General features: G+C 46.6%; 6 protein-coding genes across 8 annotated transcripts; 2 read left to right on the forward strand and 4 right to left on the reverse strand.

Moving 5' to 3' along the window:
• Nucleotides 1-14448: 14448 nt before the first annotated feature.
• On the forward strand, nt 14449-18427 carry LOC117861470 (receptor-like protein 39). Its single transcript, XM_034745035.2, has 2 exons — nt 14449-14654; nt 14756-18427. Exon 2 carries the CDS (start codon nt 14915-14917, stop codon nt 18281-18283), a length of 3369 nt encoding a protein of 1122 aa, XP_034600926.1. The 5' UTR covers nt 14449-14654; nt 14756-14914; the 3' UTR covers nt 18284-18427.
• Nucleotides 18428-45923: 27496 nt separating this feature from the next.
• On the reverse strand, nt 45924-47801 carry LOC117861555 (putrescine hydroxycinnamoyltransferase 1). The gene is made up of 2 exons (XM_034745126.2): nt 47247-47801; nt 45924-47002 (listed from the first exon to the last, which is right to left on the reverse strand). The coding sequence occupies exons 1-2, from the start codon at nt 47673-47675 to the stop codon at nt 46115-46117; spliced, it is 1317 nt and encodes a 438-aa protein (XP_034601017.1). The 5' UTR covers nt 47676-47801; the 3' UTR covers nt 45924-46114.
• Nucleotides 47802-55316: 7515 nt separating this feature from the next.
• On the forward strand, nt 55317-56574 carry LOC140223240 (uncharacterized). Its single transcript, XM_072294769.1, has 4 exons — nt 55317-55769; nt 55853-56026; nt 56101-56238; nt 56569-56574. The coding sequence occupies exons 1-4, from the start codon at nt 55566-55568 to the stop codon at nt 56572-56574; spliced, it is 522 nt and encodes a 173-aa protein (XP_072150870.1). The 5' UTR covers nt 55317-55565.
• A 17324-nt stretch (nt 56575-73898) lies between these two features.
• LOC140223241 (putrescine hydroxycinnamoyltransferase 1-like) lies at nt 73899-76586 on the reverse strand. The gene is made up of 2 exons (XM_072294770.1): nt 76536-76586; nt 73899-74321 (listed from the first exon to the last, which is right to left on the reverse strand). Exons 1-2 carry the CDS (start codon nt 76584-76586, stop codon nt 73899-73901), a joined length of 474 nt encoding a protein of 157 aa, XP_072150871.1.
• A 12062-nt stretch (nt 76587-88648) lies between these two features.
• Nucleotides 88649-91883, reverse strand: LOC117860187 (putrescine hydroxycinnamoyltransferase 1). Its single transcript, XM_034743441.2, has 2 exons — nt 91310-91883; nt 88649-89650 (listed from the first exon to the last, which is right to left on the reverse strand). The coding sequence occupies exons 1-2, from the start codon at nt 91736-91738 to the stop codon at nt 88784-88786; spliced, it is 1296 nt and encodes a 431-aa protein (XP_034599332.1). The 5' UTR covers nt 91739-91883; the 3' UTR covers nt 88649-88783.
• A 4425-nt stretch (nt 91884-96308) lies between these two features.
• On the reverse strand, nt 96309-100866 carry LOC117859608 (AUGMIN subunit 8). 3 transcript variants are annotated; one of them, XM_034742747.2, is made up of 7 exons: nt 100664-100866; nt 98549-99928; nt 98200-98319; nt 97864-97980; nt 97668-97757; nt 97413-97520; nt 96309-96861 (listed from the first exon to the last, which is right to left on the reverse strand). In XM_034742747.2, the coding sequence occupies exons 2-7, from the start codon at nt 99791-99793 to the stop codon at nt 96802-96804; spliced, it is 1740 nt and encodes a 579-aa protein (XP_034598638.1). In that variant the 5' UTR covers nt 99794-99928; nt 100664-100866; the 3' UTR covers nt 96309-96801. The 3 variants fall into 3 exon arrangements, with proteins under 3 accessions (XP_034598638.1, XP_034598639.1, XP_034598636.1); XM_034742748.2 differs by lacking the exon at nt 100664-100866 and adding an exon at nt 100021-100619 and having other exon boundaries at nt 96309-96855; XM_034742745.2 differs by lacking the exon at nt 100664-100866 and adding an exon at nt 100021-100615.
• Nucleotides 100867-121893: the final 21027 nt, after the last annotated feature.

The raw sequence follows: 121893 nt of genomic DNA on the forward strand, positions 1-121893 counted from the left end.
TATTTCCTCGTACTTACTTTCAAGCAGGCGACTTCGCCAAATACTTTCTTCTTTTTCACGAGTTCGTACGGGTTGGCGGGGTTGCATCAACTTGACCTCCGGCCGATCTTGTAAGTTCCGTTTATCGAGTAAATTCTAAGCTTTAACTTCGGGCGCATCGCTGTCGTTTTGTTTAGATTTATTCATTAGTTATCGATATTTACTGGAATCCTAGGTTTTACCTGTTTTTCTAGTTTTATCACCAGTTATCCAGCTAGGAATCGACAGTTTTGGCTTTTCTCATGTTTTGCTGTTTAATTTACTTATTCTACGCATAGCCGACTAGATCTGTTCCTAGTGTTGCTACTGTAGCGTTGTATTGATTACTCCAATAGTTCTCATTCACGCTGCCTGGTAATCGGCTGCTTCATAGCCGATTTCTTTATTACGGCAAATCGGCCGATTCGCTGATAAGCTCTCTCGAGATCGGAAATTTAGCCGATCGCGACTTCTGGATCTGACACGTATTCTTCCTTGCCAATCAACAGGTTAGATTGGCTGGCACGCCGCGCGAACCGCACCAGGGCAATCACCTGAACAGGAGTTAACCAGATTCTCCCGGGTCGTGTGTCAGACGCTAGGGATTCGGTCGACCGATTTCTAGCGCCAACACACTTTTGGCACGCTCGGTGGGACCAATACAACCACCACCATGTCGAAAGCTGCTGAGGTCTCCGAAGATAACGTTATCGAAGTGACAGAGGCAGATCTCAGGGACGACCAGAAGGAAGAACTAGAGAAGCAGACGGCACAATACCAGAAGGCTTGCCTGCAGTCCTTCAGTCGCACCAGAAGCGGGGAGACTATCAAAAAGTCTCTGTTTCCAACTCCCCGCCAGATCACAATCACCGAGGACTCGGACAAGATGGCCGAGATGGTCCAGCAGTCCGTTTATCACGCCTTCATTGATCAATCCCCGGTGCTTGCAAATACGGTGTACAATGCCGTCATCAGCTCCTTGGCTAGCGAAGCATCTCAAGGGTACAAGGGACCGGCATATGCTTCGCCGATTCCACCAAACAAGGGTTATCTGAATTTGGCTTCTCAGCCGATCCAATTTCCTGTTGGGGGTTCAGGCGCCTCCTCATCATCAATTCCTATGGGGTATAATGGCACACAACACCTCCAGCCACACCCTGTTCAGCTGTCCTCTGCGCCGTTCCCTCTAGTTAATCCAGCGCCTTGGGGGGCACCATCAGCTACGACCGTTCAGGATCAATCGGCCAGTCAGGGAAGTCCCCAATTCAAGGCGTCTTTCCAGGCAACCACTCGACCAACTATGCCGCCGTACCAGCCTGTCGCACCAGAGATGAGCAAAGCAGCAGAGCTCGTACTATACGATGAAACGAGTGGCTCATTCAAACAGCTGACCCTGAATACACAGCCGGCTATAACACATCAAATGCCACATACTTTCACTTAGCATCAAGCCGTCCCGCCTCCGATATACCAGCACGTGCCAGTCCCTCAGCCAACAGTTTACCAGCAACAGCCGGACTGGTCGGCACGTATAGCAGAAGTAATTCAGGAACAATTCGGCTTGAAGCCGAAGGTACAGACTTACACTTACAGGACACCGTACCCGTCTATGTACGACCTACTGCCGTTTCCCCATCGGTATAAAGTTCCTGACTTCACCAAGTTCTCGGGGATGGATGACACTTCAACCATGGAACACGTGAACAGGTTCATCATCCAATGCGGAGAGGCAGCGGCGCAAGATGCTCTACGGGTGCGGCTATTCTCGTCGTCCTTGTCTGGGTCGGCCTTCCAGTGGTTCACGACATTACCGCCCAACTCGATTATTACATGGGCCGATTTGGAGAGGCAGTTTCATAAATACTTCTACGCCGGGTGCATGAGATGAAGCTGTCCGATTTGACCAGCCTCAAGCAGAGAAGCGACGAGCCGATATCCTCATATGTACAGAGGTTTCGGGAGATCAGGAACAAATGCTATTCTTTGGCTCTAAACGATGCACAGCTGGCTGATATAGCCTTTCAAGGTCTCCTGCCCCACATCAAAGAAAAATATGCCTCACAGGAGTTTGAGAGCTTAAGCCAAATCGTCCACCGATTGTTTGGACAGGAGGTGCGTTCTTTCGATCCACGGAGGAACTTCCAGAAGAAGGTTGCATTCCTAGAAGAGGTTGAAGCCGAAGAAGATGCTGAGGTCGGTCTTGCGGAATGGGTTAAGGGAAAGAAGCCGATATCATGCCCGTTCGGCAAGAAGGAGCCAGAAACGTTCGGCTTTGACACGTCAAAGGCCGATAAAATCTTCGACCTTCTCCTCCAGGAAGGACAGATCAAGCTCTCGCCATATCATACGATACCTTCTGCCGAACAACTGAAGAAGATGAAATATTGCAAGTGGCACAAATCTACATCCCATGACACTAATGAGTGCAAAATCTTCCGGCAGCAGATACAGTCGGCCATTGAGCAGGGCAGACTTAAATTTGAAGTACCAACAAAATCAGCCAAGCCGATGAAGATCGACCAGCACCCCTTCCCCACCAACATGGTTGACACAGGGAAGAACTTGCTCCAAACCAAGGTACTGACATCCGAATCGGCTAAAAAGAGTGGTGCCGTAGACCCCAGAAATCAAGCGACGCCTGAAGACATCAAGGGGAAGCGGCGGACGGAGGACAACGATGGCGGATCAGGTGAGCCACGCATTACTTCCCAATTCCTGCTCCATAAATATCAGCAGCAACATGAACGCTCAAGATCCCGGGAAGAAGCGATGCGGCGACATGAAGATCACTGGAGGTGCCCGTTCTTCATCCACTGTTGGGAAAGCAACCTCAGGCTACCTTCGGCCGATAATTGCCCTGAGTGCAACGGCCCGTATCGTAACAATCGGCCGTTCAACAGGTCTCGCTCCAGAGACGGGAGACCAGAACTGATCAGCAGGAACTGGCGCAACCAAGACGACCGGCGCCCTCCCGTGCGTGATCGGCTGGGGGGCAGAAGTGACCGATATGACCGGTCGGAAGACAGACGCCATGATAGGCCGGGGGGCAGGTTTGATCGACATGACCGGCCAGAAAATAGGGCCAGCATCCACGGTCGGCTTGAAGAGATGGCTGATGCTCGAGTGACAGACGAAAACCCTTTAGGACGCGAACCGGAATGGGAACGCACCAGGCCAAGAACCAAACCAGTGAACCCCAGGTGGTGTCCCGACGGATTGACCAAATCTCAAAAACGAAGGATCCAACGTCTCCGCCAGTGGGAACAGCAGGAGGAAGAACAACAGTACACGACCGACAAGAGGGAAGGCAGGTCTCAGGTATGGCGCCCCAAAAGAAACGACAGAAGAGGCGACGAATCGGCAGGCGATGAATCGGCAGCCGACATCGGCATGGTTTTCATACTGCCGATGGAATTTATGACTCCTGCCGACCGACAGGATATATCGGCGATAGAAGAATAGATGGCACAATTGGCTTTGGAGCCAATGACAGCCACATTCGAGAAGCCCGAAGACGACAAGCGGCAACACCTGAAAGTGTTGTTCCTTAAAGGGCATGTCAATGGCCGACCCCTCACCAGATTGATTGTAGACGGAGGAGCGGCAGTCAACATCATGCCATATGCCGTGCTCCGGAAGCTAGGAAAAGCGATGATGACTTGACCAAGACAGACATGATGCTCAAGGACTTTGAGGGCAACGTATCCCCCGCTCGCGGTGCCCTCTGCGTCGACCTCACCATCGGCAGTAAGACCCTTCCCACCACTTTCTTTATTATTAATGGCAAGGGATCCTACAACATGCTACTCGGCCGAGACTGGATACATGCAAATTGCTGCATCCCATCGACGATACACCAATGTCTTGTACAATGGGTCGGCGACAACATCGAGGTGGTCAACGCCGACTCCGCATACAGCATCACAGCAGCCGACACACAGCAGTGGAGCTGCGAAACCGTCAAGTGCATATCCGGTAGAGTATGGGATACTGACTTCTTGAAGGTCTCCGATTTTGGCCTACAGCCGATCCGAGCAGTCGGCTCCGAAGACTCAGATTAAATGGATCAGTTCGCCCGAGAAGATGGGAAGCTAGGGCACAGGTTCACGTCGGCCGATTCATTAGAAATGATAGACTTAGACGATGGCACCAAACCAAGGCCGACTTATATTAGTGCAAATTTAGACCCAGAATACAAATGTAAACTGACAAGTTTGTTAAGAGAATTTAAGGATTGTTTTGCTTGGGAGTATCATGAGATGCCCGGATTAGATCGATCTATTGTTGAACATCGGCTACCTAAAACCAGGATATCGGCCGTACCAACAGCTTGCACGGCGGTGCAATCCTAAAATTCTACTGGACATAAAAGCCGAAATAACTCGGCTAATCGAAGCAAAATTTATTCGGCAATGCCGTTATGCCGAGTGGATCTCCAACATTGTACCAGTATACAAGAAGAACGAAAAGCTACGCGTGTGCGTTGATTTCAGGAATCTTAATCAGGCCACACCGATGGACGGATACCCCATGCCAACGGCCGATATGCTAATAGATGCCGCCGCGGGACACAAGATTATTAGCTTCATGGACGGAAACGCTGGGTACAATCAAATACTTATGGCCGAGGAGGACATACCCAAAATGGCCTTCAGATGCCCAGGCCACCTTGGTTTATTCGAGTGGGTGGTGATGACTTTTGGCTTGAAAAACGCCGGTGCCACATATCAGAGAGCCATGAACTACATATTTCACGAACTCATCGGCATACTGGTGGAAATCTACATCGACGACGTCGTAGTCAAGTCCAAAGGACACGAAGAGCATCTGGCCGATTTGCGAAAAGTGTTGGAATGCACTAAGAAACACGGGCTGAAGATGAACCCGAATAAATGTGCCTTCGGCGTGTCCGCCGGACAGTTCTTAGGATTCATGGTGCACGAGCGGGGAATAGAAATCAATCGGAAGACCATAGCGGCTATCAACAAGGTCGTGGCCCCGCAGAATAAAACTGAATTGCAATCTTTAATCGGCAAGGTGAATTTCATTAGAAGGTTCATATCTAATATGTCTGGGCGAATCCAAGCCTTCACACCATTATTAAAGTTGAAACCCGACCAGGAGTTTATATGGGGGGAAGAGCAACGAAAGGCACTGGAAGATATCAAGCAGTACTTGGTCTCACCACCGGTATTGGTCCCTCCTCAAACTGGTAAGCCTTTTAAATTATATTTGTCAGCCGATGAAAAGGCTATTGGTTCGGCTGTAGTCCAGGAGTTCGAAGGAAAGGAACGAGTAATTTATTATGTCAGTAGAAGACTTCTGGACGCCGAAACAAGGTATCCTCCAGTGGAGCGGTTGTGCCTATGCCTTTACTTCTCATGTACCAAACTCAGGCACTATTTGCTGTCAGCGGAATGTGTGGTCGTATGCAAAGACGACGTGGTAAAATACATGTTGTCACTACCAATCTTGAAAGGACGAATCGGCAAATGGATTTTAGCTTTGTCAGAGTTTGACCTTCGGTATGAATCGGCGAAAGCCGTCAAGGGTCAGGTCATGGCCGATTTCGTCGCCCAACACTGCGGACCAGAGACTGCCTTCATGGAACCGGTACCTTGGACTTTATACTTTGATGGATCGTCATGTGGGGTCGGATAAGGAATCGGCATCGTCCTCATATCGCCTCGGGGGGCAACCTATGATTTTTCTCTGCCGATAGAAGCCACCGCCACTAACAATCAAGCAGAGTACCGAGCTGTATTGAAGGGATTACAATTACTAAGAGAAGTCAAGGCCGATTCTGTCGAAGTCTTCGGGGATTCCATGCTTATTGTGGATCAATTAACGGGGAGGTCCGAATGCAAGGACGATGTATTGAGAATTTATTACGAGGATTGCCTGCAGCTCTTAAAAGAATTCAAATCGGCAGTAATCGAACACATCCCAAGGGATCACAACGAGGATGCCAACAAACTCGCCCAGCACGCATCTGGATATCGGCCAATTCTAGGCGCTATGGCTCTGGAACTCGCGGCCGATGACTGGCAAAAAGAAATTGCCGACTACCTGAAAGATCCATCTAAGAAAGTGGATCGGCGGGTGCGTTTCCATGCTACCAAATACGTACTGCTGGAAGACGACTTATTCTACCGAACAATTGACGGCGTCCTGCTCAAGTGTCTGGGAACAGAAGAGGCTCAGACTCTGATGGGAGAAATCCATGAGGGGGTGTGTGGAGCCCACCAGTCGGCCCATAAGATGAAATGGATGATCAGGAATAATGGGTATTACTGGCCAACGATCCTCGAAGATTGCTTCAAATATTATAAGGGATGCCAGGATTGTCAGAAATTCGGGAATGTCCAACGTGCGCCCGCGTCGGCCATGAATCCCATTATCAAGCCATGGCCGTTCAGAGGGTGGGGAATAGACCTTATCGGCCAAATTTATCCTCCATCAAGCAAAGGGCACAAATTTATTCTGGTGGCCACCGATTACTTTACCAAATGAGTGGAAGCAATCCCGTTAAGGGCCGTGACATCGGCTACCATGGTCGACTTCGTAAGGGACCATATCGTCTACCGATTCGGCATTCCCCAGACTATCACAACCGATTAGGGAACAATGTTCACATCAGGAGAATTTGAAGAGTTCACAGCCGATATGGGAATCAAATTGCTAAACTCCTCTCCATATTATGCCCAAGCTAACGGCCAGGTCGAATCCTCCAACAAGTGGATAATTAAGTTAATCAAGAGGAAAATTGAGGAGCAGCCGAAAAAATAGCATCTATGTCTAACTGAAGCCCTATGGGCATACAGGATGGCTTGCCATGGGGCCACCAAGTCATTCCCTTATCAGTTGGTGTACGGTCACGATGCAGTACTACCGTGGGAATCAAGGGTGGGGTCGAGGCGCATTTCGCTCCAGGACCAGTTAACGGCCGATGACTACTCATCACTCATGAAAAGGGAACTTGATGACTTGGCTGGCCAACGATTGAGAGCTTTGTTAAGCATTGAGGAAAACAAGAAGAAAGTGGCCAGGTGGTATGATAAGAAGGTCAAAGTCAAACAATTCTCTCCAGGGGACCTGGTCTGGAAGTTAGTGTTGCCGATTGGGTCGAAAGATCCTAAATTCGGAAAGTGGTCCCCTACATGGGAAGGGCCGTATAAAATCGGCAGATGTGCTCCAGGAAACGCTTATATTTTGGAAACAATCGAAGGAGAAGAGTTTACTAGGGCTCTGAACGGAAGGTACTTGAAAAGATACTACCCTAGTATATGGGTCGGAGCATAAAGAATCAACCATGATAAACAGCACACAAAGGTTCGTCTAGAGAAAACATGTAATCGTCCAAATCGGCCGATGTATTCATTCGGTACGGACGGTGGGTTACACGGCCGACAAGGTACAAGTCACCCTTAGAACAAAAATAATTAACCACGCCTTTTCTTACGCTCTCTCTCAGCCCGATCTAATTCTATCATAAGAGGGATGTACTCTTCTTCTATCTCTTTCATCGAAGCCTCCGCTTCGACTTGACGGGGGAGAGGGTGGCTCCGGTCCATAGCCGGGCGCGATGTCCCTGTTGCCGCATCTTCAAGGACGACTCGTGGAGGAAGCGGATGACTTCTGTCGGCTTGAGGTCGCCGGCGGGCGTTGCCGTCCAGAAAGTCCCAGATCCGTCGGATGTCAGCAGGGACATGTTCTTGAAGTTCGTCACGATGAGCCCTGATTAGGTCCTTGTCCTCGGACGACAACGGTTCATCAGAGTACATGAGCTCGATGGCGCGTTCGAGTTCGGGGCTAAGGTGCCGTGGCTGAAGAAAAGAACGATTAAAAAAGGTGATTCCCTTCAAAAGAGCTAAACTGGGAAGAAGGATCAAGGCAAGATTTTCATCTGGTTAACAGAGGAAGAGGAAGAGGATGAAAAAGACATGACTGAAAATCGCGCCGACGAAAGCAGGTTGGGAAGGTGAAGCCGAGCTAAACTGGTACTCTCGGGAAGGGGGTCTAGGCCGGCATTTATAAGAAAAGGAGGCGTAGATATTTGGTAAGGCGCGTCCCGTCGGAAGTGAGAAAGGCAATAAATAAAAGGTGCCACGAAGGGCGGTCAAAGGGGGCATTAAATGTTCGTACAAAAATAGACAGTGCTTTTACAGGCTACCCAGAAGGGCATCGATAGCCGATATCGCTCGGCGCCGGATCTGATCGGCAGAGTCTAGGACCCGCTGATCATCATCTGCCGATCCAGAGACTTCTAGCATATTGCGGTGGAGTTTAAGGGCTTCGTGGGCCAGATGCTGCCTCTCCCGTTTCAGATCGGCGATGACGGATGGGAGTTCTTGAAGCCTCTTCTCTTCGGCATTTATGGCTTTGGTCACTTGTTCCATCTCTTTGGCAAGCTCTGCTCTTTGGCGTTTGAGACGATCTATCGTGCCGACGATTCCTGGGCGAGAGTCTTCCTGAAAGTGAATGCGTTGATGCACCTCTTGGGCCTAACGCTTGTACGTATCTTCTTCTTCACGAGTCTTGGCCAACTTGGTGCGATCGGCCATGTGACGCAGGGCCTTGAAAACTGGGATCCTCATCGACTCGATATACGCGGCCGGTGCCAAGGCTTCCTCCGCTTCTTCTGGCACCCGTCCGCTGACGTCACCGAAGAGCTACCGAATCGGCGAGGCATCTTCTACCAATCGGCCGATGTCTTCTTGAAGAAGGGATCGGATGCTGGTAAGTTTGGCTCGGACATCGTCAGGGATGGAGCTCAAAGTGACTTGGCGGGAGGCGACTTCTTCGTCATCAGAGAGGGTGACCGCAAATAAGAAGAGACTGTTGTCAGGAGTGTCCTGTTCCTGGAAATAATAAGTCAAGAAGAAAAAACAAATCAGCCGATGGTAATAGCAAATCGGCTAAGTAAAGGTGAAAGGTCTCTTACCTCCTTGAATCGGATTTCCTCAAGCTGCATTTGGGGAGCCGTTATCCTCGGTTCAGGGGCTGGTGCCATTGGTTCATCAGAAGAAGAAGACTCTACGATGATTGGTGCTGTGCTTGGACCAGCTTCCCGGGAGGGGACCATTGGTTGATCAAGAGGGGCGTTTGGCGTACTAATGACCTGTGTCAAAGGGTTGAATGAGAACGTCATTCAAATACTAGGGGAATCGGTGGAAGAGTGTTATACCTCGACGGATGGAAGCGGGGGCGCGTCGATGACCGATTGGGTTGCTGCCGATTATTGTGGGTCCGTAGGAGTGATCTGTGCAGTCTAAGATAAGAGGGGTTAGTATTGAGACAACAATCGGAAGGATTAAACATAAGTTTACCTGCACGGCCTCTACCAGTAGTGATGCAGCGGCTGCCCCAGCTTGCGCGACAACTTGAGTATCTATCTCTCTGGCGGCTTGAAGAGGCGGTGCGGCCGAAGTCTCTGCCGATACGATCGTGGGAGGATCCGCCGATTCTATGCGGGCTCGAACTCGGCGGCTGGTCTTCTTAGTAACTTTCTTCTGCACCTGCTTCGATCGGCCAGCAATCACATCCACGGACATCGTAGCCAATAAGAGGGAAGGTGGTGTATGGATGATGATCTTCTATTGGCCGGCCACTCCGGCTGCGTGTTGGGAGGACACGGTTCTCGGACTGAAGCAATAGCAAGATGTTAGTATATGGATTCAACCGCGTTGATAAAAGAGTAAAAATCGGCTAAGGAAAAATACCTCGGCGTTCGGGTCGATGTTAGTCGGATCCAGAAGATTGCAGTATGCCGACGCGGAGTTGCAGAAAAGGTATTGTTTCCATTTAGCCCACCAAAGCTTGAATGGTTGGATAGCGAAGGGGGCTACTATCCAGTCGTTCAAGTCAATAGTGTTGGAGTCTGGGACCCGGTCTCGCAGCCGACTATAGTCCAGACCTGTTGTAAGCCTATCTCTGAACTTAGCTCGGCCAGCGAAGTACACTTGAATCGGCAGCTGACCCATGCCAAATTGACGTGCTGCAGCAGAGGGATTGTAAAACTCATACGTAGGAGCATCCTTCCCTGAGAAGAAGTTGGCTGGCAGGATTCCCGGTTTAATTAACTCGTCTGTGAGGTCTTCATCGAATCGGCCAGTAGTCGAGTCAAAGCAAGATGGGAGCTCGAAGATTGGGTCATCTCGCCGATAAGGAAACCAGACGGTTGCTTCTTCATTAAAACCGTTATAAAAGCATCGGAAGTACTCGGCCACTTTGGTAGCAGAGTACAGACAACCGGGGCGGGCCGACGCCGCTTCGCCGAAAGATGTGCATCGGCGTCGAGCAGTGGGATCCTCTGCTGATTCGACGCTGGGGAACGTCATGTGTTCCACCCTCTGCTGAGAAATCTTGCTCATATACAGGTTCAGCCACAAGTTAATGAACCACCAGGGTCCACCTGGATTTCCAATCGGCTCCCCTTTGGAAAGTTTGATGCCGATTTGGTGAAGCATGTGGTATGCTGCTCCTAGCAAGTGTTTCCAAGGGGAACAGGAGTCCCTACTGATAATGCTTCGGCTAAAGCTTGGGTGTTGGTTGATGGGCCAGCTGCTCTCCCGCAAAAGAAGTGTTTCTCCAACCACATCATTAGGAAGGCCGTGTGCTCCCTGTTCTCAACAGATCCGGCCCTTTTGTTGCATCTAATAAAGCCTTTCCACCCGCCGATTCCCCTCGTGTCCAGTCGATGCGATGTTGCGGCTAAGAGGCGGAAAGGGGTGTCCGGGGAGGAAATGTCCAGGCCGGTCAGCAGAACCACATCGGCCAGTGTGGGGGTCATAGGTCCATGTCCAAATAAGAATGCATTCAGAGCATCAGACCAAAAGTAAGAGGCTGCTATCACTGATGGTTCATTTCGCTCCATTTGGGACAGAGATAGGTTGATGCATTGGCTGATTTTGAGCTCGTCCCATTGGACCCTCTTGGGTGCAGCTATCCGCTGGTTCCACTCCCTCCAATCGGGAGTTTCATTCAGCCAAGACCTAAAGGTGCCCAGCCAGTGATCCAGGTCCATGGTGGATTGTTTGAAGGGGATTCTATGGGTTTCCAAGTTAATTAACTCTGTTGGATCTGGGTTCCCCATAGGTCCGAGGCAGATAAGGCCGGGATTTCCCGTAAGATGGATAGTGATGCGATGTCTAACCGCCTAAAAAGGAAAGAGGGTGCGAAAGTAAGAAATAGATCTAAAATAAATGTATTACTGATAAAGGAAAGATTCGGTGATTACCTCTGGGATGAAGTTCCTTGTAGTTGGCGGGATCGCTGGTGCAGCTGCGGAGGATGAGGCCGCCATTGGGATCGCCATTGGGATCTCGGAAGAAGCTTCGACTTGCGCTGATGGAGCTCCTTCTTCCGACGACGGGGCCACCACTGTCGCTACCTCCGCCGAAGGCGCTATTTCTGGAGCATCGCGTGCAGGTGAGGTGCCTGAAGGTGCCGCCATTGGAGGGGAGGAAGAAAAGCGACAGGAAGATGGTGCCGGAAAGCTGCGGAGCTAAGGAAAAGTGCTGGAGGAAGAAGAAGGCTCGCGCGCTGAGGAAGAAGTACGTGAGCTCGAAAAGGAAGTGCGGGATGTGCTGATATTTAAAGGGGACCTGAGGAAGGGTAAAAATGGAATTTTTACCGCGCCGGCGTTTCGAGTTTTTCGGGAGTAGTGGTTGTCGTGGGCGCCCGTTTTGAAAAGATTGTAATCATCAGGTTGAAGACCGCGAAACGGAAGGATATTTTCATTGCGGTTGTTTCGGAAGGGAAGTTGAAAAGAATTTCGAAGTAAAGACTATGTGTTGACGCCAGATTTCGGCACAAGTAAAATCGGCATCAGGAGAGGAAGAAATGGGAAGATACAGCAGGGTACAGGGGTGATAGTTGGAAATCGGCCGAGTGGTGCTACAGTTAGAGATCGGTTGGTTGGTGCTACAGTCCAGGATTGGCCGATGCTACAGTCCAGGATCGGCCGATAGATCTTTAGGAATTCCGCCTCACTTGACCCTTGGGGTTTGGATCGGACGCGCCTGGTTCCCGATCGGTTACCCCTTGCTGATAAGGAAATCGGTCGATTGGGAGGTTGGAATAATTGGGCCGGTATGGGCTTGGAAAGGATTATAAGGATGAAGAGGGAATCAGCCCATGAAGCGTATAATAACCAACCTAGTACGAGTCGTACTTGTAAATATTCGTTTTCCATTTGAATTAGGGATAGAATTCTAGTCAGATAAGAAGTCGTCTGTACGGGGCTATAAATAGCTACCTTTGTAGATCTGTAATCACCAACAAATCAATACAACAAACTACTATTTCCTCGTACTTACTTTCAAGCAGGCGACTTCGCTAAATACTTTCTTCTTTTTCACGAGTTCGTACGGGTTGGCGGGGCTGCATCAACTTGACCTCCGGCCGATCTTGTAAGTTCCGTTTATCGAGTAAATTCTAAGCTTTAACTTCGGGCGCATCGCTGTCGTTTTGTTTAGATTTATTCATTAGTTATCGATATTTACTGGAATCCTAGGTTTTACCTGTTTTTCTAGTTTTATCACCAGTTATCCAGCTAAGAATCGGCAGTTTTGGCTTTTCTCATGTTTTGCAGTTTAATTTACTTATTCTACGCATAGCCGACTAGATCTATTCCTAGTGTTGCTACTGTAGCGTTGTATTGATTACTCCAATAGTTCTCATTCACGCTGCCTGGTAATCGGCTGCTTCATAGCCGATTTCTTTATTACGGCAAATCGGCCGATTCGCTGATAAGCTCTCTCGAGATCGGAAATTTAGCCGATCGCGACTTCTGGATCTGATACGTATTCTTCCTTGCCAATCAACAGGTCAGATTGGCTGGCACGCCGCGCGAACCGCACCAGGGCAATCACCCGAACAGGAGTTAACCAGATTCTCCCGGGTCGTGTGTCAGACGCTAGGGATTCGGTCGACCGATTTCGAGGGCCAACAGGTCTAAATAAATCTATTGTTTACATACCGTCGTCTGAAATAACTGTGTCCGTTCGTAGGATCATCTGAAAAATAATCTTGATATAACCTCTGATGCCCTGCCTGTCTGTCTTGCTGAAGTACTCGATGGCCTAGGATAGAACCACGATGTTTTGTTTCATCATCGGACTCATCCGCATTCACAGCCACATGAGTAATAGAGAGGAAGAAATCATCATCATCATCATCTGACGATGAATCCAGCACCAGTTGCATTAAAAGGCTTCGTCGACTCATAGCGAATCCATTTTACCTATGTCCAATTGAAGATGGAGATCGCAGGAACTGCTTTTCCTAGGCAGGGATGGCCTAGGATAGAACCACGATGTTTTGTTTCATCATCGGACTCATCCGCATTCACAGCCACATGAGTAATAGAGAGGAAGAAATCATCATCATCATCATCTGACGATGAATCCAGCACCAGTTGCATTAAAAGGCTTCGTCGACTCATAGCGAATCCATTTTACCTATCTCCAATTGAAGATGGAGATCGCAGGAACTGCTTTTCCTAGGCAGGGACGGCGACAAAATCCTCATTATCGATAAGAATAAATAGATTGTAGCCATGAAATAGTGTTTTTTTTGTATTGTTGACCTGCTTTATCTACTTGACCTTACTTTGATCACAGGTCAAAGCGTAGACTATTACTTTGATCGCAAAAACAAAAATGACCTCGACATGCTTCCTTACTCTGATCGCAGGATTACTTCCGGCACGTGAAAATTCCTCTGTGCGTGCAGGAGCTGGCGGCGTGACCTCCTGGTGACGTGAGCTCCTAGAGGCGTGAAAAATCCTTTGGCAATGTGAGCTCCTGGCGGCAGCGCTGGAGATCGCGAGGGGGAGGTACGAGCAGGTGAGCAGCCCAACTAATAGGTCCAATTATAATGATGGGACCTGTTTTGAAATATTGAAGGCTAGTTATTAGCTATCTGCTGTGGGTTGATATATTTTTGGAAATTTATTTTTGGAAGAACCCCCGATACATAGTTTTGGGAAATAACTTTTTTGGAAACTCTTGGAGTTGCTCTTATAAAAAAGAGCACATTTTATTTCTAATTATATTCATATTATTTTTTAAAAGTCTTGTCCCTCACCGTTGACTCGAAGCCTTGGTCCTCGCCAAGTCATCTTGAAAGGAATTAGAAAAAAAGAGTGCACATTTCTAATAACTATATATTCATATTACTCTACCTTTTACAAGTGTTGGTCCCTCACCGTCGACTCGAAGTCTTGGTCCTTCCCAAGTCATCCTGAAAGGAATTAGACAAAAAGAGTGCACATTTCTGATAACTATATATTCATATTACTATACTTTTTACAAGTGTTGTTCCCTCACCGTCGACTCAAAGTCTTGGTCCTCGCCTAAGTCATCCATCTACAGCCTATTTAAAAGTTGCTTCCAAACCTAGCTCTTGCACTATCATACCTCATAATAAGCACTGAGCACCTTCTCTAATCAATAGTCACCACTAGCTTCAAACCATGTTTCGCTGTCATCCTCTTCAAAGCTACCTTCTCCTTGTCACCGTCATCCTCGCTACCAGCGGGCGTGGAGCATGCCTATGCCGCCAAGATCAAAGTGCTGCCCTGCTACTCCTCAAAGCCGGCTTCCACTTCGACGCCACGCCTTCAACTACTTGTCCGTGGTTTCCATCTGAAGAAATAATTCTTTCGTCGTGGATGGTAAAAAGAGTGCGCATTTCTCATAACTATATATTCATATTACTCTACTTTTTACAGGTGTTGGTCCCTCACCGTCGACTCGAAGTCTTCGTCCTCGCCTAAGTCATCCATCCACAGCCTATTTAAAAGTTGCTTCCAAACCTAGCTCTTGCACTATCATAACTCATAATAAGCACCGAGCACCTTCTCTACTGAAATTCCCACTAGCTTCAAACCATGTTCCTTTGCCATCCTCTTCCCAGCTACCTTCTCCTGGTCACCGTCATCCTCGCTACCAGCGGGCGTGGAGCAAGCTTGTGCCACCAAGATCAAAGTGCTGCCCTGATACGCCTCAAAGCCAGCTTCCGCTTCAACTTCGCGTCTTCAACATGCCCGTCGTTTCCACCTGAAGGAACAACTCTTTCGTCGTGGAAGGTAGATACAGACTGCTGCACCTGGGAAGGTGTAACATGTGAAGGCACGTCGGGCTATGTTACTTCTCTCGACCTGTCCTACCTCTGCATCTCCGGTAATCTCAGCTCACCGGACATCTTTAAACTTACCTCGCTTCGCTCCCTTTACCTTTCTTACAACAATTTTGATGGAAGTCCATGGCCAAGCTCCGGATTGGAGCAGCTCACGAATCTCAGGTACCTTGACCTCTCTTATTCTGGCTTGTCTGGGAATCTGCCCGTCGAGAAAGGCCAACTTTCCAATTTAGTCACTTTATACCTCTCTGGCCTTGATCTAAAATATTTGAGCCTTAAGATTTTGATTGACAACCTTGTGGGTCTCCAAAATCTATATCTTGATGAGGTCAATATTTCAGTGAGTCCAACCGATTTGGCACATGGCTCTTCTACAAATACAACGACAGGTCTCAAAGAGCTAAGAATCAGGTGGTGGACGATCACCGGTGGCCGTTCTGATACTGTTCTTACTAATCTCCTACTTCATCCTAAGCTTGCCAATTTAGTCACGCTAGAACTCTATTATTTGGATCTTAAAAGTTCGAGCCTTCACACCTTGATTGACAACCTTGGCAACCTCCAAAAACTATATCTTGATTCTGTCAACATTTCGGTCAGTCCAACCGATCTGGCGCATGCCTCCTCTACCAATAAGATGCCAGGTCTCGAAGAGCTAAGCATGACAGGGTGCATGATCACTGGCCGTATTGATATTGCTCTTACTAAGTTCCGATTTCTATCCAAGTTGACCCTTGATGGCACACATTTTAGTGGCCCTGCTCCTGTGCCAAAACGTTTTGTGGAGTTCTCATCGCTCGCAGTTCTTAGTCTTCAAAACTGTGGGTTGACCCGGACGACCTTCCCTTCTTGGATATTTCATATCAAAAGCTTGATGTCTCTCGATGCATCAGGGAATGAAAATCTATGTGGAGAGTTGCCGGAGTTCATACAGGGTAGCGCGTTGCAGGTTTTGATCTTTAGTGGAACCAAGTTGTCAGGAAGAATACCAGAATCTATCGGCAACCTCCGAAATCTGACTATGTTGGACCTTTCTTATTGCCAATTCCATGGCCCTATCCCACCATTTGCTCAATGGCCAAAAATTGAGATGGTTCAACTGTCAAGTAACAACTTAAATGGTTCATTACCTACAGATGGCTACCTTTCTCTACACAACCTAACTTCAGTTTATCTTCGTAACAACTTGATAAGTGGTGTGATACCTGCATCTCTGTTTTCTCATCCTTCTTTGATGGATTTAGATCTCTCACAAAACAATTTCACTGGAAATTTTCTATTGTATCCAACTGTATCTTCTAGTTTGAGAAGTATCGATCTTAGTTTTAACAAATTACAAGGACCTCTTCCAAAACTTCTGTCGAAGTTTGTTGAACTAGAATGGTTGGATGTTTCGTCAAACAATCTCACTGGATCTGTGGATCTAAGTTTCATAAAGAATTACGAGATGCCCTCACTATCACTATCCCATAATAAGTTGTCTGTTGTCGAGGAGGATGTCAATCACTCCTACTTTGAATATCCAGCTATTGGTAGATTGGGATTGGCATCATGTAACCTATCATCTGTACCTAAATTTTTAATGCACCAGAGAAGCATTTCCGATTTAGACCTCTCAAACAACAACATTGGTGGACACATACCTGATTGGATATGGGGAATGGGAGTTCTTAGCCTTAACCTCTCTCATAATTTATTTACCAGCATTAATACAAATTTATCGAATACATCAATTTCTGATCTTGATCTCCATTCCAACAAGATTGAGGGAGCTCTCCCACTACCCCCATCGGGAACTGACCGATTGGACTACTCCAATAACCACTTCAATTCTTCTATCATGCCTGAGTTTTGGTCACATGTTAGCTCCACCAACTCCCTGTCATTGGCAAACAATAGTTTTACTGGAGAAATTTCCCATTTGATCTGCAAGGCAAGTCATATAGAAGTTCTGGACCTTTCTTTTAACAACTTCAGTGGATTAATACCACCCTGTTTGTTGAAGCGAAACAAGCATCTTGAGATACTGAACTTGAGAGGTAATAATTTCCATGGATCATTGCCTCAATATATCACCGAGGAATGTGCACTTCAAATAATAGATTTCAACGGCAACAAGTTGGAGGGAAAATTGCCGGTATCTATTATCAACTGTCACTTGCTACAAGTCCTAGATCTTGGAAACAACCTCATAGTGGATACATATCCAGAGTGGCTAGGAGTTCTGCCTTTGTTGAAAGTGTTGGTTCTGAAATCAAACGGGTTTCATGGTCCCATTGATTACTACCGGATGAACAAACAGACGCATACCTTGTTCCCAGAGCTGCAGGTTCTGGACCTTTCTTCAAATTCTTTTAATGGTAGCATACCTGCACGATTCCTCAAGCAGTTCAAAGCTATGATGGTGGTTTCTTCTGGAGCTCCGAGCATGTATGTTGGAATTATTGAATCATCATCAGCAGCAGCATCTCCAAGCTCTCATCGAAACTATAAGGAGTCGATCACCGTCACGCTCAAGGGGCAACAAACAACTCTGGTACAGATACTTTCAGTCTTCATGTACATCGACCTCTCCAACAACAACTTCGAGGGTGTCATCCCTAACGAGATCGGCGATCTGAAGCTTCTCAAGCAGCTCAACCTGTCCAGGAACTCCTTCACTGGCGTGATCCCTCCTCGGATAGCGAACATGCTGCAGCTGGAGTCCTTGGACCTCTCCTACAACCAGCTCTCTGGGGAGATTCCTCCTGCAATGGCCGCAATGTCATTCCTCGAGGTTCTCAACCTCTCGTACAACCACCTGTCAGGGCAGATACCGCAGTCCAGCCAGTTCTTGACGTTCCCGACCACATCATTTTTGGGGAACGACGGGCTGTGCGGGAAGCCGCTGAGACGCTTGTGTGACATCAACCACGCACCATCAGCTCCTGCTACGTCGGGCTCTTCTAAGGAGCTGAACTGGGAAATTTTGTCAGTTGAGGTAGGGGTCATTTCAGGCTTGGCCATCGTGGTTGCGACCATGCTGCTGTGGGGCAACGGGAGGAGGTGGGTCTACTTCCATGTCGACAAGTTTTGGCTGCTTGTTCTGCAGCCGTGGATCTGCCGCCGTCGATGCTGAAATGAGTTGTTCGTGTTTTTATACCTTAAATGATATGTGCAAGAAAATGAGCTGGCATTACGCCCTGCTTTCTCTGGACAGCATTGTAGCATGTATACTTCAAGTTCCGTGAATAAATTTATGTGGTGCTGATGTGCTGCTGTATGTTTGGGCGTTTGGCTACTAACTTTTTTCCAGAGATGAAATTTAGTTGAGGATCCCATATGAAACTTTCATATCTACTCCTATACTATATGATGTTTATTAGATATGATTTATTAAGCAATGAAACTCTGCTTTGCTAAGAAATACAACAGAAGTAGAAAACAAAAACTGCTGAAAAGCAACAAAGCTTACCTTTCTAATTTACTAGATGAACAACATAGCATACACGCAGTTAATGATTGGGCACTACTCCGTGCTAATCCTGAACAACATTTATTATGTATGTTTCTTTTGAGTTTGACGAAAACTATGTGATGCGCTACCCTTTGTGATATTTCGATGGTATTTTGTTGCAAAGAACAACGTGAGTTGAATTGAGGGCCTGATCTAAAATTTTGATATCATCAATACTGTATAATGTCTCATTGATTTGTTAAGAAATGAAAATATATTTTCCAAGGAAGAAGATTGGAAGAAACGCTGAAACAGTATTATAAAATAGAACTGCTGAAATAAGGAGTTAATACTGAAAGGGAAATAAAGACATGAGCTGCTTTGCTGCGAACTACTGAGAACATCTTAAGTTATTGCAGCATCAATCTTAGCTAAATACGAAGTCATGTGGCAAAATAGTCACTAAAGATCTAATTACAAGAATTCCAATTCTTTGACATACTTAATTACCTCTTTTGCAACATCACGTCAACTGAGTGCAGGTGCATATTACCAAATATTTTTTCCTTTCAGTTTGCTTGCCTTCTCGCTCTAAACCTGAAATGTTCTGTTGGTTGCTTGTTGCCTTGTTCCAATGAAATGATTCATGTAGGCTGGTCTACGGGTACATTTGGTTTGGCAGAGCCTGCATATCCATAATGAGGTTGAATTCTAGTTCTTGGCAACCTGTGGCACAACCTTTTTCAAACATATTTGTTTCCTGAAATTCAGAAGTGATTGATTTCTATGCAGCAAGTTGTGCCTAATCTGTGTACAGCTTCATCGTTTTACCGGTGCTGGTGGTCAGCAAAGTGCTCCTTCAGAGACGGAGATAATTAATTCAATGGGCATGTTCAAACGGCAGAGATCGACCTGATTGAAGACAAACCTATCACCAGTCACCATGCCAGAGGACAACAACCTCCTCGAGGTTTTCGACTTGTCAATCCATGGAGGTCGATACCATTTATCGATCTGGTGACCGTGTTCTGGACATCGGACTGTGTTCCCAAACAGGGGCGGTGCCACTGCCATGGCGGGGGCAACATGGTAAGCTGAAGCCACACACGGGTGCCTAGGGGGCAGCATGCTTCAGTCCGCCAGGCTAATTTGGCCGCGATGATCACACGGCAAATGTTCTGCTTCAAGAACTCCAGACGGAGTATGTTTACCGATTATCGTCATCTACGCCTAAAATCCCCAAACCAGCGTCGTCAATTTCTTCAGCGCCATAACTCAATTAAATCTCTAGGTAATCAATCAAACATTCCCTGTTACAAATTCGATGTACTTGTTTGTTTGGATAATTGTGGCAGGACTAGAACTTGATTTTGTCAATTTAGTTGATAACGCATTGAAACCAACCAATTTTGTAAACCCTAGAGAGAGAAGAGGGACAGGTGGTGAACAGCCATGATGACGCCGGCGTGGATGTGAAAAATAGAAATTTTTGCCATTATCAAACTTTGGCTTCATTGAATTGCTATCTCAAAAATTATATTCGCCGACGGCTGGGTAGCCAGCTGCCCGGACATGAGACCCAGCAACATTTGTGCTGCCACATGCTACGGGCAGATTAGAGATTGAGGAGTCACCTGCATTCATTGACGTGTGTATTGCCCTTTTTTTCGGTTATTTAGCCGGGCAGCAAAATTCACTAAAATTTAAACTTCTCAAAACCTAAAACCAATGTTGTTTATTTCAAGCTGAGTAGGTCGGATGAATTTGTGCGCCGCATTCGAATTTGAATCTAATTCAAATTTGAGCATGCATCCCATATTCACCTCGATCTATCCCCACTCTAATCTCTATACTTTTTTGAGTAATCTAATCTCTATACTAATCCAACTCCTTTCGAATCAAACCTTGAATCTGTATATTAGATCCTAAATTAATTTCTAAATCTCCAAAAATTATTTTTCCCATCCAAATAACGTCGTGGGCTGAAATATCTTCTCCCTTCTCTTTTTCAACCACGGTCTGGCCCATCAGACTTTTTTTTTCTTCTTTCATTCTTTTTTTTTGTCATCACCTCCTCCTCTGTCATTCCAGGCCCACACCAAATCCCAGGCTACTTCAGCCTTTACCACCAACGTGGCCCAAACCAGCCCATTTTGCTCCCACTTCCTCCGCAGGCCTCCAGCAAGGCCTTGGCCCACCATCACCAGCAGCTAGCCCAACTCGCCCAAAACCTTTTTTTACACCACAACAGTGTTGACAATTGACTGACCAACATTTAATTTTTTGGCATTGACTATGGGTCCAAGACCCACAAGTGAAACCACTAAACCTTGAGATAATTAATTCTCCCCAATCACCAAACTAGAATAATACGCAACCGCAACCTTGAGTTTTTCGACTTGTCAATCCATGGAGGTCAACATCTGTCTGCGTTCCAGAACAGGGATGGTGCCATGACGGGGGCAACGTGGTCGGAGGGGGGAGGGCCGCATGCTCCAGTCCGCCTGGCCAATTCGGCCACGATGATCTCACGGCGAACATTCTGGTTCAGGAACTCCGGGCGGAGCGCGCTTTATCGATTATCGTCATCTGCGCCTAAACTCCCCAAACTACCATCGTCAGTTTCTTCAACGCAATAACTCAATAAAATCTCTAGGTAATCAAACATTCTCTGTTCTAAACTCGATGTACTTGTTTGTTTGAATAATTGTGGCAGACTAGGAACTTAGTTTTGTCAATTTAGTTGATAATAAAGCATTGAAACCAACCAATCTTGTAAACCCTAGAGAGAGAAGAGGGACAGGTGGACAACCACTATCCACGGAAGATAAATTAGTAAGATCACAGCAGAGAGCTAATTCATAACTGTGCAGGGAGGCGGTGGTAGTTGTCCCTCATCTTGTGCTGTAGTGGCAGCTCAGCGGGTGAATTCCATGGCTGAGACTTGAGAGCTTTGGGATTACCGTAGCGGGCAGTTCGGAAGAGAGCCGTTGTTCGACTCTCTGATACGCCGCCGCTGGTGTGGACGAGAAAAATAGAAATTTTTGCCATCATCAAACTTTGGCTTCATTGAATTGCCATCTCCAAAATTAGATATTGGCTGTTGGCTGAGTAGCCAGCTGCCCGGCCACGTCACCCAGCGACATTTCTGCTGCCACATGCTACGAGCAGATTAGAGAGGATGAGCGGATTGCGGTTGAGGGCACGAGCGAGTACAGTCGCTATACCGATCAACGAGACGATGCTATCGCACATGAAGAGCGTCACCTGCATTCATTACTCACGTGTGTAATCAGTGGCGGAGCTTGGCTTGAAAGGAAGAGGGGGTCAACTATGTAACAGAAGGGGCCAAATTATCATTTTATTTGTGCATAAACAGTGGAATTAAAGACTTCTTATAGAAATTTCCTAAACCAGAGGGGGCCATGGCCTACTTTAGCCCGCACTAAGCTCCGCCCATGTGTGTAATGCCCTGTTTTTCGATCCTTTGGATGGGTAGCAAGATTCACTAAAATTTAAACTTCTCGGAACCTAAAACGTAGTTTATTTTTTAGCTGAGTATGTCGGATTAATTTCCAATCAAAATCATTTGAATTTAAAACTTGCATAATTATTTCATTTACATTATTGGTTCTTGGAATTTGTGCGCCGCATTCAAATTTGAATCTTACTCAAATTTGAGTCTGCATCCCATCAGAACCTCGATCTATCCCTAATCTAATCTCTATACTTTTTTGAGTAATCTAATCTCTATACTAATCCAACTCCTTCCTAAATCAATTTCCAAATCTTCAAAAATCATTTCTTCCGTCCAAATCACGTCGTGGGCTGAAATCTCCTCGCGCAGTCCAGCCTATTTTATTTTTCTTCTTTCAGTTTTTTTTTGTCAACACTCAGACACACCTACTCCTCTGATTTCAGGCCCGCACCAAATCCCAAGCCACTTCAGCCTTTACCACCAACGTGGCCCAACCCAGCCCCCCTTTGCTCCCACTTCCTCGGTAGGCCTCCACCAAGGCCATGGCCCACCATTGCTAGCAATCAGTCTAGCTCCCTCCCTCTCCTCCCTCTACTCACCACAGTGTTGACAATTGACTGGTCAACTTTTTTTTGACATTGACCATGGGTCCAGGACCCACAAGTAGAAGTGTAGAACCACTAAACCCTTTCTAATTGATGTGTTGAATCCCGATCTTAAGATGAGAGGGGAAGGGATAACTTGATTGGTGGATGGAGATGACGTTCACGGCTCGACTACAGCCTTCCAAGAACGCTGCGCCTTAGCACCTCCAATGGATGCCGTGATCTTGTGGAGCGTGACACCCCAGCCACTAGGGCACTCGTCCTGCAAGCAATCGAAGAACTAGCAAGAACAACTAGAACAAGTACTGAATTACTAGATGTAAATGAAGGTTTCAAACTCAATCTTCAATATGGTGGGGTTCTGAAGATAAGAAGACGGGCCGCTGATCCAGCACACGCACTTACAAGCAAGTAGCAAAAGCTAAACTTAATCTAAACAAAACCCAATCTGTTTATGACGGTTCTAATCCTTATTAATACCTAGGAGGATGACAGGGGCGTCCTGGTGTCGTGCTCCGACCCTAGGACACGTCCTTATTGGACCTAACTTGATACAAAGCCCATCGGGCCAAAATAGAGTGACGCAGCACCGTAGGCAGATAATGTCTTTAGAACAAATCGATGATTGCGGCCGCCTCAGAAAAGATATGGCCATGAGTCCAAATCCATATAAAAATAGACTTGATAAGGATTCCATGAAGTATTTGAACGTCCCAATCTGAGTCCATATGCGACCGTGGTGACCGTCACAAGTTGGTGCTGTTCTGCAGTCTGAATCCAACCCCAAAACATATTGGATTTGATCTCATTCCTTTCCTTGGACCAAAACTGACATGGTGGCCTGATGGAGTGTAACACCTGCCATGTTAGCCATCAAAAGTAATTCTGAAGAAATGGAAGCAAATCATGAAGAAAAGGGAGAAGAAATTGGCTAAAAATCAAATTCGGGTCAAATTTGACCGAAATTTGAATTTTGAAATCAAAATTCAGAAAAATTCGGCAAAAATATGGAATGAAAGTATAAGGGTGATTAGAACTTGAAGATGAAGATTTGGGACAAGATCTGGTCCTAAATACCTGAAGAAAATCAAAGAAAGAAATTAAAAACCAAAGTTACTATTCACCGTCCGACAATAAAAATTTCAGAAAAACAGCACCAGAGTCTATTTTGGAAATTAATTTCTGACAAATTTTCCAAATAAGTGGATCAAGACAACTATACAATATTGAAGTATGGTCTTTGGACAAGTATCTTCAGGTATTGTTGATCAAGAACAGTAGAGGGAACCATTTCAAATGGAGGCTCAAAGTCAGCACTTTACCACGGTCAACTTAGCTCCTAAACTGAAATTCTGCCTAAGTCTGAAAATAGTGATAAGTGCCAATGTTTGGAGCTAAATTCAGAAGAATGTAGTCTAAGAGGTATAGGTGATTATGAGCAAAATGGAACCCCTGATGGTTGTAGAGTGTAATTGGTTTGTAGTTGGATAAAGAGGGAGAGGGTAACAGAGCCGAGCTCGACGTGTCGCCGGCGGCGTTCTCGGTCGCCCGCCAGCGCGGCAGCTAGGCCACCTCCTCACCACGCAAGCCTACGAGTAGACCACGGTGTCAACCATGCGCACGGTGAAAACTTTGTATATCTACTGCTCCCGCGCCGCCCCTTTTACCTCCGTTCTTTTTACCGCCGCCACCCTTTCTGTCAAAGCCACCGCCGCCGACCAAATTCCACTGCCACGCCTCGCCTCCCGTCGATTCCTCTCGCCCACTCCTCCACAGGTACCCTAGCTACACCCCAGTCAACTCGTTGCCCAGCATCCTTGCCGAAGAACCCGTACGCGCTGTCGTTTCCGTCCGCCACCGCCGCACCTCCTGCTCACGGTGAGCACCCTCTTGCCGCTGCTCTCCTTCCCTATGGGTAGTCGTAGGCAAGTCTTCGAGGCACTAGGAAGCTGTAGAAGTAGTTGTCGGGGTAGGTTGCGCCGTCATCGTGCTTAGCCACGGCCGGCCGTAGGCACCGCCGCCCGCCGCCGTGGAGGGAATGGCTCCGGCCATTTCCCGGGGAGCTGTCGCCGCACACGGGTGCGTTAGGGCATCGGGATGCTTCCCCGGCCTTGCCCCGTCGCCGGTAGGGCGCCGGCCGGCGAGCCACGCCGCCCCCTGTTGCGCTCGGGATTTTGGTGGGAGGAGGAAGAAGGCGCTGGAGCTGCGGGCCCGCGCGTCAGGGAGAAGAAGAGAGAAAAAGGAGGCCGGCCGGGCGAGGGCGTCGGATGGGCCGCAGTCCTGGAGGCCCAGGTGCCGGTGCGGGCGGTCGAAGGAGCAGAGAAGGCCAGAGGCCCAGGTGGTCCAGCAAGCCGGTGGGCCAATGAAGGAGGCCGGCATCGCAAAAAAAGAAGGAAAAGAAGTAGCGGGCCGTTGGGCCGGTGCCTGGTTAAGGTTTGAAAAGGAGAAAGGAAATCAGGCCAGTAGGGCCCGGCCGAGGAGAAGTGGCCGGCGGGTAGGATGAATAGGAGAAGGGGGTGGGTCCGAGCCCCGGGCCCAGCGTAAGAGAGAGGGGGTAGAGTAGGGACGCGTGAGAAAAGTAAAACCGGGGGTTTTTTGGGAAAAAGTTAGATTTCCTTTATAGAATAAATAGTTTAAATCCGAATCTCACCATTTAAATCACAGAAATTTGTAGGGGTGTCCAAAATTAGTGAAACCAATTTTGTTAGGCTTATTTTATTTTCCTTTATGCATTAAGATTTTTATACCCTAGAAAAATAATAAAAATTTGGGTATTTATTTAATGCCTTTCTGTTAAGGTATTTAAATAAATACTTAATCTTTATTAAATGCATAAAATATGGAATAACATTTTTATAATCACAAATTATTATTAACCCATAGGAAATTAGATTTTAAGGCTAGGAAATAATATAACATTTTCTAAAAAAAATAAAAGAAAAAGCCCTAAGTAAGGTTAGTTAAGGAAATAAAATTGTGGGCTAATCTTTTTGGGTTTTTGTGTGTTGGCTTGCAACTTTATCATGATAAGTTGTATAGTCCTTGTTTGCTTGCAACTTTATCATGAAGGAAAGTTGGATAGTCTTATATTCAAAAAGTTGCATTCCTAACCCCTGCATATGCTTGTCTTAGACACCGAAGCGCCAGAAGGGGATTTCTCGGAATATTCAGAAGGACCTCCGGAGTTTGAAGAGATCTTTGAGTTGGTTCCCTACGAGGCCAACCCTTCAGACAGTGCTAACTTTTTTAGCGATTAAGGCAAGCCCCGGTGCATTATACCTATTATTTTGGAGTCGATATTTCATGTGTCCAATTATCGGTTATTTGTTTTATGTATGCACTAAGTCTAGGAGTTGCTTGAAACCCATTCTTGTGCATTATCATACCTTGTTTTAAGGACATCTTTGACACTTGTTCAAACATTTAGTAGACAACCAAGTCTAGAATATCTTAGTTTCTCAAACACCTACTTTACCAAACCTTAAGGTAAATATTGAGTCATGCATGTTAATTATGGAAAGATAACTTGGAAATCAAGAAGCGGACAGAAGCTAGGGATGTAGTTCTGTCTGCTAGATTAATGTGGTTAAGGCCCGATTCATTGTCTTAACCTTTGATCAAGTGAAAGACATCTGATCACTTACTGGGTATGGGACCAGTAAAGCCCAGTAGGTTAGTAAACCCTCTGATCGGGAATACTTCGTACCCGCGCTTGACGTGCTGCAGATTGGCAGGGGCGTAGCCTGAAACTCACATGGTGATCGGGCCAGACGTGGGGTCCCATGTGGGGGTGCGTCCCTGGGTCCGGGTAGTCTTATTCCCAATCATTGGATTTGCTAATCGAAAAGTCGTTACGTACGACCTGGACAGTCGTATATAGCTGGTGATCAGGGTACTCTCCTGCAGGATGTATTTTGATCTGAATCGCCGCAATTCTCGGTTATGAATGCACTTGATCACTGTTGAGCATCGTAGCATAAATTCATGAATGCTATATCTTTCTACTAATGTTTGGTGTATGACTTAATACCTTGTTATTTGCAAATAGTCTTTTATTATCACCTAGAATGGTTAGGTAATGACTTAATCCAAATAAAAGATAAAGCTAAGGTCTCACTTTAGTAAGCTTTTTGGCAAAAATGTGTCAGCCAAGTACACCGAAAAAGCTATCATGTAATTCCAAGAAAAACTATTATATTGGTTAGTCGGGTAAGCCTTGCTGAGTACCTCGTACTCAGGGTTATCCCTTGTGGCTATTTTCAGAGGCACCGCAGGAATCCACCGAGGAGGAAGCCCCGAAAAATTAGGGTATTGTTATGAGTCTCACAATACCCTTAGAAGCAATCTTAAATGCTCATCTCCACCTGAACCGTTTATGTTTAAAATCCTAGAACTTCTGTCTAACCTGCACTATTAAGTTTGTTTCAAACTATGTCTTGTAATAACTCGTACCTCGTGTATGTATGTAAACATGTAATATTTGTTGATGCTATCCCATCGCGGATACAATCCTGATGTATGGCTATGAGACACGACGTGGATCTTTCGAGGAGTCCTAGGGACACTCGACGGACGACCGGACTTATACTGTTTTAAGTGCGTTTCGGATAATTGCTGCATCGGCAGCGATTAGGCGCATTTAAACCAGTTTAAGTTGGACGTTTCCGCCACAACTGGTATCGGAGCCATAGGTTGGGATAATCAACAGATATTACCATTTAAACACTGAGACTCTATTTTAAATAAAGAAAAAATGAGTCACAGGTGGTAGTAGTGTTAACCGGTTGTTTGTTTTGCAGATGCTAATCGTTTGCTGCGTGTCGCTAGTACTCGGTAGTATATTATTAGGAAGAGATTACGATGCCACCAATTTCTCTACGAGTGTGTATATGAGTCTGTGAGTACGTAGGAGTCGTTGCATCATGTTGCATAAGCATGTTTTAAAAACTTTTGGGTTTGGTGAGTGCCGTTAGACCTAACTTCGTTTCTTTTATAGGATGTTCCAAGAAGGCTACACCGACCAGGACGGATGGACCCGAGGACATTACCTGGACAAGCCAGGGTTTGTGCAGCTGTTATGGAAAACGCTGCAGGAGTTAGGCTTCCATAACCCTCCAGAGTACTATTGGAGGAAGGAGGACACGTGTCATAAGCAGTGTTGTACTGTTTATGTCCATATCCCGGATGAAGACACCAACCCCAACTGGCGTCTGGATGAAGTGATGGAATCGGGTTTCGAGTTTAACGATACAATTGAAAGGGCAGCTACGACCGCTCTCATAGACCTATGTGAGAAGCACAAGGTAGAAATAGGGTCGAGCTCTGCTCGATTCTATCCTATAAAACATCAAGATGATGGAATTTGGAGGAGAAGGATCAAAGCCCTGAAGAACTCTTCTCGCGTGGAGCATGATATTTTGGTTGCTGCTGCCTCCGACTATATGACGGCCATGTACAACCTGCACCAGTCTTGCATCAGGGAATATTATAATCAGAGGAAGAAAAATGAAGATGCCAAGATGGAATTAATGGGTGCCAGACACGATAAAGAGTTGTACAAGAAAGCGACATTAGCAAGGGAACATGACATGGAGAAGATCATGAGAGAGCAGTCCAGAAGGATAGATGAATATGAAGAGAAGCTCAGGGCAATGAAGGAATTCATGGATGCCAGTAGGAGTACGGCAGACAGGGCAAGAGAAGAAGCTGAATCTAATGTTAACAGGCTCGAGGCAGAAAGATTCCAGCAGCTGGATGAAATCCTATCTCTTCGTTTGGCTTTGGAGGAAATGCAGGCCCAGGTACCTGCTCAAAACATAGTCAATGTTCCACCGCCTCCACCACCGGAAGAACCCCAGCCACCGAACCTAGAAGAAGCAGATCAGTTGGTGGATGTTGTAGGAGTGGAGGGTGATATTGCTCCACCTGCAGCTTCCGAGATCGACCTGTACGCTCACGAAAATTTAGAAGGTTTTGATGTCGACATGGAAGATGATCTAGGTGAAGCTCCAATGGAAAACCATCAATTTGCCTGGGCCGATGCCAATGCAGATGGGTTAGATCCACAAGGCTATGGACCTATGCAGCAGTGGGGTGAAGCCGAGCAGGAAGGCGGGGAAGAAGAAGAAGATCCAGAAGAAATGGAGGGGAATTCGGGAGTTAGTACCTCTGCATCATATACCTCCTATACTTCAAGTGACCCCTGGCCAGGGTCAGAAAGTGAGAATTCAGTAAATCAGGCCCCACCTGTCGCTCCTCCGGGACAGACGTTGATGACGGTGGACCAGGATATTCTGCAGGCTGCGATGGCCCGGCTAGGACTAAATGCTGAAGAGTTAGGTATCTACCCCTATGATGGCTGAAGCAAGATCTTAACCAAGAGATGTTATGATGTATTTATGTAAGATAAACGCAGTGGACGAAATAGTATGGTAGTTTTGTAAAAAGTAACTTCGGGTAATGTAATATAAATAATTATGTATATAAGTGTGGTTTGTGTGTAATTACAATAGTCATGCTGTGATGTGTGAAATATTAGTGTGCACATAGGACTGTTGGTAAACTGTACCTTAGATATTAATACTCTGTTTGATTTTGGCAGCATGATGTGGCGGATCCACTTCGGATTAGCTTGATTAAACATGGTTAAGTCGCCTAACATGCGACACTCATGCCTTAGCCAAGTTAACATGAAGTGCCGTCGGATTTCATCCGATTTAACCACTTGAACAGGACCGAGTTAGCAAGCTCACACGAAGGTGAGGGGTTCCAGAGAATACAACAAGTCCACCGAGTTAAACAACTTTAACCATTTAGTTTGGTTATGAAATAAACATCAGAGTTTTACAAGGTTTCAAAAGAAAACAACAGAAGGTAAAACAGCAAGCGGAAGCTAAACGCAAGGGTCGGACATCCTTGGTGAGGCCAGCCAAGACGCCAGTGATCCCTTTCCTCGCCGTCCGAGGAGGGATCCTACTCGATCGTCCAACCCGGAGGGAGCTGGGGCGGCCAAGTGCCAGCGAAAGAAGGCTCGGGAGCAGCAACTTCACCTGAAAAACAGGAGCCACAACAAGGCTGAGCTACTAAGCTCAACAAGACTTAACCGACAGGGAGTAACTACTCTACAAAAACTAGACATGCCAGGCTCTTTGGCTGAGGGGTTTGTTTGCCAAAAGCACTATGTTGATCCTTATTTTCAAGTTTTAGCTCAGGTTCTAAGTTCATTATCCGGTCTAAGTTAGCAACTTATTCTAAGCAAACATAGAACCAACCAAAGGTATATATATATCATCAACAAAACCATGTCATCATCATATTTCTTTCTTACTCAGGGTAGCATAGCGATCAAGCAGTCTCAAACTATGAGAGGCAGACGAATCGATTCGAGTTCTTTAACCATGCATGGTGAACCTAACCTCACGACATCCGCGCACCACGGAGGTCGCTTCCTGTGTCGGCCTTCCCCATCAATCCCCTAACCCGTGTCGGGCCCATTTCCTTTGGTGCAAGGTTCCACAGACCCGACCTCTGCCGTTCTGTGACCACGCTTGCCACCACGTGCGACAGCTAGCAGGGGAAACTCCGTTCCAAGAACAATGGGGCGACCGCTCACGTCTAGGTTCAATCCGGTACTAGGCTTCCTCATCCCATACTAAGTATGAGGTTAGTACTTTCAAACACTTGATCACGAACACCACCACTGTCGGGTCTTAGCAAGTTTCATAGACAGACGGGGCGATCAACCGACCACCAAAGAGTTACCCAAAACCCTGCCCCGTCCATCGTCCTTACAGTTGTGACAGGAGGAAGACAACCAACTCCTACAACTCGCGAGTGATAGGAAATCACCCGACTTTTACCGCTTCCTATTTAAGCAAAGCAGCTACTCGGTCCAACAGCTAGTGTTCAGATCAAGGGATCTAAGTTACATATATCTAGGGTTGCAAACAACTCCTATACGTAAATGCACAAACCAGATGCAGAAGGCATGCACAAGTTTGGAAAGCAAAGGGGTTTCATGCATCCGGGGCTTGCCTTCAAGCGAGAAAGGAGGAAGCTGCTCTTCTGCTTAGGCAGCTTCGGCTTCTGGGGGCAGGAGCTCGGCTACAGCTTCGTCTTCTGGCGCCAGGTGCAGCTCGTAGTAGCCATCGGCGAGACGCAGTTCTACACAAATGCAATGCATTGGTTAGTATAGACGGTTATTTCAACAACAACACTTGCAAGTCTGAGCCCAGAAACTTGCGACAAGTTACAGGAGGGTGGGGAGGTTCAATGGAGTTGATGGAGATCAAGAGGTAAGGGTCGGAGGAAAAGGAACTTATGAGCTGACCCTTAAACTAGAGGGTTTGATGTACTAGGGGTCCTCAGACTCAACGCTGGAAGGTCCCCAAGTTTTACACATACACCCTCAGTTCAAAGAAAAAGACACAGCCGAGCCCTCGGGTGAGGCGGAGAAGGGTCGGCGGAACAGACAGGGTCGGGCGAGACGAAACCGGGGTCGGGCGGATAAGAGGGGTCGGGCGAAGTGAACAAGGGTTGGCAGAACAGACAGGGTCGGGCGAGACGGAACAGGGGTCGGGCGGACAAAAGGGGTCGGGCGAAGCGAACAAGGGTCGGCAGAACAGACAGGGTCGGGCGAGACGGACAAAGGGACGGCAGCTTACCTTCGTCTTACAGGTGAAGCTTGGGGTCGGGAAGAAGCAGACTTGGGCGGAGGGACTAAGGCTTTGAACAGCGGCGAGGTCTGGCGGTGCTCCGGCGGCGGCGGTGCTTCTTGTGGATCACAAGTAAGCTCTTACGCAGCACGGAGGAGCAAGCGGCTGGGTGGATTGGGGAAAGCGGTGTGGAGCGGAGAGGAGAGCTCCTCAGGGACTTAGTGTGGTGGCGCTGTGAGCTCGAACAGGGAGCAAGAGAGATGGTAGCTAGGGCAAGGGGAACTCTGGCGGGGCTTGCGGATTCTCTTTTATAGCGGCGCGGGAGTGAGAAGGGGAGCGGCGCGAAGGCCGGGGAAGAAGCAATGGAGTGCTCTGCCCGGGCGGCGATTGAGCGACGGGGGCGGTGGAGCATAACTTCAGGGATGGCGCCGGCGGTCATTGGGCACTGGCGTCAGGGCGGCGCAGGCGGGGACTTGCCGGTGGTTGAGTTTTGGCGGATGTGGGCGACGTCGTGCGGTGGATATGATGGATGTGACAAAGGGAACGGCGCTAGAAGCGAGGTTGCTCAGGTGAGAGGTCAGGCGGGCTGCTGCTGCGCGGGCGAGCGCGAAGCAACACTCTGTCGGGGCGCAGATTTGGCAAGGCGGAAAGGAGCTGTCGCGGCCAGGGCTGGGGTTGGCGGAGGAGAAATCGTCGCGTAGCGCGGACCTGGGCGGCGCGACTGTGAAGGGGCGACGGAAAAATCGGGAGACATCAGGACTTGCAGCCGGGGGTCCGGTGAGGTGATGATGGGCGCGAGCGACGAGGCGCTGCAGAAAAAGTTGCAGAAGGCTTCCGCTGCAATTGGGGAAAGGGGGCGCGGGAATCCACCTGGTCGCGGCCGGCGACGGGGCGGAGCGGCGGGTGTCGGAGGAATTGAGCCACGCGGCGGAAAAGCGTTGAAGCGAGCATGCCACTCGAGTGCGTCTGCACCAGGAGATCGGGGAAAAAGATTGCGGGTCCACCGGTCAGTCTCGGTTGGTCCACTGCTCAGATTGAAAAGAGGAGGTGTTGTGGGAAGACTTAGAAAATCCGGCGGGTGGGTTGGGGTCGGCGGGGTCGGAACTGGAGGCCAGCGGAAAGGAGGGGTCGGTCTCAGGGGTCGGAAGACCTGGAGGTTGAACACTTAGGATTGGAAAAACTAAGATAAGTGATCAAGGGCTCGGATTAAGATTGACGCGAAGGATTTTTATCCGAGGCCGTCACACATGACGAATCCGAGAGGTCCTCGAGCTTCAGGGTCAGGGGGCCACGAGGAGAATTTACCCAGAGCTTCAACGCTGGCTGATGCCATAGCCAGCCTTATGAATTCAGGAGCCGAACAGGCTCGACTGCTTCAGATGATCGTGCAAAACACTGGCAATGGTGGAAACCGACGGGACCCAGAACGGGGTGTATCCTACACCTAGTTTCTGGAAACTCGTCCTCCAATATTCCTGAAAGCTGAGCACCCACTAGAAGCTAATGAATGGCTTCAGACGATGGAGCAGAAATTTCGGGTGATTCCTCAGTGCACCACCACCTAGAAGGCGGAGTTTGCTGGACTCCAACTCCAAGGTCCCGCTGGGACCTGGTGGACCAGCTATCTGGCAAGGCAACCGGTTGGAAGGGAAGTTACATGGGAGAACTTCAAGGAAGCCTTCCGGACACAGTTTGTGCCAGAAGGTATTATGCGAATGAAGCTGGAGCAATTTCTAGGGCTGCAGCAAGGAACCCGTAGCATTCTGGAATACACCAATGAGCTTGATCACTTGGCCCAGTATGCACCGGAACATGTCAATACGGAGTCCAGGAAAAGAGACTGTTATCTTCGTGGACTTAATGCACGGATGCAGGAGAAGCTGTCTACCTGCACCTTTGCTGATTATAGTTCTGCGGTAAGCATAGCTATTACTGCAGAAGAGAAGATGAGAATCTTAGATGAAACTTTAAAGAAAGAGGAATCCTTGAAGAGGAAGAATATTCCTTTTGGAACCTTCGGGAGTGCCCCACAGAGGATGAAGGTGGTATACCGAGGTCCTCCTCGACCCGCGTATCGGCCTTCTTTTCAGCAGAGGCCATTTCACCCCTGGAATGTCAGAACTCCTATTAATGCTCCTCGTCCTGGAAGTGCGCCACCTCTTGGGTTTCGCAACCCTACTCCTCCGGGGAATCCACAGGTTTGTTTTAACTGTGGGAAGCCAAGACACTTTGCCCGGGACTGCCGTTTTCCCAAAGTTGGGGGAAACGCAAATTTAAGGGCTCAAACCTCTGGTCAAGGCACCGGACAGAAGTTCGTTCGTCGCAAATTTCTGAACACCAAGACGGGGCAGGCTCATTATATGAATGTGGAGGAGATTCCAGAAGGTGAGCCTATTCTGGCAGGTATGTACCTTGTCAATGATTATCCTGCCATGATTTTATTTGATTCGGGCGCATCACATACTTTTATAAGTAGAAAGTTTGTTAAGCAACACCAACTAGAAGTGCACACCTTAAATGTCAAATATGCTATTCAAGCTACTGGAGCTACTCAAAATACAAATCAGGTTGCTCGCAATGTGATTTTGAACTTAGAAGGAAATAAGGTGGGTGCTTATCCTTTAATTCTGGAAGATCAAGGAATAGATATTATTTTGGGGTTAAATTGGATGAAGGAACACAAAGTTCAAATCGATATGGATAATCGGGTCGTTAGTATGAGAGATGACCAAGACCATCCTTTCAAGCTCCAATTACCCGCTCATCCCTGTCTGGACCAGATGGTCAAAAAGACTAGAGCAATGACTTTGGAATCTATTCCTATGGTTAATGAGTTTGTAGATGTATTTCCAGAAGATCTTCCTGGACTAGCGCCTGATAGAGTGGTAGAGTTTACTATTGAGTTAGAACCCGACACTGCTCCTATCTCGAGAAGGCCGTATCGGATGCCACCTAAGGAGTTGGCAGAATTAAAAGTACAACTCCAAGAATTGCTAGATAAAGGTTTTGTCCGACCTAGCACTTCACCATGGGGCTGCCCTGCTCTATTTGTTAAAAAGAAAGATGGCACATTAAGGTTGTGTGTGGATTACTGCCCTTTGAATGTGGTAACCATTAAAAACAAGTATCCGTTGCCACGGATTGACTTGTTATTTGATCAACTAGCTGGAGCCAAGGTCTTTTCAAAAATCGACCTTCGGTCAGGATATCATGAGATTAAGATAAAACCCGAAGACATACCTAAAACAGCCTTCTCAACCCGATATGGATTGTATGAGTACTTGGTCATGTCTTTCGGACTAACAAATGCCCCAGCGCATTTTATGTACCTCATGAATTCGGTGTGCATGCTAGAATTAGATAAATTTGTGGTCGTCTTTATAGATGATATCCTCGTCTTTTCTAAAAATGAAGAGGAACATGCGCAACACCTGCGTATTGTTCTAAGTAGACTCCGAGAACACCAGTTATATGCCAAGTTCGGCAAATGTGAATTCTGGTTAAAGAAAGTTCCATTCCTTGGGCACATACTATCCGAAAAAGGAATTGAAGTAGATCCCAGAAAAGTCAAGGACATATTGGATTGGAAATCACCAACCTCAGTACATGAAGTAAGGAGTTTCTTGGGAATGGCCGGGTATTACCGTAGGTTCATCCCCAACTTCTCAAAAATTTCGAAGCCAATCACAGAGTTGTTAAAGAAAGAAGTGAAATTTGAGTGGAAACCCGAATGTGAAGAATCATTTCAAACCCTAAAGAAGCTACTAACTACAGCCTCAGTGCTAGCTCAACCTGATATAGAGAAGCCCTTTGACGTGTACTGTGACGCCTCAGGGACAGGGATAGGGTGTGTTCTTATGCAAGAAGGCAGAGTTATTGCTTATGCTTCTCATCAACTGAAGCGTCATGAAGAGCATTACCTTACCCATGATTTAGAACTTGCTGCTGTAGTCCATGCATTAAAGATATGGTGACACTATCTTCTAGGTAGTGAATGTCGTATCTTTACTGACCACAAAAGCTTAAAGTACATATTCACTCAAATGGATTTGAATACGAGGCAGAGACGGTGGTTGGAGCTAATTAAAGATTATAAGCTAGAAATCCACTATCATCCTGGTAAGGCTAATGTGGTGGCTGATGCTTTGAGCAGAAAGGCCCAATGCCACTGTACTACTATCCAGTCTAACCTTAAGACCCTATGTGAAGAATTGGAAGATTTAAGCTTGGAAATAGTAAAACAAGGTGCCCTCCAGAACATTATTGTACAAGACACCTTGAAGGGGAGAATCATAACAGCCCAAAAAGAAGATCCTTGGATCAAGGTGCTTTATCAACGAAGGACAGAAGGAAAGATTCCTTAACTCACTCAAGAAGAAGATGGAGGACTATATTTCAAGAAAAGGATAGTAGTTCCTAAGGAGAAAGCCTAAGAAAATTAATCTTAGATGAAGCACATCTACCTAAGCTCGCCATTCATCCCGGAAGCAACAAAATGTACCAGGATTTAAAACAAAGATTCTGGTGGGCCAAGATGAAACCTGAAATTGCAAGATATGTAGCCGAGTGCGATACCTGCCGGAGAGTTAAACCAATACTACAAAAGTCAGCGGGTTTGCTTCAACCTTCGGAAATCCCTATCTGGAAGTGGGAAGATATTTCCATGGAATTTATAGTTGGATTGCCTACTACTTCAAAAGGATATGATTCCATATGGGTTATTGTCGACCGACTTACTAAGTTAGCCCATTTCATCCCCGTCAAGACTACCTATCCAGTGTCGACATATGCCAAACTCTATATAGCCCGGATCGTATCTTTGCACGGAGTACCAAGGACAATTATCTCCGATCGAGGCTCCCAGTTTGTTTCCAGATTTTGGGAACAACTGCAAAAAGACATGGGCACTACTCTAATCAGAAGCTCTGCCTATCATCCTCAAACCGGAGGACAGACCGAAAGGGTCAACCAAATCTTGGAAGACATGTTAAGAGCATGCGTCCTTACCTTCTCTAAGCTATGGGACGAATGTTTGCCCCTAGCCGAGTTCTCCTATAATAATAGCTATCAAGCTAGTATTAAAATGGCACCTTTCGAAGCCTTGTATGGTCGAAGATGCCGAACCCCCTTGCATTGGTCGGAAGTAGGAGAAAGGACACATTTGGGATCAGATTTGGTTATGGAAACCGAAGAAAAGGTCCGAAAGATTCGTAAACATTTGGAAATAGCCCAGTCTCAACAAAAGAGTTATTCAGATAAAAGGAGACGATCTTTGGAATTTCATATCGGAGATTTTGTATACTTGAAGGTATCCCCGATGAAAGGAGTACAACTTTTCGGAATAAAGGGTAAATTAGCCCCAAGATATATTGGTCCTTATGAAATTCTGGAACGAAAGGGTCCGGTAGCATACAAGCTGTTGTTACCAGACCAACTTACTTCTATACATTATGTATTTCATGTATCCCAATTCAAGAAGTGCTTAAAAGTTCCAGAAGAGATTCTAGAAGATCCAGAAATTGAGCTCGAACTAGACCTAACCTATGAAGAAAGGCCTATTAAAATTTTGGATCAAAAGACAAGAGATACTCGAACTCGGAGTATTACGTTTTACAAGGTACAATGGAAAAATCATACTCCAGATGAAGCTACTTGGGAACAGGCTAAAGACCTAGAGTCTAAATATCCTGAGTTATTTGAAACCGTTAGGATCAAATAAACAGAAGCCACCACCCCACTTTCCTTGTACAGAAAAGAAGAAGATAATTGACCTGACGCAGTTTCCTTTCCATTCTCAAAGTCAAGAGTTTAACCCCTGGAATCTCGGGATGAGATTCTGTTAAGGGGGAGAGGCTGTAACACCTGCCATGTTAGCCATCATAAGTAATTATGAAGAAATGGAAGCAAATCATGAAGAAAAGGGAGAAGAAATTGGCTAAAAATCAAATTCGGGTCAAATTTGACCGAAATTTGAATTTTGAATTCGAAATTCAGAAAAATTCGGCAAAAATATGGAATGAAAGTATAAGGGTGATTAGAACTTGAAGATGAAGATTTGGGACAAGATCTGGTCCTAAATACCTCAAGAAAATCAAAGAAAGAAATTAAAAACCAAAGTTACTATTCACCGTCCGACACTAAGAATTTCAGAAAAACAGCACTAGAGTCCATTTTGGAAAATAATTTCTGACAAATTTTCCAAATAAGTGGATCAAGACAACTATACAATATTGAAGTATGGACTTTGGACAAGTATCTTCAGGTGTTGTTGATCAAGAACAGTAGAGGGAACCATTTCAAATGGAGGCTCAAAGTCAGCACTTTACCACGGTCAACTTAGCTGCTGAACTGAAATTTTGCCTAAGTGTGAAAACAGTGATAAGTGCCAATGTTTGGAGCTAAATTCAGGAGAATGTAGTTTAAGAGGTATAGGTGATTATGAGCAAAATGGAACCCCTGATGGTTGTAGAGTGTAATTGGTTTGTAGTTGGATAAAGAGGGGGAGGGTAACAGAGCCGAGCTCGACGTGTCGCCGCCGCCGTTCTCGGTCGCCCGCCAGCGCGGCAGCTAGGCCACCTCCTCACCACGCAAGCCTACGAGTAGACCACGGTGTCAACCATGCGCACGGTGAAAACTTTGTATATCTACTGCTCCCGCGCCGCCCCTTTTACCGCCGTTCTTTTTACCGCCGCCGCCCTTTCTCTCAAAGCCACCGCCGCCGACCAAATTCCACTGCCACGCCTCGCCTCCCGTCGATTCCTCTCGCCCACTCCTCCACAGGTACCCCAGCTACACCCCAGTCAACTCGTTGCCCAGCATCCTTGCCGAAGAACCCGTACGTGCCGTCGTTTCCGTCCGCCACCGCCGCACCTCCTGCTCACGGTGAGCACCCTCTTGCCGCTTCTCTCCTTCCCTATGGGTAGTCGTAGGCGAGTCCTCGGGGCACTAGGAAGCTGTAGAAGTAGTTGTCGGGGTAGGTTGCGCCGTCGTCGTGCTTAGCCACGGCCGGCCGTAGGCGCCGCCGCCAGCCGCCGTGGAGGAAACGGCTCCAGCCATTTCCCGGGGAGCTGTCGCCGCGCACGGGTGCGTTAGGGCATGGGGATGCTTCCCCAGCCTAGCCCCGTCGCCGGTAGGGCGCCGGCCGGCGAGCCGCGCCGCCCCCTGTTGCGCTCGGGATTTTGGCGGGACGAGGAAGAAGGCGCTGGAGCCGCGGGCCCACGCGTAAGGGAGAAGAAGAGAGAAAAAGGAGGCCGGCCGGGCGAGGGCGTCAGATGGGCCGCAGTCCTGGAGGCCCAGGTGCCGGTGCGAGCGGTCGAAGGAGCAGAGAAGGCCAGAGGCCCAGGTGGTCCAGCAAGCCGGTGGGCCAATGAAGCAGGCCGGCATCACGAAAAAAGAAGGAAAAGAAGTAGCGGGCAGTTGGGCCGGTGCTGGGTTAAGGTTTGAAAAGGAGAAAGGAAATCAGCCTAGTAGGGCCCGGCCGAGGAAAAGTGGCCGGCGGGTAGGATGAATAGGAGAAGGGGGTGGGTCCGAGCCCCGGGCCCAGCGTAAGAGAGAGGGGGTAGAGTAGGGACGCGTGAGAAAAGTAAAACTGTGGGTTTTTCGGGAAAAAGTTAGATTTCCTTTATAGAATAAATAGTTTAAATCCGAATCTCACCATTTAAATCACAGAAATTTCTAGGGGTGTCCAAAATTAGTGAAACCAATTTCGTTAGGCTTATTTTATTTTCCTTTATGCATTAAGATTTTTAACCCTAGAAAAATAATAAAAATTTGGGTATTTATTTAATGCCTTTCTTTTAAGGTATTTAAATAAATACTTAATCTTTATTAAATGCATAAAATATGGAATAACATTTTCGTAATCACAAATTATTATTAACTCATAGGAAATTAGATTTTAAGGCTAGAAAATAATTATAACATTTTCTAAAAAAAAAGAAAAAGCCCGAAGTAAGGTTAGTTAAGGAAATAAAATTGTGGGCTAATCTTTTTGGGTTTTTGTGTGTTGGCTTTCAACTTTATCATGATAAGTTGTATTGTCCTTGTTGACTTGCAACTTTATCATGAAGGAAAGTTGTATAGTCTTATATTCAAAAAGTTGCATTCCTAACCCGTGCATATGCTTGTCTTAGACACCGAAGCGCCAGAAGGGGATTTCTCGGAATATTCAGAAGGACCTCCGGAGTTTGAAGAGATCTTTGAGTTGGTTCCCTACGAGGCCAACCCTTCAGACAGTGCTAACTTTTTTAGCGAACAAGGCAAGCCCTGGTGCATTATACCTATTATTTTGGAGTCGATATTTCATGTGTCCAATTATTAGTTATTTTCTTTATGTATGCACTAAGTCTAGGAGTTGCTTGAAACCCATTCTTGTGCATTATCATACCTTGTTTTAAGGACATCTTTGCCACTTGTTCAAACATTTAGTAGACAACCCAAGTCTAGAATTGCTTAGTTGCTCAAACACCTACTTTACCAAACCTTAAGGTAAATATTGAGTCATGCATGTTAATTATGGAAAGATAACTTGGAAATCAAGAAGCAGACAGAAGCTAGGGATGTAGTTCTGTCTGCTAGATTAATCTGGTTAAGGTCCGATTCGTTGTCTTAACCTTTGATCAAGTGAAAGACATCTGATCACTTACTGGGTATGGGACCAGTAAAGCCCAGTGGGTTAGTAAACCCTCTGATCGGGAATACTTCGTACCCGCGCTTGACATGCTGGAGATTGGCAGGGGCGTAGCCTGAAACTCACATGGTGATCGGGCCAGACGTGGGGTCCCATGTGGGGGTGCGTCCCTGGGTCCGGGTAGTCTTATTCCCAATCATTGGATTTGCTAATCGAAAAGTCGTTACGTACGACCTGGACAGTCGTATATAGCTGGTGATTAGGGTACTCTCCTGCAGGATGTATTTTGATCCGGATCGCCGCAATTCTCGGTTATGAATGCACTTGATCACTGTTGAGCATCGTAGCATAAATTCATGAATGCTATATCTTTCTACTAATGTTTGGTGTATGACTTAATACCTTGTTATTTGCAAATAGTCTTTTATTATCACCTAGAATGGTTAGGTAATAACTTAATCCAAATAAAAGATAAAGCTAAGGTCTCGCTTTAGTAAGCTTTTTGGCAAAAATGTGTCAGCCAAGTACACCGAAAAAGCTATCATGTAATTCCAAGAAAAACTATTATATTGGTTAGTCGGGTAAGCCTTGCTGAGTACCTCGTACTCAAGGTTATCCCTTGTGGCTATTTTCAGAGGCACCGCAGGAATCTACCGAGGAGGAAGCCCCGAAAAATTAGGGTATTGTTATGAGTCTCACAATACCCTTAGAAGCAATCTTAAATGCTCATCTCCACCTGAACCGTTTATGTTTAAAATTCTAGAACTTCTGTCTAACCTGCACTATTAAGTTTGTTTCAAACTATGTCTTGTAATAACTCGTACCTCGTGTATGTATGTAAACATGTAATATTTGTTGATGCTATCCCATCGCGGATACAATCCTGATGTTTGGCTATGAGACACGACGTGGATCTTTCGAGGAGTCCTAGGGACACTCGACGGACGACCGGACTTATACTGTTTTAAGTGCGTTTCGGATAATTGCTGCATCGGCAGCGATTAGGCGCATTTAAACCAGTTTAAGTTGGACGTTTCCGCCACATGGAGGATGTTGGGAAATACTTGGAATTGGTCCCCAATCAAATTTTTTGGTCCTCCAGGCCTTCTATGTGTGTTTAACACTCTTTTTAATCCACGTATGTATTTCTAAAAATGTCAATGAACACACATCATGGTACAATATCAATTCATCAAATGTATCAAATACAATCATGACAAAGAATTGTTTCACCTTTGAATCAAAATAATGTGGTTGTATCAAGCAAGTAATGTTCTCATCAGTCATCACCAATTTCCAAATTCATTTGTTATTCCCGAAATCCTTTAAAAAGTACCAAAATTTTAATGGAAAATTAATCTCTATCCCTAATATTCCCTTTCCTTTTCTTTCTGAAATTAATCTCTCAGATTATATTCCAAAGTCCATATTTCATCTGTCAACTCCAATTTTGGTGATCCTTTCATCTAAAATCAAGCCTTATATATCCAACCTAGTTGCTAGCTTATGGAGTGTATTTTATTTATTATTAGTTTGGTCCAAAGCCGCTCCGGCCCTAGGATTTGGTTAACCCTAGTTGCTAAATTAACCATGTCAATTAGGTTAACCAGCTCATAACCATAGGGTTCAAACTTTACATATGTAGAGGTTGTACGCTGTAAATCTATTCCAATAGATGTGTCAATGATGAACATGCACTACAGTTCTGGTCACACTAAGGTTAGACTCATGGTGTGGGTAAATTTGGTGTGAAAATGGGTGTATGAGCACGGGTACGTGCTCATGTTTTCTTGAAATGTCATCTGTGGCATGGAGCGGGGGAGACTTAATTGGTGCTTGCTAGATAAAATATGGGAATTGCGGGGATGGAATTGCCTTCCCCGGGGCCAACACTTTTACAATGATACTGAACAACATGGTTTATCAAATACTTGCATGTGAGATGCAATAGGATTAGGTCTAAACCATAAAGCATTATCATCCTTGTCAATATACCTTATGCATCTATTTAAACTTTTAAATAGTGGTAGGACTTTCCGTACCATCTGTACTCAATCTTATTGCTTGCTGAATATAATTAAGGTAGAGAGACATAGTTCAATTCTAAGGTTGAAGCTGCAGCTGTGTGAAGACTAAGCGTTCGCACGGTCGCACCTGAGTTGCATGTAGGCAATGGGCTATACAACTTACGTTGAATCCTTATCTATTATCTTAATACAATAGTGTTAAAAGAAACTACCAGAGGATTTACAGATTCCCACGTTAATGAAAAAAGAGAGCAACATTTGCACCGTCGAATTTTACGAAGATCTAATGGCTTAGATTAATTCAAAGAGCCCATATCAAATATGACTAGAAATAAAAGATGGCTAGAAAAGGAAAAGAATATACACGTAATAAGATATAGAAAAGGAAAAAATAATTTATTTCTCGTATCATTTACGTTTCTCTCCCTGTACATAAACAACGACGAGGAGACATACCTTCTCACATCATCAACGTTCTTTTTTCCTTATAAAAAAACAATAACGACAGCACCTGTCCCGTAAAAGAAAGAAAAAAATAAAGACAGCGCCGGTACTGCTGCTGCGAGAATCTAGACCATCGACCATCGTCGGCGGCCAAGCGAGCAGAAAGGGCGGCTGGTCAGAGACAAAGCGAGCAGAAAGGGCCGGCTCGATGGCAGCTCAAAACGCTCAGCTCGAAGCAGAATGGCTCGGAAGAAAACGAGAGTGGAAACGTGTCCCATGCAGTTTGACGTAGGAACACGTGGCGTCGATCCGCACGGTGCCGCACAGGTTATGGTGTGTGGCACTGCCGCACAGAGTTTTTTTCCGAAGATGCCGCGGAGTCAGCGTCTCCGCCTTCCGCACAGGCCGCAAGCTAAATCCGATCACCCCGTAAGGCCACCACTTCAGCGAGCCAACTCAGCTATAAAGAACATTTTTTTATTGAGGCTGGTGTGCCTAATATAATAGCTAAATAAAGCATTTGATTTCACACATATCAAATATAATTAATAAATAACTAAATTTGGCGTACAACAGATCCAGCGTAGTGGTGTCCATGCTGCATAGCCCCTACAACATTATCACCAACTCTACAGCGGTGGCACTCCAATGCTAGGAAGAGAGCACCTCTAAAGGCAACCGACAACGTGTCGATGACCCAATGAGATTGCGTGCACCACATGTGTCTTTGAAACCCGAAACCGAGGTGTAACGAATATTGCATATGTCGAAAAGATGGTCCTGGTCAAAGCGAACAGCATGAGAAAATATCAATGGTGCTTCCGTTGTAGCGTTGCCTCGCCAGAGTTGGAGACAAATGGGTGTTCATAAGCTCCCTAGCAAATGGGTGTTCATAGAGTCAACAAGATACAATGAGGAAGAGGAGTCAAGGAGATCCGATGTGCCTTGGATTTTTATCCTAGCTAGTGGTCAGAAGACGACGTATAAGTAGAGCATATGCAAGAAACAAGAAGAGTAGTTGAAGCACCTGGCACAAGGTAGAGGCATCATAGGTGACAGTGAACATAATAGTGTGCCCCTTGATGGGCTGTCAGTTAGCCCACGAGATCACTGGGGCCAGATACCACTCGGAGCACCTTTGATTTTCTTCTTGGCAATGGTCTGAGATAAGTAGAGCATATGCAAAAAAAACTGGAAGTAATAGTTCAAGCGCCTGACAGAAAGGTAGAGACTTCTTAGATGCAGGTGAACGTAATACTGTCCCTCTGATGGGCCGTAAGTTGACCCATGAGATCACTTGGTGTCAAATACCACTCAGATGGCTGCCAGATTTCACATTGGTATGCCCCATGATGGGCCCATAGCCGGTCACTACATCAGTCAAGATTTGGAGCTACCTCACCGAAGATGGAGACAAAGCATCCCGAGACGACACTTTTGTTGCAATTATCTCAAGCGCACAGTGTATAAGCGCCCTATGAATTGTTCTACATAGAATTGGCGAGACGCAACAAGGGACAGGAGTCAAGGAGACCCAGTGTACCTTAAGAAAGACAAATAAATAGAGCATACGCAAGAAAAAGGAAGAAGTAGTTGAGGCACCCGACATAATGTAGAGGTTTTGTATATGCGGAAAGATGTAGGAGGCAGCGGACAGTGGTGCATGCCGGTGAGATAGAAATTAAAGGAAGGCCTTCAGACAGAGAAATGAATGAAGAAACTAATTTTCCATAGGGAAGGAGATGACTAACAAGAAAAAGACCATGGTGCATAATAAGGCAAAACAATTTCGAAACTATAGGATTTTTATAAAAGCATAGAAACAATAAGTAAATTAGAAAAGTTTGATATTAAGTAAAATTAATTATTCATGTGGTATTTAAATATTGATAATATAGGAAGATGTGTTTCACATCATCGACCAAGAATAGTTTTATTAGGTTTCTAGAAAAAAAAAAGAGACGCATTCAGGGATGGATCGAGCGTGGGAGCTGAGGGGGCTCAAGGCCCCCTACCCTCAGCCCCTGGAAACCCCCCCTTGGAAAGAAGAGGGAGATGAAGAGAAAAGCAGGGAGAGAGGAAGAACAAGAGGTGGGGCTAATAGGAAGGGGAAGGGAGATGAACCCCTCCAAGCCTTTCCATTCTGCAGGCGCGACAGGACACATCAACTATGGGTTAATTAGAGCCTCTCAAAGTAGAGATTTGTGCACTGAGTTGAGGCCATAATAAGCCATAGCACAACAATATGATATTAAAATATTTTCCATGAGGAAGATTGTTTTGTAAATAGAAATGAAAGTTCAGAGGATACCAGCACAATCCAACATGCACGACTCATTGTCATAGGCAGCAAATTTACAATGGAAAGATCAAACGTAAAACCAAAATAGAAACAAAAGGTAAGAGACGAAGGAGGGTTTCGGATTGAGATTTCACCAATAAATACGAATGTGTTAATATCACTATATCGTTGATAATGTGTGGTTTTTCTGAATTGCATGCACCTTGTAACCACATGACACTGTTTCCACATAAAGTTTAAAATAATATATTTTTAATTCACATAAAGAACTATAGATGACTTTTAAGTGCAATGTGTCTAGCCACACTATTAGCGTGGGCAACCTTGCTAGTTAAATAAAACGCGAGGATATATGTTAATTTCTTGACGAGGAAAATAAATTAGTCTATTCTTTTGCGACAGGTCTCGATCTCAAACTACCAAGGTACGAAAGTCATGTGCTTCTGTTTCTTCCAAAATGCACAAAGGTAATCGCAAGCCTCCAAATAAAATGGGAACTGCGGTGGTGAGTGGTGACACAGGGGATTGGATTAACCCTGATAAAATTACTTTGCAGTGTCCTAAATCATGAGATACATTGCGACGCTTGAGAGATCGCGCCTCTGTCGGTTGCCAATTTGGATGATGTTACAACGACGGCCGCCACTGATCAGATGCAAAAACGCTGTCTTGTTCATGTTCCTGACTCATCTTGAGAGTATGCTCAAGTCGTCCTCAATCCTCATCACCAAAAGCTTGTTCTCGGATGTCGATTTCACCGATGTTCGTTTGGTCTTTATTTTTGGGGGCCCAGCAGGACTTCGGACGGCGTCTAATTGATGTGATACCATATCGAATCTGGTAGCCGTACGTTAGCAGTTGGCACGCTACTATACTACATACTGAATTCAGTATCAAATTAAATAAGGGCCACCATTTCTGAATCAATTTTCTCTCGTCAGTTTGCACTTCTTTGGCATGTACGTACGCCAATGCAAGTCTACTTGTGTACTTTGCCGATGCATCATTGCATCAACAGGGACCTCAGTCCTTAGACACGTCACACGTTGCTTGCTTTGTACTGGTGTCAACTACTCAGCTTTATTACACAGGGGCATAGCCGCGCATAGGATTGTACATGAAGGCCAGCTGCCTTTTATGTTGACACCAAACCTTTCTTTTCGCATCCTCATGCTATGGGTGCTTGATCATTTGTACTTAACATTTGGTTCACGACAAGATACGGTTTATTCATTTATTCATTACATCATAAAAGATCATAGTATAAGCTTAAATGAAAGATTGTATAAGCTTAGGACGATTATAAAAGATTCGCTCTAATAATGATGCTTTTACATTGATAAAATCACTGAATAACATTGCTATCGTGCTATCTCACTCCCCGTAGAAGACCTTCTCGAAGCACTCTATGTACTCGGATTCCATCGAGAAAAGCACGGTAATGCCGTCGTCCTTGTTGGCGCAAGGGGTCATGTACGCCGTGCCGACGCCGAACATCTGTGCAGGAGCAACGAACCGCGGCGCTCCTGAGCCGAAGTCGGCGTCGTACATGGACATCCCCAGCCAGCTCACCGCCCACAGGTCGGACGCCGGCACGAGCTGCTCGCTCGCCGCCTCAGCGTTGGCGCCCTCCTTGTCACCTCCCTTCCCCAGCTCCAGCTCCAGGTAGTCCACCACCGACCGCACGAACGCGTCCCCCACGCCGTCCACCGCCTTCTTGATCGTCTCCGCCACGGACCCAAGCGAGCTGTCCAGCACGTCGCTGACCCGGGCGGTGACGAGCTCGCGCACGACGGCGTTGCCGAAGAAGCTGCGCGGGAGCGGCGGGCTCAGACGGTGACGGGCGTTGGCCGGCAGCCCGAGGCGCGTGTCCGAGCCCGGCGATTTCCCGCGCGCGACGCACACGCAGCGCCAGAGGTGCGCGGTGACGGCGCAGTACGTGGACACGCCGGATCCGCACCGGGACTTGAGGTCGGCGAGGAGCTTGGGGGAGACGGGGTAGACGCGGGTGACGGAGGGGCGCGCGCTGCCGCTGAGGAAGGCTGGGGAGTAGACGAAGTGGTCGAAGGTCGGGGATGGCGGGCGCCGCGCTCGGAGGAGTGTCCGGTCGTGGAACGGCGGCGGCCCGCACGCCTCGGTGACATCGAGGCCGCGGGACAGCCCCGCCCACGTCTGGATGAACTGGAACGCACCCACGCCGTCCATCACCGCGTGGTGGATGGCAGTGCCCAGCACCACGCCGCCGCACCTGAGGGAAGTCACCTGCACGCACGCATCATCATTCCCAGATTAACAGAGTTTTGCCATCTCGCGCGCGCGTTGCACGTAACAATGTCGATCGTCTCAATTCTGGTACGTGAGCATTTCGTTCATCTGTTACGCAGGAAATCATCTATCTGAACGAACATCGGGAGTCACTTTGCAGTTTGTCCTCTGGAAAAAAGTTGTTGCTCGCCACAGATAAGGTTGTTAGAGACAGAGTGTTGCTCAATGCTCATCGTCAAACCTGAAACATGGCCAGGGGGCTGGGCGCCTCGCCAGGCTGCGCTAGCGGCACAAAAGTTCTCCGGATCTCCGGCGACGGCTCGAAGTCCTCAAAGATCTCCTCGCCGATGAGGTGCGACCTGGCGACGACGAAGAGCGCCCCCTCGCCGTTGCAGTCGATCTGCAGCCGCCCGTGCGGGCCAGCGCCGAGCCGACCGGCAAGCGGGTAGAATGGTACCAGCGCCCCGGCCAGCGCGGCCTTCATCCGGTCCGGCGCGAAGGAGCCCGTGCCCGCAGCGCCGCCCTGCGCGGGCGCCGGGTAGTAGTAGACGAGCGGCGTGTGCGTCCTCGTCACGGCCAGGTCGAGGTTGGACAGCCACAGCGGGTGCCGCGGCGTCTCCTCGCTCGGTGCCAGCAGCGCCGTCTCCACTACCTCCACCTGCTTCACCATCTCCCCTCTCTGTCTGTCGCACCTCGCACGTTCCCAACACACACGATGACACAGCAAACGTACTCTGAGCTAGAGAGCGAGCTATTTGCGTCGTCGATCTGGGTGTGGTGTGGCCGTGTGGATGGGTAGCATATGTAGGCGAACAACAGCGACGCACAACAAAGAGCATCACGTACGTTATCATCTGCAGCTACACGATTGGGCTGTGGGGTCCATGTCATGCATGCACATTATTTTAAAAACTAGTCCAACCCGTGCTACAACTAGTAATTTTAAGATGCCTAATTGATAGAAATAAAGTAGCATAAATATATGTATTTATATTTAACTAACATTGCCTCAAAATTTGAATGTAAAACATAATTGTTAAACTTCATGCAACAAACAAATGAAGGTAATTTATTCATGCTGTGATTCGTATGTGAACTATAGTAGCTGTTGAAGTTGATGCACACGCTTCTTTTTTAGCACAAATGACTTAGAATAAAACTAGTCCGTCAACCCGTGCTTCCGCACATGCTAATATTTTTAAAAGCTATTGCCTTTGAAAATTATTTAGAAATTATACTCCTAGCTAATAATAAAAAATGTTTACTTTACTACTCTCTCATTTATTTAATACTCTAACACAATACTCATATAGATGATGTGTACTTATCTTTATCTAATTGTGATTGACTTAATTAGTAATTACTCTATACACTTTTTCATCCACATTCACATTTTCTTCATTTTGAACCACATCTTCATACATGGTGCTTAGCATAAAAATTAATATTTTTTTATCTCTTCCTCACATACATGTAGAAAATGGTCTACATGGTGACACCCATCGTGTGTGTATACCTTAACTTAGTATTTTAATATTAAAAATAACATAAATAGGTAATTTAGAATCATATATTAGTTTACTTTTGGACATTTATGTATGATGAATATGAAGATAATTAGATTAAAATTTAGATGTTTACTTCAAATTATTTTTAATAACGACATACGTGGTAACTTAGATACAAATTTAGAGTGGTATTTTAAGTTATGTTTTGTAATGATATGCATGAGTAAATTAGATGAAGATTATGGGTTTACTTTAAGTTACTTTTTTGAATGGCAGTGTTGGATAATTTAGATACAGGTTTAGGGGGTTTTCCTTAGAATATTTTCACCATGATAGTGCTGGGTAACATTTTAGAAAACATAATAGATCGATGACTATGATTATTAGAGTTTAGATTTTTGATATTCGATATTTCTGATTTTTTTAAGAATTTTTAGGATTTATCTTTTTTTCTAGCATGTCTCGTGAAAATTAATGTAGAGTATCCAATTAAAAATATGAGGCCACATTGCTAGAAAACTATTACCTTAAGGTTTGATTTACCTCTCGTTTGTTAAATATTCTAACACAATACTTATATAGATATATACTTATTATCTTCATTGTGATGGATTTTATTTAGTAATATTTATAATCTTTAACTTTTCACTTTGCATCGTAGGTATGCACCTGAAGTTGTTTAATGAACCCAAAGTTTGAGCTATAAATTTGACATAGAAATTTATATTATCGTCACTTCCTCTATGTATTTATAAATGGTAACACATCATGCGTATATACTTTAGTTATTATATTATACACTACTCTCTTCGTTCTTTTATATATGTGACATTAGGTTTGTCCCAAGTGAAATATTTTCATTTTTGATCAATTTTAAAGAAAAATATAATAACATCTATAATATTAAATTTATTTCATTGAATTCACTGTGGAATATATTTTTATTGAATTCACTATGGAATATATTTTTATAGTACATATATTTGGAAGTATAGATTTTTATTTTTTTCTATAAACTTGGTCAACTTTGGACAAATTTGGCTTAGAACAAATCTAATGTGACATGTAAAAAAGACCTGAGGGGGTAATAGTGTAAGAAATAGACAATTTAAAGTCATATATTGATGTAGATTGGCATATATTTTTAAGGAATGTGATTTGGATTCAAATTTAGAGTTACCTTATGTTATTTTTAATAATAGAATTTATGAGTAATATAGATACAAATATAAGGGATTACATTAAGTAATTTTTTAATTATTAGTGGTGGGCAATTTAGTTGCAAATTTAGGTGGTTATTTTAAATTATTTTTTATAACGGCATAAGTGGGAAATTTAGATGAAGACTAGGGAATTACTTCAGTTTATTTTATATAATTGCAGAGGTGGGTAATTTAGATATATATTTAGTGGGTTACTTTAGGATATTTTCATAATGGCATATGTGGATAATGTTTTAGAAAACATAATAGATCCAATAGCCATGATGATTTTGAGTCCACCGATTAATGGCCAGATGTTTTGCTTTTTTTAATAATTTCTAGATTTTCTCTTTTTATAGAGTGTCCACTTAGGATCCTAGGTGGCTTCACCTGGAGGCTTCAAAAGGAACCTCCAATTAGTAATAGTAAGATACACCACGGTCCCTAAACTTGTCCTATTATATTAGCCATGTATATGAACATTTAAAATATGTTTTATCCCCAAACTACAGAACGAGATTTAGAGCACTCCAGCAGACCCTGTAAACAGCCTCTATCCAGGACTAAGTAAAAAAACACACTCCAATAGGCCCTCTACTTGTCTCCATATTTTGGGGAGGCCTCCAAATTCCCCCCTCCACCCTCCATTCCTGGGGATCTCTAGGGGGCCCTCTATCCTTGCACTACGGGAAAGACTAAATTCGCCGAGTGTAATTTTTTCGCCGAGTGCAATAATGCGGGCACTCGGCGAAGGCCCCGTTTGCCGAGTGTATTACCGTCGACACTCGGCAAACACAATGCACTCGGCGACAAAGAGATTTGCCGAGTGCCAAATAAGAAAACACTCGGCAAAACACCGCCGACACTCGGCAAATCTAATACACTCGGCGAACTATTGAGCACATGACCTGCACGTGCGCCGTCCGGTCGAAACCGTGACGGACGTTAGTTGTTTGCCGAGTGTCGATGGTGGACACTCGGCAAAGCTACTAGTATGCCGAGTGCTAAGGGGGACACTCGGCAAAGCTGCGAATATGCCGAGTGCTAGGGGGAACACTCGGCATACTTTAGGGTTTGCCGAGTGTTTTTTGACACACTCGGCAAAAGTAATTTTTTTCCCTCCTCCACCCTCCAAACTTTTTACACTCCACATGTATGGCATTTGGCACTGCATGGTTGACCTGTTTGCTATATTTAATCAATTAATTTCATTTAGAGTAATTTGTTGATTTAAGTCAAATTTGAACTGCAGGTGATTGGAATAATGGAATAATATGAGTGGAAAAATCATATTCATGTTAGTGAGTCCAAATTGAGGTCTCACCCGGAAAATGAAAAGAAATTTTGAATATTTTGTTAAGGAAACACGACTACGAACGTGTGGCCAAATGATTTTTTAATTCTCAAAAATACAAACGAAGTTTGAAAATCATGAGATTTTCCAAGATGCTATGATTTCATATGTAGAGACTGTGGTAAAAAATTGAGAAGGTTTCGCACAAATTTTGACATATGATGCTTAGAATTCGAAGCATCTCCGGAGAGGATTCATAGAAGTTGGAAGGATCCGGTAAGATTTTGAGTCGAATCGATACTTAAATTTGTGATTGAGTTCAAATTTATTTTTATAGACCATAGAGAACATAGATTGGTTCATGTCAAATTTTGGGAATTTTTCGGATCCGTTTGATAATTTTTATTTATTAATTGCAAGTATATGAATTTAATAAATATAAATTTAATATGAGCTATAAATCCATGAAATAATGGAATAGTATTACTTAAAAAATGAAATACGCAATGTTTAGTGAATTTGACTAGGTTTTTGCAAACTTTACATACTTTTAATTACTAAAACTACTTTGGAAATGAAATATCACTACCTATTTGCCGAGTGTCACGAAGGGGCACTCGGCAAAGAACCTGTTTGCCAAGTGTCATCCCTTGGACACTCGGCAAAGGTCGCCGCGGGTCCATGTGCCAGCCTCAGTCAACGCCGCAGTTTGAAATCCGAAAAAAAAAAATTTGCTGAGTGCTCCTGATCTAGCACTCGGCAACCTTGCCGAGTGCTAGATCACGGGACACTCGGCAAAGCCGGCCACCTCAGCCCACCTCAGTCCAAGCCGCAGTTTGAAAATCCGGAAAAAAAATTTTGTGCTGAGTGCTCCTGATCTAGCACTCGGCAAAGGCTTTGCCAAGTGCTAGATCACGGGACACTCGACAAAGCCAGCCACTTAACCCGGACTTAGTCGCTCACGCGGACAACAAACAAGCACACGCACAACAGGCACACGCACGCGCCGCCGCCCCGCGCCGCTCGGCCCGCGCCGCCGCTCCGCACCGCCCGCCCGCCGCCGCCCTGCGCCGCTCGCGCCCCCGCGCCGGCCCCCAGGCCCCGGCCGCCCCCGCGCCGCCGCCGGCCGGCCCCCACGCTGCCCTTGCGCCGGTCCCCGGGCCCCGGCCGCCGACCCGCCAGCCCCCCGGCCTCCCGCGCCGCCGGCCGGCCGCGCCCGCTCCGGCCCCCGGCCGCCCCCGCTCCCCTGTCCGTGGCCGTCGCCCCTCCGGTAAGTTTCCATGCCGCTACACATTATAAATTAGAGTAGGTATGAAGTTAGAAATTAGAAAATGTTGAAAAGACTAGAGAGGTGGTAGGATGTGGTAGGATTTATTTTAGAAATTAGAGGCATGAATTTAGAAAATTAGAAAATAAAAATTAGAGAAGAATGAAGAGTGGAAATTAGAAAATGTTGAAAAGAATAGAGGTGTGGTATTTAATGTAGAGAGGTGGTAGGAATTTTTTCATATATTAGAAAACTAGGATGTCTATTTGCTTTGTGAAAATTCTTTGGTGTGGATGTATTTGTCGGCCATCGTGCCATCTCTTTCGTGAGATTGTGGTTGTTGGCCATCGTGCCGTCTCTTTGGTGAGAATGTGGTTGTCGGCTATCGTGCCGTTTATTTTGTTGCAGGTTTTGGAAACCTCCTCGTGCAGGGGAGTTGCTGCCAAAATTTTGACTTAAACAGTGCTCTGTTTCTTTTGTTGCAGGAGAGGCTCACAAGGACCGTCCTCGACTCGTCACTTTGCAGGATAGCAAGGTGAGGCATGCTACACCTCTCTTTTCGTATAATGTTCGTATATCACGTAACCTAGTTAGGCGTCTCCCGTTCGAAAGAGATACATTTGGAAATATGCAGATCTTTGCATATCTATAATCGTATCTGTTTCGAATTGTCCACGTTTTTTGGACAGCCGGAGGATGTGTAGGTGGGTTTAGTATCCATGGTCTATTCCGGTCCGAGATAGAGTTTCGGCAGCACTTCCTGTTGTTCTCCAGATACACAATCTCCTGTCAAGGACGTGTATTTGGAGAACAGCGGGGAGGTGCTGCCGAAATTTTATCTCGGGTCGGAGTAGACCATGGATACTAAACCCACCTACACATCCTCGGGTGGGATTAGGACCTATCTTTACCTAGTAGACAATATAGGAACCTGTATATGCAATGTGAATTTTGTATTACTCGCTTAAATGGTAGAGGATGGAGGATCGTCAGTGGATGTACACGGGTCGCAGTAGTCAGAATATGTTGACCAATGAATGGATTGACAAGACGGATGCTTTCTTGGAACGGGCGTTTGCAAGTGTCAAAGGAGCTCGATCGACTTGGTGTCCGTGCAGCAAATGTGGAAACATGCGTCAGCAAACCAAGCTAGACATGGGCAAACATCTGGTGAAGAACAGATTTACGTCAAACTACACCAGGTGGATCTACCATGGTGAATCTGACCGTGGGAGAGAGGAGGTCCTGAGACAACGCATCGAGGAATTTGATGATGATGCCGGGGTGGGAGACATGTTAAATGACTATCATGAAGCACACTTCGAAGAAGCACGTAGGGAGGAGGAGCCAGAGGCTACCGCTAAGGCTTATTACGAAATGTTGTCTGCGGCACAGCAACCCCTTCACGGCCATACCAAGGTTTCTCAACTAGATGCCATTGCACGCCTAATGGCTGTGAAGTCTCAGTTTAGTTTGAGTCGAGACGCGTTTGATATTATGTTGACAGTTTTTGGAAGCCTGCTCCCGGTTGGTCACATCTTGCCAAAGAGCATGTATGAGGCACAGAAACTCCTTCATGCACTTAAGATGCCATACGAGCATATACATGCTTCCCCGAAGGGATGCATCTTATTTAGGAAAGAGTATGCGGAAGCAAAATACTGTGTGAAGTGCGAATCGTCTAGGTTTCTGGAGGTAGATTGTGGTGACGGTCAGAAAAAGCAGCTCGCAATTCCTGTGAAGGTTGTACGGTATCTTCCTTTCATACCGAGGATCCAACGGCTTTTCATGACTGAAGAATCCGCGAAACAGATGACATGGCACAAAAACGGCCGTCGCTATAATCCTGAGAAGCTGGTACACCCATCCGATGCTGAAGCCTGGAAAAGCTTTGATGCGATTTATCCTGCAAGAGCTCTAGAGGCCCGTAACGTACGCGTTGCGTTGGCAACTGATGGGTTCAATCCTTATGGAATGGCGACCACCCCGTACACCTGTTGGCCCATTTTCGTTATCCCCCTGAATCTCCCCCCTGGCGTCCTCTTTCAATGACATAATATATTCTTGTCGTTGATAATTCCAGAGCATCCGGGGAATAATATGAGTGTGTACATGGAGCCTCTGATTGATGATTTGCTCCATGCTTGGGAGGAAGGGGTATGGACATATGACCGATCCACAAAGACAAACTTCAAGATGCATGCGAGGTTCAGAATGTGAAGGACTTAGAATTACTTCAACGATTACAGTTAGCTAATGACAGTGATGACGACATTCCTTCTTCGGAGCACGAGCTTGACTACATCGACACGCGTGATAGTGATGATGAGACTTATGATCCAGCTAATCCCGATCATGATGATTATTTCTAATACATGTATGATTCGTACTAATTTAGTTATAATTTAATTATAATTTGCATATCTTTGTAATTATGTTTTGTTTGTTTATGCTGGCTGGTGTACTCTTTTTAATTGCAGGTCATTGATCAATGGTGGGCGGTATGAGGAAGCTCACGTCGATTTGCGAGAGACTGGCCGCGTCAGGGACTGGTTCAGGGTCAGGGTCACGTTCAGGGAGCGGTCGAGGGAGGTGTCGAGGCAGGCCTCGACGTAGGGTTGAGGAGGAGGAGGAGGAGGAGGAGGTGGTCCAGAGGCCTCGAGGGAAGGGTAAAGCGGCGAGGCCCCCGTCGCCTGAACCTGAGGTGGAGGAGGAGGAGGAGGAGGAGGAGGAGGAGGAGGTACCTTCCGCACACGCCTCTGGGGACGATGAGGAGGAGGAGCAGCAGGAGCAGGAGGGGGACGGGAAGGTAGGGGATGCCCAGTCCAAGATATGGTTGCGAGGTCCCTCATCCCTCCCGAAGCGGCCGATACCTGAGCATTTACGCCCGCTGATTAAACCGGTTGGGACCAAGTAAGTAACTTTAAATATTCTTAATATTATTCTTATGTTGAAAGTTACAAAAACTAATAATTTATATTAATGACTTGTGCAGGAGTTGGATTAAGCTCAGTGGGGGTGACCACAACCGTAAGGCCAACGGGATCCTTCGCCTTTTGTGCAGGGTTCACTTCCCTGGCTTGGTGGTGTACGCCGGACAGCAGCAGCCGGCCTACACGTGGGACCACTACGTCGCCGCCCCCGACGTCCCTGATCGTCAACAGAGGAGATTCCCCAACATAGCGGAGCGGGTCAAGGCCGAGCTGTGGGTAAGTACTCCTCGTACTAAATTGCTCAATACATCACCTACTTTCAACATTCTTGAAATAATAACTGTATACACGTCTATATGCAGGATTTCTATAGATGCCAGGAGGGGTTCGAGGCCAAGGCGAAGGCCGTCTGTGATGTAGCCGCCAAGAAGCTCGTGAAGGACATGCATTACGAGGCGCGCATCCAGGCCATCATCGAATTCCACACTCAATACAGACAGATGAAGGTTAGAAAAGAGGAGGCAAGAACAATGAACCTGACTAAGGACCAATTCATGAGGGTAAGTAAAGAACGTTGATACTTACTATTTAAGATTAATTAGGCTCATTTTCTTTTTCATATGTCACACGCTTGATGATGTAGGTGCCTCCGTGGTGGTGTCGTGCGCATATGCCGTGCTGGGAGAGGATGGTCGACGTGTGGTTGGAGCCCGGGTGGTTGGAGAACCACCTTGCTTGCCGGCAGCGGCGTTTGCAGATGCCGACTGCACCACACCATCAAGGCAGCCTAAGCCTTGATGAATATAGAGAAAAATGGGTACGCAACTTCAATTCTTTATTGTAACGTTCAGTTCTACATAATTCCTAATCATTTTGTATTTTTTGCCGCAGTCGGCGTCACATGATGGCCGACCTTGCTCCCAGCTCAAGGCATGGGTCCTCTCCAAAAAGGGCAAGGCGACGGCCCATATCGATTTCAACCCAGACGACTCGTCCGAGGCGTACAGCCACCCTAGCATACACAGCCGCGTCAGCGAGTATACAAAGATGGCTAGGGAGGTTCACGGGCCAGACTTCGATCCGAGCTCCGAGGACATTGATGGAGAAATCGTGATGAGGGTGGGAGGAGGCAAGAAGCATGGCCGATATTGGATTGGCGACGGCGTCATCGACACGGCCTCTACTCCCACTCTCTCCCAGATCTGAGCTAGGAGCACGGACTCGAGCCCGGCGATACGGCCACGACCCACCACTGCACAGTTCCAGATGGAGGCTCTCCAGGTTCTTTCTCTTCCATTCATCGTTCGTTTGTTGTTATACTTTAGTTTTGCATTATAACATTGCAATGAAATATTTTAGGCCTAGGTGGAAGAAGCTAGGAAGAAACAAGAGGAGATGGCGGCGCAGATGGAGGACATGCGGCGGAGGATGGAGGAAGAAAACCGGATTAGGATGGAGCAGATGTTCCAGTACATGCAGAATTTTGCTTCGAGCATGGGACAGTCTTTGCCTCCGCCACCGCCGATGATGTTCCCTCCGCCTCAGCCACCCACGACTACTCCTGTGAGTCACTTGACACATTATGCTTAAGATTCAATACTTTAATTTTGACAACTTTAGATGTTAGTTCAGAATGTCCTATCCTATGTGCAGAATCAATCGGCGGCTTCAAATAATGAAGATCAAGATTTGTCGCAGTGGTCTCCTTGGCCTCCACGGAACTAGACTTGGTTGTGAACTTGGTTGAAACTAAATTGTGACTTGAACTTGGATTTATGGATTGTTTTGTGCTTATGTTGAATTATGCCTGTGATGTTTATGAATAATGTTTCTAATGGTGGTTGTGAATTATGCATGTGATTGTTTATTACAAATGCCTGTGATGATGTGTATTGTGAATTGAGAGGGGTCCGTTATACGTGACAAAATGGGGACAAAAGGGGGGTTCTGGCCACTTTGCCGAGTGCAACACTCGGCAAAGAGGGGCCTTTGCCGAGTGTTTTGGCTTTAACACTCGGCAAAGGGGGCACTTCCAAGTGCAGTCGCCAGGAGTTTGCCGAGTGTTAAAGTCAAAACACTCGGCAAACATCACCTGTTTGCCGAGTGTCAGGGAGACGACACTCGGCAAAGGGCCCGATTTTGCCGTGTGCAGGCACTCGGCAAACACCACTACTTTGCCGAGTGTCGTGTCCCTAGCACTCAGCATAGCCGGAGTGTTTGCCGAGTGCAGACACTCGGCAAAGCCCTGGTGTTTGCCGAGTGCCAGATCAGGCACTCGGCAAACCCGCCGTTACCCCCCGACGCCGTCAGTGCCTATTTCGCCGAGTATATCTTTTCGCCGAGTGTTTTTTGGCCGTCGGCAAAATATTTGCCGAGTGCTCGAGTTTTGACACTCGGCAAAGTAATGTTTGCCGACACAAAATTTGCCGTGTGTTGTTTGCCGAGTGTTACACTCGGCAAAGGCTTTGCCGAGTGTTTTCATACCTTCGCCGAGTGCCTGTGGCACTCGGCAATTAGTATGTTTCCCGTAGTGTTGGGGCTATAGCTGTAGTTGGAAGCATTTTTGTGGTCCTCAAAAAATAGAGAACGTCCATTTGACCTTTGTGGGCTTTGATTTAAGGGCTATTGCTGGAATTGCTCTTACCTCGGGCCCCAGATGCACCATCCGACCTCCTAAGGCCAGGTGGCTTGCGCTCAGAGCCGGAGGGAGGTTGAGTCCTTCTCGGTAGTGCTACCCTTCCCTGCAAGTGACGGTCCCCCGCTTGATCAAGCTTGGGCCACCTTTGCTTGAGACCAAGTGGTGTTGTCTCTCTTCCTCATCTCTCGAAGGTTCTTCCTCATCTCTCGAAGGTTCTAATAAGGGTAGAGTTTTGTGCTTAGTTTTCGGAGTAAAAAAATTGTAAACTTGGTGTGCCGGCATCTTGAGATCTTGATGGCTTGCCGACAAATCGTCAAGCCTCTGGGATCATATTCTTCATGGAACTCCATTGTAGGGGTGGCATTTGCCTACCGATACCACGAGATAAATCAGCGTATCGAGTTTGCATCCTCTCTAACCCACCCCTTTATGTCTGCATTTTTATACTTGCAACTTAAGTATTTCTATTATCTTAGAGTAGTTCTTACTAGAGTTGGTTCTAGGTTGCGAAACTCTTTATGGATGGGTGCAAATACTAGCTTAATCGTAGTTGCATAGTTATTTAGATAGCATGATCTAAACTGTATTTGTGAAAAGTAGAAGGAGATATTGGTTAAGATTTTAAGTTTATCTGATTCAGCCTACCCTTTCTTAGTCTATACGGACACCAATTCCTCTTACTGTTCTAGCTACCCCATGTGACCATGTGCAATCCTCTAATGTTGTATGAAAAATATGCTTCCTTTCTGTGATACACATGACCACTTGTGCATAGGCCAGTATCTAGCATTACAAACGTGTCTGAGTCCTTAATGGTTTATGAGTAAATTTCACCTGCGGTCCTTAAACTTGTCCCGAGTTCTCATCCCGATCTCGGTACTCTCAAACTGCACATATTGTCTTACATACATCTATGGGCCCATTAGAAGGTTTGGACAGTCCTAAATATAGGGCTGGATGCTGAGACACATCTGACATGGAAACCATGGTGCTGGACGGCGTAGTCTACATGGAAAGATAGGAAATAGTCGAGGATTAGGAAAGTACTCATTGTAATAAGAGTAGAACTGCTCTAGTCATATCCAACTAGTATTCTTATAACCAACTGACATGTAACCCTACCCTCGGCAATATAAGACGAGGCAGGGACCCCCTCCAAAGCAATTCAATCCAACCAACACACAGGATGTAGGGTATTATGCAATCTAGCGGCCCGAACCTATCTAAATTGTGTGTCTACGTTTACCTTCGAGTTCCTGATCTCGACGAGCCCCACTAACCAAAACACTACCTCGGGCACCCCCCTCGGTAGGTTGCCGGGTCTAAACATCGACAGCTGGCGCGCCAGGTAGGGCCTCCACCAAGCTTTTGTTGTCAACACATAGGCCCTCCTAGTTTCGGAGTATGAATATTTCATGCTTCAAAATTAATATTCGATATTGTTGACGCCGGATTTCGTCATCAGTAGAATCGGTGCCAAGGGGAAAGGAAATCGAGGAAGTGCAGTTAGGAATCGGTCAAATGGTGCTATAGTGAGGAATCGGCTGGCAGCTTTTGCTTCGCTTCAGGGAGAATACGCCAGATTCCCAATCGGTAATCCTTTGCCGATGAGAAATCGGCCGATCAGGAGGATGGACTAATTGGGCCTGTATGGGCTTGGAAAAGGATGGAAGGATAAGGTGGAGGTCAGCCCACGAAGCGTGGGGTATCTAACCTAATACGAATTGTGCTTGTAGATATTTGTTTTCTGTTTGAATAAGAGATAGAATTCTAGTCGGTTAGGAAGTTATCTGTACGGGGCTATAAATAGCTACCTTTGTAAATCTGTAAACACAACAATCAATCAATACAACAAGTTACTTTATTCTTCGTACTTACTTTCGAGCAGGCGACTTCGCCGTCACTTTTTCTTCTCACGAGTTCGTGCGGGTTGGCAGGGTTGCATCATCTTGATCTCCGGCCGATTCTGTAAGTTCCGTTTATCGAGTAATATCTAAGCTTTAACTTCCGGCGCATCGCTGTTGTTTCGTTTAGATTTATTCATCAGTTATCGATATCGACTAGATTCATAGGTTTTTACCTGTTTTCCTAGTTTTTATCACCAGTTATCCCGCTAGGAATCGGTAGTATCGGCTTTCATTACTTTCTGTTGTTAGATCCATTCGTTGCCGATTAGATCTTTTCCTAGTGCTGTTATTTCGCGCTTTGTACCGATTACTTTAGTATTTTTCTGTCTACAAAGCTACAGGGATCGTGTTGTCTTATAACCGATTTCATCATCACAGTAAATCGGCCGATTTGCCGATAAGCTCTCTCGATCGGAAACTTAGCCGATCGTAGTTACTGAATTTGACACGTGTTCTTCCTTGCCAATCAACAGGTCAGATTGGCTGGCACGCCGCGCGAACCGCACCAGGGCATTCACCCGAACAGGAGCTAAGCAGATTCTCCCGGGTCGTGTGTCGGTCGCTGGGATTCAGTTGACCGATTTCTAGCACCAACACACTTTTGGCACGCCCGGTGGGACGAATACAACCGCTGTCATGTCGAAAGCTGCTGAAGTCTCCGAAGATAACGTCATCGAAGTGACGGAAGCAGATCTAAAGGACGACCAAAAAGAAGATCTGAATCAGTATTTGGAGCAAGTCCGTAAAACTTGCTTGAAATCCTTCAGTCATTCCAGGAGCGGGGAAACTGTTAAAAAGTCTCCTTTCCCTACTCCCCGCCAGATCACAATTTCTGAAGATTCGGATAAAATGTCCGATATGATTCAACAATCTCTTCATCACGCCTTCATCAATCAATCCCCGGTACTTTCAAACATGGTGCACAATGCTGTTGTCAACTCCTTCGCCGGAGGTATACCTCAAGGGTACAGGGGACCTACGTATTTTCAACCGATTCCACCAAATCAGGCTTATCAGGCTTCACAGCCGATCCAATCCTCTGTCGGAGGATCCGGTGCTTCTGCGTCATCAACTCCTCTGGGATATGGCTCTATCCAACCGTCCTCTGTACCACTCCCTCCAGTCATCCCTTTACCCTGGGGGGCACCCTTAAACACGACCGGTTTGAATCAATCGGTCAGTCAAGGAAACCCTCCGTTCCAGACACCTTCCCAAACGGCCACTCGGCCGATCATACCACCATACCAGCCTATCGCTCCGGAGGTCAACAAGACGTCAGAGCTCATGCTATATGATGAAACAAGTGGTTCATACAAGCAGCCATCCTTTACTACATCACCGGCTTATACTCAGATACCACCTTTTCATCAACCTCCTTTTATTCAGCCTCCGATTTATCAGCATGTGCCGATGCCGCCGCCAACTATTCCCCAGCAACAACCAGATTGGTCGGCGCAAATTGCGGAGATAATGCAAGAACAATTCGGCTTGAAGCCGAAGGTGCAAACTTATACCTATAGAACACCATACCCATCTACATATGACTTGTTGTCGTTCCCCCATCGGTACAAAGTTCCTGATTTTACCAAATTTTCGGGGATGGATGACACTTCTACCGTAGAACATGTGAATAGATTCATCATCCAATGCGGGGAGGCAGCTACACAAGATGCCCTGCGGGTACGGTTGTTCTCGTCATCCTTGTCAGGATCGGCCTTCCAATGGTTCACGACTCTACCACCAAACTCAATTATTACATGGGCCGATCTAGAAAGACAATTCCACAAGTACTTCTATGCTGGAGTCCACGAAATGAAGCTGTCTGATTTGACTAGCCTCCGGCAAAGAAGTGATGAGCCGATACCCTCGTATATACAAAGGTTTCGGGAAATCAGAAACAAATGCTACTCCCTGGCTCTAACCGACGCGCAGTTGGCCGATATAGCTTTCCAAGGCCTGTTACCACATATTAAAGAGAAATATGCTTCACAAGAGTTCGAAAGCCTGAGCCAGATTGTTCACCGATTGTCCGGGCAGGAAATACGTCCATTCGATCCAAGAAGGAATTTCCAGAAGAAAGTGGCATTCCTGGAAGAATTTGAGGACGAGGAAGATGCCGAAGTCGGACTTGCAGAGTGGATTAAGGGAAAGAAGCCAGTATCATGCCCATTCGGCAAGAAGGAACCGGAAGCATTTGGTTTCGATACAACTAAAGCTGACAAAATCTTCGATCTTTTACTCCAGGAAGGACAGATCAAACTATCACCTTACCACACAATACCCTCTGCCGAACAATTGAAGAAGATGAAGTATTGCAAGTGGCACAATGCCACATCACATGATACCAACGAGTGCAAAATCTTCAGGCAACAAATACAGTCGGCCATTGAGCAAGGCAGACTCAAATTTGAAGTACCGGCAAAACCGGCCAAACCAATGAAGATTGATCAACACCCTTTTCCTACCAACATGGTGGATACGGGTAAGAATCCCCTCCAAACAAAAGTGCTGACGTCCGAATCGGCAAAAAAGGAGTGGCTCTGTCGATCCCAGAAATCAAGTTACGCCCGAAGACGTCAAAGGGAAACGGCGAATGGAGGACGACGATGGTGAGTCCGATAGACCACGTATTACTTCCCAGTTCCTGCTCCAAAAGTACCAGCGCCAACAGGAACGTTCGAGGTCCCGAGAGGAAGCGATGCGTCGGCACGAGGAGCACTGGAGATGCCCATTCTTCGTCCATTGTTAGGAAAATAACCTCAGGCTACCATCGGCCGATACTTGCCCAGAGTGCAACGGTCCCTATCGAGGCAATCGGCCGTTCACCAGGTCTCGCTCCAGAGACGGAAGGCCAGAACCGATTAGCAGGAATTGGCGCAACCCAGATGATCAGCGCCCTTCCATGCGTGATCGGCTGGGGGGCAGAAGTGACCGATATGATCAGTCAGAAGGAAGAAGCCATAATAGGCAGGGGGCAGGACCGATCGACACGATCAATCAAATAGCAAAACCAGCGTTCACAGCCGGCTCGAAGACATGGCCGATGCTCGGGTAACGGACGAAAACCCGTTAGGACGCGAGCCGGAATGGGAATGCGCCGGGAAAGAAGGGAGGCTAATAAACCTCAGATGGTGCCCCGACGGTTTAACCAAATCACAAAAACGGAGAATCCAACGCCTCCACCAATGGGAACAACAAGAAGAAGAGAGCGCGATGGACAAGAAGGAAGGGAGGCCTCAGGTGTGGCGCCCCAAAAGAAACGACAAGGGCAACGATGAATCGGCGGGTGATGAATCGGCAGCCGAAATCGGTATGGTTTTCATATTGCCGATGGAGTTTATGACCCCTGCCGATCAACAGGACGTGTCGGCGATAGAGGAACAAACAGCACGGTTGGCTTTAGAACCAATGATGGCCACGTTCGAAAAGCCCGAAGATGACGAACGACAACATATGAAGGCATTGTTCCTTAAAGGGCATGCTGACGGTCGCCCCCTCACTAGATTGATGGTCGACGGGGGAGCTGCCGTCAACATCATGCCGTATGCCGTACTCCGAAAGTTGGGAAAGAGCGACGACGACCTAACCAGGACGGACATGATGCTCAAGGACTTCGAAGGCAAGGTGTCAAACGCTCGCGGTGCCCTATGCGTCGACCTCACCATCGGCAGTAAGACCCTTCCTACCACGTTTTTCGTCATTAATGGCAAAGGGTCCTATAATATGCTTCTTGGCCGAGACTGGATACACGCAAACTGCTGCATCCCGTCAACTATGCATCAATGCCTTGTACAATGGGTCGGCGATAACATCGAGGTGGTCAAAGCCGACTCCGCGTACAGCATCGCAGCAGCCGACGCACAGCAATGGAGCTGCGAAACCGTCAGATGCATATCAGGTAGGGTGTGGGAAACCGATTTCCTGAAGGTCACCGATTTTGGCCTACAGCCGATCCGAGCAGTCGGCTCCGAAGAAGCGCAATAGATGGATCAGTTCGCCCGAGAGGACGGGAAGCTGGGACACGGATTCACGTCGGCCGATTCATTAGAGATGATAGACTTAGGTGACGGGACCAAACCAAGGCCGACTTTTATTAGTGCAAATTTAGATCCAGAGTATAAGTGTAAATTGACAAATTTATTAAGAGAATTCAAGGATTGTTTTGCTTGGGAGTATCACGAGATGCCCGGATTAGATCGATCTATTGTTGAACATCGGCTACCCATAAAGCCAGGGTATCGGCCGTACCAACAACCCGCACGGCGGTGCAATCCTAAAATTTTACCAGACATAAAAGCTGAAATAACTCGGCTAATTGAGGCAAAATTTATTCGGCAATGTCGTTATGCCGAGTGGATTTCTAATATCGTGCCGGTGTACAAGAAAAATGGGAAGCTACGCGTTTGCGTCGATTTTAGGAATCTTAATCAGGCCACACCGATGGATGGTTACCCCATGCCTACGGCCGATGTATTGATCGACGCTGCCGCGGGACACAAAATTATTAGCTTCATGGATGGAAATGCCGGATACAATCAAATACTTACGGCCGAAGAGGACATACCCAAAACGGCTTTCAGATGTCCAGGCCATCTTGGTCTATTCGAGTGGGTGGTGATGACTTTCGGCTTGAAGAATGCTGGTGCTACATATCAGAGAGCCATGAACTACATTTTTCACAAACTCATTGGCCTCCTGGTGGAGATCTACATCGAAGACGTTGTGGTCAAGTCCAAAAGCCACGAGGAACACCTAGCCGATTTGCGAAGGGTGCTAGAGTGTACCAAAAAGCATGGTCTTAAGATGAATCCCAACAAATGCGCTTTCGGCGTCTCCGCCGGACAGTTCTTAGGATTCATGGTGCACGAACGGGGTATAGAGGTCAATCAGAAGACCATAGCGGCCATCAACAAAGTCGTCGCTCCACAGAACAAAACTGAGCTACAGTCTCTAATCGGCAAGGTAAACTTCATCAGAAGGTTTATATCTAATCTATCTGGACGGATTCAAGCGTTCACACCACTTCTGAAGTTGAAGCCAGACCAGGAATTTATATGGGGAGAAGAACAGCGCAAGGCGTTAGAAGACATCAAGCGATACTTGGTCTCACCCCCAGTCCTGGTTCCCCCTCAAACGGGTAAGCCGTTTAAACTATATTTATCAGCCGATGAAAAAGCTATTGGGTCGGCTCTAGTCCAAGAGTTTGAAGGCAAAGAGCGGGTAATTTATTACGTTAGTAGAAGACTCCTGGATGCCGAAACAAGATATCCTCCAGTGGAGCGTTTGTGTTTGTGTCTTTACTTCTCGTGCACCAAACTCAGGCACTATCTACTGTCGGCAGAATGTATAGTTGTATGCAAAGATGATGTAGTGAAGTACATGCTGTCGCTGCCGATATTGAAAGGACGAATCGGTAAATGGATCTTAGCTTTATCAGAGTTTGACCTACGGTATGAATCGGCAAAAGCCGTCAAGGGTCAAGTCATGGCCGATTTCGTCGCCCAGCACTGTGGGCCGGAGATCGCCTTCGTGGAACTAGCGCCTTGGCAGTTATTTTTTGATGGGTCATCATGCGGAGTCGGATCAGGAATCGGCATCATTCTCATATCGCCTCGGGGGGCAAGATATGATTTTTCTCTGCCAATAGAAACCGCCGCCACAAACAATCAAGCGGAGTACAGAGCCGTATTAAAAGGCTTACGATTATTGAGGGAAGTCAAGGCCGATTCTGTTGAGGTCTTCGGAGATTCGATGCTAATTGTGGATCAACTAACCGGAAGGGCTGAGTGCAAAGATGACATATTACGAATTCATCACGAAGATTGCTTACAGCTTTTGAAAGAATTCAGATCGGCAACAATCGAGCACGTCCCAAGAGACCGCAACGAGGAAGCAAACAGACTCGCTCAACACGCATCTGGGTATCGGCCGATTACGGGCGCCATGGCCTTAGAGCTTGCAGCTGACGATTGGCGTAAAGAAATTGCCGATTACCTGAAGGATCCGTCTAAAAAGGTGGAGCGACGAGTGCGCTTTCACGCTACCAAGTACGTATTGCTCGAAGATGATCTATTCTACCGAACGATCAACGGTGTTCTTCTTAAATGCCTTGGGACAGAAGAAGCCAAGACTCTAATGGGAGAAATCCATGAAGGGGTATGCGGAGCTCACCAATCAGCACATAAGATGAAATGGATGATCCGAAACAACGGGTACTATTGGCCTACGATCCTCGAAGATTGTTTCAAATATTATAAGGGTTGTCAGGAGTGCCAAAAGTTTGGAAATGTCCAGCGTGCACCCGCGTCGGCCATGAATCCCATCATCAAACCATGGCCGTTCAGAGGATGGGGAATAGACCTTATCGGCCAAATTTATCCACCATCGAGCAAGGGGCACAAGTTTATTTTGGTTGCTACTGATTACTTCACCAAATGGGTGGAGGCAATCCCACTAAGGACTGTGACTTCGGCTATCATGGCCGATTTCGTAAGGAATCATATCGTCTACCGATTCGGTATCCCTCAAACTATGACAACCGATCAAGGAACAATGTTCACGTCGGGGGAATTTGAGGAATTTACGACCGATATGGGCATCAAATTGTTAAACTCTTCTCCGTATTACGCTCAAGCCAATGGTCAAGCAGAATCTTCCAACAAAGGAATAATCAAGTTGATCAAAAGGAAGATTGAAGAATACCCGAAGAAGTGGCACCTATGTTTGACCGAAGCCCTGTGGGCGTACAGAATGGCCTGTCATGGAGCTACTAAGTTATCTCCCTATCAGTTGGTATACGGTCACGATGCAGTACTTCCATGGGAGTCAAGGGCAGGATCAAGGCGCATTTTACTTCAGGACCAGTTGTCAGCCAATGACTACTCATCTCTGATGAAGGAAGAACTTGATGATTTGGCCAGCCAACGACTAAGGGCTCTGATAAGTATCGAAGAGAATAAAAAGAGAGTGGCCAGGTGGTACGATAAAAAGGTCAAAGTCAAGCAGTTCTCCCCCGGAGATTTGGTATGGAAGTTGGTACTACCGATCGGGTCGAAAGATCCTAAATTCGGCAAATGGTCTCCTACCTGGGAAGGGCCGTATAAAATCGGCAAATGCGCTCCAGGGAATGCCTATATCTTGGAAACAATAGAAGGAGAAGAATTCACTAGAGCTCTGAATGGGAGGTACTTAAAAAGATATTACCCAAGTATATGGGTCGGTGCCTAAGGAATCAACACGATCATACATGACCGATACAATTCGGTTTTGAGACGCACATAAAGTCGACCGGAACGGCCGATTACATTCATTCGGTACGGGCGACGGGTCACATGGCCGACAAAATGATTAGTCGCCCTTAGAACAAAAAATACAGCAACTAATTATTCTTTTTCTTACGCTCCCTCTCAGCCCGACCTAACTCTATCATGAGTCGGAGGTATCCTTCTTCTATGGCCTTCATTGAAATCTCCGCTTCGACTTGACGGGGGAGATCTACGGGAGGGCGCGAAGTCCCCGCTCCCGCGTCTTCAAGAACGACTTGCCGAGGGAGTGGATGACTCCTGTCGATGGGAGGTCGCCGGCTGTCGTTCCTCTCCACGAAGTCCAGGATCGTTCGGGCCGTCGTGGCGATGTCGTCTTCAAGATCGCCACGACGATGGCTCCTGACGGGTGGAGATTGACGGTTACTTTCACTCACCACGGAATCCAAGACTACGCGAGCCTCCGTGGTAATGTGGTCCTGGAGCTCCTCTCGGTGAGCCACGATCAGCATCTTGTCCTCCGATGTTAATGGATCTTCGGAATGAATGCACTCAATGGCGCGCACGAGCTCGGGGCTAAGACGTTGAGGCTGAAACAAAGAAGGAATGAGGGGGGATATTCTCTTCCTTAGGGTCTAAAAAAGAAAGGAAGGTAGAGGTTAAAGACTTCACCTGGTTAACAGAGGAAGAAGAAGACGACGAGGCCATGGCAAAGAAATTGCGCCGATGAGAAGGGGCAGAGAAGTTAAACCGAGAGCCAAGATTGGTGCTACCAGGAGTAAGCGCCGAGGTTGGTATTTATAAAAGAATGCGTGGAAATCTGGTAAAGCTACGTCCCATCGGTAATAAGAAGGCAATAAATAGAAAGGGCGTCGCGAGGGGCGGTCAAAGAAGATAGTAAATGATTCGTACAAAACGGTCAGTGTTTTTACAGATTACCCAGAAGGGTATCGATAGCCGTGATGGCCCGACGCCGGATCTGATCGGCAGAGTCAAGAACCCATTGGTCTTCTTCCGCCGATCCAGGAACCTCCGATGCACTGCGATGGAGTCTCAGTGCCTCGTGAGCAAAGCGTTGCCTCTCCCGTGTTAAATCGGCAATAACAGAGGGTAGCTCTTGGAGTTTGTTCTCTTTGGCACTGATTGCCTTGGTCACTTGCTCCATTTCCTTGGCAAGCTCCGCCCTCCGACGTTTGAGACGGTCTATCTCACCTATGATTGCCGGGCGGGAATCTTCTAGAACATGGATACGCCGATTCGCCTCTTGAGCCTGACGCTTGAAAGCGTCTTCCTTTTCGCGAGCCTTGGTCAGCTTGGCGCGATCGGCCATGTGACGAAGGGCTCTGAAGACCGGGATCCTCATAGACTCGATGAAGGCCGCCGGCGCCAGGGCCTCCTCCGCCTCTTCTGGTACTCGTCCGCTGACGTCATTGAAGAGCTGCCGAATCGGTGAAGCGTCTTCTACTAATCGGCCGATGTCCCCTTGAAGGAGGGATCGGATGCTGGAAAGTTTGGCTCGGACGTCATCAGGAACGGAACTCAAGGCGACTTGGCGAGAAGCAACTTCTTCGTCGTCAGAGAGGGCGACCGCAAAAGAAAAGAGGCTGTTGTCGGGGGTGTCCAGTTCCTGAAGATAATAAAGAAAAGAAATAAACCAGCTGTAAGTAAGAGCAAATCGGCTAAGATAGAAGCCGAAACAGAAAATTACCATTTTGAAGCGAATCTCCCCATGTTGCACTTGAGAAGCCGCCATGCCTTGCTCGGGGGCCTGCGCCATGGGTTCATCAGATGAAGAGGACTCCACGATAATCGGCGCAGTGTTTGGACCAGCCCCCTGAAAAGAAATCGGCGATCGAGGAGCGATTGATGTGCCGATGGCCTGTGTCAGAAGTTTGAATAAATACGTTACGTGAATGCCCAAAGGAAATCGGTACGAAAAGTTCTATACCTTAACGGAAGGAAATGGGGGCGCGTCAATAGCTGGAGGGGCTGCTGCCGATTGTGGTACTTCTGTAGGGATGCTCTGTGCAGTTTAAGGTTAAAGAAAAGTTAATATCAAAATAATAATCGGAGGCAGCGCAACTCAGTTTTACCTGTATGGCCTCCAACAACAACGATGCGGCGGCCGCCCCAGCTTGCGTCATGGTTTGAGTATCGGCACCTTGAATGACCTGAGAAGGTGGTGCGGCCGAAGTTTCTGCCGATACGCGCACAGGAGGATCCGCCGATCCCGTACGAGCCCGGACTCGGCGACTGGTCTTCTTAGTGGTCCTTTTATGAACTTGTTTCGATCGGCCAGTAATCACGTCAACAGACGGGGCGTTATAGCCGATAAGGGGATAAGTAGTGTATGGATGACTCTCTATTAGTCGTCCGCTGCGGCTGTGTGTTGGAGGGGTCCGATTCTCGGCCTAAAATAATAAAATCATTAGTACTCGATCATGTTAAGAGGAATAAAAGGGAATAAAAATCGGCTATGTGAAGTACCTCGACGTTTGGGTCAATGTTGGTCGGGTCCAGAAGATTGCAGTATGCCGATGCTGAGTTGCAGAAGAGGAATTGCTTCCAATCGGCCCACCAGAGTTTGAACGGTTGGACAGCAAATGGAGCTACTAGCCAGTCGTTCAAGTTAATTGTACTGGAATCTGGAATTCGGTCTCGCAACCGACCGTAATCCAGGCCAGATGTGAGCTCATCTCTAAACTTGATTTTGCCAGCAAAGTACACCTGAATCGGCAACTGACCCATGCCGAATTGTCGTGCTGCAGCGGAAGGGTTGTAGAATTCGTATGTAGGGGCATCCTTCCCTGAGAAGAAGTTGGCTGGTAGGAGCCCTGGCTTGATCAACCCTTCATAGAGATCTTCATCAAACCGGCCAGAAGTTGAATCGAAGCAGGAGGGGAGCTCGAAGACTGGAATGTCTCGCTGGTATGGAAACCAGATAGTTGCGTCCTCATTAAATCCATTGTAAAAGCACCGAAAGTACTCGGCTACCTTTGTAGCGGAATACGCACAACCTGGAAAAGCTGATGCTGCTTCACCATAAGACATGCATCGGCGACGCTCGGTAGGGTCCTCCGCCGATTCGATATTGGGAAACGTCATATGGTCCACTGGTTGCCGGGTGATTCTGTTCATATAAAGGTTCAACCATAGATTGACGAACCACCAAGGTCCACCTGGGTTGCCGATTGGTTCTCCCTTGGAAAGTTTTGTGCCGATTTGATGGAGCATATGGTACACGGCTCCCAGAAGATGTTTTCCAAGAGGAATATGGTTTCCCTTAGACAGTGCTTCAGCTAAAGATTGGGTGTTGGTTGTTGGGCCGGCGGCTCTTCCACAGAAAAGGTGTTTTTCTAGCCACATCATCAGGAAAGCGGTGTGTTCCCTGTTATCAACAGTACCGGTCTTCTTGTTACTATTGATAAAGCCCTTCCAGCCGCCGATTCCTCTTGTGTCCAGCCGATGCGACGGTACGGTCAGAAGTTGGAAAGGTGTGTCAGGGGAGGATATGTCCAGGCCGGTCAAGAGGACCACATCGGCCAGAGTGGGGGTCATAGGACCGTGTCCAAATAAGAACGCATTAAGTGCGTCAGACCAAAAATAGGAAGCCGCCATCACTAGCGGTTCGTTTTTCTCCATTTGCGACAGGGAAAGGTTGATACATTGGCCGATTTTGAGCTCATCCCACGAGACGCTCCTTGACGCGGCCACCCGTTGGTACCATTCCCTCCAACCTGGGGTTTCATTCGGCCAAGATCTAAAAGTGCTGGCCCATTGATCTAAGTTCATATCAGATCGTTTGAAAGGTATCCGGTCAGTTTCCAAGTTTATGAGGTCTGCTGGATCTGGGTCTCCCATGGGACCAAGGCAAACAAGGCCAGGACTACCCGTGAGATGAATAGTAATTCTATGTCTAACCGCCTAAAAAAGGAAAAGGGGCATAAGAATATAAGGAGTAGATCTAAGATAAATACGTTACCGATAGAGGAAAGATTCGGTATTTACCTCCGGTATAAAATTCTGAGTAATCGGTGTGGTCGCCGATGCAGATGTGGATGATGGAGTCGCAATGGGGATCGCCATTGGGATCTCTGATGAAGCTCCTTCATCTGTGGATGGAGTGACGGTTGTCGCCACCGTTACCGGAGGTGCTACCTCTGGGGTATCGCGTGCAGGAGAGCTGCCGGAAGGAGTCGCCATTGAAGGGAAGGGGAAGAAGTGACAGGAGCTAGAACTGGAAGACTTCGATGGCAAGATTGAAGAAAGAAGGAGGTGCGCGCGTTGGAAAAAGAGACGTGAGCTTGAAGATGAGCTGCGGTAAAATGTTATTTATAGGGTGCCTGAAGAAAGGGTAAAAATGGAATTTTCACCGCGCCGGCGCGTCGAGTTTTTCGGGGTAGTGGCTGTCGTGGGCGCCCGTTTCAAAAATTGCAATGATCAGCCGGGAGACTGCGAAACGGAAGGATATTTTCACTGCGGCCGTTTCGGAGGGGAGGTTATAAAGAATTTCGAAGTAAAAGACTGTGTTTTACTCCGAAACTGGGGGGCATGTGTTGACGCCGGATTTCGTCATCAGTAGAATCGGCGCCAAGGGGAAAGGAAATCGAGGAAGTGCAGTTAGGAATCGGTCAAATGGTGCTATAGTGAGGAATCGGCTGGCAGCTTTTGCTTCGCTTCAGGGAGAATACGCCAGATTCCCAATCGGTAATCCTTTGCCGATGAGAAATCGGCCGATCAGGAGGATGGACTAATTGGGCCTGTATGGGCTTGGAAAAGGATGGAAGGATAAGGTGGAGGTCAACCCACGAAGCGTGGGGTATCTAACCTAATACGAATTGTGCTTGTAGATATTTGTTTTCTGTTTGAATAAGAGATAGAATTCTAGTCGGTTAGGAAGTTATCTGTACGGGGCTATAAATAGCTACCTTTGTAAATCTGTAAACACAACAATCAATCAATACAACAAGTTACTTTATTCTTCGTACTTACTTTCGAGCAGGCGACTTCGCCGTCACTTTTTCTTCTCACGAGTTCGTGCGGGTTGGCAGGGCTGCATCATCTTGATCTCCGGCCGATTCTGTAAGTTCCGTTTATCGAGTAATATCTAAGCTTTAACTTCCGGCGCATCGCTGTTGTTTCGTTTAGATTTATTCATCAGTTATCGATATCGACTAGATTCATAGGTTTTTACCTGTTTTCCTAGTTTTTATCACCAGTTATCCCGCTAGGAATCGGTAGTATCGGCTTTCATTACTTTCTGTTGTTAGATCCATTCGTTGCCGATTAGATCTTTTCCTAGTGCTGTTATTTCGCGCTTTGTACCGATTACTTTAGTATTTTTCTGTCTACAAAGCTACAGGGATCGTGTTGTCTTATAACCGATTTCATCATCACAGTAAATCGGCCGATTTGCCGATAAGCTCTCTCGATCGGAAACTTAGCCGATCGTAGTTACTGAATTTGACACGTGTTCTTCCTTGCCAATCAACAGGTCAGATTGGCTGGCACGCCGCGCGAACCGCACCAGGGCATTCACCCGAACAGGAGCTAAGCAGATTCTCCCGGGTCGTGTGTCGGTCGTTGGGATTCGGTTGACCGATTTCTAGCACCAACAGATATATTTTATAAGTAGCCGATACTATTCTGTTTGAACCAATCAGTCGATGTAATTTTGCTTGAACCACTCAGCAGATGCAATTTTTTATTAGCCAAGCAATCAGCCGATGCTTTTTAACAAAGCAGTCAATCGGCTGATGCTATTTCTTTTATCAGCCAAGCAATCAGCCGATGCTTTTTGCCAAGCAGTCAATCGGCCGATACTATTTCATTTATTGGCCAAGCAATCAGCTGATGCTTTTGTTCTAGAAGAATAAACTCAAATGGAAGTATCGGCAACTCTGATCGGCAGCAGTACACCATCGGCTATCTTGCTCCATCTCTCCCATCGGCTGTGGGAAAAAGTTAAATAGGCAACCGATGCTTATTTCTCTTATTTAGCCGATACAATTTCTTTTATTTACCATTGGCTCGGAGGCCGATATATACTTGGCCGATATTATTTTGAACCAAGCCGTTGATACTATTTCGCTTGAACCAGCAGCTGATTTTTTTAACCAAGCAGGAGATCACCACTCTTCCTTATCTACTTTTATCTATTTCCTGCCTATCGGGTGAGGTGCCCCATCGGCTGCTCTCTCCTTATCTTTTTTTATTTATTTCTTGCCCATCGGCTGAGGTGCCCCATCGGCTCTGCTCTTCCTTGTCCTTTCTTTTCTTCCATGGCTGCCTAGCGTATAATTATATTCCATCGGCTGTCCTTTATTCCATCGGCCGTTGCAACAAATGAACATGTTATGCCTGGGGAATGATTGCCATCATTGCTGATTACCATTTTATTATCTCTACTATCGGCTGTCCATGCAACCCATTGGCTTGCGCTGGTCTTCATGGCAGACGTATTTATCGGCCGGCTGCACTTCTTTGGCATGTACGTGCGCCAATGCAAGTCTACTTGTGTACTTTGCCGATACATCGTTGCATCAACAGGGACCTCAGTCCTCAGACACGTCACACGTTGCTTGCTTTGTACTAGTGTCAGCTACTCGGCTTTATTACACAGGGGCATAGCCGCGTAGGCCTTTTATGTTGACACCAAACCTTTCTTTTCGCATCCTCATGCTATGGGTGCTTGATCATTTGTACTTAACATTTGGTTCACGACAAGATACGGTTTATTCATTTATTCATTACATCATAAAAGATCATAGTATAAGCTTAAATGAAAGATTGTATAAGCTTAGGACGATTATAAAAGATTCGCTCTAATAATGATGCTTTTACATTGATAAAATCACTGAATAACATTGCTATCGTGCTATCTCACTCCCCGTAGAAGACCTTCTCGAAGCACTCTATGTACTCGGATTCCATCGAGAAAAGCACGGTAATGCCGTCGTCCTTGTTGGCGCAAGGGGTCATGTACGCCGTGCCGACGCCGAACATCTGTGCAGGAGCAACGAACCGTGGCGCTCCTGAGCCGAAGTCGGCGTCGTACATGGACATCCCCAGCCAGCTCACCGCCCACAGGTCGGACGCCGGCACGAGCTGCTCGCTCGCCGCCTCAGCGTTGGCGCCCTCCTTGTCACCTCCCTTCCCCAGCTCCAGCTCCAGGTAGTCCACCACCGACCGCACGAACGCGTCCCCCACGCCGTCCACCGCCTTCTTGATCGTCTCCGCCACGGACCCAAGCGAGCTGTCCAGCACGTCGCTGACCCGAGCGGTGACGAGGTCGCGAACGGCTATCTAATTCACCCAATCGACCTGCTGATCTCCGTCATGATGCTAAACCCCTGCCTGCCGATGTGGCAACTAGGCAATCGGCTGGACTCCAAAAGCTGGGGGTGCGTGGCCTCCTATCGGCTGGAGTTGAACTCCAGCGTTCTGCTACCAGTACATTCCAATCTGAGGGTGCTGGAAGTTTCCCATGAGTTGCGGCATAGCCGATGACTGATTGTACTGCACAATCGGCTGAGATTCTTGCAAATTTAGTCATCAGCTGTCCCTGATGACTCAATAGATCTCGTATATTTTTCTATCGTCAGTGTGTACACAACTAGCCCCGGCTGGCTGTTCGGTTTAATGCTTGCCACTATTCACCATGGCCGAACCATTTATATTCTAGGCTGCAATTTGCTAGACCTATTACCAACAAAAGTAGTAATCGGCCTTTCCTTTTTATAAAAGGCTACGGTATTGCCTCGTGATTAGCCAGGACACGGTCACGTAGTTGTATCCACCCCAACTGAATAAGGGAAAAAAAATCCTCCGTAGACCTCCGGGCTTTGATCAAATCTAATATATGTACGGCCAACAGTTTCCGAGAGTAACATTCCATTGCAACTTGCGGACTGAATACCTTCGGATTTTGCTGGCCATGTATATACTCCCTTTGAATAATTTTGAACTCATCGGCTGATGATCAACAGCAATTAATTTTCTTTTGATTTTTCGCCGGCCATCAGATCAAACTCAAAGGAGCGGTGCGCACTTGCGTCGAGCCGATCAGTTTTGGTTCTCGTCGACTTGTTCCATCATTGAGCCGATTAAATATACGAACTATCTTGTAATAATTATTGGTAGTAGGGTATATCTTGGTGTCCTACCGAGCGTGCCAAAATGTGTTTACGCAAAATCCTGACGGTGGTGGACCCTGCATCACCACATGAGGACCTGGAAGATCTGCTTAACTCCAGTGTAGAATCCAAATCGGCGCTCGTGATGTGCGCAGGCGTGCCAATTAGTTTGACCATTCAATTGACAAGGTGGAGATAATTCTTCTTGGTGAGCATGAGTAGCTCATCGGCTATCCAGCCGATTCAACACAGTTGGCGATAATCATCGGCTGGAGAGCCGATAGGAGATAGAGCGTCATCGAATTCTTGCTCCACCATAGCCAGAGCCACAAGCCAATGAGATTCAAACTAACGTCGCTACAAATATTTTTAGGTGAAATCACAGCGATGCGCCCGATAGTTGCAGCCTAGAAACACTCAACAGGACGTCAATTTAAACCCCGCCAGCCGATGAATCCAATTATAATGAAACTCAATTTCAACGGCACTCGAGGGGCAACCAAGAATAAGATGCAACAGGCTATTAAAAATAGATCTATCGTCTATTCCGACAGAATTAATAACAATTGATGTGTCGTAAATGGCAAGACGATAGAACAGATAAATATCAGCTGACGCAAACTTAATCAAGGGGGGATAACTGGTGAATACCGTAGATCGAGACAGAAGTGATGCGCTATAAGTCAAAGATCCAAGATACTCGATAACTGGTAGATGAAACCAGACCCAACGACAGCGATGTGCCCGGAAGTCGAAGTCTAGTACACCTAATAATGGGAACTTGCAACTTGCTAGAGATCGAGGTCGATGCAGCGCAACTTGCTAGAAGGAACTCATCGAGAAGCTACATTACTCCTACTCCTAATGCAATGGCGTGAAGCCAAAAAAGTAAATAAAAGATAAATGTGTTGTATATTGATCGTGTGATGATTCTTTACGATGGCCAAGTCCCTTTATATTTATAGGGACGTTACATAATTGGCATCTAACCACGTGCAAGGCAAGTCACGTACACAATCTTTTCTAATAAAAAACTCTATCTCTAACTAACCCAACTCTATCTCTAAAATATTTTATTCTATAAGACAACCTCCCGTACATGCAAAGATCAGCCGCATGCGTAACTATTCTGGTAGCCTACAACGTATGGCATGCAAAGTGCACCAGAATCCATGTTGTATATTCTAATCATTTGTATCCATATGTGCTAGCCTTTCCTTTATATCAACTGTGCCTCTCCTTGCCGATCAATCCAATGAAGCCGATTTCGACTCCATGCCCATGTGCGCGCATGCTAGCTTCTTATTGTTGTACGTGACTCCAATTATCTTGTACTCTGAATTTATAGTATTAGTCAAAATCCAGTGTCAACAGGGGCACTCACCGAGAATACACTAGTGAACTCGATGGCACAAGTCATCATCAAGCCCACCATCGCGTTCGAAGCAGGTGCGATGTTTGTCTTCGGCTCTTGGATTTGCATCGCAGATAACGCAGGAAATTTCCACCGCCACATTGTATCGATCCCGGAGAAGAAGTAGCAAACCATGAAGCTCTAGCACCAAGATCTGGAGGGACTTGTCAACAATTTTGGTGAATTTTCAATTTCTAACCTAGTTAGAGGCTGGGGGATGAGTCCGAGTTCAATTCGACTTCTCCCGCTAGGCGCATTGACTTTCACAAGCTGGCACATAAGCCATCGTGCGAGTCGGACTACCACGCGAGTTGATTCCAGTCCAAACTCCACAACACAGTCACTAGTTATCAAGCTGCCCTGTCCAGATCACAATTCGATATGGATATGATCGAGGACCTTAACTACTACTCAAATCTGGATGAGGAGACGCCTTTATCAGGTCCGCAGTAGGGCCTAGTGTTCACATCAACTCCTCTAAGATAGATTAATCTACTGACCCAACATGAAGCCACCCGCTCTTACCAAAGACGACGATTTGTGCCTCATCGCCTACCTCGACACCCTCCCGTACCAGGAGGAAAATCCTCCGTCACCCATCTACGAGGAAGGCGGCACCATAGAGGTCATCAGTTCAAGCTTAGGAAGCCACTCTCCAGAGTGAGAACTCTTCGCCATCATTACTGGACAAGAGGATGAAAAGAAGAGCAATGGGACAGAAACCCGCGACATGAGCGACACCCGGATGACGTCTCGCAGAATGAACTCATCGCCAACATTGTCGGAGAAGAGATTGAAGCTTAAAGAACTCGATGACGAGCAAGAAACACCACAAGAGTAGAGCGCCACCTTGTAGTGGACCTACCAATCCAGAACTAGGATAATGCCTTTGAAGCAGTTCAAACGCGTCACCATCGTACTCCCCTAGCTACCGTCGCATCTATCTATCTCATCACCCGCGTGATGCCTTAGAACAAATACACAAGATCGTTGGCTGAACTGGCGGAACTCGGTACGAATAACTCGATCACCAGAATCTGATACATTCAGTCCAACGCTCCCTGTTCCAGCGAAGTCAACATGGTAGCAGTCATAGAGGCCCTCTGTCCAGACCAAGTCAACTCTGAGGTGCCGGACCAAGTTAAGCTGGAGCTGAAGGTAGTCGGGCAGGACCCTCGGGAGGTCGTGGCCACCGTGGGGCTAACCCAGAGCTTGAACGCCCAGTAAAATACCTTCACAACAACATCAACGTTAGCTGCGACGCCCGTACCATCATCGACGGACGGCACCGCGAGTGTAAGCAAAAAGTCGAACACCCAGCAGATGATACTGATGGGTTCCCCGCCTTCTCAAGACGTGTGAGGAGGACACCTCTACCCAAAAAGTTCAAACCCCCGAGTATCACCAAGTACGATGGCAAGCAGGACACAGTCCAATGGCTCCAGTGCTACTCGCTGTCAGTACACGCAGCTGAGGGAAACGACGACATCAAAGTCATCTACTTCCCCATCTGCATGGAGGCGGCGCCCCTCACATGGCTTGAATCGTTGGATAAGAACTACATCGACTTGTGGAAGGACCTTAAGGTAGCGTTCACCAACACTTACGTGAGGGCAATGCAGCATCCTGGCAACAGGATCGACTTGTCTCAAGTTAAACTACAAGAAGGCGAGACCTTGCGGAGCTATTTACGTTGCTTTTTCGACAAGAAGGCCACAATCGTGGATGTCATGGAGCGCGACATTATTGACTACTTCTAGAAGGGCCTCCGCGACCACCGGATGTTACAAGACTTCGGTAGAAGACATCCCTCTGATGTCAAATCTCTCAAGATCATGGTACAGATGTGAGCATAGGAAGAAGATAGGGAGATCGAAAGGTTCGAGTCCAATCACAACAAGGGCCAGAACAACAACAATCAGAACAATGGCCAATGCAACGACAAGAACCACAACGATCGCCCCAACAATGACAAGCGAAATAACTATCCGGGAGGTCACAACCGCAAGCACAAGCCAAACAATACTGTCACAGCAATTTTGTAGTCATCCAAGAAACATGGTGGCAAGAATCAAGGCAGACCCTCATTCAACGAGCTCTTGAAGAAACAGTGCCCATGGCACCCATACAACAAGCACTCTGCGATAGATTATTTCAGTCTACAAAGAGTCATGAAAGACCTGCCAGAACCATTTGGCACCAAAGACAAGGGTAAGGCTAAGGAAGACGAAGACGATTGTGACAATGGCAAGTTCCAAAACCCATCCAACACCGTCAACGTCATCTTTGGCAGAATCCCAGGTACTACTACCAAGTGGTCCCAGAAGCTCACTCTCGAGAGATAATGTCCATTGAACCTGCGACGCCAACGTTCCTCAAATGGTCCGAGGTGCCAATTACCTTCTCTAGGAAGGACCAATGGACTAGTTGTCAGATCCAGGACGGTATCCCTTTGTCCTGGACCTGGTTGTTGTTGGCTCCAGACTTACTAAAGTACTCATCAACGACAGTAGTGGTCTCAACGTCCTGTTCGTCAAGACACTAAAGAAGATGGACCTCGACATCACCGATATGTTAACCCCAATGAACTCTCCGTTCTATATGATTTTCCTAGGCTACGCGGTTGTAACACTCGGATAGATGGTTTTCCCAGTTACCTTTGGGACCAAAGAACACAACCGGACAAAATACATTTGGTTCGAGGTAACGGACTTCGAAACATCGTACCACGCCATCCTTGGAAGACCAGCATTGGCCAAATTCATGGTTATCCCACACTACGTGTACTTTGCACTCAAGATTCTAGGACCCAAGGAAGTACTTTCCCTACACGGAGACTTGAAGAGGTCGTATGACCGTGACACAGAAGCTGTGGAGCTAGCAGTAACTACCCAAGTATCAAACACGATGATGCATGTCTTCACTGCATCCAAGAAGCTATCCCTGTCGAGCTCAAGATTCCAGAAAAGAAGTTGGGGGCAACTAAGGTCAAGCCAGTAAGTGAAGTAGACAGTGATAGCTCCAAAACAGCTCTGATCGGCACAAGGCAGGATCTTAAATAGGAAAGCGCGCTCATCGGTTTCCTCCGGGCCAACCGAGACATCTTCGCGTGGAAACTAGTGGACATGAAGGGGTGCCCAGGGAGTTGATCGAGCACTCACTCATCGTGAATCCAAAAGATACACCAAAAAGGCAACGCCTACGATGATTTGCCCAAGATAGAAGGGAAGCCATCAAGAAAAAGCTGTCCAAACTACTCACGGTGGGCTTCATAAAAAAAGTCTATGATTCAGAGTGGCTCATCAATCCCACCCTAGTGCGAAAGAAAAACAACAATGAGTGGAGGATGTGTGTCGACTACACAAACCTCAACAAGCACTGTCCAAAGGATCTCTTCGGGCTCCGTAGGATTGATGAGGTCATCGACTCCACAACTGGATGCACCCTCTTCTGTTTCCTCGATTGCTACTCGGAGTATCACTAGATAGCTCTCAAGGAGGAAGACTAGATCAAGACTGTGTTCATCACCCCATACGAAGCTTTCTGCTACACAACAATATCTTTCGGGTTGAAGAACGCAGGCGCTACTTATCAACGGGCAATCCAGGAGTGCTTCAAGAAGCAGCTACACCACAACGTGGAGGCGTATGTGGATGACGTGGTCGTAAAGACCAGAAATCCCAACGACCTGATTGCGGATCTTGAAGAAACTTTCGCAAGCTTACGAGAGTTCCGGTGAAATCTCAACCCGACAAAGTGCGTTTCTAGTGTGCCATCTAGGAAACTATTCGGGTTTATCATTAGTCACCAAGGCATTAAAGCTAACCCCGAGAAGATCTCCGCCATCACCGACATGCATGCCCCATCAGGCATCAAGGACGTCCAGAGGCTGACTGGATGCATGGCAGCCCTCAACATATTTATCTCAAGACTTGGAGAACGGGCCCTACCCTTCTTCAAACTACTCAAGCGGTAAGACAAGTTTCAGTGGACCGAGGAGACAGATCAAGTCCTACAACAATTAAAGGACTTTCTATCAAAGCCACCAGTCCTCACGGCGCCAAACCCCAATGAAGGCTTGCTGCTCTACATCGCTGCAACTACTCATGTTGTTAGCACAGTGAACTAGGCCATGTATTCAAAGTACAGAGGTTCATCTACTTCGTAAGCGAGGTGCTGTCAGATTCTAAGATCAGATATCCACCATTCTAGAAGCTGTTGTACGCGATATTGCTCACCTCGCACAAGTTATGACATTACTTCCAAGAGCACAAGATCTCTGTTGTCACCAACTTCCCCCGGGAGAAATTCTCTACAGTCGAGTTGCAACAGGAAGAATATCTAAGTAGGCGGTAGAACTCAAAGCATTGTACTTGTAATTCAAATCAAGGACCGCAATCAAGTCCCAAGCCCTAGTCAATTTCATGGCAGAGTGGTAGGAGAATCAACTAACAACACCAGAAGAGCGTCCAGAGCACTATGTCATGTATTTCGATGGATCGCTCAAGCTCGAGGGCGCCGGTGCAGGAGTACTCTTGATATCTCCAAAGTGCGAACAACTCAAGTATGTCTTGCAATTCTTCTGGGAAGTATCCAACAATGAAGCTTAATACGAGGTGCTTCTGCACGGGCTCCGCCTGGCAGTCTTGCTAGGAATAATGTGATTTCTGGTCTACGATGAATCACTGTTAGTGATCAATCAAGTCAATGATGAGTGGCACTGCCATAAGGAGAACATGGATGCATATTGCCTAGAATTACGCAAGCTAGAGAACAAATTCTATAGTTTGGAGTTCCACCATATAGTTCATGACAACAACATTGTTGTGGACGTCCTATCCAAGCTTGGATCTACTCGTGCTCAAGTTTCAGTAGGGTTTTCATCCATAAGCTACACAAGCCATCCATAATAGAGCCGACACCATCAACAACCACTGATCGAGATCCTACCACACCAAATCGGGAGGTCATGATGATCGACGTAGACTGGAGAGTCCCCTTTATCGACTACACCAAAGAGCACAAGTTACCGTCAGACAAGACAGAGGCAGAGCAAATCTTACAATGCAGCAAGAACTATGTTCTAGTTGGAGACAAGCTTTACAGAAGAGGCGCATCGTCAGGAGTACTCATGAGGTGCGTCTCACGGCAAGACGGCAAGGACATACTAGAGGAGATCCACCAAGGCATTTGCGGCAACCACGCGTCCTTATGCACAATTGTGAGTAAAACTTTCAGATCAAGGTTCTATTAGCCTACATCTCTCGCTGACGCCAAGGAACTAGTCCGCCAATGTCAAGGGTGCCAATTCTTTTCCAAGCAGTAGCACATCCCTGCCTAGAAGTTGATCACCATACCACCCTCTTGGACCTTTATGTGCTGGGGGCTAGACATCATTGGCCCATAGCCCACCACATCTAGAGGATTCAACTGAGTTCTGGTGGCCATTGACAAGTTTAACAAGTGGATCGAGGTGAAGCCAGTTACCTGCCCCAAAGCAGACAGAGTACTCGACTTCCACGACGAGCTTGTTCATTGCTACGGCTTCCCCAATCACATAATCACAGACCTGGGTTCAAATTTCAACAACCATGGGTTCTGGGAATACTGCGAGAATAGTGGGATCGATGTCCGATTTGTCTCTGTCGCTCATCTGCGGGCCAATAGCCAGGTTGAGCGCGCCAAAGGGATGGTACTGGAAGCTCTCAAGAAAAGACTACATGATATCGGAAACACGAAAGGAGGCAAATGGCTCAAAAAACTACCCAGCTATGCAAGCCTACAAGGCAATCGCCGTACTTCCTGGTCTACGAATTCGAAGTTGTCCTACCTATCGACGTCATGTGGAAATCTCCAACAGTAGAGCAGTATGAGGAAGGTGTAGCAGAGGAAACAAGGTGTCTAGACATTGACAGCCTCAAAGAAGCTCGCTGCGTAGCACTCATCCAGTTCGCAAGATACCTCGAAGGCCTTCGCCGCTACCATGATCGAAACATCAAAGAACGATCATTCAACATAGGCAACATGGTCCTTCACCGTATCCAGGACACCGAAGGGCTACACAAGATCAACTCACCATGGGAGGAGCCTTTTATCATCTCCAAGGTCACTGGACCTGAATCATATCGATTACAACACCCCTCAGGTGAAGACGTCGACAACTCGTGGAACATTGAGCAACCCTATCGATATTATCGCTAATTTCGATTTGCATATTCATGTAAATCGACCATCAGCCCTAGTTGTAGATTTACAATTTAATAAAGCAATCATATTTTTGTCGTAATTCGACTACTTATTTCTGCCTTATCACAGCTTGTAATAACAAGTCTGCACAACTACAATGAGCTTTTCAGCTCCACTGGGCAAAATCACCCAAGTACCGCTTGTAATAGCAAGTCTGCAAAATTATAATAAGTTATTCAACTCACTGGACAAAATCGTCCAATTGTAGCTTGCAAAGCAAGTCTGTAGTAAACTTTATGTGTTAATTAACTCATCGGACAAACTTGTCCAGTCGCGGCTTGTAAAAACAAATTTGCAGAATTCCAGGAATCTTCGAGTGAACGTCAAAGTGAGCCCATTGAGTACGTGGAGACATACTCTGTACATAAGACCCTAAAGAGACCTCTATTGAAAGAAGTCTGCAGCCCATGTAACTTGAGTACTCGTGCACCGCAACAAAGGAACACATCACAAGAGTACTCACAACTAGTGCTTGATGAGGCTCATCAAAGAAGCCTTATGCACAGACATTTACATCCACCGTACGAGTAAATATTAGGGAAGATTGTAAGATGCACTAAAATAACAAGTCGAAAACAGCGGAGATTGCATCAAGACTTAGAAATATTTACATTACAAAGCATTCATTTCATGTTTTCAAAATAGAATTAATGTTTGCCTTAATACAGAACTACTCAAGGACCAGATGATTGGCTAATTCTTCTGCAATGGGGTTCATCTCTTGCATGTACTACTTGAAGAGTCATCAGAGCAGTCATCTGCTATACCTTCTGCAATAGGAGCCAGATCAGCTTGAGGATAGAAAGACTTGACGAAGCTCAGCAGTTGCTTGGAGATAGACTTCGCCATCTTCTGAATGTAGCTGGTGAATTTCCCTAGCACGTTCATGAGTACTTCAAATAGCTAATGGGGCTCTACACCTTCAACTAGAGACTCCACCATGTTCGCTATTGACTAGGTCGCTTCAGATATCTCCTTCAGAGCGAGTTTGGCAGCTTCCAGCTCAGCTTCGTGCTCTCGGATGGTCTTTATGGCATTAACCAGATCAACCTCACCATCCTTGCGCATCTGTGTCTCCTTCTCCAGATCATGCTCCAACTTTTCAACATGAAGCACTAGCTTTTCATGTTGATCTGTCACCCAATAGAAGATATTTTTCCAATCGGTGATTGATGCTTGAAGCTCTGGTTCCAGTTTCTTATATTTTGTGCAACATCAGCATGGGGTTAATAAGAATCGACATACAATCAGTAGCTGATGAACATCAAAGGAGAAGAGACTACCTTCAATTTTGTGATTGAGAGACTTATTGCAAGTAGTAAGACGCTCCTTCTCATCCTCCAAATCTTAAATCCGGTTCCACAAGGCCGCTGTCGAGCTGTCGTGCTTCATCATCAAGTGGGAGATGTACAGTTTTTCTTTCGCAAGTTCTTTCTCTAGAGCTTCAGCACGGAGTACGGTATCACCATACCCCTCGAGCATCTATGACTTGCAGTGGGAGCGATTGATAAGGTACTGGAACCCAAAAATTAGTACTCGCATTGTCACCAGGGTAGAAGTTAGCAAATATTGCAAAATAGAGCAAGACAATCTCAACTCACCTATGCAAAATTACCAAGATGACGGTGCATCTCCATGATACTGGCTATCATCTTCAGGTTCAGCAGCGACCATCGATCAACTGGATGTCCTCCAGAGTGATCCAACTAGGTTTGCAATATCAGCATCCGCGCTTGCATGAGGAACCATGGCAAAACCAGCAGACTTCCCAGGTTCAGAAGATGAATTAACAGCCATGGTCCCATGGGTTGTCGCCGCCCCGACTTCTATCTCTAGCTCAGGGGCTACATCTGCAACCACGGTGCTAGAGGTAGTCTCTATTTCACCCCCAATCGGTTACGCGGAGGCTGTAGAAGTAGCCGCCATGTCCACGGCAGCCACCGTCTCCTTGGGTACTTGTTGCTCGGGGGCTGGCACCACAAACATCAGTCAATGATGATTTTACTTTTTGCATCAATGCTACTACAAAAGAAACAACACCTGGACTACTTGTCATTGTGGGTTGATTTTCCAGCTATGGATTTGCTTAGGCTGGGGCAACGTCCTGAACTGAGAGGCTACCGCCATCAGTCATGGGCCTAGAGGCAGGTCCTCCAAGGTCCAGATGAGAGGATTTCCTGCACAAGACAAAACCTTAGCTTGTTACAATAAGTACTCGAAAGGAGAGGAAATATTACTTTGACAATCTCCTCAACTTCAGCGTGGGTTTGCCAAACAATCGCAGTGGCTTGACAGATGGAGATGGGCGCTTTTAGCGGGGCCTGCACATCCACAAGAGGATCTTGGCCAGCCTTGAGCTTCGCCTCTGCTGCTTGAGTTGTCTCTACGACATTGAGGTTTATCACCTGTGGATCAACCTAAACTACATTTTGAGGCTCTGGATCATCCTCAATCTCAATCAGCTCATCGGTGATTGGCGCCTTGCTTTGAGCAGCCACTGCAGTCGCCTTCTCCGTTTCGGCCACCTCTTCGAGTACCTACAAACCACCAGTGTCATCCTGAGTAGACATGGTGGTGATACTAGAAACACCTTTCGGGAGTACACAATACTTAGGATCTTGTCCTTCCTCATAAGTAATTACCGTGTGAGCCACATCTTTCGCGGGTACAGACTTATTCATGACCCGTTCCGCAATAACAGATCACTTCTTCTTCGGTGGTGGAGGAATCGTAGCTTCAAGCTCATTAGCAGCCGAGCGTTGCCTTGCTCCGGAGGAAGACCCAGCCTTAGCAGATGGCTGCGCCTTGACTTCATCTACGGCGTCAGAACTAGTGCTGCTGGAGGACTCAACTACCTCCTCCTCCTGGTTATCGCTTATCATGACTTCCCGCGTAAACACACAAGGAGCAGCTTCATAGGATTCTTCAGATTCGGGTGGAGTAGGAGCAGAGAAATACAAATCAACATCTTCCTGCAAAGAAAGACAAGTTAGCAAACCCAACAACTTCAAATAAAGTACTTGGGGGCTACAGCCATGGTTACTTACAGGCTTTGGTGGGTTGGTGGCACTGAATTCCCACACAATAGTGGGGATCTCGCCCACATTTTTGAACATCTGTTTGAGCCTCGCCATGACTTCATCAGTGCTAATGTCTTCCAGAGAGAATCTGGAGGGATCGTCTAGGCCGGTGTATTGATAGCCAAAGTGGCACCTCTGCTACAGGGGCTGGATATGTCGCTTCATAAAGCTGAATGCAACTTCGATTCCAGTAAGACTCTCTTGTTTCAACTACGCTATTCTACTCATCAGCTCGGGTAGTTGGAGGCAATTTCCATGTTTTGGTTTATCAAGCCAGTGGTTGTTCTATAAGGGGCGATGCCCTATCATTTTGGGTAGTTTCAGATCATGGTTGCCAATGTAGCACCATTTTTCCTTCCACCTGGTATTGGAGCCTATCAACTCGTAATCCAAATACTAGCCGCTCGCTGTCTCTCACATCTGGATCCCGGTGCCTCCAACCAAGAGGGTATGATCTTTTGAGGGTTGTGGCTTCACATGAAAAAACTTTCGGAATAACTGAAAATACGGCCTGATCCCCAAAAAAGCTTCACATAAGTGGAAGAAAATAGTAATGTGAAAGATTCCATTGGGGTTCAGATGAACCAACTCCAATTTATAGAAATCCAGCAAGTCTTGGAAGAAATCTGAAGTTGGCAATGCAAGACCCCGCTCAATGAAGTGGGCAAATATTACCATCTCATTGGGATAAGTCTCCAATGAGCAGGCGTTGTCATAAGCAGATCTTTAGCTGATGAAGTTCTGATCTTGGAGTAATTTGGCGGCTACGAGCGCCTTGATGTCCTCCTCCTTCAGAGTTGACTGCTTCTAGGCATAGACGGGATTTGGCGGCGCGGTCTGATCGGTTTTCTCGTACTTGGGCACCGGCAACTACGGCTCTTTCTTCTTGTCAGATGTCTTCTTCTTCTCGCCTTCGCCTGATTTTGACGTAGCAGCTTTCCTACCCATCCTTGATGTCACGAGCTTCTTCTGTTGCATACGCTCGAGAGCTGCTTGGTGGGAGGACGGCGAGGCTAGTGTTCGGAGATCAAACAGTGGCGGCGACACTAGGGCTAAAGTGTGGAAGATGGAAGGACAAATGGCAAAGGTAAAATGGAAGGGATAACTTCCTCCGTTATTTATAATAGTGGCACGGTAAAAATTGCGCAAATGAAGGGATTTTGACTTAAAGGATCCCTAGAATTTTGGATATCTGATTGGCAGTTACCTTTATTTCAGGAAGAGATAAGATCTCCTTCCGAAGATGGTCACATTGACCAAAGGTTAACCCTTATACCCACCAAACTAGTCAGCTAAAGGCTCGGGGGCTGTATGCCACGTGTTCATTGACGAAAAAAAATTCTCCAGATTTTAAGGGGCAAGTGATATAAATTACAGATTGGCCCTCAGCCTGATTCTTCGATTCATCCTAAGACTCGAGGGCTACTCCATATGGAGTGCGACTTTCATCGCACTTCTATATAAAATTCAACATTGAAGGATATGAGACTAAGTTAAATGAGGCTTAAGAACATTCTAGCTGCATGCAGTTTTTGGGTACCTTTGAAGATTCAACTAGATGAAGTACTCGAAGAGTACCAAAACTAGTCGTTAAAGTCTGCAAAAGTACTCAGAAATGCTGTATTTGACTAAAAAGTACTCAGGGGTTTGTTGTACATATATCTATAGGCCCACCAGAAGGTTTGGATAGTCCTAAATATGGGGCTGGACACTGAGACACATCTGACATGGAGACCATGGTGTAGAACGGCGTAGTCGAGGATTAGGAAAGTACTCATTGTAATAAGAGTAAAACTCCTCTAGTCATATCCGACTAGTATTCTTGTAACCAACCGACCTATAACTTTGCCCCTGGCAATATAAGGTGAGGCAGGGACCCCCTCCAAAGCAATTCAATTCAACCAACACACAAGACATAGGGTATTATGCAATCTAACGGCCCGAACCTATCTAAATCATGTATTTGTATTTAGCTTCGAGTTCTTGATCTTGACGAGCCCCACTAACCAAAACACTACCTCGGGCACCCCCCTTGGTAGGTTGCCAGGTCTAAATACCGACACATAGCAGTCCTTAAACTTGTTCCAAACTCTCATCCTAGCCCCGGTACTCTCGAAATGCACATAAAAGTCCGAAACTTGTCCCGAGCTCTCATCCAGGTCATAAACTTATTCCGAGCTCTCATCCAGATCCATAAATTTACAAAGAGCTCTCATCTACTAAAGCTTTGAGTTGGATTTGATCTTGGTTTGAAATCCTAATGAATGTTTTATCAATTTTGAATGGGATTCAAACTTGGTTTCAATTGCTTATGAATTTCAGATTGATTTTGAGTGGGATTTGAACTTTTAGGATTTGAATCCCACTCAAATTGATGCAAAGTTCATAAGTATTTGAAACCAACCCATTCAAAATCGATCAAAAATTAATGAGGATTTTAAACCAAGTTCAAACCCCGCACAAAGTTTTAGTGGATGAGAGGACTAGATACGTTTATGGACTTAGATGAGAATTCGGAACAAGTTTAGGTTGTTATGTGCATTTTAAGAGTACCGTGACTGAGATGAGAGCTCGGGACAAGTTAAAGGACCAGGATGAGAGTTCCGAACAAGTTTAAGGATCACCGTGGGCATTTTGAGAGTACCTAGATGGGGATGAGAATTCAGGACAAGTTTACGACCGTAAAATTTGCTCATAGTTAATTGACTTCCATGAGCATGGAAATGCACATGAGATTCATTCTCGGCACAAGAGAAATAAAAAAAAAAACAGCTTTGATCCAACAAAGCTGCCCCTATGCATGCACATCGTCGAACTCCAAATTCAAACATTAAGCACTCAGAACAGTCGGTACAAACCCAAACACACGTTAACAAGACAACAAAGGTGATCTCACTCCCCGTAGAACACCTTCTCGAAGCACTGCAGGTACTCGGGCTCCAGCGCGAACAGCACGGTGATGCCGTCGTCCTTGCTGGCGTGCTGCGTCACGTACGCTGTGCCGCTGCCGAACATCTGCGCCGGCGCGACGAACCGCGGCGCGCTCCATCCGAAGTCCGCGTCGTACATGGGCATCCCCAGCCAGCTGACCACCCACAGGTCCGTCTCCGGCATGAGCTGCCCGCGCGCCGCCTGGCCGCCCTTCTCGGACTCCACCTCCAAGTAGTCCACCACGGAGCGCGCGTAGGCGTCGTCCACGCGTCCCACGGCGTCCCCGATCGCCCGCGCCACGAACCCGAGCGGGCGCGCCAGCACGTCCTCCACCCGGGCGGTGACGAGGTCGCGCACGATGGCGTTCCCGAAGTAGCTCCGCGGCAGCGGCGGGCGGAGGCGGTGGCGGACGTTGGCCGGCACGCGGAGCCGGGTGTCGACCCCCGGGGCGAGCCCGCGGGCGGCGCACATGGCGCGCCAGAGGTGCGCGGTGACGGCACAGTAGGTGGACGCGCCGGGCGCGCAGCGGGACTTGAGGTCGGCGAGGAGCTTCGGGGAGACGGAGTACACGCGGGTGACGAAGGGACGGGGCCGGCCGCTGAGCAGCGCCGGGGAGTAGACGGGGTGGTGGAAGGCGGGGGCCGGAGGGGAGCGCGCGCGGAGGAGCGTCCGATCGTGGAACGGCGGCGGGCCGCAGGCCTCGGCGGTGCCGAGGCCACGGGACACCCCGGTCCAGGTCTGGATGAAGTGGAACGCGCCCATGCCGTCCAAGGCCACGTGGTGGATGCCCGTGCCCAGCACCACGCCGCCGCACTTGAGGAACGTCACCTGCACGCGCGCGCGCACCTCCAAGGAATTAAGAATTTAAGATGGTGCAGTGGTACAACTTTTTCACCGTTCATTCCTCGCATGTAAATTTAAGTTACTGCAGTTTAGCAGATTACACGAAAACTCAGCATGGTGAATATCTTGCTGAGTTCGTGAGCATATCTTTCATGCGTCATGGTGAAACGACTGCGTGTGAGACTGATCTCTGGCAGGTCCCGATCTCAAGCTATCAATGCAAATAAAATAAACTGCAGTACCTTTCCTTATGAAGTGTATGGCAATATCATAAACTACTCGAAAAAGTCCAAATAAAATGACAGCAGTGGTGAATGACTTGGAGGATAGGACGTGACATCACATAAAACTATTTGCAGATAATTAACTGCACAAGTATTATTCATAATCCAGACGCTGCGTCATGAGATACAGCGGCATCAGAAGTCAAAACAAGGAGTAGAGAGATGCCTACTCCAAGTTGCCAATTTACTTCTGCCCACGATTGCAGCGGCTGCCGTGCTTTACTTCTGCCCACGATTTACACACACCGCGGCGACCGGGATTATACGCTTGTCATGTTCATCAGCTACCCTTTTCGCACGTCATCATCATGTAAAAAAAAGCCTATTCTGAGATGTGGATTTATCATATCGATCCCTTCAGCTTTGTTCTGTCTTATTTTTTGGGCCGCCAACATAACTCCGCACGCACGTCCCGATTGTGTGATGTTCATCGGATAGATTTTGATAGGCGTTGGCACGCTACTGATTTCAACAGCTGTGACGGCAATTATTTTTCTCCCGTTTTCATTCCTATTGTTCAAAGAAGTCAGCTTCCACTTACGTGCATGCAATAATGCAAATGCAAGTCGTCCACACCTTGCCGATGGATGCAGCACTAGTCAGACATTGACACGTAGCTAGGTAATAGCTGATGTACGGATACGGCCATCAGTTTGTTACACACAGGACATAGGTCATATGGACTCTGTTTATGTTGACACCAAACCTTTGCATCGCTCATGCTAAGGGAGCTTGCTCATTTGTAGCTAACGTTTGGTTCAGGAATCACCACAACCGGTCATGTTTGTTTCCCAACTTAGATTATATAATCCAACTAATAATCTGTAAGCTGAAACAAATATGTCTTAGATGACAATAACAATCCAATAAGCTATCCTTCCTCAGCTTATAGATTATATATAAGATGGATTATATATACAATCTCAGCTCAGGTGCAGTGGCAGCGAAATCTTTGAGCTATGTTTTCGATCCGGTGTCATGTGGGTTTATTACCCAAAGTTTTCAAGTGTAGCGGCTGAAGATGTTCTTCAAATTTTGTGATTGCGTAGAATCGTTCGTTCCGGCCAATTCAGTTGTCATCTTCACCTTTTTCTAAGTCTCATAAAGTAATTTCGCGTGAATTAACCTAGAGGAATCCCATAAAGTTCACGCCCTTCCAAGCAGAGCCAAGGATTCATAGCGAACTCCGTGTAGCCGACTAGCCGTTTCCACGTGTGCATAGCTAAAGAGCGCGACTGATTACGACCCGTGGGCATCGAAGCTACTTACACAGGATTAAAAGCGCAGAGAGAGATGCTGGATCGACCATGGACTCATGGAGCATGGATTCATGTGTGTGTGTGTGTGTGCACTGTCTCACCTGGAACATGGCCATGACGCAGGGCGGGTCGCCGGAGGGCACGAACGGCACGAACATCCGTCTGACCTCCGGCGACGGCTCGTAGTCCCGGAAGACATTGTCGCCCGCAAAGTCGGCCCGGGCGACCACGAAGAGCGCGCCCTCCGCGTTGCAGTCGATCTGCAGGCGCCCGCCCTCACCCACGCCGAGCCGACCGGCCAGCGGGTAGAATGGCACCAGCGCCCTGGCCAGCGCCGCCTTCAGCCGCTCCGCCGCAAAGAAGGAGCCCTCCGGTCCCACGCCGGCGCCGAGTTCCGACGCCGGGTAGTAGTAGACGAGCGGCGTGTGCGTCTTGGGCACGGCGAGATCGAGGTTGGACAGCCACAGCTCCCGCCGTGGCGTGTCCTCGCTCGGCGCCACCAGCGTCGTCTCCATCACGTCAACCTTCATCGTCCCTCTCTCTTTCTTTGCTGTCTCTGCTGCTCGTGTAGCCTCTGCTGATAGCGAGTCTGCGAGTGCCTTGTGCTCTGGTGTGTGGAACTGCGGCGTATTAGTAGACGGGCGAGGGAGAGGGCTTAACTCGTGGAACCTAAATTAGAGGTACTTCTTCCGTCCTAAATTACTATTCGTTTTGATTTTTCTAGATACGTAGACAAAATTTTTCTAGATACATAACTTTGTCTACGTATCTAGATATAGTGTATACTAGATACATAGTAAAAGCTACGTATCTAGAAAAGTCAAAACGGAGGGAGTACAACTTTAAAGCCCATTAGACCTAAATTACAGATCCAAATTCAACATTTTAAAACATTGCAATCAACATCTTCTAAACAAGGAGGGAAATCATAGGCGAATCGAGGAAGATGAAGGGGTGGCGGGTTTGGCGTGGGATAGGTGGGTAAGGCTGCGGGCAGTGGAAAAAGAAATCTATTTTTGGTAGAAACATTCTCTAACATTCAATTTCTTTGGGTCAGCACCCTTTCCCACCTCCCTCGCGCCTGACATGTGGGTCCGGTGTATGGGGGTAAGGTGGAGCTGATTTGGATAAGAAAGATTTTCAATTATTTTCGTTCTTCATAGTATAATATAGATAATATAGAATTATAGATAGATGTCATATAAATGCAACACAATGTAGGTGATCATACATTACCATCTCAACAGATCTATGCTCAAGAAAGGACTGATGATTGCACGCATATCCCAAATATTCCAGTTACAGTGGATGGTTTTCTTTTTAAACATTTAACTATTTCATTAATTGTAGGAACAAACTGAAATATCTCCATTCACATTGACCACTATAAGAAAAAATTGTGATCATGATAGATTGCATTATACTAGCATCATAGTAGAACAAAGACAAGGATTAACGAATGAGCAAATTGAATCAAGATGTGCAAAAAATAAGGCACGGTATGCAAAAATGACACCTGAGAGATAAACAGTCCATCCCGAACATAAGAAGGCTAAAAGGTGTTGAGTATTACGCTGCAGCACTTGGAGTATAGGGTCCATGGCAATACTTAGCCCTTCTATAACCCAATGATTGACTCCCCATGAAGTTCGCTTTTTTCCATATGCAATAGAAGTATGAGATGTTCTATATGTTTCATGAAATAAATAAATCAGGAGTGAATATGAGATGTTACGTATAGATAAGTAACAAAATCAAGTTCAATTTTTATTATCTATTGAATTGGTCGCCTATAAATTTTATTTTTTTAATAAAATTTGTTGGTAAGTTTGAAATGCTATTGCCCAATGACTTTGTACGCTCCATGAAACGAGTAAGTAACATTCTGCTCGCTATTTTCTCCTCTGCTTTCCCCACGCTACCGTGTATACAGTGTAGCCAGGCGATTCAGAGGGCGAATCGACTTTTTCCTCCATCGATCCGCCGGTCCCCTCTCCTCTTGTGGCCTCGTCGGCGACGGAGATGAGGGGGAGCCCGGCACCTCGACGGGAGGACCTGTATAGCTGTAGGCCTAGGCCTTAGTGCTTGTATGTTCCGCCGGTGGCTTTATATCGCCGGTTAGGGTTAGGTTTTCCTCTTCGTGTCTCCAGCAGCGGCAGCGGTGGTAGCGGCATCTCCAGCAAAGATCGAAGGAGGATTGGTGTTCTTTCTTCTTGCGTTGGGGAAGGAATCTGTGTGCTTGTTGACGGCAGTTAGCGCACCAATTTGTGAACCGCAAGCGCACGGATCATTGTAGCTTTTCCCTTATAGTATTCCATCGAAAGTTTATCAATCCGTGGAATTTAAAAATTTAAGATGGTGCAGTGGTACAACTTTTTCACCGTTCATTCCTCGCATGTAAATTTAAGTTACTGCAGTTTAGCAGATTACACGAAAACTCAGCATGGTGAATATCTTGCTGAGTTCGTGAGCATATCTATCATGCGTCATGGTGAAACGACTGCGTGTGAGACTGATCTCTGGCAGGTCCCGATCTCAAGCTATCAATGCAAATAAAATAAACTGCAGTACCTTTCCTTATGAAGTGTATGGCAATATCATAAACTACTCGAAAAAGTCCAAATAAAATGACAGCAGTGGTGAATGACTTGGAGGATAGGACGTGACATCACATACAATTTTCTTGTGGTCGCTACTGCGAGGTGCGTGTTAACACCTCCGGTTTCTCAAAGCTTTACCTCAAATGACTCCCACAATACTCGCCATCGATTCTACTCAACAATACGCAATCGTTCGGTCTTTTCCCTACCCCACATGCTGTCACCACACGAAGGTAAACACACCGACTTCCTACGCACTACTAAGATGTATCCGCAAGACATAGACTAATCACAACGATTACATCTATTCCTACTAAGAATATATGCTAGCTAAATATTTGAGAATAAGTATGCATCATAGTAGGTCAAAGTAAGCACAGGATTAGATTGATTATCACCATTGTGTGTACATAAGCCTTAGTGATCACAAGGCTCGGCTCCAGAACTCCACCATGGTTTCGCTGCGCAAGGACGACCATGGTGACTAGGGTCTAGCCTAATCCATCTCCTAGGCAACTTCGAAGACTCGTAGTGGCCGTCAACTCCCTCTGGTGTACGCCTTTGGTTTCGTCGAGTTCTAGTGGATTGATTTCGGGGCTTGGTGAATTTTTGGAGTATTTATAGTCTGAAGAGCGTGTGACAAAAATTAGAAGGCGAGGGGAGCAAGGAAAGCCTCAGGTCGATCAGCCTGGAGGGGTCCAGGCCGATCAACGTGGCCCTTCTTTTTATCCATTTGCACCCAACTTCATCGCCAATTCTCCTCTGATGTTCTGGAAGCTTATTTTTTATGCATGTGGGCCTGACACATTGATAGCTTCGGAATGAGATTGATCCTTGATAACTTTCCAAATTTCCACTTGATCTTCTTCGATTCCTCTTTGATCCTGAAGTGATACTTGTCATATCTTCACAATCTTAGCTCTTAAGTAATCTTGGAGGAGTGCTTGCCAAAAATGAGCGTCGGATGGAGCTAGAAGACCCCTGGCCAATCGGCTTGGGCTTCACCAGGCCGATCGGCCTAGGCTCTTTCTGAGCCCGCTGGCCTTCGTCTTTCTGAAGCTTGTTCAAGATTTTATCCAAAAGTATGCTTTTAGGTCCAATTTTCTGCAAAAATATAATGTCCCCAAGATATAATGCAAATGCGAAAACGTTGTTATTTCATGTGCCAAGTGACGGGTTAATATAAAATATGTAAAAAACATCACTTAAACGACACTAAAAATGTGTCAATAACGAGCGTCAACAGTACTTTCCCTGGAACTTTTCTTTCTGGGTCAGCGACTTTGTCGCCGGCAGTGGACTCTCTGTTGGGCTACCGCTTCTTGCTGGAGGTGGCAGCGCCAGCTTTTCCTCTGGCTGGTCGGTGCGGATTCGGATGGAGGATCTTCCTCCTCTTCTTCCGACAGTGCGACTGTTGATTTTCGCTCAACGAATCAAATCCACTCGGCTGGTGGTCTGGGATGGTGGGTGATGCGGCTCAACCAACGTCTGGAGTCTACTGGCGAAGGAAGTGGAGGTTCTGGCTCTGATTTGGCCTCTGGAGCACAGCCGGCCGAATCGGAGAGGTGGAAGAAGATGAACAGGCTTTCTAGGGGCTTATTTGTAATTTTCTTTTTTTGAGGGCCTGTTGGTAAAAGGGGGATGTACTGTGCTGAAGTTTAATATATCTTCCCTTTCGCAAAAAAAAAGTAACATTCTGCTAAAAAAAAAAGAAACGAGTAAGTAACATGAATCTTGCAAAATCTGTCCATGATTATGTCTTTCTCCATTTGCCCCACCGTATACATTCTCCCCTGTGCATGTGGATTTTAACAGTCCGTAGCAATCCACGGACACTCTAGTCACTAAATGAAAGAATACCCTTGGGCGTCTTCCTGGTGGGCTAGCTCAAATGATGTGGCTTTTGATCGACCTCTCTCTCTCTCTGCCGGACGGACTGGGCTGAGCGCCCACCTACATCGTTCGGTCCATATTTGAATGGACGACTCCTCACCGGATATATGAATATATAGTCAGATTGTTGGGCCGTCGGCCCAGACGTCTCTAGGCTGGCCTAAATATATTTAGTCCATTGGGCCACAAACATGCGGTGTTTCTACATTTTACAAATCACCCCCAACCCACCCACTTCGAAATCCGGCAGCACTGATGGCCCAGCAAGCAGCTCCCAGCCGGCGCGGGTGGTGAAATGGTTCCCCCGGCAGCAGTCGCTGCGTCTAGCGTCTTCTCTCGGTGAAGACGGGTTCTCGAAGAAGATTGTTTTTTTAATGTTCGAGGGACAATGCACTATGACAGGATAGTTTCACAAGTCATCCAGGCTGCATTTTTCTCCCTATTTTCGTGTTTCGGTAACACAGTGTTCCATACAGGAGCAAGCGCCAAACCTGTGTGTGCTTGTCCTCTGGACTACTTCCTCTGAACTGGAAATACTTTTATTGGTTAATTTCGTCTTAGTGAGATGAAAAGCAATACGTTTAAAACGCTGCAAGAACAAGATGAATTTCATTTTCATCAGCAGTTGATTTTGTTACCCTTTTGTACTTTTCTTTGCACTTCTCAAAAGTCAAAATGTACACTGGTAAGTGGGTAAGAAATAAGAATAGGACTACTCACTGAAGAAACAACTACCCTCAACTACGAGGAGAACAAATGTAAAAAAGAAGAAGAAGAAGAAGAAGAATTACTGTACGACGAAAACCATTAACGAAAGACAGAGCTCCTGACATGTTGATTCAGAAAAAAAAAAAACAAAACCAATAACACCTTTTCTTTCCCCAGAAACAATCTGTAAGCACCTTGAGTTGTTGTTAGCTGCAGACTGCGGAGCGTCGCGCCATGATCTTCCAAGGTCATGGAATGTGTGTATGGTAGTATGTGTGCAGTATGCATCGTCTGTTACTTCATCTCTACAGATTTCTGCTTCATTTTGTACATTCGAGTTGACCAATGTTACTGTCAAAAGCAAAGGTTAACCTCTTCAGCTTAGCAGTTAATCATCCAGCAGATCCCTCCCTCAGTTGCATCAGATGCGTGCGAAGGCTGGTCTCCTGTACCTGACCAAAGATAAACCCTGTAATAACCTATAGAGTTCAATATATATGGCATAGTTCTGTTGCTGTTGCAAGATGTGCACTCAAGATGCAAAATTCAGGATTTGGATGTGCACGCCGGAGGTTAACAGATCCAATTATGCTATGCAGTGGCAAACCGCAAATGGTCCAGAACTCTGGACATATCTCCCTACTGAATTTGTCATGCTCCATGGTCCCATCCCAAGGAGCAAACAGTTCCAAACATGGCATGCCATGCTAGTCCTGCAGCAAACACTACACAAGACCTTGTCCAATACATGGCATGCCATGCTAGTTCTGCATGGCATGTAATGCTAAGACTGGTTCTGGCATATTATCCAACTGGAATGGATGGATTATAGCAGAAAACTAAATGTTCAACTAGGATCTGGTGTCAAAGTTTCTTAAATTTAGAGATTTAACTGGGAATTAGAACTTAACAAAACTAAGAAAATAGGATAAAATGTGAATAGTAAATCAACTAGGACTGGGAAAACGTTTGACCAGACACCAGACAGTAGTCTGGAAAGTACCTGCAGTTTTGCTGCCTTAGCTAAGAGCTCTTTGCATTGATCAAGAGCAACTTTTTCCTGTCTTGCCGTAACCGAAAGTTCAGAAACCAAAGATGTCCTATCTTCGACCTGGCAAGCATGTCCTAGCATCAATAAGAGAAGCAAGGACGTCCTATCTTCCACCAAACAATGTACTACTAAGCAATTAATAACTATTTTGAAGATCCAAATTATCAAAGGGAAATAATGTGGAAGAATCGGAAACTAAAATCTAACCTTTGATTGCAAGTAGAAAATCGAGGAACTCAAAGCTTGCATAACATCAACAGCTGAGCTTATAGCATTCCTAACTACAACTCCATCAGCCTGTTCATGCAGTAGTAGTGTCAACATATCCAAGTAAAAACCAGATTTTTCATAAGTTCAAAATGAGGTAACAGGAAATCAAGCAGCTATTTTGTTCACCACACACCTGTGCTCCTGATGTAACTGGAAGGCACAACGTGCTTGCTTGAAGAGCCTCGATCGCCTCAGCTACGATACCAGTGCTCTCTTCTTCTAGTACCGGCCATTGCTCAAGGTAACCAATCTGAACCGCAAACAGTGTGGTCAATAAACTGAATTTTCGATTTTTCACATTACCCAGTTTCGGAAAGCAAGAGAGAACAAGGATGGGATAAGGATTCCTTGTCTATCTCTTTTTTTCTAATATATTCCAATAATATCCAAATCTTTCAAAGTTCTTATGATCCTACATTGATAAACTGGTAGAGATACAGATAAGAACAAGTGATATGTTAATATGCACCTGCTCTGTTAGAATGCTGTACAGATTCAGTTCCTGCTGTCGGTGTTGCACATTTATTCTTGTTCTTGTTAGAGCATCGCGCAATGTCAAGATACTCTTCCAAACACTATAAAGAATGTTCTGTTTACATGACAGGGGAAAAGGTATTTTTGTCAATTGAATGTTGCTCAATAAAGAGATATCAAGAAAATGTACCTAGTGAAGTTCATCAACAAATGGTACTAGAAAAAGGAATAATGTTATATCCATTATCTGAAGTATATGCAATAACATGAACTAATTCAACTTAGGTAAAATGGTACTAGAAAAGGAACATAAGTAACAAAGGATACTAGATTGCTAGTGTTACCTCAGCGCCATTTTTCTGGGATAGTGTGTCTTCTGAATGTGCATTCACAAGGCGCCACTGCAGGTATCTATTATTCAGCAGACGTAGCTGATGGATATTCTCAATCTGGCCTGCATTCTTCTTCCCTTTCCGCGCATCAACGATGTAGTTAAACACAGGCTGTTCAACGCCTGATTGAGCATCTGAAGGAGCACATTTCGATTGGCAAGGTGCTGAAGGCCTCATCCGCGACGGGCTCTGGCAGGACCTGGAAGTAGATGCTGCAGCTGCCAAGCCCTGTCTCGGTGACGACGATCTGTGCAGAACCGGAACAGGTGAAGAAACGGCCTTGCTCAGGCGACAATTGGATTTGGAGCTTTCCGACGTCTGAGATGAGGTGTCACTGCTAGAATCTGCCTTATCTTTTCTTCTCCGGTGAACGATCTTTGCCACCTCGTTTGACGGCCGCTTCAGACTCTTGCCCGTTCCTTCAGATGGATGCGTCCTCCTTGGAGAGCGTCCTGCTGAAGCATCTCGTGAAGAGACCGACCTGGTAGCCTTTTCAGCAGGAGCAGCACTTGTCGAAGTGAGACCAGCAGAGCTCCGGCCAGTCATCATCCCCGGCCACCGATTTTGCTCAATGACCCTGCTGGCGGGAGACTCTAGTGGCCGAGCATTTTCACATTGGTCGCTGATGTTGTTGGTCCTCCCTCTAAGAGGACTCCTCTTCCTCTCAACCGCGGCTCCTGACCGCAATTTGGTCAGCTCTGAAGGTAAGCCATGGACTCGCCTGTCTATCTTCTTGGCAGGGGCTGCTGCCGGCACGGGCTCTGGCCGGACCGAGGGAGACGAGCTCCGCGCAGACGCCCACAGGCCATCAGAGGCCTTTGCATTCCTTGCACGGGGAGGAGTGCCGCTGCCGTGTGCCTCGGCGGCCGCGTCACGGGCCGGCGAAGTGGACCTTGCCGCGGCAAGAGCGGAGGGCTTCAGCCGAGAAGACGGGGCGGGCCTTGCCCTGTCAGCCGACCGCGCTCTGTTGCACGTCACCTCCGAGCCGTCGACTGCCGACGCCCGGCCGGGGCTCGGGGACGCGCACCGCCTCGCCGCCGGAGCAGCCGGTGGCGCGACGGGCTTGAACCTGGACGGGACCTCTCTTCTCCGACCGGCCGGAGCAGCAGCATTGTTCTTCTCGGACGGCGCCAGCGGCCGTCGCAGCGCGCCATCGGCCGCAGTAGCCTTCCTCTGCTCACCCTTGATGGCCTCCATGAAGAAGAAGAAGAATAGCCGCGCGCCGCGAGAGGCACCACCCGCATCAGTGTGGCTCTCATCGACCCATCAAGCTACGCGCCAAGCCTGAAGCAGTGACGCCTCTCTCCGGCGGCGAGGCCAAACCACGCGGATCTACAACAAGAAGACACAATCCAACCACCGGGATAATCAGCCAAGATAGAAGCACGGATTAGCCAAGATAGAAACAAAACCCAAGTCCCCACCACGTCGGCACGTCGCGAGGGGGCAGGAACCCCGGCCCTGTTCATGGACGCGAACAGCGACGACGGCGCACGCTCACCACCAGCCGGTAATGCCCGATGGTGACAGCCTAGTGCCGCGGCCATGCGGAATTCCCCCGATTTGTTGCTACTGCGCCGAGTCGCTCTCGTCACGGGGATGCCGTTGCCGTCATGCATGCCATGGACAGGTCGGGAACGGTCCCCTAGGGGGAAGAAAGCTCTCCATCACGCCGTGGGGCTCAGAGCCATGGCCCATGCCCCATGGCAAGATGGTGGACTGTGGACGCAGGCGCAGTGAACACAGTAACAGAACTAGCTCCAAATCCAAATCAAGCGCTACGTTTCGCTGCTACTCGCCAGCTGCGACGCTACATGGAATTCTTCATGGAAAATCTTTGCGGCCGACAGTGACACATGATCGAGCGATGGATCTCTGTAGCCGCTTGAGATTTTTAATACAACTGGAAGCAGCAGGGGCAACAGTGATCGTTCATTAGCACTCTTATCGTCTAGGAGCTGCGAGGCCATGTTCGGTTCGATGTAGACAAGAAGCACAAAATTCCAAACCCCAAGAATTTAAAAACGATCAGGAATTAGAAACCAGAAGGCAGACATGGCGGGTTACCAGCACGTAGCGGTAGCCGACGATAAGCTAGTAGCATGGAATGACAGAATGCAGCCTGACGCATCCAAATTGGCTTCGAGTTGAGCAATCTGCCGTCAAGAAAGGAAGAAGAAGCTCGCCGGCCGGAGTCGTCCGAGACTGGCGCGCGCGCCGCGACAGAGTGCGTGCGCTTTTGGATCCGAAAGCGAGCGGCTCCATCAATCTGAATGCGCACGCACAGCGAATCAAGGCCGGATCGCACGGAAAGGGACGCTTGACTTGGGCGCAAAGGGTTCACCGTAAAAGCCCGCCGTACGGTTCGGTTACAGCACAACGCGACGAGGACGCCAGGCCAAAGAGAGCAGCGCAGCTTGAATTGGTCCCCAAAAAAATCTCGTTTTCTTCTTTTTATGAGGGGAGAAAATGGGGTTCGGATGGAGCATCAGAGTCACGGTTACAGGAGGAGTTCATGCAGGGGAACCTCTTGAGAAATCTGAAAATCCGGATCGGGGGAACTTAAAACAGGAACTTAAAAGTTTGAGGAACTACCCGCGCTAGCTAGCATGTTTTATGCTAATATCTGGAAACTTTATTTCAAAATAAATAGACATAAATAATTATATTTAGTCATATCGTAGTAGCAGACCAATATATTATTTTTATTATCATATTTTATGGCGTACCCTTTTAACATGAATTAAAGAGAAAAGGCAACATCTTAGATATAAACATATTTTTTGATATTTACTGAAACTACATAAAGATTTATACATTTTTCACATGAATATAGTTTTTTTAGATTTTTTATACATTTTTGTTTGCTATGATTACAGAAATCCTTATGTTATATTTAGTAGAATGTTCAATGTATACTATAAGAGTAACAATTAGAATTTAATTTTGAGTATGACCTTCTTAGTTGTTAGTATATCTAAATCTCATTTCCTTTCTTTTTTCTCCAATTACCTGTTGCTACAGCCCAATACGTGTATGATCCCATTTTGTCTTATGGCTGTTGCACCTTTTCCCCATTATAAACTCTGCTATTGGGTCAGTAGGTACATTGTTGTGGCTACCCAGCTATATCTTTAGTCTTTGTGCTCGTCACCTCTCTCTCTTGCTTCTGCTCTGAAGAGGCTACGTTGTGGTCACTAAAGACACATTCTTGATTGTGAACGTTGTTCCCTCTCGTCAGATTTACATACAATATGCTATGGCGTGCATGCCAAACATCGATTTCTTCACTATTTAATGTGGTTATTTTGGAATTGCCACCTTGTGGTTGGTATTGCGGCCCTCAAGTTGCTCCACCGGATTGTTCATTGTGCTGCTAAATCCAACCACTGTTCCATCAAATCGACACCCTCTGTCTCATGCTAGCGCCCTGTCACCCAATCGCAGGCAACAAATACGATGAAGTGGTGAGTTTTGGGTCGGGGGAAAGACAAGTTGGTTGTATTTATTTTTTCTCATTAGTCTAGTTATGGCTGTTAGCCTAGCCCTACTAGCCTGGTGGCAAAGGTCAGCAGCAAACATCAGTACACTATTGCTTACATAGTTCATCCTCTCTTGCTCTCCCGTGGCACATTAAAAAATTTAACCCATCGCATGGTGATTGTTATGTTGGTCAAGGTGATCCTTTTTCAATATGGACGCGTGTCAATGGAGCGTCGGTTTGTGGTATAACCCGTCTATGAACCGTAGACTTTCTATATTTTATCCACATCTGTCCCCTTCTCTCCACTGGTCTACCCCTCCTTCCTTCTATTTCCTCATGCGCACCTATCCCCCCACTTCCAATCCCCTCCACATGCATCTCCCTCCCCACCTCTCTATTGCCCCCTCCGCTCCATTTTCTACCCCCTCCGCTCGCCCCTCACTGGTGGTGAGGAGCAGCGGCGGCACACAAGGAGCGAGCAGGGACGGTGGGCACGGTTGGCGGCGACAGAGGCAGTGGGCGTAGATGTGGGATGCAGCAATGATGACGAATGCAGGCGCCAAGCTGCGATGATGGGCATGGATGCAGGCCACGACGACAGGTGTGGGTGCAGGATGCAGCAGTGATGATGGGGGCGTCTGCCCCCACGGTACGCTGCCTCTCTCTTTCCCCCTCCCTCTCTCTCTCCCCTCCAAGCTACTGCAGTTGGTGGCAGGCTCCGACAGCGTGGCTAGACCCTTTCCGCGAACGTGGTGGCTTGTTACACAGGAGCCAATGCCACTAATTACAGTTTATGATCCTTAATTAATGACAAACTGTTTGTCACACCAATGTCGTAAATCATGGTTTATGGAAAAAAAACGTGTTTATGATGCATTTTCAGAAGATTTCTTGTACCGCTCGCTAGCCATACAAATAATAGATTTGTTGAGTATCACGTCATCTCGTTCCTTTAGCCTAATCAATTATCGAGGACGATATCCTTCATCTCATCAAATGCATCTCTCCATTGTATGTTTAAATGGAATGCCATCATAATCAACCAAAATCCCCATATGAGCTGCATAATTGTCGTATTTGTTTTGTACCTGCTATAAATAAACTATCTAACATGTCTTCATCGTTAGTCCTACGTACTAAATGCTTTCATCAATATGTTAACCCTTGTGATTCGGGCCCACATAGATAGGCAATGCTGATTATTCTCCTTTTCACCAATTAGCATAACAATTTTTAGACATGATGGAGGGTGAAGAAGATGACAATACTGCCTATTTGGATTGACTAAAACTAAAGTTTATTTTTAACTAAAAGTTTAGTTAACTAAAATTAGCCTCATCTTGTTTGGAGTCAGGGCTATTTTTTAGCCCATTTATTAGTAAAAGTCAATTCTATCCTTAGGGATGTAGGAGAAAAAATAGTAAGATTTTAGTGGGAGGGTATTTTTATCTTTTACCATTCATGTCTAAAATTAACCCCTATTAGCTGGGTTTGGAAGGCTAATAAACTAAAGTTTAATTGAGAGATTGGAGCTCACCTTTAACCCCACTATTTGGATCACTAGGGGCTAATTTTTAGCCAACTAAAGTTTAGCCCCTGTATCCAAACAGGACCGCTTGTCGAAATTGTACGTATCCATTTTACATCCATGGTGTTTTTTTGAAACCATGTGAAAATAAATTAATGTTTCTAATTTTCTGATTTCTATTCATATATTTGTTCATGGTATTTTAACTTACTTATTTAGGTATTTTTTTCATGATTCGTCTCAGCCTCATCTGCGAGCACCGACCATGCCGATGAACGTGTCTCACGTTGTCTAATTTCTATTTATATATTTGTTCATTGTATTAACTTATTTAGGTATTTTTTTTTCATGATTCGTCTCAGCCTCATCTGCGAGCACCGATCATGCCGATGAACCGTGTCTCATGTTGTCCCATGGAAACTTCATGGAAACAACAAAAAGAGCATCGCGATCTATTACTTTGGTAGTAGGCGTGATATAATAGAGTTAAGTTGGTAGTCAACGTGAATGAAAAATACTAATTGCGCATGCTGCCTTGGGCTTCGTATGCTGCCGAGTCCATATTATACATTATATATTATATATAGGTAGCATCTTTTGTGCATACTTTTGGTAAGGTGCATGCACTCTAATATACGACAGCTGTATGACTCTCATATATGAACCCTTTGGTATAATCTATGCAGTTAGATCTTCATAATATCTAACGGTACATATTCTTCTCTTTTTTGGATTAACATGGGAATTTTTAGATCCTCTCGGCAAATGTGGTGCCTTCTTTTAATACTATTGTATTAAGATAATAGATACATCTGGACAGTTTCCAAAGGCAGCGAGAGGATCCATCAATGGGGTTCCTTCGGATTTTTCAATGGTGCAAGTGCAATGCCGACAAGAGCACATGGAGTCGGTGCCGTTGGACACAAGGCGTCCAAATGCCATTACAACACCTCCCTCAAATAATTCCAAAATTCTCCCAATCCTGGCTTGATCCTAACAAGAAGCAGGTTTGAATTCCCCAAGGACGTGCGCAAGTGGAATCCATGCCGGAGGAACTCGACGACGTGAGCCAATCAAACATGTGAGAAGCGAGAGGAAGTGGCCTATGTAACTGTGGCTGGATAGCTGTGCTTGCACCTGTTCAAGGCACGGAGGGGTCCAGTCGGGGCTGTTGGGTTCTTGTCGGTGGCGTAGGCTTACACTTGTGTTCCACCCGCGCCATCCAGGAGTCGACGAGGAGCTACCAGCCTCTCCACCCACGGTGGGCGCGGCGACGGAGGTGTTTTCACCCTCTCCGTCGAGCTCATTAACAAGCTTCGACCTTCCACATTGACGCTCCACCCTATCTTGCTCTCACAATCTGAGACACGGGTGAAGTGGGTAGGTGGAGGTTCTCGGTTCTGGGTGCTTTCTGACGAGGAAGTCCAAGTCGAAGGTGAAGGGTCGCCGGACTCGGGTGGCGATGGTAAGTTTCTTAGAGATGCTCTTCTTGCAGGTTACTCGATCAATGAACTTAAGCAGGTGGAAGCTTTGGCTATGAATGTCGTGTCTCCTACTTTTGGCTCGGCCGATTGTGCAAAGGAGCATGTCAAGCAGCTGAGAATGCTGGCGCGACGGGTGGTCGACACTGTTGCTGACTAGCGCACCAAGAAGAGCAAATCATGGAAAGGTCCTTTGCCACCTGTGAGATCCTCCCTAGTTATGTCACTACGTGACATATGGGTGACTGATGCTCGTTTAGCTAAGAGGGCAGGAGGGAAGGTACGACTGTCAAACATTGATTGTCTCCAGTGGGCGCCGGCAGCCATCACCGTCACCGCTGTCGGGGAGGACGACGAGCTCAGATTCAGATTTTGAAATTCAAAGTCCAGTACCGGTTCAGCTTAATGGGCCAAAGTTGTAGGCCAACTCGGTGCAGGTTGGGGCCCATGGAGTCTTTTGCTGTGCTAAAGGATTAGGGGTGCTCTTTAATAGAGCCGGAAGACCGGCAGGTCTGTTAACCCAACGTCCTTTCAAATACTTGCTACCTGGGGTTCCTGTGCGACTCAAGTGCTGAAACTGCGGTTGCGCTAAGAAGGCGAGAAGACAAGGAGATGAGGCGCGCCGATGGGGGATGGGCCGGGGGTGACGTGCATGGTGACCGTAATGGTCGCATGATGCCCCACGGGCGGTTCATGGCCGGAGGTGAAGGTCAAGGTGCTGGACAAGGTGACAAGAGGGAAGAGAGGTTTGGATGGGGCGGCTTCTTCGGAGATGAAAGACGGACGCCAACATCTTTTGCTAGCGGCTATGGTGGCGGAGGCTTGGGGCGTGGTTGAACATGTGCAGGGTACGACGGCAGATGTGGGTCTCGTGGGTCTAGCATGTCGGATGAAAGATACAGGCAAGTGGGAGATGGGAACAACAAGTATGAATAGATGAAGGTGCAGGGTGGAGGCCTGGAGGGGAACACTGAAGGAGGGAAGACAGGAATGAAGAAAGGGATGGGATCTCAGTTTAAAGAAAGAGTAGCAGGAAGAGACAGTGAGTGTGGGAAAGGTGGTGGTGATCAAGTTGATCCTGACATGAGGATGGAGGAAGCTATGGATCAAGGGGAAGAGGAGGTCGAGGAATCAAGGTCAGGGTTAAAATGCTTGAGGTGCACAAGGAAGGGGCATTTCACTACTAGGTGCACGACGAAGGTGTACTGTGTGATTTGTGATAGCAATGAGCATGTGAATCACAAATGTCAATTCTCAAACAACCTCGACCAATGGCACATGCAGTTAGGTACGCAGTGCATGGGTTGGGTTTTTATCATATACCATGTCTTCCATTGCCTAGGGCAAGAAAGAACTCGAAGATTGCATTGATCATGGTGGAAGGCAGACAGCTGAGCAAAGAATATGTGGTGTCCCAACTTCAGAGGTTATACCCTAGAAAGTGGAAGTGGGAATTAGTAGAGATGGAGAACAACTCCTTCACTACAAAGTTCCCCTCAAAGATTGAGCTACAGCGAGCAATAGCTTTTTTTTTGGGAGGGAGATTAATGTGAAGGATACGGTGGTGCCCGAGAGGACAAGATTGAAGTTTAGGTCTAGCACGAGAAGGAGGGATTTTTATCACCTAAAGTTTGGATAAAAGTGTATGGAATAAGGAAATATCTAAGAGAATTTCTGGAACTTTGGGCAGTAGGCTCTATGCTTGGTTCAACTCAAACAGTGGACATGGAAACAACAAGGAAGAGTGATTTTGGGAGAGTTTTTGAAGCAATCCTTAACCGTATTCCCTCTTACTTGAATGTGGTGATAGGGGATCACTACTTTGAACTAGATTTTGAAGTAGAAAGATTGGAGATGGATGAGAATGGAGATGAGGCAGTGATTGAATGGTCGGGGGATGCAGATGCAGAAGGAGGCAGCGAAGGGCAGGAGGAGGAACCACTTCATGAAGATCCAAGCTTGGGTTGAGAAATGAGGAGATTCAAGGGCAGTAAGTAATCAGAGGAAAGAATTGATCAAGACATGGAGGATACGGAGATAGTCAAAGAGAACATGTAGAAGATGAGCAAGGAAGAGTTCAGACTTTTTCTGAAAGAAAAGGTAGAAGAAATTCTTGATCTGGCTATTGACAAAACTCTGGAGATGGCAGTGGACAAGGTAATGGTAGAAGATGAGGAGGAAATATTGGAAGAAGGAAAACAAAGTTAGGAGGGAAAGCAATATGAGGAAAATTAGAATAGTGCTAACGGGACCTCATTGTTGAGAATAGATATTCGGAAGGCAGCAGCTATTTTAGAAGCAATTCTGTCACCTACAAGGTCAAGCCCAAGATTGGTGAACTCAGTTGATAGCACACTTTATCAAAGGCTAAGAGGAGGGCTGCAGCGAAGAATTTGGAGATTGGGGAAGGTAACCTTTTAAACAATTCCTTATTTTGTTTACTTGCAAAAGGTGCAGTTTTAAATATTGAGCAATTAGGGATCTGTTTTGGGTCTGATGATATTGAAAAATTAGATGTCATAATGGACCTTATGGCAACAGAAAATTGTCATCCATTTGAACAAAATTCAGATAACCTTAGTGAGGTTTCCTAGGGTAGTGAAAGCGAGGAAGAGAGCTTAGAACAGTTAGAGAATGAGGCAGTGAAACATTTGTGTGGGGAGCTGCTAGAAGAGGTTTTTGACGATGACAGCTATCACCCAAGTAGTGATGTCAAGGCTGCATCAAGTAGTTACAAGTCTAGTGCTAAGTCGCGAAAATGAAAGGCTTGTAAGGTGGCCCTATCCAAGAAAATTAAAGAGGTTTCCAAATGAAAGGAATTTTTTGAATAGCAGAGGTCTTAGTGACTTGGCTAAATCAAAATTTATTTTCGATACTGTCAAGGAGCAAAACCTAGAGTTTGTGGCTCTATTGGAGATAGGAAAGAAAGATTTCGCCCAATCAACGCTGAATAATTTCTACGGGGGTAAAATTTTATTTGGCATTGGATTGAACCCCATGGCCGATCAGGTGGTATTCTTTTAGGAGTGGACCTAGATGCTATAGATATTGGAATTGAAGAAGGAGATTTCTATGTTAAGTTTCGGTTGAGAAATAAGAAAGATAATTTCAAATGGGTGTTGGTGACTGTCTATGGGGCAGCACAACCTGAGTTTAAAGAGGTGTTCTAATAGAGTTAGTCCATGTGTGCAGTAAAGAAAATCTTCCATTGTCCTTGGAGGAGATTTCAATATTATCAGGAATCCAAGTGAAAAAAATAATGTGAGGTATGATGACAGGTGGCCCTTTCTTTTCAATGCCATTATAGATGGCTTGAACCTAAGGGAAATCGTGATGTCAGGATGAAAGTACACGTGGGCTAACTCTTTAGTAAAGCTAACTTATGAAAGACTTGACAGAGTGCTAGTTAGCATGGAGTGGGAACAAAAATATCCTTTAGCCACCGTTGATGCATTGACTAGGGAGATCTCGGATCACACTCTTCTTCTCTTGAACACTAGTGAAGAAAGTCAAGCTAAAGAGCAGCCTTTGTTTAAATTTGAACTGGGTCGACTTCTAAGAGATGATTTTTTCGATATAGTTTCGGAGGTGTGGAAAAGAGAGAAGAGAGGCTCCACTCCAATGCAAAGGTGGCAAAATAAGATTAGAAGGCTGAGGCAGTTCCTGAGAGAGTAGGCAAAAAATATGAAAGGTTCTTATAAAAAGGAAAAACAAGAGCTGATGAGAAAAGATGATGAGTTGGACAAAAAAGCTGAAACATGCTTGCTGGACCAACAAGAGATAGATTTGAAACAGAGGTAGATTTGAAACAGTGCATTAAGGATAGATTGGCCCAATTACTCAGAGAAGAAGAAATCAAGTGGTTTCAATGAGCTAAGACAACGGAGATATTGCGAGGGGATTGTAACACAAAGTATTTTCAATTAGTGGAAAATGGCAAGAGAAGGAAAACTAGAATTTTCCGACTTGAGGAAGAAGAAGGAATAATTGAGGGAGATGAGAACCTTAAAAGGTATATTACAAAATACTATAAGGTCCTATTTGGACCCCAAAGAGCAAGTAACTTCTCTCTGAATGAGGCAATGACCGGGGATATTCCTCAAGTGTCAAATATAGAGAATGAAATCCTAATTGGAAATATTATAGAAGAGGAAATTAGAGAAGCTATTTTCCAAATGAAGCATAATAAAACCCCAGGACCTGATGGCTTCCCAATCGAGTTCTATCAAGTTTTTTGAAGTCTCGTAAAGGATGACCTAATGGCCATGTTCAGAGACTTCCATAAAGGGGGCAGCTCCCTCTTTTTATTTTAAACTTTGTGATTATTACACTCATACCAAAACTAAAGGAGGTTAAGATGGTTCAACAGTATAGACCGATATGTATGCTAAATGTGAGCTTTGAAATCTTTACAAAGGTTTTGGCTAATAGATTCACCATGGTGGCAAATATAATTATTAAGCCAACACAAACGGCATTCTTGCCAGGGAGATACATAATGGAAGGGGTAATCATTTTACATGAAATGATACATGAGCTCAAGAGGAAAAAACAAAATAGGATTATTCTCAAACTAGACTTTGAGAAGGCGTATGATAAAGTGAGTTGGCCCTTTTTACAGCAAGCTCTACGAATGAAGGGTTTTTCTCCGTTGTGGTCTAGCTGGATAGAAAATATTGTTAGTGGGGGGCAGTGTGGGTGTAAAGGTGAATGATGACATTGGACATTTTTTCCAAACCAAGAAAGGATTGAGACAAGGTGACCCGTTGTCTCCGATCTTTTTTAACATAGTGGCTCAGCTAGGGATAATGACCAGTTCAGAGGACTAGTACCTCACTTGGTGGATGGAGGGCTATCAATTCTCCAGTACGCCGATGATACAATCCTATTTATGGAAAATGATTTGGAACAGGCCAAGAACTTGAAATTAGTACTAAGTACTTTTGAAAAGTTATCTGGTCTAAAAATTAATTTCCATAAGAGCGAGATATTTTGTTTTGGGGAAGCTAAAGAAAAGGTGGGGGAATATATACAAGTTTTTGGTTGTAAGGAAGGCTTTTTCCCTTTCAAATATCTAGGTATTCCCATGAACACTCACAAAATAGCAAACAAAGATTGGGGGGGAGTAGAGGAAAGATTTCAGAAAAAAAATTGAGTAGCTGGAAGGGCAAACTTCTATTGGCAGGGGGGAGATTAGTTCTGATAAATTCGGTTCTCTCAAGCTTACCGATGTTAATGATGTCTTTCTTCAGAATACCTAAGGGTGTGCTAAAGAAATTGGATTATTACAGATTTAGATTTTTTTGTAGTGTAATGAGCACAAAAAGAAGTACAGACTGTCAAAATGGAGCATTATGCGTAAGCCAAAGAGTATAGGTGGGCTAGGTATCATTAATTTAGAGTTTGAGAATAGATGTTTGTTGAGCAAGTGGCTGTTCAAACTTTTAAAATGAGGATGGACTGTGGCAAAAATTGCTTAGAAGGAAGTATTTAGGTGACAAGTCACTAACTTAGGTAACTAAGAAACTAGGGGACTCTCATTGTTTGTCAGGACTGATGGAAATAAAAGACCAATTCCTGTCTAAAGATTTTTTTAGATTCAAAATGGGAACCAAGCTAGATTTTGGGAGGATGTATGGGTAGGAGGTGAACATCTGATGAAAAGATTTCCATCACTGTACAACATTACTAGAAAGAAAAATGTAACAATAGTAAGGGTGCTAGGCACTATCCCTCTCAATATTTCTTTTAGAAGAGCTTTGACGGGGGATAAGCTACATAAGTGGCGTTAGTTAGTGGAGAGTGTGATGACTTGCACTCTCACTAACCAAAATGATAAGTTTATTTGGAATCTGGGCAAAAATAAGGAGTTCTCGGTGAGATCAATGTATAGTGACCTGATGAAAGATGAGGGGTTACCCCAAAATTGTATATCTTGGAAAATAAAGGTACCATCCAAAATCAAAGTGTTCCTGTGGTATCTAAAAAAGGGGTCATTTCGACAAAGGATAAGCTTGTCAAAAGAAAATGGAAAGAAACACTAAGTGTTATTTTTTAACTCGGATGAAAATATACAACACCTCTTTTTTTACTGCCTTATGGCAAGGTTCATTTGGAATGTTGTGTATATCTCCTTTGGAATTCCACCTCCCACTAGTGTTTCTAATATGTTGGGATCATGGCTTAGAGGATGGCCTTTGAAGAACATAAAGAAAATACTTGTTGGAGTGGCTGCTCTCTATTGGGCTATTTGATTGACTAAAAATGAGGTAGTATTCAAAAATACAATTTTAACTCCTTTTTGCTGGACAAGGAGTTGGGCGCTCCTCTATAAAGAGGAAGAGAAAAATACTTTAAAAGCAAGTTGTCGCAAGTTGGAGATCACTGTCATGGAGATCTACAATGACTTTGGGTGGAAAAACAGAAGAAGACTTCAAGCCTAATGTTTTGAGCGTGTCTTTTGTATCGGTTGTATCGATTTAGTGATGTTAAGCTCTTTATATGAGTCTGAAACTGTGTGGGCAGTCTAAGTGCTGAGTTGTGAGTTTTAAATTGGCTGTAAACAGGTTGAGGCCGGATTTTCCTTTATCTAAAAATGTAACAGCGGCTGAAGGCTCCAGGTTTACCTCGGCAGCAGCACGTACGGAGGATCGCCGGGCACGTACGATCGTCTTTCGCCGCCGCCGCGTCGTCCTCCTCCTCGTGGCGAGCGGCCCGCGGTCAGTGGGCGCAGGGCGCCCCGTGCAGTGGCGTGCGGCGAACTCTTGAAGCTGCAGGTGTTTGTTCTGCTGGGGCTCTGCTTCGGGAGAAGTGTTTCTGCGGCGATCAGAATTCAGAACTGAGCTGCCGCAGAGGTTGGAGCCATGGAGTGGTCAGTGGAGCGCGCACGGTTGCCGCACGTTCGCACGGAACGGGGACGGGGAAAAGAAAAAACGTGGCACGGGGGTAAACGGTAGTGGCGTCACGAAGGGTAGGGTTGTGATACTCATTGCGTTTTCGAAACCATCATGGGGGGGGGGGACAACTCGAAACCGTTAACATCTATTTGAATTCTGTCGTACTAAAAATGTTGCTTTAGAGTGGAGTAAGACACAATGACACATTTAGTTGTCGCCTAAGCAACGTAATATAGATAAGTTTTTTCCCCTTATTATATGAGTGTCAACCAATCACTAAACCAAAAATACATGCATGAGTATTGTTGTAGATAGGAATACAAGCGGTACTCAATGTTGACTTTTAGATTAGCTATCTAATTACATGACATGTCATTTTAGTTCATTTCTATCCCCTAAGTTAATTATGTGACATGCCGTTTTAGTTTATTCTAGACTTTTAGCAAATTTTGGAACGGTCCAATAACACAAAATAGTAAATACAGCAAACTTCGTCGTATGAATGCATTGTCTGCTCACCACAACGTGTCAATGCTGGAACTATTTGACATATAGGGTCTGTTTGGGAGCACTCCACCTCCAGTAAACTAGCTCCACTTCACCAACTCCAAATTTTTTCAGCTTCACTCCACAAACTCCAGAAAAGCATGATGCTTAGGTACGTGTTTGGCTGATCGCAGTGCTCCAGCTCCAAAAATATGGGAACTTATTGTGAATAGACTATTTTACCCTTTGTGAATGGACCCACGTGTCATTGTCTTCTCTTTTCTCCCCCACCACTTCCTCTCTCTCCTCTCTTCACGCTTGGTGGTGACCGGCCGGAGCACCATCCCGACCATCTCAACATGGGCGCAGTGGCCGGCCGGCAGGCCCGGCGCGCAGGGGGCGGTGCGGTCTGCCAGACGAGGGGGCGGCGAGGCCCGGCGCGCACGGGGCAGCGCGGTCCACCGGGCCAGGGGGCAGGGGGCGGTGAGGCCCGGCGCGCAGGGGTGACGCGGTCCGCCGGGCGAGGGGGCGGCGCGGTTAGCCGGGCAGGGGGTGGCATGGCCCAGCACGCAGGGGCGGCGAGGACCGCCAGGCGAAAGGGCGGCGCGGTCCGCCAGGCAGGAGGCGGCGCAGTCCGCCGGGCGAGGGGGCGGCGCGGTCAGCCGGGCAGGGGGTGGCGTGGCCCGGCGCGCAGGGGCGGCGAGGACCGCCGGGCGAGAGGGTGGCGCGGTCCGCCAGGCGGGGGCGGCGAGGCCCGGCGCGCAGGGGTAGCGTGGTTTGCCGAGCAAGGGGGCGGCGAGGCCCAGTGCAGGGGTGGCGAGGTCCGCCGGGCGAGGGGGTGGCGCGGTCCGTCGAGCCAGGGAGCAGGGGGTGGCGAGGCCCGGCGCGCAGGGGCAGTGCGGTCCGTCGGGCGAGGGGGCGGCACGATCAGCAGAGCGGGGGGCGGCGTGGCCCGGCGCGCAGGGGCGGCGAGGACCGCCGGGCGAGAGGGCGGCGCGGTCCGCCAGGCAGGGAGCGGCGCGGTCCGCCGGGCGAGGGGGCGGCGCGGTCAGCTGGGCAGGGGGCGGCGTGGCCCGGCACGCAGGGGTGCGCGAGGACCGCCGGGCGAGAGGGCGGTGCGGTCCACCAGGCGGGGGCGGCGAGGCCCGGCGCGCAGGGGTGGTGTCGTCCGCCGAGCGAGGGGGCGGCGAGGCCCGGCGCGTAGGGATGGCAAGGTCCGTCGGGCGCGGGGGTGGCACGGTCCACCAAGCAGGGGGCGGCGCGGTGGCGCGCAGGAGGCCGGGACGGCGCGAGGAAGAAGATAGTCCGTGTGAGTCTCACCAAAATAGAAACGAAGGGGTAAGTTGTGTAATCATTGGCAATGGTGGGTAAATACCCACCAACTCCACGAGAAGGTCTGAAAAGTGGGTTTTTTGGAGCACCTCTTGAGGTACTCCATAAAAAACGTGGATCTACCCCCCTACTCCACATTTTTTCTGGAGCCGGAGTTGCTGGAGCTAAACGTGTTTGGTTGCGAAATTTTTGAAGTTGATGGAGTGGAGTAATTTTTCCTGAAGTGAAGTGCTCCCAAACAGGCCCATAGTCATATGGCCCCTTTATATTAAAAAAGGTACTTTTATTTCCCAGCTCGACAATCAACGTAAACTTTTGTATTGTAACTATATCGTAAGCTCGACAATCTCAACGATGAATATACAGTGAATAGCAGTCTGTATCTTAGCTATTTTCTATCTGTAGTGAATAGTGGGAACTCCCTACCCTTTTCGGAAGTTGCTTCAAAAAGACACTAGGGGCCACATGCATGCCTAGTGTGGGGGCTGCCCTTTTTATACCGATACTAAAAGATGAGGTTTTTAGTCTCGCTTTTACTATAGGTTTAGGGTTTAGATGTACTGTTTCCAAAACCGAGATTAAATTGATTTTGGAATCGGTATTTTAATGGGTTTTTTTAGAGTGCATATCATGTCAAAACGGCTTCTTCAATCATAGGAGGTACTAGGGAAGGGTTCGCTGCCTGCATCATCAAGGGAGCCTTTGGTTGTGCATCAGTATTCTAGGATATGCTTAGGTCGTCTTAGCTCATAGTTGATGTAGGTTCTATATATGGCAGCTTTGAAAATCGTGTTGTGAGAGAAAATTGCATCGAAAAGTAAGTGAGACTAGCTCTTCACTCCACACGAGTCTCATACTTATTGCACTGTTTAACTAGTAAAAAATTGATTGAGCTAGCTCTAAGCTTGACCATTGAAGACGCACTTAGGAGGCTGTTGTTCAGGTATGTACCGACTTTGTGTTCTTCCCATGAAATCGTGGCATTTGCTGTCAAGTGCCTAGGTGAGGACAATGATAGAGGACACTGTCGCGGTAAGCAACAGGATCCGATGCAAAGTTCGGTTGCACAAGGAGCAAGCTGCAAGCAAGATCGGGTCGGCACATAGGCACACAACCGGCCACCAGGTTAACGAAGAGCTAGTGAGGGCTACCGTGCTCCCTTCCAGACCGCTAGGCATGGATCCTGGCCGCCTGCCTGACTCGCACCATTCTCGTATCACTGAGTTCTAGTGTACGCTACTCTGGATCTCATCATTGTGAGATTCAACCTGCTGTTAGGGGGATTGAGAAGAGCAGCAGGAGTTCCAGGCTTTTCCTCACCTTTGGCGCGGAACAAGGTCTTTGATTTGAATATTTTTTCTATAGAATTATCAAAAAGAATAGAAATAACTTTTTTGGAAAAGTTGTCCTCACAGTTTTTTTTCAAAGTGTTGTCACGCAACCGGTGCCGTAGCTAGAAGTTCATCCTATGGTGGTACAACTTCCCAAGGTCCGAGCTTCCGATGCTCCGTCTTCCCAAGGCCGAGTTGTGCTGGCGGGGAAGGTGCTGAAGGCACATGCCAACGCAAAACAATAAAGGAACGCAAGCGGTGGTGTTTATTTTTTATGGACCTGAATGGGGGTAATAGGCTTGGGCTAAATTTCTAGGATGGTCCATGGCCCACCCGAACCACCCTCTAGCTCCGTCCCTGCACGCAACCTTTTCAAAATAATTTTACACACAAATAAAAAGGAGAAAAAGGGGGCCACGGTTTTTTTTCTAAAGACGAATGTAGGAAATCCTGAAGGGCACTCTTTCATTGAACGCTCACTAGCAGGGCTCTCTTTCGCTGCTGGGTCGACTGACATGGCGATGGTGTACCGCAAGCCGCATGCGTTGTAAATGGCGATTCTTGGCCAGCGGAAATAAAAATGTATACTCTCACAGTAAGGAACACAAGAAATGTTACCATGAGAATAATCGAAACAAAAAAAAGGCATGATTAAGACCCGGGCAGAGCAATAAATGAAAACACAGAGTATAAATTCCCAAAGGATCAAATGTTGTGTGCATAGGAAAGTACTGATCATGTATCATTTGCATAAGTATATTATTTGGATCGATATTGGTGATTGAATCACAAGACACTTTTAAGTATATAATAAGGTAGTGTTTGTTGTTGAATAGGTAGTGTTTGTTGTTGAATGGACAGTGGTCGGGACGACGAAGGATGGCTGCAGCATTTGGGGCACTTGGCGTTACATTCTTCTGTAGTCTCGTGACAGTTCTCTTTCGGATAACCATCCCCACAGCAGTAGCAATCCCGAAAGCCATGGCCAAAATAGTTGCATCTCCCATGAAAACAACGTACTATGTAGATCTTGCTCTCATCAAATGATGTGGAGTTGACAGCAGTACTGGAAGTATTTCGCGCCTCCAAAAGCAGAGAACGACCTATTGCTGGTCATCAACATACAAAACTCAATGAGAAACATGCAATATGTCACCATAATATGGCACAAAATTGATAACATAAAAAAATATACTCAACCATATATATACTCAAAAATATGACAGGACATCATGGTACCGCATACGGACCCACTGAAATATAAATATCCTTACACAATACTCAAATATACATGTAAAAAATCTAATGGAAATAAAGCATAAGAAACAGATAGGTTTTTTCCCCTCTCGTAACACCCAAAATTTGGGCCTTTATATCTAAAATTTATGGTTTGGATCAAATCTCTCCCGCTAAAAGCACGACACCCACGTGCGCTCTGCCTCATAGTCAATAGGGAAGCTCGCCAACCTACCTTGATCTGCCCTCCGTTCTTTCCCATTGTCTCCGCCACATCCATCCAGCACCATACCCATGGCCACTCATAGGCTAATATGTCACAAGTCCTCCACCCTTCTCCTCCATGGGCCAGCAAGACAGGATGTCCAGCATATAGCTCACGACTGGCAATGCCCACTTATTTCTCCAAGTTGCGCAAAACAGGCTAATAAACAGTGGTGATCCAGGGTGCATTAATAAGCTGGAAAACATTTACTCACTTTTATTTTGTTTTAGTGGGCCCACATTGTTTCAGATTTATTTCTCCTAAGGAAAAGGAGGCAGCTAATAATGTTTGCTAAGACATTTTCAGCCTAATTGTATTTTATCCATTCGCATTTGTAACAAATTATGAGTGGACCAAGACTATTTCAACGGCCCATATAGGCCCAAACATTTTGCCCAGCTAACAAACCCGTACAGCCAGTCATACTGCCCAAAGATTGTAAATTTGTAACCCAATTAACAGCCCATGTCAGGCCAAATCAAAATGTTTCCATTAAAGATCAAATCCTGATATGCAAAATAAACAGGTTCACATACATCAATGACCGAATCACGCCAAATAAACATATTCACATACATGTCCAAATAGTCAGCCAGCAACCAACACTGGCCAAAACAAGTCACATGACACCAACCAAAGAGAAATTTAGATGACAACTTCTTGACATTCTTCGGGTTCTTGTATAAGAATCAATTGGGTTCTTTGTATAAGCTACATTATTAACCCTCTGCCAACTCTTTGTGTACCTGACCAAGCGACCATATTAATTGAATTAGATGATAACCGTGCAAGTTGTCCACAAGTGAGAAAAAAACTGGTAATGATGCAGGTGAAAGTTCGAATGGTCACATGTCTAGTTCTGAGCTATCGAGACTACTCGCCCCGTTCTAAAATATAGGTCCGTTCTAAAATATAGGTTGTTTTAGCTTTTGTAGATACATAGATTTTACTATGCACCTAAATATAGGGTTATGTCCAGTTACATAGCAAAATATAATATATATATTTAGAAAAACTAAAACGACCTGCATTTTAAAATGGATGGATGGAGTAATATGACTGTATGACTGCATACGTAGATATAACCATGTAGGATGCACATTTACTACTGCTACTCCATGTCCTGCTCACAACAAGGGGATTTTAGCTACGGTGGTAACCATCCATTCCTCACCCGAGGTCAAGCTAATTCAACAGTTTCCTGCCTGGAATAAATTTTGGTTACCAAGAGAAATTGATGGAAAGATTAAATAAATTTGAACGAACACATACACGATCACTAGCTCACACAAAGTGCAGTCACTTATTCATTTAAAAATTACAAGGAAAGTTAAAGGGCTAATATACACGTACACGGTGAATTGCCACGCCTAGGGCTACTATCTAAGTGCCTAAACAACCCATATCGGGCCCACGTACCGATAGTTCACATAAGCAAACGATACCTCTCTTAAATTGTGTACTAGCAATGCATTCGATGGGTAGCCGGGGAACTAGAAGTTGAGTCTACTTTTTTTATTTGAATGTGCATAATTGTTTCCACTAGGCTGAAAATTTGGCACTTTTTATGTTCGTTTGAAAATCACAATGAAAAGAATACTTTTTTTTGAAACGACAATGAAAAGAATACAGATTAAAGTACATAAGAAGTTAAGAACTAATCTCGTTTTGATGTCACCGTTATTTGAACTTTGCTCCAGTATTTATGCAGTTAAGAATTCTGCCTATTATTTCATTCTGGAAATTGAAAGGAAATTTTACAGCATAAAAACTTCGGCTGGAGATTAAGTCAAGTTTTAGAACAATTGACTTGGAGTCTACACGGGGGTGTTTGGCAGCATTTCACTCCAAATTTTCTTAGCTCCACTCCACCAACTCCACTTCACCTCAGCTCCACTCTACCAATTTTAAAAAAATATTGAAGTTGTCCACATGTTTGGCAAGAAGTACGGATCCAGCTCCAAAATAGGATGTCTTATTGTGAAAAGTCTATTATACCCTTGAAAAATGGGACCCGCGTGTGAGTCTCCTTTTATTTCTCTCCTCTCTCCTTTACCAACATAGACCAACTTCAGCTCCACCACTCTTCATCGCGGACTGGCACGGTGAGCGACAATGGCCGCCGGTGCGGTGGTGGGGCTTGGTGCAGCATGTGGTGGCAGCGCGTCCCAGCCAGCAAACTGTCAGCTCCACCATCTCCTCTCTACCTTGTCTCTCTTCATCACCTCTCTCTCATTCTCTCTCCCGATGAGTCTCCTCTGCTCCATGGCTGGGGCAGCGCTGGCCGTAGAGCCTGCCAGATTTGTGCTTGGGGAGAGAAGGGGCACGGGTCGTGGAGGAGCTGTGCCATAGCTTCACCCAATGCTCATCCTCTCGGGCCCCCAGCGGCGGTGGCCGAGGGTGCTCAAGCTCGGCCCCGGCAGCAGTGCTCGTCCTCTTGGGGCCTCGGCGGCTGAGGAGGAGAGCGCTCGTCCTCCCAGGTCCCCGGTGGTGGTGGATCGGGGCGCTTGTCCTCCTCCACCACCCTGCTACGCCGTGATGGGAAGGAGGTCAACGGGGGCTCGTGGACCTCAATCGGTGGCAGCGGGATGCGGTTGGGGTGGTGGCCTCCACGATAGGTACTGCCGAAGCAGCCGCAAAAGCAGTTGGGGTCGCCGAGCTTGAACTCCGTGACGGCCGACGCCGTAGTAGACACGGCCACGCTCCCCCGACTCTACACTGCCCAACCTTACCCCGTTCATCGCGCCACCGGCACTCTGCCTTCCCTCTCTTCCTTCCCTGCTCTCTCGCCCTTCCCTTCGGCAAGCCTCGAGCTGCGATTTGCGGAACGAGGGCGGTGGTGCGGTAGGCCCCAAGCCGCAGGGTTGGGCGGCCCGAGTGGCGCAACTCGCCTGAGTTCCAGGGCCACGTGTCAATTTGCGGCGGCGTACCTCCCTCCGCCTTGTCCCAGAGCTTCGCAGTCTAGGGACGCGCCCCTCGGGGCCGTCGTCGTCATTGCATTCCGGAGCTCCAAGGCGCGGCCGCGGGGGCAACGGAGAGTGTTTTTTTCGTGTTTCGCGAACCGGTATCCTATGTAATCAGTGGCATGGTGGGTAATTACACCACAACTCCACGAGGAGGTTTGAAATTAGTGTTTTTGAGCACCTCAGGTGCTCAAAAAAATGTGGATCTGGCCACTAAGGCCCTGTTTGGCACGGCTCCACTCTTAAACTCCAGCAACTCCATCAAAAAATTCAGCCAAACACCCCAACTCCAAAACTCCATGAAGTTGCCATGGAGCTATAGTGCAAATGGAGGTGGAGTTTTGGAGCATCTCTTTTGCTGCTCCAGAAACCTCTCTTTTGAACCTCCTCGTGGAGTTGGTGGATAATTACCCACCAATACCACTGGTAATGGAAAAAAAACGTTTCGTTCTATTCTACCTGTTCCCCGTCCCGCGCTTCCCTCTGTTCTCACGACAGCAGGGCGCCGTTCGGGTCTTGGCCACCGCCGGTCGCCCCCGTCGCCGGCCGCCGTAGCCCCACCGTCGGCCGCACCCCCCGCCACCTGTCGCCACCCACCACCCAAGCCCCATCCCCGTTGCTGCCCAGCGCCACCCCCGTCGCTGCCCAGCGCCACCCAGCGCCACCCCCGTCGCTGCCCACCCCGCCGCCCGTCGCCGCCCACCCCGCCCCGCCGCCCAGCCCCACCGCCCGTCTTGCCCCGACTGCAAAAACTATCCAGGGGAAGAAGAAGATAGGATAGAGAGGATGACAAGTGGGGCCTTAATTGGGGGCAACAATGGCAATCCACACTGAAATCGATCTTTTTTGGAGCTGAGAGCACCCATCTAGCCAAACATCCCATTTTAGTTCTGGAGTTTTGGAGCAGAGCTGGCTCCATATGGAGTTCTGGAGTGGAGCAGCTCCACCCGGAGTTGGAGCCATGCCAAACAGGGCCTAACTCCACCTTTTTTTCTGGAGCCGGAGTTGGTGGAGCTGGACGTGTTTGACAAGGAATTTTGTGGAGTTGGTGGAGTGAAGCTGTTTTTGCTGAAGTGGAGTGCTGCCAAACACCCCCTAGTCTGTAGAGATGCAAAGAATCGAAGAAACAATGCAAAAATTCCTAGCATACTAGGCGTGCAGGAGGTGAAACACAACAGTGTGGAAATCCTTGCAGGCTTTCTGGACAGCCCCGCACCTGTGCCTAGCGCCGTGCCGCCGCCCGTCCGGAAGTCCTGTCTCTAGGCAACCAGGCCCCACTCCTAGGTGTCGGCGCGTACCCTTCGGTGGTCCGGCCTTGCCGTCTTCGGGAGCCAGGAGATGGCTGCTGGCTGCATGCCGCCACCATTGTCGATGGGTGAGAGGGTGAGGGGAACGGTTTGGGAACTCGGCGGAGTCAGGACGCGAGGTGAAATGGTCAAACGGGAGACGTCGTCACGCGGTATCGCCGATTCCTTTCCTCCTCGTTCTCACGATGCATTTTAGCAGCCGGCGGGCGACTGGTGGGTTAGCCACGGACGGAGCAAAAGGCCTTCGCTGATGGGTCATGCCTAGGAGGGCCACTTCACAGGAATACCAGCTGGGCCATGAAAATTTGTAGACTGTGTAAGGGGTGATTTGGGTCACGCCTAGGGCCGTGGCCCTAGGCCCAAAACCGTCCCTGGTCACAACCTCATTTTGATCAAGTTCATCAACTAATCAACATCTATATACATACAAACTGCCGTGAGAACTAGAGCTCTAATGGATGTATATATGAATCAAAATATTCCTAGCTAAAATTCTCTACAATCCAAAACACCATAAATTTCTCTATATCTAAAGTAAGAAATGCACCACCCTAAACATATAAGATTGGGGAATCAAATTGTTAACCTTTGGAACACTTGAGTGAGTCAAATCTTCACAGAATCACGTCGCCATGAACACGAGCTCATCTCTCCTCCGTACCACAGTAGGCCAGTAGCAGCCTCTGAGTGTCCTTGGTAGTTCTATGAGATTGTTAATATATTAACATGCACATATGTGCTCTGTAAACTTTTGAAATAGTGGTACACTGAATTAGTGGTATGTGCCTTTACTCGGCATTTTGTTTGGTTCCTTCGTCACTTTGTGCCTCCAAGTTGTTTTGGCCGGCAGTCCTCGCAGCAAATGCCGATGTTGTGTCTTTGTGACAAAGCAAAAGCAAGTCATGCGCAGGTAGTGAGAATGAAATTGGGCAATGCCGATATTGGGCAATGCATATATAGTGCAGTTTGCTGATTGTCGTGCTGAGCT

This window comes from Setaria viridis, chromosome 6, assembly GCF_005286985.2.
Source record: "Setaria viridis chromosome 6, Setaria_viridis_v4.0, whole genome shotgun sequence".
Taxonomy (NCBI): Eukaryota; Viridiplantae; Streptophyta; class Magnoliopsida; order Poales; family Poaceae; genus Setaria; species Setaria viridis.

Bases quoted from the DNA above. Each gene is read 5' to 3' on its own strand.
- LOC117861470 (XM_034745035.2), top strand. From the start codon at position 14,915: ATGTTCCTTTGCCATCCTCTTCCCAGCTACCTTCTCCTGGTCACCGTC.
- LOC117861555 (XM_034745126.2), bottom strand. From the start codon at position 47,675: ATGGTGAAGCAGGTGGAGGTAGTGGAGACGGCGCTGCTGGCACCGAGC. The intron at 47,003-47,246 runs GTTTGACGATGA...GCGTGCGTGCAG, and splicing joins GCCCCCTGGCCATGTTTCAG to GTGACTTCCCTCAGGTGCGG.
- LOC140223240 (XM_072294769.1), top strand. From the start codon at position 55,566: ATGCAGGATTTCTATAGATGCCAGGAGGGGTTCGAGGCCAAGGCGAAG. The intron at 55,770-55,852 runs GTAAGTAAAGAA...TTGATGATGTAG, and splicing joins CTAAGGACCAATTCATGAGG to GTGCCTCCGTGGTGGTGTCG. The intron at 56,027-56,100 runs GTACGCAACTTC...TTTTTGCCGCAG, and splicing joins ATGAATATAGAGAAAAATGG to TCGGCGTCACATGATGGCCG.
- LOC140223241 (XM_072294770.1), bottom strand. From the start codon at position 76,586: ATGGTGGGCTTGATGATGACTTGTGCCATCGAGTTCACTAGTGTATTC. The intron at 74,322-76,535 runs GTGAGTGCCCCT...TGGGTGAATTAG, and splicing joins AGTTCACTAGTGTATTCTCG to ATAGCCGTTCGCGACCTCGT.
- LOC117860187 (XM_034743441.2), bottom strand. From the start codon at position 91,738: ATGAAGGTTGACGTGATGGAGACGACGCTGGTGGCGCCGAGCGAGGAC. The intron at 89,651-91,309 runs GTGAGACAGTGC...GCGCGCGTGCAG, and splicing joins GCGTCATGGCCATGTTCCAG to GTGACGTTCCTCAAGTGCGG.
- LOC117859608 (XM_034742747.2), bottom strand. From the start codon at position 99,793: ATGGAGGCCATCAAGGGTGAGCAGAGGAAGGCTACTGCGGCCGATGGC. The intron at 97,981-98,199 runs GTGCATATTAAC...TTTGCGGTTCAG, and splicing joins ACAGCATTCTAACAGAGCAG to ATTGGTTACCTTGAGCAATG. The intron at 97,758-97,863 runs GTGTGTGGTGAA...CTGCATGAACAG, and splicing joins CAGTTACATCAGGAGCACAG to GCTGATGGAGTTGTAGTTAG.